The sequence below is a fragment of the Clavelina lepadiformis genome, chromosome 5, assembly GCF_947623445.1.
Source record: "Clavelina lepadiformis chromosome 5, kaClaLepa1.1, whole genome shotgun sequence".
Classification (NCBI taxonomy): domain Eukaryota; kingdom Metazoa; phylum Chordata; class Ascidiacea; order Aplousobranchia; family Clavelinidae; genus Clavelina; species Clavelina lepadiformis.
Window position 1 is genome coordinate 10,717,377 of NC_135244.1, and position 120,488 is coordinate 10,837,864.

The 120,488-nt window shown below is 35.3% G+C and overlaps 10 protein-coding genes and 1 long non-coding RNA gene across 22 annotated transcripts; 5 read left to right on the top strand and 6 right to left on the bottom strand.

The window, feature by feature from the left end:
• Positions 1-285: 285 nt before the first annotated feature.
• On the bottom strand, positions 286-18,423 carry LOC143460565 (uncharacterized). 4 transcript variants are annotated; one of them, XM_076958137.1, is made up of 19 exons: positions 18,282-18,423; positions 13,145-13,362; positions 12,694-12,895; positions 9,951-10,127; positions 9,549-9,647; positions 6,929-7,062; positions 6,649-6,803; positions 6,329-6,548; positions 5,984-6,142; positions 5,096-5,219; positions 4,773-4,939; positions 4,341-4,421; positions 4,038-4,262; positions 3,758-3,954; positions 1,947-2,118; positions 1,668-1,823; positions 1,364-1,441; positions 944-1,101; positions 286-839 (listed from the first exon to the last, which is right to left on the bottom strand). In XM_076958137.1, exons 2-19 carry the CDS (start codon positions 13,343-13,345, stop codon positions 506-508), a joined length of 3,039 nt encoding a protein of 1,012 aa, XP_076814252.1. In that variant the 5' UTR covers positions 13,346-13,362; positions 18,282-18,423; the 3' UTR covers positions 286-505. The 4 variants fall into 4 exon arrangements, with proteins under 4 accessions (XP_076814252.1, XP_076814251.1, XP_076814250.1 ...); XM_076958136.1 differs by lacking the exon at positions 18,282-18,423 and adding an exon at positions 18,095-18,245 and having other exon boundaries at positions 3,758-3,948; XM_076958135.1 differs by lacking the exon at positions 18,282-18,423 and adding an exon at positions 18,095-18,242.
• Positions 18,424-20,587: 2,164 nt separating this feature from the next.
• LOC143460567 (uncharacterized) lies at positions 20,588-21,338 on the bottom strand. The gene is made up of 2 exons (XM_076958142.1): positions 21,017-21,338; positions 20,588-20,936 (listed from the first exon to the last, which is right to left on the bottom strand). Exons 1-2 carry the CDS (start codon positions 21,336-21,338, stop codon positions 20,593-20,595), a joined length of 666 nt encoding a protein of 221 aa, XP_076814257.1. The 3' UTR covers positions 20,588-20,592.
• Positions 21,339-21,659: 321 nt separating this feature from the next.
• LOC143460566 (uncharacterized) lies at positions 21,660-35,145 on the top strand. Of its 2 annotated transcripts, none has more exons than XM_076958139.1 (3): positions 21,660-21,859; positions 25,726-25,831; positions 33,666-35,145. In XM_076958139.1, exons 1-3 carry the CDS (start codon positions 21,778-21,780, stop codon positions 34,798-34,800), a joined length of 1,323 nt encoding a protein of 440 aa, XP_076814254.1. In that variant the 5' UTR covers positions 21,660-21,777; the 3' UTR covers positions 34,801-35,145. The 2 variants fall into 2 exon arrangements, with proteins under 2 accessions (XP_076814254.1, XP_076814255.1); XM_076958140.1 differs by lacking the exon at positions 21,660-21,859 and adding an exon at positions 33,278-33,384.
• Positions 35,146-40,630: 5,485 nt separating this feature from the next.
• LOC143458738 (dynein axonemal intermediate chain 4-like) lies at positions 40,631-56,178 on the top strand. The gene is made up of 18 exons (XM_076955590.1): positions 40,631-40,788; positions 41,248-41,413; positions 41,836-42,020; positions 42,289-42,398; positions 42,549-42,705; positions 43,226-43,346; positions 44,953-45,136; positions 52,231-52,338; positions 52,539-52,673; positions 52,774-52,892; positions 53,479-53,616; positions 53,921-54,072; positions 54,497-54,651; positions 54,855-54,967; positions 55,170-55,345; positions 55,437-55,586; positions 55,701-55,854; positions 55,957-56,178. Exons 1-18 carry the CDS (start codon positions 40,745-40,747, stop codon positions 56,038-56,040), a joined length of 2,451 nt encoding a protein of 816 aa, XP_076811705.1. The 5' UTR covers positions 40,631-40,744; the 3' UTR covers positions 56,041-56,178.
• On the bottom strand, positions 47,995-49,691 carry LOC143458739 (uncharacterized). The gene is made up of 4 exons (XM_076955591.1): positions 49,505-49,691; positions 49,268-49,399; positions 49,000-49,146; positions 47,995-48,843 (listed from the first exon to the last, which is right to left on the bottom strand). Exons 1-4 carry the CDS (start codon positions 49,682-49,684, stop codon positions 48,229-48,231), a joined length of 1,074 nt encoding a protein of 357 aa, XP_076811706.1. The 5' UTR covers positions 49,685-49,691; the 3' UTR covers positions 47,995-48,228.
• Positions 49,716-52,255, bottom strand: LOC143458741 (uncharacterized). The gene is made up of 4 exons (XM_076955592.1): positions 51,984-52,255; positions 51,739-51,870; positions 50,994-51,143; positions 49,716-50,918 (listed from the first exon to the last, which is right to left on the bottom strand). Exons 1-4 carry the CDS (start codon positions 52,140-52,142, stop codon positions 50,403-50,405), a joined length of 957 nt encoding a protein of 318 aa, XP_076811707.1. The 5' UTR covers positions 52,143-52,255; the 3' UTR covers positions 49,716-50,402.
• Positions 56,179-76,418: 20,240 nt separating the features above from the next.
• LOC143458653 (integumentary mucin A.1-like) lies at positions 76,419-89,167 on the bottom strand. 4 transcript variants are annotated; one of them, XM_076955494.1, is made up of 5 exons: positions 88,961-89,157; positions 85,651-85,815; positions 85,063-85,212; positions 84,158-84,272; positions 83,237-84,087 (listed from the first exon to the last, which is right to left on the bottom strand). In XM_076955494.1, the coding sequence occupies exons 1-5, from the start codon at positions 89,055-89,057 to the stop codon at positions 84,012-84,014; spliced, it is 603 nt and encodes a 200-aa protein (XP_076811609.1). In that variant the 5' UTR covers positions 89,058-89,157; the 3' UTR covers positions 83,237-84,011. The 4 variants fall into 4 exon arrangements, with proteins under 4 accessions (XP_076811611.1, XP_076811609.1, XP_076811610.1 ...); XM_076955495.1 differs by having other exon boundaries at positions 85,651-85,806; positions 88,961-89,146; XM_076955496.1 differs by lacking the exons at positions 83,237-84,087; positions 84,158-84,272 and adding an exon at positions 76,419-76,771 and having other exon boundaries at positions 88,961-89,167.
• Positions 77,589-83,908, top strand: LOC143458652 (polypyrimidine tract-binding protein 3-like). The gene is made up of 16 exons (XM_076955493.1): positions 77,589-77,817; positions 78,157-78,216; positions 78,352-78,480; positions 78,622-78,780; positions 78,874-79,039; positions 79,128-79,186; positions 79,296-79,479; positions 79,608-79,703; positions 79,797-79,903; positions 80,482-80,515; positions 80,704-80,796; positions 80,870-80,985; positions 81,101-81,201; positions 83,064-83,138; positions 83,237-83,300; positions 83,390-83,908. The coding sequence occupies exons 1-16, from the start codon at positions 77,638-77,640 to the stop codon at positions 83,456-83,458; spliced, it is 1,692 nt and encodes a 563-aa protein (XP_076811608.1). The 5' UTR covers positions 77,589-77,637; the 3' UTR covers positions 83,459-83,908.
• Positions 89,168-93,461: 4,294 nt separating the features above from the next.
• Positions 93,462-97,738, top strand: LOC143460350 (uncharacterized). 4 transcript variants are annotated; one of them, XM_076957822.1, is made up of 5 exons: positions 93,462-93,597; positions 93,808-93,895; positions 94,002-94,219; positions 96,311-96,798; positions 96,952-97,738. In XM_076957822.1, the coding sequence occupies exons 2-5, from the start codon at positions 93,814-93,816 to the stop codon at positions 97,652-97,654; spliced, it is 1,491 nt and encodes a 496-aa protein (XP_076813937.1). In that variant the 5' UTR covers positions 93,462-93,597; positions 93,808-93,813; the 3' UTR covers positions 97,655-97,738. The 4 variants fall into 4 exon arrangements, with proteins under 4 accessions (XP_076813937.1, XP_076813939.1, XP_076813938.1 ...); XM_076957824.1 differs by having other exon boundaries at positions 93,579-93,597; positions 93,808-93,905; XM_076957823.1 differs by lacking the exon at positions 93,462-93,597 and having other exon boundaries at positions 93,604-93,905.
• Positions 97,739-97,890: 152 nt separating this feature from the next.
• Positions 97,891-100,187, top strand: LOC143460351 (uncharacterized). The gene is made up of 2 exons (XR_013117867.1): positions 97,891-99,580; positions 99,770-100,187. It is a non-coding gene; the product is annotated as an uncharacterized LOC143460351 (long non-coding RNA).
• Positions 100,188-104,288: 4,101 nt separating this feature from the next.
• On the bottom strand, positions 104,289-117,057 carry LOC143459280 (tetratricopeptide repeat protein 22-like). Of its 2 annotated transcripts, none has more exons than XM_076956357.1 (11): positions 116,853-117,057; positions 114,157-114,271; positions 113,818-113,973; positions 113,060-113,250; positions 111,110-111,306; positions 110,703-110,851; positions 106,903-107,040; positions 106,050-106,178; positions 105,733-105,894; positions 105,383-105,492; positions 104,289-104,817 (listed from the first exon to the last, which is right to left on the bottom strand). In XM_076956357.1, the coding sequence occupies exons 1-11, from the start codon at positions 116,993-116,995 to the stop codon at positions 104,562-104,564; spliced, it is 1,746 nt and encodes a 581-aa protein (XP_076812472.1). In that variant the 5' UTR covers positions 116,996-117,057; the 3' UTR covers positions 104,289-104,561. The 2 variants fall into 2 exon arrangements, with proteins under 2 accessions (XP_076812472.1, XP_076812473.1); XM_076956358.1 differs by lacking the exon at positions 116,853-117,057 and adding an exon at positions 115,843-116,040.
• Positions 117,058-120,488: the final 3,431 nt, after the last annotated feature.

A 120,488-nucleotide genomic window follows, 5' to 3' on the forward strand; every position in this document is an offset into this window, starting at 1 on the left:
TAATACCTCGTGCCAAATTGGAAAAGATCGGGATTCGTGAGAATACCAATAATAGGTTTTTATATTTTTGAAAACCCGAATCTGCCGACTATCAACTCAATAGATAACCAATGACGAGCAAACGAACCAAAAATACATTTGTCACATTGTTGGTGGATGAAATTAGTTTTTTGTTTGCCATACGAAACCACTAAAAATATTTGTAACCATTCCACCGTCTGCCTGACAATTTGACACGAAAAGCATTTCGTAACTTCTGATATCATTAATTACATGACGCGAGACTGTTATTTAAATTTTAAATACGTATAAAGCAATAACAATCACTTCGTAATACTGATACAGCGACTGATTTAACAAAATTAGCCCCCCGACTCAATTTTAGCCATGGGTTTCACCCAGTCTCAATCCGCCCCTGGAGTGACGAGTTAAACAAATACCGGTAGTGACAAACTGCACAAGTGCTCAATATTTTACCATAACACAGTAGACTATCAAAAAGGCTTTATGTAATCGGCGTAGGTGTCTGTGGAAGGCTTTCTTGAATAACTTGAGAGGACGCCTGTAAAACTTGATGAGGGTGCTGCGGAGTTTGCGCAGACGGGTGAATAACCGCAAGTGGTGCAGCATGACTACTCTGCATCACTTGTTGCGGTTGTGTGTGTTGTTGCTGCTGCTGCAGTGGAGGTTGTGACTGTTGTATCACTTCCAGCGCTTGCAATACTGTTATGTGGGGTTGGGTCTGTTCCTGCTGTTGATTGTTAGACATTATATTTGTGGTGCAATTTTTCGTTCGAGGGTTACTATGCGCAGGACGTCGGTCATAAAAGTGTATGTCCCTAGGATAAATAAAAGGCAAAATATTAATTCCACTTGCTTTGCTTAGAAGAAAACCAAGAGAAAAGATACCAGATAAACATAGCAAGAACTAATATATGTTTACCTCAGATGTCGCTTTAAAACACCAATATGTGCAAAACACTTTCCACACTCTACACATTGGTGGGGTTTCTCTAACATGTGCACAGCTCTGATGTGCTTATTTAAATTACCATGAAGACCAAAAAACTTGCCACAGTAACCACATTTATGAGGTTTTTCCTGAAACAATAGCACATAGCTAATCATGAAAATCTGACAGATAAATAATATGTAGACAGTCCAAAAACCTTCCTAAATACAGCATATACAGTACAGTAGTACACACAAATACACATGTATCATATACCTTATGTGAAAACGAATACATTTATAGAAAAGGATGATAGCAGTCACTGTTACTTAAATGTAAATAATGGATGTATTTTATGCAATTTGTGCTTGCAATAACTGCCAATTTGTATGACAGCTAACATATACAAACCTTGAGGTGAACCGCATGTATATGGCGATCAAGGTCTACAGGTCTTGTAAATGTTCGCAAGCAATCAAAACATTTGTGCTAAATAAACAAAAATATTCACTTTAATATTCTAATGCTAATCATCTGTAAAATAAAACTGTGCTATATTCTTCTTAGAAAATTCTTAATCGTTGTTTTCTAGTAAAAAACGGCATTTATATTGAATAGTGCCGTCATTATTACGTGTTTACGTACAGTTACAGTGAGTCAAGTTTAAAGAAATTCTAATGGAAACTATAAACGACCAGAAACTGCTTTACTTCACCTGCTGTTGAGAAGCATGCTGACTATGAGCAGAGCGTATATGGCGTCGCAGTTGTGTCGGTTCAGCAAACCGTTTGTTACAAACAGTGCATGTATGTGGGCGCTCATCCTCATGACAAATATGAACTTTAAAAGAAGTTTCGTCAGGAAAACCCTCCTGAAGTAACATTAAAAGCAAAAAGGTTTACAGATCGTAAGCTAAACCGATGTTTAATTACTATTTATATTGAAAACTTTAAGTATTTTTGTAGATTATTTAAAATTTAGCTTTTATACATACTTGGCAGTCTGCACATTTAAAACAGGGTCTCTGATGTAAATGAATTGTGAGAATATGACGCTTTAACTGTGATGTTTCAGCAAACGCAGCACCACATTCTGTGCATTTCAAGTTCATTAGACGAAGCACCTTTGTAGCAGGCTTCAATTTTTCGTGAACACCCTTAACATGTCTATGTGCATAACACAAGAAAAAGTCTGTTATATGTTGATGATACAAAGTTAAACAAAGCACAGTATAAACTCTGGACTGATATTATATATAATTTCATATAGAATCTAATGACAATACAAACAACCTACAACAAAAACGTATCGCAAAAAAATAACAACACAACAATGAATTTTTAAATGTTGATGATATGAACAAAGCAATGCAGATTGCCGTGGCACCTGAATGGTTAACTTTTATTTATTAAGATAAAAGAAATGATGACATTACATATAAATGCATCCAGCTACCTTTAACTTGCCTACTCAACAACATAATAACTATGGTTCAATCAATTACATTATGATGTGTACATTAGACAATGTTTATATGTAATCTCAGTTATTTCATTTGGTGTTTTCTGGTGGACATATAGTTACGCCTGACAAATGAAGCTCATACTTGTGTTAATAAATAAAAGCAACCTTTTGGGGAATTGTATTGTGAAATGTTTTCTATTATAAAGACTAACACGATCTTGTCATCATCAACTTGCAATGTATGGTAATAACAGTAAATTGGTCAATTTGCGGTATTTTAGATCAGTGCTTCTCAACCTTTTCAGTTGTGACACAAATTTAGGAGTTATAAAAATTTTGCTGACCAACCTCACCACAACACTTATTAGACACTTGCATATAATATTTAAAAAATACATGTTGTCTTGTGTCATTTTCCTTGTTGTACCCGTTTAAGTGCTGAAGAGAGGGTTAAACTCACAAACATGAGCCAGGTGTACTGCATGGGTAGTAAGTATTGAAGGCATGATGCATTGAAGATGTTGATGGATATCACATTATTTATCATCTCTTCCTTGATCCTTGCATGGTACGGCACAGAGGCAGGTTGGTTACTTGGCATTCTCATATGGTGTTCACACCATTTCACTTGTTTTTTTACGAACTGCAGGCAGAGAGTGGTGCCAATGTAGTCGGACGTTTTTTTTCCGTATTTTGTGATCTGTCACACCAGATAACTATACTATCAGGTATGACTCTATGACTCGATCAAGTTTAGAATGCCAAGTATCTTCTTCATAATGTCATTGGTTTACATACAGTATGTTTTTGTTTAAAAATTGAGATACATTGGTTAGAACAAAAAACTGTGCTAATGCAGATGGTTGCAAATGTAATAGCAACAACGATGCTTAATCACAACAAGCGTTGATAAGTATTCAGTTAGCTGGTTATCAATGTTTTGTCACTAGCTTGTAGATATAATTTTTAATGTTCAGGATTAGCCTCAACTATTGGCTCAACAACTATTTAATTTTGTTGTTTTTCTTCTATTCTAAGCTAATCTATTGGCTTACTGCAGTAACCAGTGCTGTAGTGTAAGCTTTTACCACTACCAGATTACTATCTCTGGAATAAATAAAATCAGGTGAGATAGAAAATAGACATGGTTACTTTTTATGTCAAGGAATTGCTCAACATAATTCTAACCAACAAATCTTATGCATGGTAGCTCACCAAAATCACTCAAAGCACTGCTTTCGATTTAGATGGATACGGTTTGTACATCTATACTCAGTGTTAAGAGCAATCCTTCGTTCTACTGAGCCATGCAAACTATTTTTGTTCAAAAAGTAAACTTACCTATTCAAATCACTCATTCTAGCAAAGGTTTTGGAACAGTGGTTGCATTTGTGAGGTCTATCTTTGGTGTGGACACAGCGAACATGTTGTTTAAGATGTGTAGCTGTTTTAAAACCTTTTCCACACTTCGTACACAAATGAGGTCGTTCACCCGCCATCGCCATTGCAGCAGCAGCTGTCAACGCTGCTTGCTGAAACTACATACTAGATAATTGGAACTTCACCACAAACTGCATGAAACATGATTATCTATTTCTGACTAATCTATATATGCTTATACCTTTAATCCTGGACAAACATGAGGTTTTGAGTTTTTGTCAATATAAACATTACAAGTGGCACATTTCTCGGCTTCAGATATGTTGGTGAGACTACTCAAATCACTTTGCGGATTAATTACATGAGCCAAGGTGGGTGCTCTTATATCTCGATGGGCATCTCCCACAACTGGTGCAACAACAGTAGACATACTGCTACGATCAGTATGTCTGACTTGAAGATGGGACTAGAACAGTAGAAGAAACAGCATTATATATTTTTGTGCCAGTATTAATCAAATAAAATTTTGTCATAGCCCACAAACCTGAAGCTGAAAAGCTTGCGAAAAACCTTCACCACATACAGTGCACCAGAATGGTTGGGGATGTGTTGACATTACATGGTTCTATCGAAATAAAGTTTGCATGTTACATGAAGCACAAATAACCTAACCTATTATAATGATACCATAGCATATTTAACATTTTTTAATGCTAAACCAAGAACAGGCGTTCTAAATTCTTTCAGCAAATCCCTGTTTGTTGCAGCCAAAGCAATTACAAACGCATACCATTTTTTAATGCAAGCTTTCATTGTGAAATTGTTTTCTAGATCCATTTAATGCTAACCAAATTGTGACAAAATAAAGAAAAAAATTACCAACACGACGTCTGACCAGATAAGCATGAATAATTATACATAGCGCAAACCCTCCCCAGGTAGAACCATTGCTATAAGACATTATAACAAAACATACTTGCAGCATGGCAGCATTAGCAAATACTTGTCCACACTCGAAACATCTATTAACATGTGATTGGGCAACAGCAACAGGTGTGACATTTAAATTTGGGTTATTCTGCGATCCATTTGGCAGCATAAATGTTTGTTGGTTATTTTGTTGCACACCAGTGCTGGTGATTGCTAAAATACAAAGGAAATGATGAACAGACTCTTAACTGACTTGGTAGATTCACTTGTATGATTCGCAAGTTACAAAACTACTGTATCTAACATATAAACAAACAAACAAAACTTTAATAAAAATAAAACGTACAAAATCTTTAATAGTATACATACTAGTACTTTTGCCATTATCTGTGAGACCATGAACACGAACCATGTGTGTTTTTAAATAGGAAGAAATAGAAAAACATTTGGAACATACAGAACAACGAAAATTTTTCTCCTTTGAATGTACTGCCTAAAAAGAAACACAAAAAATTAAAATACCGAATAATAAATTATAGTACCGAACAGATTAAGTTTGAAAATACTGGACAAATGCATAGTACAGGAGTAAAGAAAGCAATTTCTCATGTGGAAAATACTGCACAAAGCACCAAAAGCACTGTAAAGCTTGTAATGGTTCAAATTCTTTGTGGTAGGTGGATTGATGTGTTTGATTAGAAAATCTAGTACCACCTTTTGCTTTTATGTGAACAAGCAGGTGGTTTTCAAATGACTTCAGTGCACTTTTGAGCCACAATCAGAATGACTGGGTTATTAAAGTGCAAGTGTGTTAACTTGAGTTGATTGTTTATCTATTGGAATATTCTGCCCCAACTTACTGAAGCCAGTTAGTAGTAGATACCAAAAAGAAAGGCTTTTACAGTTTGGCACAAGTCTAAGCACAAAGGTGCATATGTTTATTTAAACATAAAACTTGTCATTCTTTAAACTACAACTTGAAAAAGAAAGCTTTAATTTTCTAACGAATAAAAACTACATACGCAGTATGTACATAATGTACAAAGCAAGGTCAAATATACAAATGCATGCCTATATCACGAAAAAGTAGTGAGGGATTATTACATCATAACTCCTTTCCATTCAGGCCTTCATATGAGTCTGCATATGTACAATTGACACCAAAATTTCTCTTTACAGACAAAAGGTTTATTGATTACAGCCAACATTATGATACTCATTAACCATCAATGTGGGATTAGTATAACATTTACATACCAGCATGTGATGCTTCAGGTTCCCTGCTTCTGCAAACGTCCATCCACACTTGTTACAACAGTGTGGTCTCTCACGCATGTGCACACCTCGCATGTGACGGTTTAGATCACTGCGACGACCAAAACCCTTACCACATTCTTCACATTTATGTGGTTTATCCTAAGATAAATAATATTGTGTTACCGAACAGTAACTCAAAACATAGGTTGGCACTCTGAATGTTAACTTTATTTTGATTTTTCTACACAAGCTTTCGCAAACATAAGCTTGCTTCTTAGGCATTCAAGGAAATGGCTACAAATGAACAGTTACAGTAGGCTTAAATATACAGCTTGAAAATCTTACGTGACTAGATAGCATATGTTGCTTCAAATATAAAGGTAGTTTAAACACTTTGTCACAGTCAGTGCATGCATATTGTTTGCCAGCATCAGGTAGTTGTAAAGAAAACTGAGTGTTGGTAACATTTGAATTTGATGCTATTGAGTTTGTAGTACCATGAACATTTTTCATGTGCGCGTTTAAAAGATTGGGCTTCATAAAACTTTTTCCACATTCATTGCATCTGATCAAACAAAAGTAGTTTGCAAATCCTCAATAAATAAGGTATCATTTAGCTTATTCCTGAAACAAAGGCATCTTTTCACTTATCAAATTCTGCTCACATGTGTGGCATTGTTCGGGAACCTTGGACTGTATGAGCCATGTAGATGTGGTAATTAAGATGGCCACCATTATCAAAGCTGTTCTGGCACTCACTGCAGGTATATCTCAAACCACCCTGGCCATCGTTATTAGAATGAACGGCTTTTACATGGTCCTGTGAGTTTAGACAGGTTGATGGATAACAGATACATTGTTCAACAATATAACAATGGAAAGCAACGTACACTTAGCTGTACACACAAACTAAATTGTTTAAAACCTAAATTTTCACACACAAACCTGCAAATGATGAGCTTCAAGAAAACTTTCTGGACATGATCTACATTTGTGTGGACGAGCTTGTAGTTGAGCATGTGCAACGAACGCATGGTAGCTCAGCTGACCAGCCTGCTTAAACGTCTTATTGCATTCACCTGGCAAGGATAAATTACTCAGCTGACAAGAGTTTACTTTTGGTAGCATAATTTTTTGTAAATGCGAGCAAGGTTTAATCTAGGGTTGTGCTTTTAAATCTTTTTTGGCATCATAGAATCATCATCATAACCTTTTTGGTGTAATTGAAACTTTTGCAAAAGCTATGGAACCCATCATTAATTACAGCTTTAACAAAACGAGTAAAATTAGTATGAAAAACAAATATATGTATTTGAAATATCCCATTGCAAATCATGCAAAGTTTTTAAAGCTTCTGAAGACAGTACTGCAACTGTAGCAAATATGTGTATACTATTAAGCAAGCGCAGATTACAACAGGGCTCAATTGTGAACCCAAGGGCGGCAAGAATTTACCTTGTTCAGTAAACTTTTTGTCACAATCGGATTAATATATTTCAATGGCAACATGTCCTGACGATGCTTGTTTAACAATGGATGTGAGCTAAGCTTATAAATATTCGACTTCTTCGAAAAATCACAACAATTAATGCAAAAATGATTTCGCAGTTGGAAAGAGGAATGTTCTAACGTGTTAAAAGATTGTGACAAAGCAAACTTGTATTCAGTGATCTTACAATTTTACTAAGTTTTTGGTTTTCACATGTCTGCATATGCTCTTTTATTTTTTGAATGGTTGCCATTACCCATAGCTTCTACCAAGTACCGCTGTTGTAATAATACATACTATATGCTTCACACAGTATACTTACACTGTAGGCTACTGTTCTGCACCTTTTAATGCAGTAACCTACTGGCTCCATTAAACACCACAGGTATCTATCAATCCCTTGATATTGTGTCTTGTAATTGCGGCATGTTATACAAAGTAATTTTGCCTTGCATTTCAAGAAAAGTTTACAATAATAAAATAGCAGTAATTATGAACTAAATTATTATAGTTACATGTGCCACAGATGCCAGACAAACTTTTCGCATTTCACATTGTATGCCTCATAGATCACGTAACATGATGTCAAATCGAACAAAACCAATATATAGGATTCAAAGCATTGTGAAATAAAAACTAGGCGACCTTTGTTTAAAATATTTGTTTTTTACAGTGGAAAGAAATCTATTTGCTACCCAACTGAGTAAAACCTTCATAATCCACTACCCATAACACTTGCAATTTAGAAAAGAATCACAGTGGGTGGAAAATTTCTATTGTTTACTATAGGCGATGGAAAAAATCTTGCCTCGGAAATGGTGTATATTATTCTCAAAGAAGTCAAAAAATGTAATTTTTTTTATTTTGTCCAACTACTTTTATCCATTTTCTGCGTTCGCTGTGTTGTTTGTGCAAAGAGAGTATTGAGTGAATAACTTTTAAAAAAAAGCACGATCTATGGCTCGGTCCTCCCTTTTAGTTGAAAAAAGATCAAGGCTTTCGAGATTGCTCGTGACAGAAGAAGTATGCTCAATCTTTAATGAGCTCTTCCCCTAATCCCAATTAGCTTACACCTGAATACCCTCATAATTGCTTATTCTACGTTTTCGAAATACAGTTATAGAGTCCATTAGCTTTTAAAATTTCTAATTCTCAGTCTTGTAATAATTGACAGTAGTGCTAAAACAACTCTATAGCTGCGCTATTATTGTAAACACAAGTCTTTATATGCGCATAAAATAATTTTGAACTTATGTCACAAGCCCAATTGAATGTTTCTGGTTGAAGTGGCGAAACAAAGCCGAAAGCGACATTTTATTGATAGATTTATTTCATTATTATTACATAACAATCAAACGTTGCAAGCATAACTCCTGATTGCTAGTGACTGTTAAATATGTACTGATAAACAAAACTGGTATCACAAGTAAAAAGATCTTAAAATGAAAGGTTTCTGCCTACAATCTTGAAGCACTTTGCAGACCCCTGGTTATGAACCATTCTAGAATTTGCAGCTTTAATTTGAGCAGAACATCATTTATGTAACTAAACTACTTCAGTTTGATTACAATTTACACATTACAGTTAAACTGTGACATCTAAAACGTTGCTTATTCTGAAGCGAAAAAACTCAATACTCCCGCAATCTAATCTCAATACTCTGTGGGAGTTGAGGCAAACTTTAAGAACCTCTGCTCTAATGATTGGTATTTGAAACAAAAAAAAAACAAAACAAAAAGAAGTTTGTAGTTTAAGGTAATTTTTAAGGGTTAAAAACAAAGCTGCAAAATCTTTTTAAAGTTTTTGTTTCAAGCTATGGCATCTTAGGATACAATGGCAATTGATTCTAAGAGTCCTGGAAGACGTCAAGCCAAGTGATTACATCACTTCACCTTTCACAGCACACTTGTTAGCTGGCGCCGAAGTTTCCAATCAAAAAAAAACAATGACATGGCAGAAGGATAAAAAAGCTGAGTGGTCCACAATATTCCTCTAACTTAACTAAGTTTCATTTAGACAATTCAAGGTCTACATAACCACACATAAAACCTCACAATAATACGAAATGTAACTTACTGCATTTCAAATTTTGGTCTTCTTCAGGTGAGCTTGTTACAGGCACTGTTGCCACTGGCACCAACTGCCCACCAGAAAGAGATGATGTTGATTGGGAAGCTACGAATGCAATGGTTTGTTAAAGGCAGCATATTTGGATGAAATAATAATCATGGGCCCAATAATGACTGACTGGCCAACAAAAAAATTTTGGCATGGAAGGTAAGAACGATTTTAGAGTATATCAGGGGCACTGAGCTCGAATATGTCATTAGCTTTTGCAAATTGGCTACAAATTGGTATCACAGTAAACAGAGAACTTTGCATGGCAAAATTCAGGACCACACCAAAATAGTTATATAAAGAGGGTGGTCATAATATCTGTGGTTATATTAAGTGGATTCTACTGTATCACAATCAAACCTTGATGAGGTACTGCATAAACGTGTGGTTGCATGTGCGATGATCCATCTGCGTTAACTGCCATGGTCACACCGCTTTCTGCAGCCGCCTGTTGTATGAAATCCTTTGCTACTGATATTCTCATTTGCGAAGATGAAGTAAATGTCAGTTGGTTTGCTACCACTTGCTGTAAATTATCTACACAATCAAAATAAAATTAAAGAGAGCTTAACTTGTACCAATAATGTATACAAAATATTAGCTGGACGAGTGCAAAAACAAGATGACCTTAAATCATGGAAAAGTTGTTACTAAGTATACCGCAGAAAAAAAGTCCAATAATATTTAGTGGTTAAGCAATAACTGCCAAAAATGTGTTGCAAAAATGCAATCTGGCACTAGCTATGACATACATGGTGGCAATTATGATGCCATAATCTAAAAGTTATGTCAAGATTTTCATAAAATTGGGTCTTTAAATCCTAATTAAAATAATTTTACATTAAGACAGAAAATGTATGTTTTCTTCTTATATATCACCTACGTTCCGCTAATTTTGCATTTAGGGAAGTAAGACGCATTTGTCCAAACCCACACCCGAGATTCGACACCAATGCCTACAGGTGGAGTATTTTTACTTAATGCAGGTGTTAAGCTACAGGTTACTCTCGGCTATTGGCACTAGCCTAGTCTGGTACCACAAAAGACACAAATGATTCACTATTCACTAGTACATATTCTGTCACCTGCAAAATTTCTATGCAAAAAATAAACGACTGCAACTAATTGCATTCCTGGTCCTGCGAAGTCATATTCCACCCAAAAATATTAGCCACCTAGCTAACTATTACGGTTATAGTTAAATACTAATTCTTTTAATTGCGTATGTATATACTTGATTCAAACGAAAGCCATTAAGCATGCCACAATGTGATGAAATAATCATAGCCACCTCATTCATAATCTATCTGAAAATACAATCAGAAAATCTGTACAATACAAAGCAACTGAGATTTGCCTTAAGAGGAAATCTTGTATAACTCCACAAGTGCATTTTCTGAGACGGAAAAACTAAGCTGTCTGCAATCTAGCCACAGTAAAAATGGAATAAGTGGGTGAGGGGAATTTTCTTATGTGCTCAGTGCACCTATGGAGTTGGACCACTAACTCCAAGAAAGCACAAATGGCCCAAGCTACTCTAACGACGATGACCTTCTGTAGTCTACAAACTGCTAGCAGTTGCCTAGCGTCAGCGTGGTGATGTGGCAAGATATGAATAACTTATCTAACCCCAGTCATGCAAAGGTCTTCCCCCTATAAAGATTGTTATGCTAAACCACATAGTGTTTCCAGCTCGGGTTTTCCTGAACCCGAAACCCATTTTTTGATACTTTATACACACATGTTAACAACTCATTTTACATTTATACAACTAAAATGCGCCGATCGCTCAAGTTCTCTTATGTCACAGATTATATTATTTATGCTCAAGTATACACATATTTCATGGCAAAATTCCTAACTTCACAAACAAAATGTTTGTTGGGGTAAAAGAAAAGCACCAAACTAATCGAATTATGCAAAGCCGAATTAAACAAGTTAGAAAACATTAAATGTTCACAGTACTGCCGGGATAAAAAAAATTTGATAAATGAAATAGAGCCGAATTAGACAAGTTCTACTGTATTACAATAATGTTGCTTTTATCTAATATTGAGTTTACTTTCAATCAATAAAATCTGTTTTTCTCAAAACTCAAAAAAATCTGGGGTTTTCCTGAGTTTGTATGTCACGTACCCGAAAACCAGGTTTTAAAATGCGGTCCCAAATAGGAATTTCATTAAAAATGTGAGGTATTGGCCCATGCTACTGTACATTGAAGCAGTCACTTAAATGAATGGTCACTCTGTGTGAGTATAAAGGAAAAACTGCCAACCATAAGATATCTTGTTGTTGAAATTATGGCTCACATCCCTGACCACAGGTTATCTCGTGTTTATCGCTTTGCCATTAAAGTTACAACCACGAATCTTGCCTTTTCGAACGATAACAGGAAATTAGCGGGAAAAAGAAACAAACTTTTTTTTAGAGAAAAGGTATGGAAATTTTAAAATACGGTACAGAAGAATATATTATGCTACCCTGGGCGAATACGTGCAACTGGGACAAGATTAATGGATTAGGCTTTGGCAGACAACATACTAACCCGTATGATACCTAGTTTCCAGGAAATAAGTGTTTTTCAAATTTGGGTATTTCTTAGTGGTAAATTTACCAGGTGTTCTACAACAGACCTGGGTGGGGATTTATTTTTATATGGATTTTTATGGAAATAATTGCTCATCGATTGTTAGATCAAAACTTGGCACATAACACCTTTTGCAGTTTTCTATGAAGGCATTCCAAGTTTCAGAAAGCATGAAAAATTATGACATGACACCCAACAGCTGCATTCCCAGTATGTAGCTTTCGTGTGGGCATTTTTCGATGGTGCCTTACCTGTTGCACAATGACAGTGTAGCGTCACCTAGTATCAAACCTAAATTGAATATCATAAAATCAAATGGTCTAACCAAAACAACACTTGAGTGGAAGGCTGTCTCTTGCCTACAATACAATACCTTGCCTAGTTGCCTACATAACATGACCATAAACATGTCTATAATGTTATATTACTACCACTTACCGTAACAGTGGATTAACAGACTAAAATACAACAACAAAGTATGATAAACAATAATCAGCCTATTGAAATGACAGTTACCATTTATGGGAGCAGAGCTTCCAGATATTATGACATTGGCATTTGCCATACCAAGGTTGTTTATAGTTGCCATTCCAGGCAAGGAAGCCGTCATAGGAAACACTCCGTTTCTCTTTGAAAGCTGGTTAGCAGGAGGGATGGTAATTTGATTTAAAGATGGCACACCATGTGCGTGACCAATCATAAAGTTTTTTCCACCATGCTAATTAATACATTAAAGATATTATAATATTGCCTTTGAAACTTTTAAAGATATTGGGCCGTATTGATAACTTTATAAAGTTTATATTCTACGGTATATATACAACAAATACATGTGATAATCGTTTCTTGGATCGATGGCTTTTTACATAAAATGTAGCGTGGTCAAAATTATCTATTTGCATGAACAATGACAGAAAAACAGCAAAGAATGATTTTGTGCTCATAAATATGCAGAATATAGGCTTACCAGTTCTGAATTTGCAGTGGCACTGCTAGCAACTGCAGCAGTAGCCCCAGCAAAGATGTTGGCAAAATTGACCATAGTTGGCTGGCTAATGACAGATATATCGGTTTCTTTCAGTTTGTTGCAATTTTCTGGTTGAATGCTATTAGTAGCAGGCATAGTTCCAACAACCGCACTTGATGTAGGTATCCAGTAAGTATCCATGTTTTGAGTCCGTTGATCTAAACAAATGGTAAAGTATATGTTCACAGTATATTCATATTAAATGTTCATTTATACAGTCACTCCGCTTTCTTTGACCATTGTGTAATCTGGACAACTATTTTATCTGGACAAAAATCAAAAAACGAAACAAGTAAACATCACTCACATAATTCTCTTGTTTATTCGCACAAACTTCTGCATAGTTCTGACAATGATGAGCATACATTTTGAGTGATTATGGTGTAACAACTAAACGATAATGCCACTGTGCTACAATATTAGAAACAAGACAAGCCTGCTTCACTGCCTGTTGATGAATATCTACTACGACGAACATGAAGTAATTGACAAGTGGTGGTGATGGATACTTGCACAAACATTCATTTGTTTTGTCTAATAAAAATTTCGCTTAACCTTCGTCCGGCTGCATGGGTACAATTGTACCCATTCCAATTTTAAAATACGACAGTCTTTTTTCTAGAAACCCGAGAGACCTGAAACTTCCTGACATCTCTACATTTCTGTGTTAGATTATGCAGACTAAATGTCGGCAAAAAATCTTTACACGTTACCGAGATTTAGGGTCGAGTTGTTTTTACACCCTTAACAGGCGGTATGGGTACAATTGTACCCTTGCACATTGTGTATCTAAATAATGCCAGTATACATAACACAAAGACAATTTTTTGAATGTTGAATGAAACAGAGTACAGAAATGATTTATTTGACACAGAAATATGAAAGAAAACTTAGTCGAGATGGGTTTAGTCAGTGTCACAAGTAATACACTTTGTTTTTGTTATGGAGTGTTCGTCGCACACAGGCTGAACGCAAGCCACGCAGCCTTTCCTGGTTTTACGTCGTTTTCGTTTCTGATCTCTGCAGACATAGCAACTGCCAACAATCGGTGTAGCTCCTCGATTTCCATGGGGTTCTTTGGGGTTAGCTTCTGCCCCTTCTGGCGAAGTCGCAATGGGCCGTCCTAGAACCATTTCCACTGCAGCTCGAAGGAAGCGGTTTCTCATCATCATGCGGTTGGTAGTGCGAGCTTCCACTGAAGGCATACATAGCTGTTTCGCAAGATCTAATACTACACGTGCCTTGTCTTATCTAAGGCAAGAGACGAAGGGAGAGGAAACGAAGTGGAACGACTGGCATGACGATAGCTGATCGCAGGGGCAGAAAGGATGATAAAAATAAAAGGGGAATGGAGAGAAAACTGGTGCAGCAACACGTGCTATACTTCCCTAGAGCACAGTATTTAAACGCTCTGACCAATAAATACGGCGTACCGTACAAAAAATATAACTAACTTGGAAATTTCAATGGAAAATGTACGTGGGTACAATTGTACCCATGCCGCCTGTTAGCGGTGTAAAAATATGCAGTCTGACGAAGGTTAATTGTACCAAATGTGGTAACCTTTTTTTTATCAACCATTAGCAAAAAAAGGTAGACGTGTCAAGTCTGTTGTTTTACAATAGCAAGGAGCGTTGTAATTAAAAAAACAGGACCAGCAACGTAAATAGTTTGCATCATTGTTACCCATGACGTCATGGCTAAGCTAAAAAATGACTAACCCAATCGAAGAAAGACTACTTAAATCTCAATATTACATATACAAAAATATATATAGACTTTTTTATTCCTTGCATTTTATTTTCGTGTCACCACTCTATGCTTAGCTTGAAGAATGGTCAACGATTTGGAAGCAAAATATAAAAATTTATAATAAATGCAGCAATGTTGTGAATGAACAAAGTTGTTTGAGTAGAAACAGCAAATAAGAACCGATAGAAAATAGGAGACTAGAGCAATTTACAAAATCTCACTGTTTCGAATGTATAACCTATCAAATAAGGCTGGGGTCATATTGACCCCATGGTACTAGAGCAGGGTTAAGGTGCATGTCACGAAGTAGATACTTGATGTCACACTTATAACATCTCTTTTGTTAGTATGCATGACCTCAAAGGTTGAAGACAACTCCAATACACCAGCGAGAACGAAGTTCTCTTTTCTCGCATAATAGGTTCGGTTGTCTGTACAACAACTTGGCTATCTGTTCACCTACATCACGAATTTTTTCTTTTCTTTTGCGTCTGATCAAAACAAAAGCTTGACATAAGATGGCATTAACCAAAACCAAGAAATCAGGTAACATCAAAGAACTTACATAAAAAATTTTATTTGCAGAAAATAAAACGCAAGGAATAAAGAAGTACACATTTAGTTTTGTATGTAATATTGAGATTTAAGCATTTTTCTCTATTTGTGTTAGTCGTTTTATAGCTTAGCCATGATGACACAGGTAACAATGATGCAAACTGTGTACGTTGCCGGCTACTGCTTTCATTTATTAGTGCAATTAAAATACTCCTTGTTATTGTAACCGGCCCTGATATGGCTAATCTTTTTTGCTAATGATTAATGAAAACAAAAAGATGATCTCTTTCGAGCGAAGTTTTTGTTAAAAAAGCACAAACAAAATTTTGTCTAAGTATCCACAAACATCACCTGTCAATCAATCGTGGGCAGCGGGTCAAGCAACCAGCTTAATGAAATTACCTGGGTACATGTCACATCATAATTAATATGACAATATCACAATGATTATTGCAATCAGTACTTTATATACACACAGACTGTTTTTTCAGGGAGCAAAAGTAGTGCGTTCTTGCTGATTTGAAACGAACCAATCAAAGAAAGCTTTGTAACAAGATGGGATAAATAGGGTAATTCAATGAAAAATCATAGAAAGAATTGTTTGGATTGCCTGTGCACTATCCGTTATTGATAAAATTAATTTTGCAGTTGGGGTGTCCAGTCACCCTGACACCATCCTCTATATCTGCCACTGGATAAAGGATAGGACAATAAAAGGACGTGGAAAGAGATGTATCATTTAACTTGTTTATTACCATATAGAGTGAATATCTTGTTTGGACATTGTACTCGACTTGATTACAACTATGCTTATCCATAATAGCTATTTTTATGCCTGAAAAAGTAGGAGAGAGCAGGACAAGAATAGCACATTTTTGGTCAAGTCACTAGCGAATTTTAGAAAGCAGTAAAGCTACAGAGAAATATAATGCTATTGCTCAGTTCTGTGTGATAGTAAATGGTTCTGCCATGCCATGTTTTTATCATTCCTTTTTTGGACACATGAGAAAATTCTTCTGAGAAGGTAATTGAAATTTGGTAATCTCTATAGAGTGAACGAACTTAAAAAAATTTATGAGTAGTTGAAGTTGCTGATTAAAGGATACTGATGCTTAAAGTGCAAATAAAACTTTGCTATCTTTTTGTTAAATGTTATTTGAGCAATGTGTGCAGTGAGCAATATCATGATGATGGTTCTCTGTTCAAGCACATATCACGTCAATGCAAGGTAGCCGTTGCAAAAGTTGTCTGAGCAAACTTTATTAGTATGTGGGCGTTTTTTGATGAATTCAAATTTATACACGGTTGGCTGATAGTTTGAAGTTTTTAATTAAATGTGAATGTTAAGTATTATCTGTGTGAGCATTCCCTAAGCCCTAGCTAGCCTAAGTGATAGGTTTGTCACGACTCATGACTGTCAGGAAGTCTTTTTTCTGATATGGCTTTCAGTGTTTTTCACAAATGCATACACCAAGGGCTCTCTAATTTTACGTTATATGTATATGGACTTTCACTGTCCATGGTTTTATATTATGACATTTTCAAGCTAAACCAATTACTGTGAAGCTAGGTAATGAATAAAACAAGGTACAATAAGATGAGCTACATTTAACAACTAGGAACACTGCTGAAACTATTTGTAAATTTATATTATCACTTTCAATACACTAAGACAAAAGCAAAGCATATGAGTCTTCAAGAGAAAAAACATTATGCAGCTCTTGTGTTAACCAGTTAGGTGCTTATGACAAGATATCTTATTATGGCAAACTCTCTCCTATAGTGCTTAAATGACCATGACCATGACCAATGTTCAAACCAAGCCATTTTTTCTATTTAGTTTATGACTCTAGCCAATCTAAACTGTGACTGGAGTTATTTCAATTCAATACATTTAACTTAAAAATTTTCCCGATGTTACTGTATTGGCTGCATGAATTTGGTTATCATAAGTTTATGGCTTTCTCCAAATTAATCTTATTGATACTTTTTTCATAGAAGTTTTGCTGTTCAGAAAGTATTCAACTTTCTTACCAAAAGCCCCATTTTTTGCTGTCATGATTGTCATAATATGACTCAAGACGTTTGGATCATTTGAATCAAGTGAAATCCTATAGGCTTGAGTCAAGTTTTACTCCAGCTTTCATTTAATTGAAAACTGATATCCATGTTTAGTTTAGCTCATTTGTTCCCTAATAACAATGAAAGTGAAAATCTACGAAGTTGGGACCTCTATTTCCAAATTGTCCACCCAACTGACCGAAAATAAGAAAAAATCACACAACACTGTGTGACCCGCCAGTGAAACTAAACGTAGCAGTGAGCACCGAAGGGTCTAGTATACAAGTGCACAACAAAATGACGTCAGATTCTGAGTAGCTGGGGCCCAGTATAAAAAGGCATCCCGTGGTTGTGCAGTTGTATAATAGAGCCCTACTTCCCTGGTTATGTTGTCGCTAACATTTACATTATGTTTGTTTTCTATTTTTCTGCAACACCTGTACACTGTTTAATTTACACCACCAAACAATTACCGCCAGATTTCAAACGCTGCGCATGTGCACAACAAATGCACACACGTACCTTCAAGCTTACACATACAGTGATTGCACATCTCATGAAAATAATCTGGTAGTGTGTTCCAAGAAACGCGTCCATCTTGTACGCGTTTGAACGCGCTCTCTTTCATACACACCCAGCAAATCAAGCAAGTTAAATATGGCACTTTTTAAGCTTAACAATACGAAAAATCTTGTGCAATTTAACTTACCTGGTGAAAGTTTGCAATCCAAAAATGTTTAATTGCAAAAGTTGTTTATGTATCTTGGACTATTTTTACCTACAAACTAAATTTCTTCTCAAGCAAACATGTACAGCTCATACATTCATAGCTCTCTCAAAATGTTGGAAACAGTGACGCGCACACTCACTGCGCACAACCGTTCAACCATAAAAATATTCATCCGCTGGGCCAAAACAAAAATCCTCTAAGAAGACTTTATGAAAAACCAATGCATTTAAAAAAAGTTACTGTATGTTACTGGTAACAGACAACCGCAACAATAATAGCAAAAAATCAAGAAATCTGAAAGACTTGTCCAAAAATTGTAAATATAAAGGTTTTCTAGAAATATATGGCTGTTCACTACTTAATACACTTTAAACATCTGCAATTGTTACAAATTTTTGAAAATTCTTTCATTCCTAGACTTACTGTATATGGTTCATGTTCAACTAAAGGTGTGCTATTATTTATGATTTACTTTTTTCAGAAGGAATTTTTGTTGCTATTATTTTGGTTATAAATTAGTGCTTCACTATTGATGTTTTTGCTTGCATAATTGAATGGGATGCTGATGCTGCCCATTTAACTTTGTTTACTATAGCATTATTTTGCAAGCATTGGCTTAATTGAATCACATTTGTTTACTTTATTATATGCTTGCATTTTGAAGTGAGAATGTTGAAGATACGGGTATCGATAACACTGTGCTGCGTTTGAAAATTTTTTTTCATAGGTCAAAGATGTTTTAACTGTTTCTGAATCGATTTTTTGCGCTGAACTCAAAAATGCAACCAGTTTTTTTCAATCAGGTCAAGTTTTTTTTCTATCACATATTTAATTATGCTAGCTTTGGTCGTTATTGTGCACAAAGAAACTAATTTCTGGGGTAGCTTAATTGGTCATGCATGTTGTCAATTTTCGCAAGATGGTATTTTTATTTGAATGTAAGGTTTTTGCAATGACAGCCATTTTAAATACTACAAAAATATAATGACACAGTTGAAATAAAGGCACTTACAACTAACCAAGAAAGCTTCCTAACACATAATTTTGTTCAACGGCGCTCAACCTAAAAGTAGAAGTTAATATGTTACATTATAGACACGTAAACACTTAACATCACAAATGTGTTTTAAATGTGAAATACTTGCAAACATCAATGTGTGAAATAAAAACGAAGTGTTCAAAATAGCTTAACACAGAAAGCGTTGTGCGGCACATGATGATATTACGACATTAAATGCAATAACAATATAAATACAAATGATTTATGCTGACAAAAAGTGTTGCTTCAAAGATTTTCTTCTATGTGTGGTGTTGGGAAGATCTCTTTTTAAGCACCAACAGTAATCTGCAAGCATGTTTACATCCCAGTATCCTTGGTACCTTTCTTCCATATGGCGAAGGTCTTGGTGGAATCTCTCTCCCTGTTCTTCGCTGTAGTCACCACAGTTGTCAGGAAAGTAATCTAAATGCGAACTCAGAAAGTGCATTTTCACAGACATCCGGGCTCCAAGGGATTGAAAACTTTCAAGCAGCTCTTTAACCTGTGCTTCATAATCAGGGATTCTATGCTTTCCAAGGAAGTTTGAAATTACTGCTCGAAATCCTGTCCATGCTCTTTTTTCTACTGCACTCATGTGTGCAGTAAAACCTTCGTCTTTCATCAGCTCACGGATCTATGGCCCATCAAAGACTCCTGCTCGTAGCTTCGCTTCAGAGATGCGGGGAAATTTCATTTGTAAGAACTTGAAGGTTGGGCCATCTTTATCAAGTGCTTTGGTATAGTTTTTCATGAGACCAAGTTTAATGTGGATAGGTGGCAAAAGAATATTTTGTGGATCAACTAAGTAAGCAAATTTGACATTTTTAAAACCAGGTGTAAAACTTGTTCTGGGTAGCCAGCTAATTTGTGTGTAGTGGCGATCATCAGCCCTCGAGTCCCACAGACACAAAAAACATGGATGTTTAGTGTAACCGGCCTGTAACCCAAGAAGTATTGAAATCATTTTTAAGTCACCACATATTTTCCATTTGTGTTGGCTATACTGAAGAGATTTCAAAAGGTATTTCATGTCTTCATAGCATTCAGTGAGCTTCACTGAATGTCCAACAGGAACAGAACCAATCTTATTGCCATTGTGTAGTAATACTACCTTCAAACTCTTTACAGATGAGTCCAAAAACAATCGCCATTCTTCCGAACTGTATACTATGCCCAAAGCTGATATTAATCCTGAAACATCTTGACATCATCTAGGGAATGGTCTTCGTCATAATTGAAATATTTTCTAAACTATTTATCTTCATACCGATACCAGAAATATGTGGTGCATGGAGCTAGCAAGTTGTTCTCACGTAGTCGTGATCCTAGGAGCTGAGCGGATTCTTTGGTGAGATTTAAATCTCGGGTTAGGTCATTCAGCTCAAGCTGTGTAAGAGGCTTCGGTTGGCTTGTACTTTGCTCTGCATCCCATGTGTCTTGTTCACTTGCTTTGCTCGCTGCAGATGAACAACACTCCATTTCACTTATTTCTCCAGGTGGTTCTGGAACAGGAATACCAGGGCCATGTGGTACTGGTTTCATGGCTGAAGGAACATCAGGGTACTTCACATGTTGTTTGTTCTTCCGGTTTATTCCTAAAATGAAAAAGAACACTTTTACTCTTAAATCAAGCAATTAATGAAAATGCCTCCATACAGTGCAAGTATCAGCATACCTTGTAAGTTGGTCATGCAAAAATAACAATCAGTGACATGGTCTTTTCCTTCTCTCCATACCATAGGAATACTGAAAGGAAGGCTCTTTATTTTCTTTAGGCTCCATAATCTCAAGTTTTCAATGCATGCTCTACAACATATGTGCGGAGCAAATGCCTTGTCCTGATCGCCTAGTTTTACTCCAAAATACGCATAATATGCTTTTTTAACAAACTGCGTAATTTTTGCTTGGCGACTGCGCAGGGTGACCTTGCCACATATGTAACAGAACCTGTCTGGATCATTTTTGCACTTTCTCATTGTACTGTAAAAACAAATCATCTAAACTGCACACTAAACTAGCCTGTAAAAACAAGTTCAGATGTTTAACTTTTCAAGCACCAGGTGTATTCGTTATGTTCTTCTCATTGTGATGTCACTGAAGTTTCATCAAAACTTAATTCAAAAACTAAATCATTTTTATGACACCACAAATCTCAATCGCAAACGCTGAAAGCTGAAGTTGTCAAAAATTTCAAACGCAATTTGCCAAAAAACTAGACCTGATTGAAGAAAACGGATAACAGTTTTGGATTCAGCATCAAAAAGTACACTAAGAACCGTCAATACTTTATTAACCTAAAAATTAACGCAGCACAGTGTAATTGATAGCTATGGTAGTATTGATGGTGTAATTTTCTTCAGACAATGATGTACTTGTGAATTACTGAAGTTGTCTAGATTTTCTGCTTACTAATTAAAAAGAAGTGAGTAAATTTAGATGGAAAGTCAAATGCTCATTGATGATGAATCTGAAGTACGTCTTTGTGAACAAGCGCTATTGGATGAAAATACTTTGAGAGGTGAGAATAAAAACTTGCCTGTAAACAATATTTTTTGTCGCTTAATCAGAGCTGAGCAGTGGTAGTAGCACTACTTTTCAAAGTAAGTCACTGGACCAGGAGTGCTACTAATTTTTCTATTATCTGCTACTTATCAGCCTATATACTTTTTCAGGCACAAAAATTTGCTAGCGGTGCAAAGCATTATAGCCATTTATACAGTTACTGCTAGGGTTAAGTGGCGAATTGTTCATCAAGCACAAGAGAAACAAATTGTTTAGTGTCTCTTGAAAACCAGTCTGAATATTTGCCACAACTTTGTTTCGGGTGGATGCTTCATGCAACAAAGTTACTGGCCACGATGAAAAGCATTGCCACTGCACCCCCTAGATATTTGATGACTGCTTGTAGGAACTTGTAGAGTGGTGAAAAGTTTGGCCATTTAAATTTCAATTATTTCTTTGCTTGCCTCTAATAGGCCTACCATACGTCCTCTTTTAAGAGGATTTGTCCTCTTTTCTCAAGAAAAGTAAATGGTCCTCCGAGGACGCTAAAAAATGCCCAAATGTCCTCTTTTTTTGCATTTCGAGTTAGTTGCTTATACTTTCAACAGGACTTTTAGGCGAGACGTTGTATTTATTTCCAAAACATTAGGCCTACTGTAGCCATGAAACATGCTGAATTGCTGTTTGAAAAAAGGTTTTCCAACAAATTGCACTACCAGCCCTACTTTCTTGATCTTGTTAAAAATCGTGCAATTTTACTTTAGCATTATGGCCCATAATGCAAATGTTGAACGCATTTTTTCTTTGATGCAGCCACAATGGTGCAAAGAAAAAGACAGTCTATAATTAATAGTTAGATCAGTTTCGAGCATCTTGACCAGTGGTTCTTAAACTGGGGGGGGCGCCCCCCTTGGGGAGCGTGTAACATTTATAAGGGGGGCGCGAGAGATGACAAACTGTCTATTATTTACATATGAGCTATGTCTAAACATGCTTTCTTGACTTTCGCTATAGGTTCATTTTTACTAAAATTTTAAAGTGTGTCACGATGGCAATTGTATTTTTGAGATTTGGATTCTGAAATACGTCAATGGTTACGTCATCATATTTGGTGTCTCCGTTTTGAAGCATATTGTTTTCGTTTACTCATTCACGCACTACTAGCTCGACTAACTGTTCTCTTGTGTTCTCTTTTTGCGGTGACCTGTTTTTCTCACAACGGGGGGCGGCGTAACAAGAAAAACTTTTACAAATGTATCACTTGTAGAAATACTTAATTTGCACTAAATGCATTTTCTTTAGTTTTACAATTATCATGTATACAGGAAGCCAGATGTTTTTGCTACTAACCTATTCAGTTTACAACGTATAATTTTCGAGTCATTAACGATTGAAAATTTGTGTGCAGTGTCGGCCACACATAATAAAAATAGTAATGTCGCGCACCTGGTTTAAATAGGGTAAAACTAACGTCAGCCAATATTAAAACCGTAAAATGAAGTAAAACGTAAATTTAGTATTGATTTAATAACCAGGTATTTTAGTAATTAAACTAATTGTATTGACACAAAATGAGTGGAAAAAAGAGAAAGTATGACCAAAATTATCTGAAGCATGGCTTTATAAATACCACAGTAAACGGAAAAGTCGTATGGCAATGCGTGATATGCTTAGAAAAGTCGTTTTCAGCGTCATCTTCATGAATATAAAGACAAAACCAAGGAGCAAACTTGACTGTGAAGCCGACCTAAGATGTGCATTATCTTCTACAAAGCCTCGAATTAAACGTTTGGTTTCCCAAAAACAACTACATCCTTCACATTAATGAAAGTTAATTGAAAATAAATTGTTGTTTTGCTTGATGCTTTTTTATTTTGCAATGAGGTGGGGCGCGAAATTTTTAGGTACCGTCAAGGGGGGCGTGTGCCAAAAAGTTTAAGAACCCCTAATCTTGACGGTTGTATATAATTTCAATGATTTTTAGTGTAAACTATTTCACGATCTCGTTAAAAGTGATCATTCCTTATTGGCAAAAGTTAAGGGAACCGCAACGTTTTCATGGGCTGAATCCGAAAAATAAATTGATTTGTTGTTTTTTTGTCTGTTTTTGGAACTTTTGCCTGCAACTACCAAGGAAATGTATAAAACAGGGGTTTGCAAACTTGTTCAATGAAAGAGTTGCTTGCGGAAAACTATTAACACCAGCGAGCCGCAAAATCAGTAATGATTGTCAATTTGGTTATTGTATTATTAGTAGTCATTTTGGGATATTACTTTTCAGCTAGAAGACCCATAAAAAACATGTCAGCGAAGCGCACTTTGACCACCTTTGCCATTGAGTATAGAATCTACTGTATATCTGAAAACAATTTCGGATTCTATATCTATTGTTACGTCATAAACAAAATGCTGGCCTAAATAAAGAAAAAACAGACAGAAACGTTCATAAACGGTACTCTTGGTAGCCTTTACAGTTTTTTTGGAATTTTGCGATTCGACTAGAAGAGCCACAAAAAACATGCTGGCGAGCCGCAGTTTGCCTACCCCTGGTATAAAACATCATCAAACTCAAACGTAACAATTCTACTTTTGTTTTACTTGCCGGCAAAAAAATGTCCTCTTTTTGGGTGTTGAAAATATGGTAGGCCTAGCCTCTAAAGAAAAAACATACTAATCTGGAGACTACATCGTACTAGAATACTGCCAGTGCCAACCTCTGTGTGGCATATTTCCTGTGCTATAAAATTTTTTGTTTCACTATTAGTTTCATGTAATACAACTAGGAATGCGTATTTTAAAATAACTAATGTTTAAGAACCAAAACTATTCGGTTCTTATTTTTAGAACCAATATGTTCTGATCACAATAATTATTATTATTAATACAATTAAAGATTTTTGTTTACTTCATGAATATATAATCTTTTTGTGTATAATTATTAATTATACTTGGTTTCAGTGGACACGATTGCTATTACTATGCATAATTGTTTAAAACTCTGTCGTGAACTATTGCATCAAATCGCACCAAAGGAAAAAGGCAGCAAATGTATATGCGACGGCACTTCATTTAAAAAGTTTGTGATTTCGTTTTTAGTTCAATTATAATGTGATTTTCAATTTCATTTTGAAATTCATTTTTAAAAAAGGCTTTTGTTTTAGGCGCCTCAGCGTTGTCAAAACAATAGAAATCAAACAACACAACGTTTATTTTGTTAAGAACATAGTTATCACAAATTGATTTTTTAAGACAACAAATTTAGAAATATTTGTGAAATAAAAAACAAAGAAGTTTAAGTACTTTGAAGTGGCAATGTTTTACCATGTTGGAAATGCATGAACCATCAAAATTGATCCAACCTATATGAGTAATCTTAAGATGAGATTTGTATTGAATACAATGCACATCTTGAGCCAAAAAGACAGGGCAATGGCAAAAAGGAACACTGCTTCATTGCAGGGTTTAAGATCAATGTGTTTTCTCACATGTGCTACGTAAAGCTCAGTCTGCTTTGTGAAAGCAAATGGTATTTTACAATACATGGAGGAACGTAGTATGCATTTAGGACAAAATTTTCAACCCCGATTTTTTATGATGTGGCTTATACTCTTACTCCAGAAGAGTTTATCAATCTCATTTTGAACCAATTGCTCTTTGATTGCATTACGTTTGGCAAGCTGGATTTCACTATTATATCTAAGCCTAAACTTAACATAAACAAAGTAAGGTTACTTTTTAAAGGGGTTGTCATGACAGTCTGATACGGCCCCCTAGATCTGCCACTGGGTATACTTGTTTTTTTTTACTTGCTTCTGTTTTTAACTGTTACCTCGTGATTCCAATCGGTAGTTGTAATCTAAGAATTTGCAATTTTTTTTTAAGATTTAGGGCCTGTTAATCAAAACTGGTTTGATGATCTCAATGAGCAGTTGCATCAACAAATATTTGAGGAAGGTTTTTATTCTGCTGATGCTGTTGCACCCGCACAGTAAGTATATATTTTTTCATAATTAATAATATTGTAATATTCATTCTCTGATTTTGGTACAGTAAGTCTTATTATGATTTAGCTCATAAAGATTTTCTCACTTCTTGAGCTTCAGTTTCAGAGCTCATGTTCATACAGTTGCACTCGCATTCATTCTTTATTGGCAATTAACTTATTAAGCATCTTTCTTGCCTTGCTCAAGGACGATTCCAAAGCATGGGTCGCGAAGTGCCCTAAAATGGGTTGCGTCAAGGTGATGCAAATGATTATGTTTGTAATAAAATGCTTTGTTTCATAGTGAGTGAACCACACTACCACTGCTTGTCTGTCTAGAGTAGATTGCTGGCATTGAAAAATTAACTTAGCAACTTATGCCAAAAATCATCCATACAATCATTACTTTTGTCATGTTAAAATATGCTGTTTGAGGTTTGAGTTACGATATTTTCACCAAACTCAGATTTGGGTCGAGCTCAAAAAAATTTGAGAATTGTTGGCTTAGGCAATAACAAAAGAATGGTATAAATCTCACAAAAATAGACAAACTTGCGCTGTATATGTTAGTTATTTTCATCAAACTGACATGCATTTGGAATTTATCAATTCCCTGAAACAGAAATGTTATCAAAAATGGATAGTACACAGTCTATTTTTTGTTGCATAAATTCCCATTTGTATTGTGTTTCCACATCGCTTTTATTTGATAGGTTCATTTGAAAATGCCTTTAACCATTATGACTAATATAATTTTGGCCAAAAACACATTAAAGACGTTTTTGGCTCATCATTGAACAGTTTTAATTCTTAGTTAGAATTAATGAATTTATGTCCATTCTTGTATTGCAAACGTGCATAGCAACCCTGCTTTAGGACAGAGAGAAAAATACAATTTTGAACCTTAAAATGAACTAATCAGCGCATGGCGAGTTTTTGGTTTGAATCAATTTTTGTCTGTTATCTCCTTCACATGCATCTGGTGGAAGTTGCTCCATGTACTCTTGCAGAAATGGTTATGCTTGGTCATTGTGTTTCTTTTTTCTTAGGAAAATTTCCATTAGGTCAAGTTTTTATTATTGCTAACAATGGACACTGTTACCCACGTTAGCCCACTTTTGATTTATACTGTATTGAATGATCACAGTCAAGTTTTTTTTTCAGAATTTAATAATGTCCCAAGCAAGAATAGCGTTTAACTTACAATCAACTTTTTTTTGCCTCTTTTTTGCAAGGGCTAACCACTTACCTTGGTGTAAGACTTCCAAGATTACGTTGCAATGTGATCGCTTAAATTATGAAATTAACCGAACGAGTATTTTAGCACAACTATTAAGGCCAAGTGAAAATTAACATTAAAAAATTGGAACTCAGTTGGAAAATTTACGTTTATTTTTGCAGGATTTTTTATTGACAATTTCGTCTTCAGAAATATTAGTTTTCAGAGAATATTTATTTATCAGGGTTTATCTTGAGAGATTGTCAAAACCTTAGGAACCAATATTTTACTACCTCCACGGCAGAGATAAAAATAATACAGTGATTTAAAACTATATCTTCCAAAAAGGCAACTGGAATTCCAATCCTGCCGACCAGCAGCCAACAATGGACTATAGTTGCAAAACAATGTGGAGATTGAAACTTATAAGGCCTGACCCCAAGGCAGCAAACCAATACTATGAGCTGCGTTTAAAACTGTTGGTGTTTTATGCACAAGCGAAAGATCAAAGTGAGTAATAAAATACTTTCCAACCAGGTATCAAAGTCAATGTAAATGGGACGGGCTACCTAAAAGATCAGCCTCCTACCGACCTCCGCAAATTATTGATCCAATCTGGAAGCCCAAAAAGAGGGTTCACTGCCTCGTAGGCGTAAAGCAAACCAGGTGTCTCTTCGAGATGGGCCGTGGTAACTCAATTGCAATTACCACTCGGCCAACTAAACTTGTTTCCAACAACGGGCCAACTACCGATAATGTGGTCTTCTGTGTGAAACAAACAATCACCGATAAGGTGGGTTCCACGACATATGGCCGCGGGAAAGTGGCCGCGAACAAACTCACCGGGGTCAACTGAACGTGACGTAAATTGACCGCAGACAAACTGACTGTGACATAAACTGGCCGGCGATCAAATTAACCGTCGATAAATTGGCCGGCGATCAAATTAACCGACGACAAATTGGCCGTCAAAAGGTCAAAATTCTAATTCACTATCTAGTCACTATCCAGTATGTGTATTGCAGTCAAGGTTGCCACTCGTAGAGTTTTTTGGCCCCTTGTACGGTGACCCATATTCATAGATTTCTTATTGTTACATACATTTTCCCAGTCTAGACGAGTTGTTTGATGAGATTATGAAACAATGCGTTGTAGCCTATCTCATGTTGTAACAATGGACTTATTGCAATAACAATGGACACTTTAGTTAAGTAAATTGTCAGATTGAAGCTGTACGTCAGGACTCCCCTAGTTTTAAGTCTTGGTTATGGTTATGCTAATAATTGTAAATTGCAAAAAGAGTTGGAGAAGCCCAGCAGGTGGAGACTGGAGAGTGAGACAGCAGATGAGCAGAATCAGCAAATTGAACAGACAGGAATCAAGTGATCTTGTTTTGTACATTTACGACTTTGTGTTGTTTAAGTGAGTTGCCAGTAAACCCGGTGTAATGCCTATAGCCACGTGATTGAGATACTAAATTGAGATACTTTTGCAGACTAGATGCCGACACTTTTAGAATAAAACTGATTTTTAAGGTCTGAAAATGGCAGAAGTAATCTCACAAAGAGGTAAGAAAAAATTAGTTTACAACCATTACATTTTCTGGAGAGATGGACAAAGTTCAGACGGGAAAACTGCATTCTGGAGATGCAGTAATTACCACAAGAGTTTTTGTAAGGCACGTCTCCATACTGTAGATGGCTTAGTCACGAAAGAGTTGCACGAACACAGTCACCTACAAGAAGAGAGACATGTTCAAGTGGCCAAACTACTTACGGTCGTCAAGGAACGCGCTGGCAACGCTAACGATACGTCCACACCAGCAAATATCATATCTGACGCGACAGTGGGATTGCCAGGTGCCGTCAGAGCGCATATTGTGGAAAAAAATCTGAAAAGATCAATACAACGAACACGACTTAGGACTGTTGCAGCACCTGCAAATCCACTGAACTGCACAGATTTAGAAATACCTGACTCGTACAAAAATATTCTTTTAGATGATGCTATGGGGTCTGAACTTTTTTTGCAGTATGACTCAGGAGCTGAAGAAAATAGGATATTAATATTTGGCACCGAAGAGAGCAAAAGAGTACTAGAATTATCAGAAAACTGGCAAGCTGATGGGACGTTCAAGGTTACCCCGCCAATATTTTCACAGGTTTACTCTATCCATGCTTCACGACATGGCGACCTTGTCCCAGCGTTGTACTGTTTACTACCGAACAAAGCACAAGAAACATATGAGCGGTTATTTCGCGCAGCGTGGCAACTGATACCAAATGCACATCCAACAAGTTTTTTGGTTGATTTTGAAATGTCTGCAATAAATGCAATTCGGATGGTGTTTGACTATGATGACCTCACAGTAAGTGGTTGCTTTTTTCATTTAAATCAAAATGTCAGGAAGCACATGCAGCAAATCGGACTTCAAAGAAGGTATCAAAATGATCAAGAATTTGCACTACTGCTGCGTCACATACCGGCTTTGGCATTTGTTCCAATACAGCATCTGATTGAGGCTTTTGAAACATTAGAGGAATTTTTGCCTGATGAAATGCTTCCGTGTTCTTCCTTGTTTGTCAAATAACAGCTTGTGTAAATTTTAGTGCCCATATTATGTAGTGTCATATGTGTTTTGCAGTGAACGTCTTTTAATGTTGTTACTCGTATTTCCGGAAATATTTCTGTTTATTTCAATAAACGTTTCAATGTGTATTGAAATAAAAAACAATTTTGTTAAAAACAAAGGAAATAGTTACAAACAAATATTTACTTTACATATCATATACTACCGAGTTTAAAATTTTGACCTTTTGACGGCCAATTTGTCGCCGGTTAATTTGATCGCCGGCCAATTTATCGACGGTTAATTTGATCGCCGGCCAGTTTATGTCACAGTCAGTTTGTCTGCGGTCAATTTACGTCACGTTCAGTTGACCCCGGTGAGTTTGTTCGCGGCCACTTTCCCGCGGCCATATGTCGTGCTCCCGATAAGGTGGGCCAAAAAAAAACAGAAATTGCTTGTCAACTACACATGTTGAAAATTCTGACCATTTTACAATTCAATCGATCCCAGTGAAAAACAAACTACAATGCTGACAAAGCAAGGGTTGATACCTAACCAAAGCCGCCTAAACAAACCAACCAAAACCTGAATCGAATGCCTCCATGGCAGTGTTCAGCACCAAAATGGAGAAACCATAATTGTGCTACTTGGTAGGCTCAGGGCCTACTTATTGCCGACAAGGCAACAGGCAAACCAAAGAGGTCAAAATCGACTGCCTCCACAGCAGGGTTCAGGACACGATGGCAAAATCAAACAACCAGAAATAACTTCATTTGACAGCAAGGCGTCAACAATAAGAAAAGCTAAACTATGTATAGGTTTGAAATAATGTGAAATCCCTTGCTACAAGGTGAAGGCTGTATGCTTTGGGAATCCTACTGGGCTCATTTGACAACTACAGTCATGTTACACGTCATATTCTGCCTAATATGCTGTGTGGATCGCTGCGCAAATAATGACTTTAGCAGTATGTATTCCAAGTAAGAGGCGATCAAAAACAGGCAAACAAATCAGGCCAAAAAGTTAACAAAGGAGCAAACAGAGGCATGGTTTCAAACCATGTACTGTAATACATACATACTGTAGTACACCTTGTACTGTAATACATATCCAAACGCTCAAAATAATCCAAGCTGCTAGAATACCCGATACCAAAAAGAAATTTTCTAAAGCGAGTGTTTGGTTGACTGAAAACAAAGGACAACCATTGGATTATGATGGCAACTTTAAGTGGCACAATTTTCATTGTTGCGTTGCATAGTTGACATGTAAAAAAATTGAGAGAAAGACTTGAAAGAAATTGAAAAACAGGTCATATTAAACAGAGAATTTTGTTTATGGCAAAATTCTACACCAGACCAAAATGCTCCTATAAGGCTGGTGATCATATTAAGCAGATTCTACTATATTAACTAGACAACTGTGAGCATCTAACTGTGGTTTTATAGTTGGGAGCTAGTAAAACCGCTTTCAATGCAAACCAGCTGCATTTCTTTTTGTTGGTTTCAGTTGGATAAAAATGCTAAGTGCGGTTAGAATTACTTCTTCATTTCAAAGTATGTTTTTTCACATTGAAGTCTTGTGTCGGTGCTTTCGGTTGACAGGCAGATTTTGCCAAACATTTCACTTCACCAATCAGCTAAACGTACCATTGCTTTACATTTGTTTAAAGTTTTTATGGTATCTCTCCAAATGTAATTGTGCGTTTGTACAGAGAATATTATTTGATGTAGTATATAATTAATTTCAAATTTATCACTTGGTGTGATCTAAGTAATTTCCTCTTTTTGTCCAATTTACTTCTATTTAATTCCAAACAACTAAATTCAAGTTTTTCCTTAACCGTTTTTCTCATCAACGGCTTGTCTAGTGGGCTACATGACCATGTCCATTGGCGAGTAACTGCAAGTTCATACATTCTCAGTTGCTCCCAGCTCTAGCCTCAACAAAATGAATTTTACGAACATTAGTATGAAATCTCATGTGAGGAGCCGAAGCTGCAGCGATGCTACATTTTTGATCAAAGAGTGACTGCCTAGCGCATAGATCTGATAATTTTAAATTCGAGATAATAAAACCAGCTTAATGGAGTGTAGGTTTATGGAGGAAACAGCATGTTAGACCAGTGCCAGCTGAAACCGAACAAGTGTCAAACTTTCTCGTTTAAAATTACTGTTTATTATAGCAAACATGCTGCTTATTAGAGGTGCCAGACGATACGCCATTAACGCATAACTCTTTAATCAAAATATTAAAACAGTTCAGCAATGTAACTTTAGCATTTTACATAGAATATTTGAGAATGCTTTTCGGTGATACTGATGATAGGTTACTGCTATTGAAGGTAGAAACTTAATCACATTGTGGAACATGCAACCAAAAGCGAAGTCAAACAGTCAAAAATTGAACAATTTATTTTGAATGCTGAATAAGGGTAGTAATGTTGAACTGCTCCAGGATCGAAACTAAGGCAACTTTCCTTTTATACAACCACTTTTAAAGTAAAAACAGCTTTCATAGTATAATAAAGATAAGAGAAGCCACTTACTAAAGTGGGTTTTACCATTCCCGAGTGTACTCTGATAAGCTGGTTTTGTTGTATTATAGGACTTGATATCAGGCTTCAAAAATGCGATTGTCGGGCTTCACAAGAACTTTTGCTGAGCAATACTTTGGCCAACCTGATCCAAATTTTAAATAAATTTCTCATTACTCAAGCTTAATTTCCTGGGCTTTTAGTTGCTAAACGATATAGTGTTGATGCAACAATTGCAGTTTTGTTTGTTTATGCAGGATAAGTGAAATTTAGACGCCGAAACACTTCAGTAATTAATTATAATGTACTATTCATTAAGAATTCAATGCTTTGGCTCCCTCATGTGGTAGGTGTAGGTCACTGTACAGACATGACCAAATTTTTTTGTAGTCTATATAAACAAATCTAATACGTTTTAACTTGCACGATGGGTTGATGAAGCAAAGTTAGCCTTACAAAGTTACCAGTACCTACTGTGCATGCATCAACATGAAAGCTTAATTTAACAAATATATGACTAGTCTTGACAAATTTCCCATCATAATATCAAGTAAACTAAGTTCAAAAAAAGTGAAGTAATTTAATGGGTCCCTTCAATTTTGATTAATGAGTTTCCACTTTCAGTGCTGCGGTATGAGCATGTCTTTGAATAAACACAACCACCTTAACAGAATGCAGATGTCATATGTTGACTGTATTATATAATACTATAATATAATTATTTTAGTGAATGCAAGCTGAAATGTTGTCTGCCATGCAAAAAAGTGAAAATGAAAAATATGTTGATTATTACCATATGTAATTATAATGTTTTCAATCAAGTGTTTGCCAGTTATATTTTTATGTAATATGATATTGTGAAATGTTACTTATGCTGTATGCATGTTACAACTCTTTTTGACCTTGTCAAAGCTAATGTAGGCCTTTGGTATAAAGCGTTTATTCATATTTCTTTTTTCCAAAATCCTTTCGTGCATACATTGATGAAGGCTACCTGAAATTTCATGATGTTAACAATCAAACCCAGACATAAATAACATGCTGCAAGGCAGATTGTGCACAATGTCTTGTTACAAAGTTTGATAAATGACCAGACTGATTTTCATTTGACCAATAATACTTTTTCAGATCAAACCAAAGCCATGAAGCCATGAAGCAGTCATGACAATGGCATCACCAGTGTAACATGCATTCATCATGAATACTGCTAGAAGAATGGCACTATTTGCTAAAATGTACTATTTAACTTTCACTACTCTAAATCTATGAAATTAAAATCATCTTTTTTTGGAAATTTCAAAAGTTAGAATAATTTAGCAAATTAGTGTACTTAAATAAAAATAAAATATAGTGTCAGTGTTGTCAGAGTGTATTACTGAAACAAAATTGTTCTGATATATTTGCAACCTTTGTTGAATTGTCTCTTTAGTGTAATATTATTAGTTTAGTTTCTATTACCAATATGACATGACTTACAGAAGCAATATAAGTATTATATTTGTATACCTATTTCTAGAAACTCCCTTTCTTCCTCCTGCTCTCTCTCCAATAATGGCAAGCAGTGTTATCAACCCACCAGTTTAATCCCAGTCGCACCAGTTGGTTGTGTACATGCACAACCCATAACCAGTGATTTATACCAAGGGAAAAGAACTTCCGGTTCCGGTGCTCACTTGATGGCAGATACTGCGGATAAACAATTCGTCAAAGGGACCAGTAAGAAGATGTCAAAACATGAGCCTGTATTTAATCCATGGGTTAAAAGAAAATCAATTGTTGGAGAAGCTAATGTTGCTATGAAGCCAACTTCTTGTATAATTAGATTAGATAATCCTCCAAACATTGTAGAGTCAGCAACAAAGGTTTTTCCTGTGAAAGACTCTATTGTTACTCAGTTGAAGAAACCACAATGCTCCAACCCAACTTCTTCGATTTTTGGCCACAATAACTCCAATCAGAGTAAAACACTCACTTCCCCAGTTGCATTCACTGGGTTTGTAACTGCAAACAATAGACCTTTAACATGTTCAGTTTCATCCATGTCTGCTGCCGAAAATCTTGTCAACGAAGTTAGTTTTGCACCAAAAGGACACAAATCCAGAAATAATATCAATGTTTTGAAGAAACACAATGTTCCATGCAAAACCTATGGTGTGGTTGCTGACAAATCCTTAGCACTTTCAAAAAATTCATGGAATAAAGCCAACAAGCTCTTCAATGGCATTGTTGAGGATAAATTTCGCAGACATACTGGAAGTGATTTAAATGCATTTACTACTTTTTATACTGCCTCACATTATACAAACCAAACTGGTATCGCAGACCAAGGAAACACAAGGTTGGAAACAATTTTTGAGCCATTACAGAAAAGCCAAGAATCGGAATCAATCGATGAAAATCGAGAGATCACTGGTGGTGTTAAAACATCACACCTGGCTAATGTGCGAACTAATTTCACTTCAGCTGTCACCAGGGGGAAAAAATCATGTTATACTTCTGCACCATTGTCAAGAATTAATCATAACAATAAAGTTTACAAACCTCCTCGGAAATCAGCTTCATTAAAACTAGTTAATTTAGCGCCTAGACGACATGACCCGAAGTTAGCAGACCAAAAACAGCTCGGAGTACGGCAGGACTATGGGGCCTAAGTGGTCTGCTCTGGAGGAAGTTTGTTGAAAGCTGTTTCGTTATTCCAATAAGAATGACTACTGCCACCTTCTACTTATTTTACCCTATGAATAGCGTTTGGATCGCTTTTGTATTACATACAGAGGGCCTCCGTCGTGTCGATTCCAGCGAACGTTTTGTATTAATATATATTATCGTTTCTTCAGTCTGTGGAAAATTGATTGTATCAGCCTACTGTGCACGGCTTAAAAGAAATAAAAAGACAGAAATCAGGAAAAGAAGAAAAACTATAAAACGTTGTTTTATATCAAATACAGTGCACATAAAGGAAATACAAACAACAAAAATGAACAATGTCTTGTATTCTTTGTAAGGATCAAAAAAAATATGCGGTTTGGAATGGAATCTAAAATTTAGATCTTGTTTATCATGTATTTAATGTTTGATAGAAGGTAGACAACACCACCTAACATAGGTTAAATTCCTATGAACTACACTTCTGACTTCAGTTGGCTACCGCGTAAGGAAAGCAACAACAGCAGCGTGTTGTCAAGCACCTTGACTATAATCTATGACAGCGTGGTCCAACTTCTTTTCATCGCGGGCCAAAATCAGAAAATTTTTTATCTTGCGGGCCAATGTTTTTAAATTAGAACTGAAAAAAGTTCTCTTTTTATTAAAACTGAAATTAGAATAGTTCAAAATTTAGCTGATAAAATTTAAATGCTGATCAATGTGACATCTGCGGTCGAGGTTCTTCCTCAACAATAGCGACTATCAAAGCTGACTATCAGTTCGCGGGCCAAAACATCGGTGCTCGCGGGCCTGCAGTTGGACCACGCTGATCTATGACATAACAAAAGCCTTGATCTACACCACAATGAAGGCCAAAAACTGAGACATTTCGCGATTTTCTTATTCCGATAACTGCCTAACTACAAATCCTTTTACAAAGATAGTTTACTACAATGTTCATTGAATAGTGTTACTTTATGTATGATCAACTTGTTTTTGGACTTTGGTCCACGCACTTTAAATTTTAACCAACAATCTCTCATCTTATAATTAATTATAGCCGTATAGTTTTGAAATGATTTTTCTGTGAAATTGTCACAACATCACCTCGTTCCTCCCAAAACGTTTAGTCTTACAACAATTCAATCCATCCATCTTACAGGAAGTGGAATGGTTGCAAATATTTTAGTGATTTTGTATACGCAAGCATAAAAAAGGTTTCCTTATTCACCACCGACGTTAAAAATTCTATGGATGGTTCGTTTGCTCGTCATTGCAGAAATGTCAAAATCGATCACTGGTATTCCCACGAACACAAATCTTTACTTATGTAGCATTCATGAGGTTGTATTAAAAATTTTTAGTCACAAGGCGTCTGGAACTTTGTATAATTTTTAGAAATTTTTTTGTCGATGCGGTGATATATTTATTGTAAGATAGTTTTTACGGAATGAGGAAACTGAGAAACGTGACACTAATTTACGGAAAGTTTTTTTCAGTGTTTAGTAGTAATTTAATTCGTAGCCTATATTTACGCGATCTTATTTGGCTTAGCCTGTTAACTATAATAAATATTGTTATTGCAATGCGTTTGGAACTAAATAACCATTAGAAAAAATTTTTGTCGGTGCAGTGATTTATTTATTGTAGTTTGTACGGAATGAGGAAACTGAAGGATGTAATACTAATTAACGGAAAGTAAGAAATTACGAAATATTTCTTTTTCAATGTAAATAATGAAATCAGAAATATATGCGAGCTATTACGTAACATTTTAGCGTAATGTGTTAACTTTAAAAAAGTTTTTTGTTGCAATATGTTTTTGTATAACTTTCTATAATCTTTTGAAATTAAATTTTTGTCAGTAAGTTACAATTATTTCTAGTACTTTATATATGCACAACAACATTTATTTTTTAATTTATTTTTCAGTTTTGTGCAATAGGCCTATCATTGGTAATAATGATAAAAGCTGAAAACGTGTAGCTAATAATTAACTTGTAGTATACTATTGTCAATTACGGTTGACATTTCTTACTTTATTTTATCCGTATATTACTATACTCTACAGTCTACCATATGAAGATATATTGTATCAGTTGGTTGCTGTTTATTAGGGATATACCACTATGAGAATGGATAACACCAACTTGCAGAATAAATAAGTTTTAAGGAGGCGTCAAACCCCCAAAAAATGCCATAAAATCTTTGTTTGTTTTATGATACAGTGAATTTACTAAAAGACTGATTACTCGAAAACTCCTCCATGAGGCTCTCTGAAATTTTACATGTCAATTTAGTATGCTTTGAACTACCATTCCATAAAATGCCATCAAAAAACCATGATTCAAACTTTTTTTACAGAGGCCCAAAATAAACACTAGAATTTTTGGTCTAAAAACCCAAATTCAGCTACTTTCATGCTAATTCTGCACGCGACCTGGGACATTGAGGCGCACCAACTGCTAGGGTAATTCCCAGGCTAGAAAACAACACCAACAGTGCTGCCTGGTACCACGACAATTAACCGTGGGAAATTGACCGCGAACAAACTCACCGGGGACAACTGACTGTGACGTAAATTGCGTCGTAAATGACGTAAATAAAATCAACCGCGAACAAACTAACCGTGACGTAAATTGACCTAGACCTAGAACCAACTGACCGGAATGAAAATTGACCGTGCAAGTGCTGAATTATTGTGTTTAAGTTGATGGTAGTATATGATATGTAAAGTAAATATTTGTTTGTAATTATTTCCTTTTTTTAACAAAATTTATTTTTATTTCAATACAAATTGAAACATTTATTGAAATAGAAATACTTTCGGAAATACGAGAAATACGAGTAACAACATTAAAAGAACTTCGCTGCAAAACACATATGACACTACATAATAAGGGCACTAAAATTTATACAAACTGTTATTTGACAAATAAGAAAGTTTATTCCACAAATTGTAGGTTGTGGGCGATTCCGCTGAGAAAATCTTATTTTGACCTAAAAAGTTTAAATTTTGACCTTATTTTGACCTAAAAAAAATTGCGCAATTAGAACTAACATTTCAGAAAAAAATCATTTGATGGAAATCACGTTGTACAAACAAAAAACAAATAATGTAAAAAAACAACATTAAGAATAAGGTAAAACTTTAAGAACAAGATGAATGACGTGACGTCACCAGAACAAGATGACGTCACCAGACGCGCTAAAAGGCCTTCCCTCTCTTTGTGGCTTTGGTTCTAAGTATAATTTGGGGCACTGGAATTTTGACCTAGATCAATTAGTCGCCGGTTAATTTGATCACGACCAATTGTCGCCGGTGAATCTGTTCACGGTCAATTGACGTGATCTCGTGCTGCCTTATGATTGGTTTAATATGTTTTTTAAAGCCCTACGTAGGACGTCCAACAAATTCATAAAGATCTTAGTTCTAGGGGTTTGACGCCTCCTTACAATGCGCCTCCTTACGTATAAGACTTATACAATCTGTATATTAAAAATATCATCACCAATTAAAGCAATCACTGTGAGTCTGTGACCGTTACGTCACACATGTTAAGCTAAATATTACCCATATGGCCGTATACATTTCCAAGTTCAATTAAACTATTACAAACATTTAAGAAGAATATTCCGTAATTTCTCACGTTTTGCAAATTAGTATTGGCATTTTTTTGTAATTCCCTTTTTTCCATAAATTAGTGTCACGATCCCCAGTTTCCTCATTCCGTGAACTAGTATTATCCACCTTTATTTACATAAATAAGATATCTATGAGCAGGCATTTATTTATCTCCTAGACAACTAACGCTAAGACTGAAATCAAATATGGTTGTGGAAGTGTGGTTCTGTCTTTGAAGTTTCATTTCAAGCTCTTAATACAAAGTACCTTTTTGTTTGTCGTCTGCGTAAATATAGGCTAACGGTATTTTCAATCTAACAGTCAAAAATACCTTTCATACCGTGAAAAATGCCTACTATAACTGCGGAGATGGCTTTAGCTTCCAATCGATTGAAAAAATGATTAAAGTTTTGTTAAACCGGTGGGCCCGACTTGAAAATACAGAAGTCCGGCAGTTTTCGACTAGAAATCGTGCGGGTAAAGACGCAAATTTTTGGATGATGACGTGCACTTAAGGCTTAATTTTTTGTTTATATATTTTAAATTAGCGTTCAAACAACCAGCTTTTTGATTTGGCAGCGTCTGTTTCACCGGCTGCATGCCGGTTACACAGTTGGTATTTTCTTTCTTCGTAAATGGTGACCGGTGAATTAGACATTTACTTTACCAGCTACTAACGATTACCAAAGTAGAAAAATACGAATATGGTAAACAGCACATAATGCTAGTCAGTGAATTGAAATGTATGCTAATTTCCAACTTAGAAAGACATACTAATTTTTCGAAAGCCTAATTTAACCTATAACTAATCCCTTCTTACCCAAACTCTAACTTCTCATAATTAATTTGTTAAGTTAGGCTTTGAATTGAAATAAGCGCTATTTTTCAACTTGAAATCATTTTTTTCTCCAAAGTCTAAATTAATTTGAAACTATTCCCCTCCACCCAAACTCTGACCTCCCATGACTAAATGATATCAAAACTAAATTTAACCAAAACAAGAAGTGAAATATTAGCAAGATTCAAACCCGAGACCTCCAGCTTACGAGCCTAATCGTTGACTACTACCCCTCCTCAATGCTTTCACCCCCTCATCCAAAATGAGAACTGTCATAAAGCCATCAGCAAAATTCTGCCGGCCACCTTATTGTGATTCAACAACTTTAATAAACATACGACAACGATGAAGTCGTTACTTTGTTTTTGTTTATTTATTATAAATCGACAAGAAAATAAAAAAGTTTGGCATGCACATTGATGAAGATTGTGCATGCAGGTGATACACTTTCCACAGAAGACATTCTGTGTTCTATATATTTATATTCTGTTTAGCCTGTGACACAAACATTTGAAATTAGAAGTTTTGGTAGCGTTTTCACAGTGAAGTGCTTGCTTGCCAAACTGATTTTTGGACTTTTTCGACATGATCTTGGGTGCGTTCAAAGATGTATGAGTCACTTTAAGTGCACACTGACAAGCTTCTAGGTGCTGGATGCTTTAACAAGCCTCTGTCTGTCAGTGTCTGTGAGTCTGTCTGTTAGAAAACTTGCCGTAAATCATGTAAAAATGCATAAAAACTGTGTCCACAAATCATTAAATATATACAAAATTAAGGTCTAGTATACAAGAGTACAACCACAGAATCCCATATTTGTACAATTAATAGATCCTAGCTACTCAAATTGTCACGTCATCTGGTTGTGCACTTGTATACTAGACTCCAAAATTCAGTTAAGTGAACATAATTGTGCTTATTCACGCACCTGAAGTGCGCTACTAGATATAATTATAACCACACTCGAGTTTGCTCTTGCCCAATTCTGCAGACCGTCTTGCTGGAAAGAACACTCAGCCTTCTTGAAAAGTCAGAGCATTAAGAACTTTTATAGTTGTTAAATTTTCAATTGACATTATGCGCCACAGATTCATCAACATACATGCCAAAATTTCATCTTCATGCGGTTAATATCATCATGTCGGTTTTAACGCTGCGATCTGCACATGCAGGAGTCGACTGGTGTACCCCATGACAGCTTTCTAAGAATAATGTAAGTGTGGACAAAATATTCAATGCAGCTGTGTTGTGAATCAGGCTCACCCAAGTACCTAAAGCAATTGCAATTATGTTTTAAGCTAAGCAAGGTTTTCGTTCATTTGAAGAGTTATAGATTTTGTCCTGATATTATTTACTAGACTGATTAAATTAACTACTGTATTCATAGATGAATTTTTGTATTTAAATAATTTTATATGCAGATATCTGTATATAGATCTAAAAAGAAATTTCCATAAAATTACATTTTTGGTAAAATTAATAAAGCGTTATGTCTAAAATGGGCAGACACCAAAACCGTGGGAACCAATACACGTAAGTTGTAATTCTTAAACTAACAGTGCATGTGTATAAAAAATATATTAAGTATGATATATGTAATAAATATCACCATAGGCTTGCACAGCTATTTTATACATGGTGCATGTGATTGGGATATAGATTAGTCACATACTTGTTAAAATTGCTCTTATTAATGACTTGAAGTCATCTTAAATTTATTGCAAATTATTGTATGTAATAACTACAATCGCTTAAGTCAGGGGCTTCTGTAATGATCAACGATCCGATATATAGGATAGTATCATACTATATGTAATAATAGCAGAAGTAGTTCACGGATCGGCCAACTGATGATGTCGTTTAGGCGATATATAAATATCTAAGACACAAAATAAATCAGTTGGCAGACCCGTGAACTACCTCTACTGTTATTACAGATGGACTTAATATTATTATAATAGATGTGTACCTAAAGCATATTTTTAAAAATAGGTCACGTGCTACACACTCAAGTAGTATCATTAACACTGCGAGTCAAAGCAAGTTTATGAGCAGAAGGAGCGATATCACTGTATCGCAAAGTCGAAGAAGTGTTACATTAAGTGAAGCAAAACTGGGAGATGGAAAATCTACTGCAGGGCCAAAACTGGGCATTGTTGTGAGGATTTGATGCAATAATAAAAATGCTAATGCAGTGTGGGATAAATACACATTAACATTTACTATAGCCATCAGTAAAGCAGGCCTGGCCATCTAAGATGGGCAATCTCTCGTGCCCACCTGAATTTGTCGAGGTAGTATTTTCGCTTATCAAAAAGTGATACACATTTGACAAAATCTCTCACCTGGCACTGACGAGGGGGTTTTTCACCGCCCTCCTGCCAAAATTTTGATGGCCAGGCCTGGAATAAGTATTTATTCATTTTCGTGCATGTATATTTTTTGCTCGAGTTGCATAACATTCTGATGGCTCTCAAAACTATCAGTAGTATCATTAAACTTGTAGCTCCTTCGTTGTTAGGTGCGGGCATCTTGCACCAGTGGTGGAGGGCAGGTAGTTTATCTACATATTTCGACTAGGTTTTGGATGAAGATGGAAATGATGTCACACCTAAACCACTACACTCCTTTGATCCAGGAACACAGAAAAGCCAATTATTTGGAAGTGACAATCAGTCAACTGTTGGAACTCCTACCGATGTCATGTCTTTTACTTCATTTTATCAAACAGGCGCAGCCAGTGCTTATGCTCAGCCATTTAGCAGGTGATTTTCTATTCCAAAATAAAAGTGTATACTGCAGTACATGGTAAGTTGAGAAGCCAATTTTTTTTAATATTCTTTCATTTAATAGTTTTAGATAATTGATTAAATGAAATTTTAGCAGCAGAATAACGAATTAGTCAGAAATGAACAATTAATTATTAATCCGATCTAAAAATTTTCCCCAAAGTGGCATCATCAGTTTCTGCATAAAACAAAACCGCGTAAATATGAAGTAAAAATCATAACACTTTAAATTAAATGAGTTCAGGTCAATATTCGGAAGTACATCCAATAGATCAGCGAAATCAAAGAAATCTTCTATAGAGTCTAGTGGTGAAATTTCTGAAAGTGGCCCAGAAGTTACAACAGGATTTGCAGGTATTTTTCTGTAGAATACATTTAATCTTAAAATATTTGACTAAAAATCACCATATGTTTGGTTTATATATATATAAAATGGTTTATATGTTTGTAGAAGAACTCAATAATCGAGCAATTATAGAAACTTTTAAATTTTTATTTGGACAGATGTCATGACAGTGCGTCGAGAAGAAATAGAAGAATTAACTGATGAAGACCTTAACAAAGTGGTAGATATTATTCTTGAAGAAACAGATACGATCTGGTTTTTTGAACAAAAGGGAATCTCAGTTTCAGAAGAAAGTGAAGATGCAGATACTGTTCAGTGAGTCAAAACTAGAATACAATAGACTCCACTTACTATGGCCACCCAGAGAACAGACCATTTTAGTTATAATATTTGAATAGACGCAATAACTGAAGCTGCAACCATACCGTTCAACCGTTCCATGATCCAGTTTGGCACAAAGTGACAAAAAACATAGAATTCGTCATTTATTTCATTAACATTAAACAGCATCATTAAAGTCAATGTCAATAGGTGAATTGAGTACACATGAGGCACAATTGTCACTGGTACATTGCATAATTAACACGAAAAAATGAGAATAATATTTGAAAGAGATGAAAAAGAGGTCATAGTAAGCAGATAACGTTATATGGCAAAATTCGAGACAGTCATGTTATCTGTGATCAAATTAAGCAAATTCTACTGTGTACTAGGGTCAAGGGAATTTATAATGTTTTAAATTATGCTGGTTATCATGACATTACTAACATATCACATTGAATATTTAGAGTAGCTTATCTACAATAACAATACCACTCCTTTTGTTTTTTCATAGGAAGAAAAACTTACTGTATGAGGAACTTTGTAAATCCAAGGAAGGAAATGATCGTTTTGCTGACCGAGGAATGCAGACTTTTAATAATGCCCTCAAACATAAGGATATCCAAGCTGAAAAGGTGTTCAAAAGTTTGTTTAGTTAACCCAATGTCACTCGGGAAGTATATGGTTTATAATGGTAATGGATTAATAAACGTGAATGGCCCTAACCCCAATAAGTAACTGTGCCACACATGATTTTATCTGCATGCAATTGTACCCACAGTTAGCGCACACATAAGTTCTTTGTTTTGCTGTTGCTAGTTAGTAAAGATTAAGTCTAGGTTTTGAAGTCACAAGCCTTTATGATTTTTGGTAAAAATTGCTGTACCGAACTTTTGTACATTGGATATTTACAAAAACGAAGAAATTTTGGTTTAATTCCTATAAATTGAATTTGTTTCAATTTCTATGCAATTATGATTGATGTAATTTCATATGAGTGCAACCGTGCCATTGCATGTGACTGCAATTACTATGGAACTGTAGTAATACAATAAATATGATAGTATGGTAGTTAAGTAAAAGGATGCTAATTTGTCTGACTCGCTTATTTAATAATGGAAAAGTTGTAATGTTTACATTTAACCTGAGGAAATTCATGTGATAGTGATATAGACCTACCATAAGCAAATTTGTCAGTTGAAAACATGAAAATGGTACAATTGCTTTGGCACTCATACTCATATTTTGGTGGCTATATCATGAGTTGATGCCTAAAACATTTGAACGGCAAAGGCTTGTGTCTATGTCATATTAATCCTGTTTCACATGTTAACTTCTCCCATTTAAACATTCAAATGTATATTGTATCTTTTGACGTTTATGGTGTGAATAGCAAGCTTGCATGTAACCTCATTTCCCACCCGATAGCCTCCCTACATGCAAGATCACACCTAAAAACGAAGTGTTGGAATGTATCATTAGTCTTGACAAAGACATCAAAGGCCAATTTCTGTATATTAGCATACCTTTCACCACTTTACTAGGTCCATTGAGGTAATAATTATGCAATGCGTCTATCGATGAGTAAGGTATTGCCTAGACATGGTGAAATTATACACAGGTTGAACGCACTTATCGATACAAACAGTTTTTCACGGGAATAAAGATCTATCAATCACACATGAACCTTACACACTTAAAAATTTACATTTAGTACGACTGTTTAGTCCACATAAAAATGAATTTCAACCCCAATAGAACATTATTTGTGTGTTGTAAGACTTTTCTTTATGAGTAATAATGTGGTCAAAAAAACTCGCATTATACAATACCACACTCGTTTTTTTATAAGTAGCTTTAGTGAAAGTCTGTTTAGCTTAGCCTGCTATAGATTCTAAATTTCGAAAAAATTTTTGAAATGAAAACATTTTGTTTCACGAATATGAAAACTGGTAGTTTTCAAACCAAAATGATGTTCATTATAGCGCTTTTGATTGTAGTAAGTTTTGAATTGATTCGGCACCATTTTCTTGTTGTTGCTTGTGACACTAAAATTCTTTCGCCATAGTGCTAACTGCTGTCATAAATTAAGGTTTATATCATCATTGGTTTGTTTATTGGTCTATAGTAGTTGTCTGCTTGTGTTTAAATAAAGTATTTATTGATACTCAACAAGCACTGATTGGGTTTTGGTATAGTAGATATTCTATGGAAATTTAAAAGCAGAATTATTTTTTACAGATTGGGCTAACAGATACAGGAATTAACGTAACAACTTGGGACATGTTTGACACATATGCCACTGCTGTTTCACTTCCTACCGATGAGAAAAATTCAGAAACCAAAGCTGAAAAAACTGAAAAAGCGGTCAATACTCAAAGCAAGCAAGAAAGTGAAGATAGTGTCGGAACATCACGGATCACAGGTTAGTAAAGGCCTGAATGGTTGTTTTATACCATATTACTTTGTATGGGATATAATACAATAGGTTGCCAATAACATTTGACTAACCTTGAACATTTTTTGGATCGAATGCTCTTTTGTATAGCGGTAGCTGTTTTAAAATAACAAAAAAACTTTTATGAAAGTTTTTTATTGAACCAGTTTGTGTGTAATAACTTTCCTCCGAGTTTTTAAGAAATTACCCCATTTTTCAGGCAAAATGTTACATCCAAAAATAATTTTAAGATGTCAGACAACGCAAAAACTTACGATGTTTGATAACATATGTTTGTCTTGGATTAAAGATTGATATAAGCTGTTCCCAAGAAACTACAATAATATCTGCTGTCAGGTGGGATAAAGCAGATTAAAGAACCACCTAAAGATTGTAAAAAACTAGCCCTAGTCTTGCCTAACATGTCAAAGTGGTGAACTGTGCATTTTTGAATGCTGGTTTGTTAAGGAAATGTTTCTTGAATTTTACGTTGTTAGTCATTTTTTAAATAATGAAAAATTTTAAAGTGACTTAGATTAATATGTTGTTTCATGTTTCTTTATTTGTTTTGGTAGTTGATTTGTTATATTTTTTTGTATTTGGGTGTTTTCCACAACTTTGGTAGAAAAACGTCAGGATATTTTACCCATCTTAGTACTATCCATATCACATGGAGATGCAAATTAATATGCGAAAGTTGATGTCACAGATGTTGGAATAGGGGACTTGTTGTCAAAGTAATATTGTACATTAGTGGAAGCAAACATACTTTTAAGGTATATGTAAATACTTTTAAGATATCTTTATAAAGGCTGCATTCATTTTGCATCTAAAGGTTGAACACTGAAGAGACTTTATCGACATATGATGTTTTTAGGATAGGAAAATGTGACAGCGGGTCCTTGGTTTGCATATTGTGCTGGGCATAGCTATGTTTGTACATTTTAAAATGAATAATTGTCTCAAGCAAATAATCAAATTTATAAGCTATGACGGTAGCTATTACTCAAATATATAGGTGTTTTGCAGTTATTCGACCCTTAAGCAAACAACTAAAATTTTGTTCCATGTTGTTGGTGTCTTAGACCAGAAGTTTAATATATGGCGCTGGTGTGTAATTTCTTTATAAATATCCAAGAATTGAACATGATTTCATTCACAACGTTAAGGATTGACAAGCTGCTACTTGTTCATTCCATGGTTATGGTAAAATTTGAGTGAAGTAGGTCGAAGAACTAACATTTTCTGGGAAGCAGATTAGTCCGTATCTGTAATCAGGTTAGAAAATTATTGAGAAATCAGATTGATCAGGAAAATATGAGGCCATCGAGATATTTTGTGTTTATTCATTTGTGCCCAGCGTACTAACGCTAACTAAGAGTGGGTTGCCAGGTTTGTGAATCTTAGCTGTGTCATACATTCAGCCTGGGCAGAATCCACTAGGTGTGAACAAAATAAGGGTATCACACTAAATTTTACTTTTAATGTTCTTCCTCAATCTACAAGTTACTTTGTAATATCTTCAGGTATTGCAACGGAATGATTTTTATTTGGTTCATGTCTAACCTCAAAAAATTTAGATTTCTCATGGATACATAATAGATTATAGCTGGTTAAGGTAATGGTTTTCCTTTAGAATGGTAACTCTGTTAACTAAGTTGTCAAAGTTACGTTACTGCTGAAGATTTCGAATTGTTTTAAGATTTATTAAATGAGAAGTTTAACATTTGATGAACATGCTTATTTACAATTGTTCGAATTATAAACAATGTACTTGAATTCATCGCAAAAAGTAGTCTAATGAGACAGTACCTTGGTCTGATTCATGTAAGTGAATACGGTCATCTCAATTTCAGTCTTTGCGCTGTTAATGTCTTTTCAGTCCGATAGGACAGGGTGTTTTCTGGCGATGAGTATCCAACAATTTACTGCAACTATGTTGGAACTCCTTATGGTGGTTGGTTGGTATTAGTAAATTTGTGATAACAGAATTATTCATAGGGTCCTTGCAGCTATACGTTGGTAATTTTGGGGCTCTGAATATGAGAAACTTTAGATAGATTTGCATTACTTGGCAAGGTTGGAAAAATATGGGGTCCGGTTTTAGTTTGATTAAGTTTCTACCAAGCCTCTCTATCTTGTGAAACTCACTGATGTCAACACCTCTTCTACTGTTCAGTTGGTAACATAATTTTGGTACATCTTTGCATAATATAAAAGGAATTCATATTCAACTGGTCATGGCAATCGTTAGCATTTGTTTGTTAAACTTTCCAGGATAACTTTACATTTTTCCTTATGCAATCGCTTTAATATTTGATGGTCATATTGTTGCTGTCTGCTTTATCCACAAAATGATGGTGTTTGAGGCTACATTGTAGCATGTTAAGTTTTTGGATGTCGAGCAGTAGGAACAGTGTATACTCATGTGCAATCACTTTTCAAAAACCATTTATTTGATATCATGGAAAAGACTAATGTGTTCATGTTTTTATAGGCCATGAGCAATTTGCTTGAATTATTGATGCAGTGGGTAACTGAATCATTAATAGTGCCATAGCTTTAGAGTTTGTTATGATTTGAGTATCTAGCATTTAGAGAAGCTTGGTAAAGACTTAATCTAAACCGGGCCATCCTATCATGAGACAGCGATTACATTCACGTTGATGTATAAAAGCTTGAACAATTGTGTTAATGGTGAATAGTTACACTTCAAGTTTTAATCATTTCAACTCAATAGAGGAATCTGTCAATGTCATTTTAAAAGTAACTTTGCCGTTTTTGTTTGTTACAGTTTTCAAATATAAATTGAGTATACCCGCTGATGCTGCATTAAAGTGGCAATATAAGCTTAGATTCTTTATATAAAATTCTTTGGTTGATCATCCAACTGTAATTGTCATTGTACTCATACACATCAATATAACTTTAAAATTACGTTGGTTGTGGACAAGTATCGATTACTATAACAAAAAAGAATAGTGCTGAAGAACGAAGTCACAAAATAATGGTACAGTATTCAAAAACATCAATGTATACTGCATATCCATGGTATTGCTACAAATATTACGCTGCTGCCATCATACGGGTAAATACTGACCTACATAGGTCCATGTTAAATCTTTTACTTGTTTCAATCTCCCTTTGGCATGAGCTTTCATACTTGGATGACTTACAGAGTACGTTCCAATTAATGCAATGTGGTCTGATGCCATATTACAATCAAGGATATGTCTTGTGTGGTTCACACCTTCAGGTGGTTGACTTTCATTTGGAGAGCACATCATGGAAGCTCTTGCTTCTATGTTGCTACACATTATCATACTGGCATCTCTCGTGCATAGTTGCACATCTAGTCTTGATTCACACATAGGCTGAGCTAATTTTGTTTTGTATATTTTGTCGTCAGTTGGCCAAGGGGAGAAAGTCCCAACATTTTCATCATCAGTGAGCACAATGTCATCACTATTTTGTTTCGGAATTATCAGTTTTGTTGGCTTTGCTTCAATTAATCCAAATTGATTCAATCTTTCTTGAAATGACTCTTCCTCTTCGGTAAAGCGATTTAAGTCACCCACAATTATGGTTGGAATGGGAGTGCCTTTAAGATTGTCTTGATTTATTGAAAATAATGCATCTTGTTGGTGGACCTTCACCTCCCCAAATGGCAGTACATGTGATACAACGACACAAACCTGCAATAAAGCAATCAAAATCATGTTAGTCTGTTAAGTAAAACATATGTATGATGACACAGAATGTCGTTGTGAACATTATCACTTTTATCATGTCAATAATATAGTTGTTTTTATATATGCTGAAATTAGTGATATATACATTTATATATATACCTTTTGCTGATTTTCTTTGTGCTTTAAATAAATGACCCCAGCACATCTTCCATACTTGTCCCCTTCCATCAAAGTAAATTCAGGCAATAGACAAGGTTTACCGTTTTCGTGAGCTACCCAACGGCCAAAAGATTTTTCTATAATCCACTGCATTGTAACACAATTTTTATGTAGTTATATGAACTTCAAATATCTATCATACCATACCAATTACAAATGCAACGACTACTTTTATCAATTTAATGATGTATGAATGTGTCCACTACACCTGGGACTTTACTGAAACTGCAAGCACATTGTTGAATGACATGTCATCTTTATTGTTTGCGTAAGTTTTAACTGAATATTCTTTTTCCTCAAGTAGTCTAACAACCTCTTGAAGATTGTCTTGTTTACGAATCTAGGAGAACAAATGATAAAAACAGTAGTTACTTCATTAAACATTCAGAGAAAATAACTTATCTATAAATAAATAGGAATAGTATACACAATAATATCAACTCACTTCATTAAAAGCAATGACGTCTATAAACAGATTTGGTAACCCATTCACTAATGTACCGATCCTTTGGCGAAATGAGTATTTATTTCCAAATTCTTCGATATTTACCAGTTTTTGGCTATGAATATCACAGCTCACATTTTGCGAGTAAATAACAATATTATTACATGTATTGGTTGACATGTTTACGTAAGCCTTATTTTCATACACATAATCTAGAAACAAAAACGGTACAGTTCATTATAGCAATACATAAAAGTGCTTTGAATAAAACATAAAGCAACAAATCAAACTTGTAGACAGTGCAAAATTAATCTCATAAGACATGTAGTTTTATGAACTGTAATTGAATGCATGTGATTTATTAGTTATTATCAGTAAGCGAAACAAACACAGTGATTTGTACACAATGTATAAATTAATACACAATGTATAAAGTAATGTGATAGCAAGTAACACTTGAGCAACTCTCTCATCTCATTCACCACAAAATTTAAACTCTAGCAACTTGCTTTAGCTTTTCCTCAAAGTTAAAATAGTTAACATGGTCATTGGGTTCTTGATGGTATACAATGGTAAATGTTTACAACTTAGTCACATCTATAATGCAAAATCCTTAAACCATATAGAGCGGAAGACAACAAGTACCCCAACGACAAGTATCAGCATTTTTCAGTCTTTTAGCTTTTAAATCTAACTTTTGTTTGGAGAAACAGATACAAAGGAATAGTTAATGTTTTTGAAATTGATATATGCAGAAGAAGCTCAAGGCCAAAAATTACGTAAGGGAGCAGTTTTATTTTAGAAGAAACAGAATAGAATTAAAAAAGTTCTAGAACTCTTAGAACAGCTGCATTTTCTGCAATGTAAATTTCATTTCACTTTCCATGGGATTGTTTTATTAGTATATCATATACCTCCCTATTATTGCAGTGTGGTCCGATGCCATCCTTAGGTTCAGCATGTGCCTGGTTTGATTCACGTACTTTTGTGGCTCTGACTCGTCAGGCTTGTGCAACATGGTTGCTTTGGAAACTACTTGCTCACATGTTATCATGCTGGTATCATGTGAGTACAGTTGAGTGTCAAGTCTAGATGTTGACATTGGCTCATACAGCTTCATACTATAGATCTTTTCATCTGTTGGCCATGGCATGAAGGTACCAACATCTTCATTATCCTTAATAATATTTTCATTGGCTGAAAGTGGGATTACAAGCTTTGTTGGCATTGCTTCAATCAGGTTGTATAGTTTCAGTTGTTCTTGAAAAGTGTCATTCTCATTCCAAAAACGATTCATGTCTCCTGCTATTATTGTAGGGACGGAGGAGTTTTCCTTGTTCAGTGACAACAGTGCATTTTGCTGTGCATACTTCACATCACCAAATGGCATGACATGTGAACCCAAGATACACACCTACAAATCAGAAGTCTAAGATTATTATAGTGTATTTTAATTTAGCGTTGTTAGTTATAAAATGTTTACAAACACCTGTTGCTTGCTTTTTTTGTGATGTAAGTAAACAACCCCAGCACTTCTTCCATGACGGTCCCCCTCGATAAGACTATGAGTATCTCTCAGACAAGGATGATCATTTTCATCTTTTGCAACCCATAAATGTTTCCAAAGTTTGGGTATCCACTACATCAAACATGAAAGAGGTGTTCATTCAAGAATACCAAGTCGGATACAAATATCAAATAATTCAGAATATATTTTTTTACTTCTCAAATATGTAAAATTAAAAGTTTTTGTAATTTTCAAAACAAAACACGGCTGTTAAAGCTATCAGGTGCCGGGTTCTCGACATAAATTGGTAATAACTTTCGTAAAACGTTTTAAATCTTTAAGGTCATACAGTTAGTTGGGAACAAGCATACAGCCTAACCACACGTATCATTTTCAACAGCACTCGCTTCATATATATTATTAACACAAGTAGTATATATTTGATATTCTGTATTCAAAATTAATTAATCTATACTAGATTAATTTAAAATACAAATATATTCAAATAGAGATATCCCTATATATGGAAGATGTATACTAGATAAATAAGCACTAAAATTCGACCTACAAAAGATTAAGAAACCCAACGAGTAATCTAATAAGGCTGTTACCACATAGTTCAGTGGTAACATTAATTTTTGTATACAAATTTCAAGAAAATCTAGTCACATTGACAGAATACATAGGAATAATATTAACAACACTAATCTACCGATACCTATTTTACCTCTGATTTCTTCGAAATTGCCATGATGTTACACAATGTTAGCTGACTGCTGTTATTTGCAAATTTTTTTGCAATAAATCCTTTAGACTCTAGGCTGTTTATCACAAGAGTTACATTGTCTGCATATCTAATCTGAAACATAAGTTTATGATTACTGATTAGGCTTAGATAGGACAGGTTCAAAGAAAACTACAAGTAACCAAAAGCCTACAAAATCTTAGGCATGAGTATATATGCAATTTTACCTCATTTAAGATCACAACATCAACTTCTTTACTTTGTAATTGATCAATCACATGGTGAACACGATTGCTAAAACTAAAATCATCACCATATTTATCTTGCAAACGTTCACTTGTGGAATCGCAGGAGACATTTTGTGAATACACCACAATTTGAGTCATTTTAAAATAAAATTACTGTATAGTAAACTTTAAAACCTGAAAAATTAAATCTCAGTCCCATTAATTTGCATTTTATTTTATATGTAAGAGAGTCGTGCAAGTATCCTGACAACATCAGTATTGGGAGATGCAGAACACCAGGAATACAGCAATCTACCCCAGGAAAAAATAGCTACTACAGAAAACAGTGAAAGTGGTAAGCAATTAACACATCAAGAATAAACACTCACTGTAATGCTACCTTTTGCATGAAATTTTTTATATGATATTGAATGTTATACAATTTTTTTTTAATATCTACAAGAAACATCCTTGATAATTACACCTACTCTGCCTGCTTTAAGCTACTAGTATATTACCACAATATCTATTTTTAGTCGTTTACTGTGTTTGAAGGTGTCAACCCACAATGGGAGGTAATCAGCAATAGTGAGAGCATAAAACAACATTTGGTAGTGATGGAAAGGGTAGTCACACAAAACATTTATCAACCAAAGCAAGCTGCTTACAGGGGAGTAGAAGTGCTCATAGGTAATGGAGTATATTATTATTCCTGTACATGTATAAATGTGATAGTTGCTGCCGTTTTACAACGAAAGACTAATTTCAAATTGTTATAACTATTCTTAAGATCCGGATAAAGAAAAACCTGAATCAGAGAGTGTAACTGGAACTGCATCGCCAGATATAATGACTTCAATGGGACCAACCTTGGATAGATTATGGTCATATGGTTGCTCTATAACAAAGGTGATATAATTTATGTACTAAAACCTTTTTAATAACACCACTCCACATAGAGACGTCCTTATCTAAATATATTGATATGTCAGACTCCTTAATTTTGAACGAACAATATTGAACCTGCATTTCAAATAGGCTTGACGGTCAAGCAACCTTGTATACTGTAAATCAGATACTCATAAAACCAACATGAATGGAACATATTTGATATGTCACCTAACCAAGTTTGCTGTTAAGTGAGAAAATGCCCGCTCTTATTACAAGTTGTTAACAAAGCATTTTTTGAAACTTCCTTTGAAAATTTCTTTCAATAGTCAAACATCTTCACTACTATATATATTTTGCTTAAAAACAACAAGGTGTTCCAATTTAAAATAATTATCGATAAAGAAAATACTGCAAATAACTACATTATCATATTCAATATTCTGAAATGGACACCCCATTAGCCACACATTATTGGGCTAGAACGGAAGTTACAGAACGAAAATTTATAATTAATTCCACTGCTTTTACTGCTTCATTTACAAAATGATTAATTATAGTTGCAGGCGGCAGTAATAATGCTCAAACTAACGCATGTATTTTGAAGGGAAGGAATGTTTCTAACATGGCTTGGAATAAAGTCAACCAAGATATTTTGGCTGTTGCATATGGATATTTTGGATTCAATGAACAAAGCAAAGCAAAAGGGGGGTTGACTTGTTGCTGGAATTTCAAAAATCCAGAGGTTTGGTTTCCTTAATATGAAATGTTTTGATTTACTGGTACTTAACAAAGTTACAATGTAAAAATAAAATTAGTAAACAAACAAAACTTGGGAAAGAGAAACATGGTTACACTATAATCTTACAACCAAATTAATACTGAGATATATTGTTGTAAAGGTAGAATTGCTTTATTAGTACTTCTCATATTTTTAATATGCAAGATGTATATCATACATAATGTTCAACAATGTATCATGTGTTCCCAGTATTTATATAAACAATTTCCGTGACCTGCTATTAACTGTTGATTTGCATACACTCTAGTATCCAGAAAGAGTTTTCCATTGTAAGACCAGTGTCACTGCCCTAGACTTCAGCACAACCAATCCAAATTTGCTGGCTGTTGGACAGTATGATGGAACAGTTTGTATATACAATGTGAGAAATGCCACTGATGCTGCTGTTGTGGACAGTTTGTAAGTATCCAACAAAACAAATTGTCATATGAACTAAAATCATTTAGAAATTTACTAACTAACTAGACAATACAATTTCTAGCTTAAAAACCATTGGTTCACCGGTTTAAGTTTGATTATAAGTGTAACAGACAAAGCTAGCAAATTGGATTTGTACTAATATCATATAAATACAAATCGTTTTCAATTTGGCACATGTATATGACTGGTGTTTCTGGACACATGTTAACAAAAGCTTATAAAAATATTTACCACCGAAATAATAGCATAAGTAATAAAAGGAAAGATGGTTAGTAAACCTGAGAGATTGTTGCAATAGAAATTCGGAAACATGGTTCGTGTTTTCTCTTAACAATAGTAGGGAAGTCAGTTAAGTTAGGTTTTTAATCAATTTAAATTCATTTTTTGTTATGTTATGTGCAAGTGACTGTTCTGGAAAACATTCTGGTCCAGTTTGGCAATTGTGCTGGGTGGAACGTGAGAAAGGGGTGGGAGATGATCGAGGTGAAATTCTTGTGTCAATTTCTGCAGACGGACGAATTGTACAGTGGTCTATACGAAAAGGATTCGAATGTAGCGGTGGGCACTACACATAAGCTTAATTAACTTCCATTCAAAGACTTTCTTTCTTTATAAAGTTACATGATCTTAAGGATAAGACCAGAAGCTAGAGAGCATTAGAATATTTAACTCAAGGTAATAGAAGACTTGTAAAGTCTGAAGTGAAGCAGACCAGCAACATATTATAAAAGAATGCTATACATACAATACATGTTATGTAGACTTGATGAAACTAAAACGAACTGGGGGGAAAAATCCACAAAAGAAGAAGGAAAAAGCAGAAGCATTTATTTCACGACAAGCTCCAGGAATGTGTTTTGACTTCAACAAGAAAGTAAGATTTTCCTGGTATAATTGGGGTGGCAATAAAATTTGCAGAATATACAAGTATATTTAACATTTAGACATGTCAATATAATCAATAATCATGATCTAATGTTGTAAAATTTAGTGACATCCAAACACATGCAACAGTATAGTCTGTGTTCTGATAAAGTATAATATTATAATTAATTGTATGTATTGATTTTTGCAAGGACGCAAACATGTATCTAGCTGGCACAGAAGAAGGACTTATACATAAATGCTCCTGCTCCTACAATGAACAGTTCTTAGACACTTACAATGGACATACCGGTCCTTTATACAAAGTGCAGTGGTCACCATTTTCTCCAGACATATTTTTGTCATGCAGTTCAGACTGGAGTATTAGGTTTGTACTGTACAATATAATATATACATACTCATTTAAAAAAGGAATTCTTACCACTGATTTTACTTATTAAGCCTTTCCTTGCATTTAGATTGTGGACTCAGTCAGAATTAAAACCAGTGTTAAACTTTTTTTCAACTACAAAAGTTGTGCATGATATTTGTTGGTCACCATTTTTGCCATCAGTCTTCTGTGCTGTAAATGAAGGTGCAATTGAAATATGGGACTTAAGCCAGAACACGTATGTATGACTTTTTCAAAATTTTAAACAGTTATTTTCATTTTATTCAATTAAATTCGGATAACGATCCCAATTAGGGTATTGACTGTACTTTAAAGAAAATTAACTTTACAGGTTAGATCCACTTATTTCACAATTAGCGAGTCCTGGTGTAAAGCTGAGCTGTTCTCTGTTTTCAAATAACTCCAACAGTATTGTGGTGGGAGACAGCGATGGACAGGTGTCAGTTTATCAACTTCGTAACATGGAGGGAACTTCATTAACTCAAGTAAAGAATACCACAAAAATCCAATTTAAGATTGCAACCTATTAATTCATATTGAATTAATATTTGGTGTAATGTATTCTATTTACATATGTGTTTTTACAGAACCCAAATTTGCTGACTGACATTGTGGGGGCATTAGCCAGTCATTCTGACCACAGAAATGGGGATAAGAAGAATAAAAATTAATAGCTCTATCAAAGTTTATTTGAGTTTTCTTGACAAAGTTTTCTATGTTTTTTCCTTTGCATTAAGTAATACAGCTGATATGCTTACCATTGTGGGATCTTTATTTTGTGCTGTAATAAACTATTAGTGTTATACCAATTGTTTAAGGCTTACATTTGTTTGAAGATAACCCTGCACGGTGGGATTTTGGTTGCACTTGCACTACATGCGCTATGAGCATTCTATTGAAAATGCATGTATTACTGATTAGGTTAGTTTGAGTAATTAGAACATACATAAATCCCGAAGACATACATTTCTTGGTTATGAAAGTGCACAGGTACAAATTAGAGTAACCGTGCCATGTCTTTCTTAAACAGTGAAATCACAAAAAATTGGTGTCTATAGAAAAGTAAATTGGAACATAGGCAGTTTCTCATTGTCATATAACATGTTTCAAAACGATTATAAGCTACACAGATGCTAAAATTCCAGACATTTGAGCCTTATGAAAATTTCTGGCTGAGACTGATTTTGATACCAAAACCTATTACACATATATGTCAACCTTAGTTTTCATTCCAGTCATCTAATCTAAACTGAATTTTATAAATGGAAAGTTAACTGCTATGTCAAAATGGTAGGGATGTGACTTCAAACAACTTGACACAAAGAATTATTGAATCTATTAATGTACAGTATATGCAAAATAAAAATATGATATTAGTACCTTAGTTTGCACCACACTGGAATCGCTCAGAAGCATGTTTCCTTAAAAAAATGAAAGCTATGAAGTTGGTGTTTAAACTTCACTCTATGAATCTCTTATGAACAAGGGATATTTCATTTGTACCTGTTTTTGCGGCTTGGTGTTACAAAAACTTGACTTCATACATAACATCTCTTACTGTTGGTAAGTAAGTTGGTAGTAATTTTTTCGCTCTCTAAAAAAACATTTTTGCTCCACATTGGTTTATTATTCTGATACACATGATCCAAGACAATGGAGTGCACGCTATTCGTACGAACAAAAATGTCAAAATTACATGTAAATTTTCAATATAAGCAATATCAGAATATTCATGAAAACCTACGAACGCAGAACTCTTGATACCATTCGAATGCTGTTCATAACGAGCAAATCCCATAATGAGATTGTCTAAAACAGTTTGCTTGGAGACTGCTGCATCTTCAACAAGGTGTATAATAGACATGACTCACATGAGTCTGTCGATAAGATCATTGACCACCAACAAAGTAGAAATACTTCTGGCTGACATTCAACTTAAGTATTGTTACTAACATCATAGCATCCGCAGGCTATCTTTGTTCAGATTCCGTACAGTGTGAATATCAATCTAAGTCACCGTGAAAAAGTAACAGAGTGTCATTGGTGTTGACTTTTAAAGAAAATGAAAAAGATGGGGCAAATTGAAAGTTAGGGATTTCCCTATTGTGAGAGCGTAAGATTGGCATAACACTATCGTTGTTGTTTAGTTATGTAATACATTACTACAGGGGTTCTTAACCTTTTTATAGTCGTGGCCCACTTTCAATGCTGATCACCCAAGTTCTGGACCTGGAGTTGGAGTTTTGGGTGACACAAAATCATATAAATCATTAACACTTAAACCATATAATTTGATCAAACAACAATGCTAATTTGGACGTTACAAAATTGTCACCAACTAAATAAAACTAAAATTTTCACCAACTTTATAATTTTCCAAATAGCTATGTGGCCCACCGGTTAAGAACCCATGCATTACTACAAGGCGTTTTATGAAATGACCTGACCTGCTTTTCTAACTTGTCACTAGAAAATCATGACGCCTACTTTTATTAAACTTTAACTGTAAAACGAATTCTTTAGTATAGTTGAAGCACTGTGCTTTTCACTAAAGATGCTAACTAAGACGATTTGCCGGATCTATCTGAGAACATGGCAATCGCCAATTTACTGTGCAAACTGCTTGAAAGCAAATTATCATTTCCTTGAATTAATTCAACTTATACATAGTTTTCATAGTTCAACTATGTTATAGTTTATATATAGTTATAGTTAAAAGTTTTATAGTCTATTTATAGTTTTAACTATGCATGGGAAAGAAACGCTCGACTTTATCAAATGGTTGACATCTTTGGAGCAATTTTTAATGGGAGCCTTTTTGCTTTGGTTTACTGCTAAACTGATTGTTCACCGTTAACAATGGGTTGAGTGACATTACATCAGTAAAATACGACATGTCCTAACCTTTATAATTGATATGGAGAATGAGTATCAAGAGCCAAACCGATAGAAAACATTTTAATAATCAAAAGTTTCGGTTGATAGTTCAACCATACCACATTTTTTATTGATTTTTTTAAAAGCTATTAACAAATTTTCAAATATCGCCACTACTATTTTCGAAATTTTCAAATATCGCCAGTACTATTTTTTAACATCACCCGTTATTGTGACACTTCAGTTCTCGAAGGATGAACAATTTGATTTACGCATGGCATTAGAATGAAACGTATGCCGTTAGTGAAAACAAATAAATACACGACAAGTGAGGAGAAAGCAACAAATAACGAAAGCAAAAGAAGGAGGGAGGAGAATAAAAGCGAAAAAATCTTCTACCGAAAACAACTATTCAAAAAGGGTACCAATTTCACTTTGTACCGAATCACTGGTTACCTGACTACCCAACCCTAGAGTGTTTTTTCGTACACTGACTACCCGACCCTAGCGCACATAGAACACCTAGAATACATATGGCACAAACAAAAATTAGAGAAACGTCATATAGAGTAGGACCGTAATTAAGCCGACAGACCCTATTGGCAAGGTATAATAATTTGTAGTCTGTATTCTCGGACTGAGGAAAGTCTTTGCATGGGAGTAGGGTTAGTAAAGTTATGTACCGATTGTGGAGGATTACTGAGAAGGGGAATTCTCACGACTTGTTATAGACATTAAATTAAATATTACCATAAAAAGAGAACAAAGTCACGTGTTCACTTCTCAGTTTGTGTTTACTAATTTTATTCATATTGTTGTGCTATGTAGTAAATTTACGTGTATAATAGTTTACTTAATTAATGTTTTTGTTTTTATCATACAAAACACACCCTTTCCTCACAAGTTGAAACCTTTACATCATTGTTGAGAGTTCACGTTTGTTTATCAGCTTACGGTAAAAGGTCCGAGAATTGAAACATCTCATGTACCAAACGGAGCCTATGGTAATGGCACAAAAATGATGCTTAACATCAATGAAGTGTAAGCGTTGAGAATGGACGTTTATTTATTAGTTTTAAACAATCTTAGCATTTAAATAGCTGATGTACCGAATGCTAACGTCAATGAAGCATCAGCGTTTAGAGTTGATGTTTATTTATTAGCTTTAAACAGCTCTAGAATTGAAATAGTAGATTTACCAAATGGGGCATACATTGCTGACGCGCAAGTGCTGTGTAATGTCATTAAAGCGTCAGCGTTGACATTTATTCATTAGTTCTAAACCATTTTAGCATCAAAATAGCTGATGTACCAAATGATGGCATACAACAACGTTACTATAGCACCAATTATGTGCAATGTCAACGCATGCCAAACGTCAACGTATGCCCACATTCGGTACATCTACTTTATCAATGCTAGAACTGTTAATAACTAATAAATAAACATCAATTCCCAACACTGACTTTTTATTGACGTTATGCAGCAATAAATTATCGACACGATTATCGGCCAAAACAGGGGTTTGTTAATTAATCGTTTTCATGTGTAAAGCGCAACTAATATCAGCAAATCTTACATAGGCCTACGTATTTAAAAAAGTAGAATGTCAACAGAAAAATACACCATGAAAAAATATTTTTAATATGTTTTGCGAAAAGTTGTTTTTAAGAGCCAACAGTTCATTATTTCCTTTGTTTTGTTTCATTTTACATTTTCGAATTAGGCCTACCTAGCCTAGTATTTGTAGAACCCATAATTAAGTGGTAGGCCCAACGTTATAAACAAAAAGTCGGACTAGCTTTGCCTTGGTAGTTTACTGTTGTCCCCTATAATTCTAACGGTTAATCCATGCATGATGTTCTACGCTTCTTAAACTCAAATCGCTGACGAAGCAGGTGCCGAAATGAGTGGGTTACTGGTATTTTCAATGGCGTCATTCTTTGTATAAAATTATCCAATTTCAGTAGCCTAAGCTTATTTGTTTTTATTTAGGAATGACCGTATGGGTTAATTTTTGTTCTGGCAACAATCATACTGTTTGTTTCCAACCCGATTCGTCATGACAAATTCTTGTCAAAATTAATGAATTTTTTTAGTTGCTGTTTGGATTTTTTTATTTTAATAATTTCTTGTGTGATTATTTCCAAACTCTTAAATTAGGCTTAGGCCTACCTGCTTAGAGACTTCCCATTTGTTTAAATCTGTTCTGGAATTTAATAGCGCTCCCAGCAATCTCAGGGTTTTGAGTGGAAAATTTACGCCAAGTCATTTGATGTTGTTTTCGTCCTGTTGCCCAAACAAATATGGCATGGCATTAAGATCATTAAGTAGGACTAGCCTGGGGTAAATGGTGCTAAAGAAGCCTGTACAATATTTCACTTCTGACATTTGAAATAAATCCCACGCTCGACCCTTTTCTACTAAGGCCATTTGCCATGGTTTCGAGCTGATGATACTTGAAATAACTTAGGCCTATATCTGACTCCACATGATGTTGAAGGCGGCGTGTGCTTCTCGGCACTGCATTTGTAGAACGGCCTACAGATGAAAAACTGATACAATTTACAAATGAACAAAGTAAACTTAATCGAACTGATTATTGAAACATAATGCCATATGGTTAAAAAAAAACGCAAATGCTTAAAAAGAAAGGTAATTAACGAGAATGTTTAAATTAAACGAGAAAATTAAAGTTAAAATAAAGTTGTCCAATGGGCCGGCGCACTACAAGTTCATTGGATAACAGTTATTTTTTGTCCTTTATCTATTTTTTAACGTGACAAGTACTAGAACAGGTCAAAACTCAAAAACATTATTTGTTAATGATTTTATTATAGGCTAAATAATAAATTCAAAAAATTCAATTTTATTATAAAAAATAAAATCACGGTTTCGCATTAGGGGACATAACTTCTGAGGCAAATTTCGCTTTTTGTCGTATCCCATATTAAGCAACATGATTGCAGGAATCAAACAATCAATCGTTTTATTTTTCTTCGAAAGCGAGGTGGAGACGAAGAAATCAAGCCAATTGTTATTAGCATTTGCTAATGAACGAGAAAAAAGTGACAAACCCGATAGTTAAAACGTACTCAAACATAATTAAGGTATTAGCCTATAAATTGTTGGTAACAAGTCCATAGGCTAGTGCAGGGGTGTCAATCGCACCAGGGGCCAAATCTCAAAACTTATTTAACGCCGCGGGCCGTAAGGATGATAACTGATTGAACGTACATGAATTGGAACAGGCAGCGAAACAACACCAAGTGTTTGATGTTTAAAGCTCGGCTTATTATTCTTCTTGGAATACAAGTCCAACAAATATTGACGAAAAAAATTAAAAATATGTCGCACTCAATAATATACCCTACCATGAAATAGAATAAAAGCTTATCTACCACGAAGTAGGCTTATCATTGAAAACAAGGTTTTGGGAAAACCAGTGTATTTCACGGAAATTGGGCAGCGCAATCAGTTGGAACAACATGAATTGAAAAATATTTTATTAAGTCTGAGCTGCATTGTTCGATGTTTAAAGAATATGAGCACAAAGTAGACCGATAAAATGAATATGTAAAAAATGAATGTACGCGGCTTATGATATGCTATATAACTATAAGCTGATACGCAGATATGCAGTAATAAGATTCTGTCAAACACGACCGTACTACAGGTAGCCTGCATCAAAAAATGTAAATGAAGCCATGCATTTGAAAGTTAAAATTAGAAAGTTTGGCCATACTGAAAGGTGCCGTACTATTAGACTTGCCAAAATTAAACTGAGGCTGCTGAATAAGAGCAATTTTGACTGGGCTGTTTTTAATTATTCTTCTGTTGCAGCCCAAGTTACAAGTGTTAGAATAAACCTATTTATTCTATCATATGGTTGGGTAACTGCTGTGCTACTGTATTGTGCAATTTGTTATAATCTTGTTTCTTGCTTGAAAAAAGTAAGTTATACTGTACAATGATCTCGTGGGCCGGAAATAGTTCAATGTATAAAATAACTATGCGGGCCAAGTTTTATTGTAAAGCGGGCTGGGAGTTTGACACGTATGGGCTAGTGGAATATGTGGCAACTGCACGTGTGAGATTTATTAACCGGCACGCAAAACTTTTTTATCTTCACGCCGATTTATAATAAACAAACATAGAAAAACTGGTTATTTAGACACCAATTTATAGTAAAGGTCTAAACAAAGTATTGAGGCTTCAGTACACGCCTTCAAGGTTATAAACTGATGGCAGCGTCTATTTCTCAGACTGCCGTTTACCGAATTTGGAAAAAGCTATTTCGGTAAACGGCTAGCCGGTTACGCAATTACTATGTTCTTCAGTAAACAGTGGCCGGTGTAGTAGACAAATATTTTATCGGCCGCCGTTTAAACTAAGGTAGGAAATTATGAATACGTTAAACGGCATTTACACTTGTCAGTGAATTGAAATAAATACTATTTTTCAACTTAAAACAATGTACTGATTTTTCAAAGTGTAAATTAACCTAAAACTAATCCCCTCTGACCAAAACTATCATTTTTTGTGATTAAATGACTAAGCTAGGCTCCTAGGAATAGAAATAAACGCTGTTTATCAATTTAAAATCACATTTTTTCCGAAATCTAAATTAATAAAAACTAATCCCCTCAGATCCAAACCCTCAACTAACTTTCATGACTAAAAGGTAAATTTAGACAAAAAATGGGTCTATTGTACAAGTGCACAACCACAGGATACTAGATACTGCCTTTGTATACTAGACCCCAACTACTCAACTTGTGATGTCATTTGGGTGTAAAATTGTATGCTAGACCCAAAAAAGTCAAGCAGTAGCAAGATTTGAGCCTGAGACATCCAGCACAAGACCCCCATTACTAACTACTACGCCACAGCATTGCTTTCTTCTCGTATAAAACGAGAGTGATAAACCAATCGGCAAAAATCTGCCAGTCACTGTATTTTGATTCTGCAACTTCATTAAACGGACGCTGGTGAAATAGTCACTTTGTTAACTCGTTGCACGGTGCAACATAACACACCTTAAAGTTTAGCATGACCACTAAACTCAAAAACGCATCCATACTGCTTCTCATGAGCTTCAGTTGCACATTTAAGGTGCGTGTTATTTTGCACTTAATGACTGGGACAGAATTTCTGTGCACTAAAATTTAAATTCATTTTAAGATTAAATACATGGAATTAGTCAAACTGCTGAACTATGTACATTACTGTGTACTTGAACACCTCAGTTTGCTTTTCCATTGCATCCGAGAATCTTTGTGCACCCACACTTGTTATTTTCGGTTGTTTGGTGCAACCAAAACCCCTCTTGCTAAAAACGTCCATTCTCTGCAATCGGCCTATAGGGTGGCATTGAGACCGGCATTATCCACAGTGGAAAGTGTTGCAACTGCAGGCATGAGGTTTATCAACATGCACACCAAACTTTTTTATCTTCTTGTTGATCTATAATAAATATAGAGAAAAAGCTGGTTGTTTGAACACCAATTTATAAGAAAAAAGAAAGAATCGGTCAGTGCATGGCGCATGCTATCATTCAAAAATTCGCATCTTTGCACTCATGATTTGTCATCGAAACCTGCAATACTTTCCGGTTGGGGCATTATTGCCTCACATTTTCCTGCACGCTGGACAGCAAAAAAACAGACGCATTGCTGCTACTTACTTTGGAATTTATACAAACTTCACATTTCTTGTATGTTGATTGCTAAAATTCCATCAATCAATCAATCAATCATTTTGTGTATTGTGAAAAGCGTGCTGGGGATAAAAAAATCAAGAATAAGTTAGAAGCTTAGTTTAATAAGTTTCATGGCCAAAAATCCATCTGAGTAACTATCAACACAATTCACTAACACTTTATGAAGTTTTGAACCACAATCTGTCCCCTTTCCCCCCTATAATGATACTGATTTAATTTGAAATCTTTTCTGAATCTTACTAGGACAAATAATTTTTTTCAATTGTTATAACATGTGTCAAAAAGAATCTAAATTTCATGGACACTTTCCGAGCTACCGTCAACATCATGTTTAAGGTGGCATTTTCAATCACCTATACGACCCACTTTGATCCTTTTTTGAAATTGCAAACGTTCTAGGCATCGGCTTGCAAAGATTTCGATCAGGTAGATATGATACAGTGTCCACTGGCAGATCTAGAAAATTCTTGAGGGGTATTCTCGGGCCGATTAAAAGTTAGGGACTTCTCAAACAAGAAACAACTATGACGTTGTGCGAATTTTTGCACCACACATAGTAAGTGACGTAACTGTAGCTTGAAGTTCGTTGCTAGTTTAATGCAGATTAGTGCATACTGACCGAGGCATTTTTCATATGTATTAGCAGGTTTTATGTCAAGTTAAAGCATTTTCTAAGTTGCCATATACTGTGATGTTATAAAGTACCAGCCCACGACTGTTTGACAGGTGATGGTAGTGGATACTTGTGCAAAAGCAAAAGCCATTTCTTTTTCTTTAATGAAAACTTCGCTCAATGGTTCCAAAAGCAGTCATGTTTTTGTTTTTATTAACCATTAGCAAAAAAGATTAGATGTGTCTAGAGCAGTGGTTCTCAACCTTTTTAGCTTGTGGACCTGCAAAAATCAACCGAAAATGTAATTACGACAAAAGTATGCCACTCAAAAGCAAAGCACATTAAATTGCCAACTTCAATTTAATGAGAAATTTGCTGCTGTCTTTTTGATATCATACGTGTTATATGTGGTTCTATTGAAGTTTCTGCAAGGCGAAGTACAGCGTTGACTTCCACACGATTTCTTTGTTTGGTCTTGATGAGAGATAACGATGAAAAGCTTTTCTCAGATAGGTAAGTTGTACAATAAATCAGCTGTAATTTCATGGCTTTGTCACTGAGCTCAGGATATTCATTTTTAAGCGATATCCAAAACTGTGACAATGACAAGTCTTTTTGCTTGGACAACAACGTGGTATCACAGGAAAGCTCAATCAGCCATTCTTTCTCAATAGCATTAAGATTGCACGAATTAAAATCATTTGCAAAAGGATTAACAATCCAAAAATTTCCCTTTCGAGGATCTGCATTTTCTTGAAAATATTTTCCAAACCTGATCCTTAGCTCTGCTAAGTGTTGACTTATAACAGCAAATAACTCTCCTGTGTTTACAAAAGCATTTGCGACGACGTCTTGCAAACATGGAAACATATCGATATCGTCTTTCTGCACATTGTTTATCCACAACATCAGTTTCTTTTTGAAAGCATCAGTTTTGTTACGCAATGTAAATATGTTGGTGCCATTACCTTGCAGAGAACTGTTAAGGTCATTCAAGCGGCTGAATATGTCCGCTAAATACGCTAGCTTAGCAGTCCACATCTCATCGGATAAGAGTTCTTTTAGTGGAGAATTTCTTTCCTGTAAAAACTGCTTGGTTTCTCTCAACTCAAATAAACGAGTAAGAACGCGTCCTCTCGAGAGCCACCTTACTTCTGCATGAAGTAACAGATGTTTATGTTGCGTACCTATGCTATCACACAAAGCCTCAAAGAGCCTTTAGTGCAATGCTCGGCCACGTATATAATTTATGATCTTGACTGCGCCGTTCGGATTGTCGTTCAATTCAGGAGACAGTTTTTTGGCAGATAAATTTTCTCGGTGAGTAATCAGATTTTCACAGTGTGTTATCAGCAGATCTTTGTTTGCCACTTCTTTAATTTTCGCAGTTACACCCGAATGACATCCAATCGTGTTAGCAGCACCGTCAGTACAAATACCAACGTATTTTCCCCAATCTAAACCTTGCTCTTGCACATAAGTATTAAGAGACCGAAATATTTCTGAGCTGGTCGTTCGTCCAGGTAGTTGAAGACAACAAAGAAATTCATCAATGATACTTCCTTCATTCTCATACCGAACAAAGCAAGCAAGAATAGCACAATTGCTCAAGTCTGTAGATTCGTCAAGTTGTATAGCAAAATATCTCGATTTCTTTACTTGCTCAATAACTTGCTGTTTAACATCAACTGTCATATCCAATATTCTCCTTTTAATTGAGTCATTTGAAAGTGGTATGGCTTAAGTTTGTTAGCTTGTTCCGGACCCAAAACCTCTGTAGCAGCTGCTAACATGCAAGGTTTTAGTAAATCTTCTCCAATCGTAAAAGGCTTTTTAATTTTACTGATTAGGAGAGCTATTAAATAAGATGATTTAAGAAGGTCTTTATCAGTCGTTGTCATCTTTTTTATTTCAATTCCTTCATTTTCAGTTTCGCTCAGTAGTCTTTTGAAATACGCAAGAAGCTTTCCAACGAGGTTGCTATGCAGCGAGTGAAAAAGTCGAATAAGCGTTTGAGAGTTTCATTGCATCGTTTGAAAGTATTTTCGCGCAGACTGAGCACATGGGCAGAGGTACTTTTTCACCGCTAGGAGCAATAGTGAAACCGAACTCTAAGTACTTGCTATCATACTGCCTTATGAAGTCTCTTTTTCGCTTTTTGCTTGTTTCTGCATAATCCATATCAGCTTTGCATGATCGTTTCAAGCCATGTTGTAAATCTGAAGTAGTAGTTTCTTCCTCAGTCCTGTAACAACCACTAACTTGATTTTCACTGTTGGGTTTCTTTTGAAAGAAATGCATAATACTTTACTGTTTGCTAGACTCCATTATACTGTCAAATTTCGCTAAATTATACTGTCAAATTTCGTTAAATTTTGTTTAAAAGTCTTCTTAGCCTTCACATACAACTGGTCTTAAACGAGTTGTAGCCTAATTTTAAACAGTTGGGCACAACACTTGCAGCATTGTGACGTACGATAAAGTCCAAAGTAGACCATGGACTCCATGTTACGTCACAGTGCTGCAAATTACGGAACTGGCGAAGTTCTAAATCAGTTTAAAATTTGATGTTTTATTTCTTTAATCAATGGATAAGCCTTCAACATCTTGTATTGTGCAATTGAGATATACAATTGTAATATATTTGGCAGACCGACAGGAAAGTTGACTCGGGCCAGCACCGGTCTGCGGACCGGCGGATGAGAACCACTAGTCTAGAGCGTCTTGTTTTACTATAAGCAAATTTCCTGCAGAAAAATGGGTGAGGACCAAAACCCAGAAGCTTAGGCCAATAAAACGCAAGTTATAAATCTGCCTTCTACACCAACAAACATTACCTTGTCAACTTGTAAGCAGTTTATGAAAAGTACACCTGAATTCAAGTAAGCAAACATAAGTTACCTTACCAACTTGTATGTAGTTTATGAAAACTACCCGAATCGAAGTAATCACATGAAAGTTACGTCATAAAAATAGACAGCACATATTCCACAGTTTGAAGGAAGTTTGAAAAATAAGTTACATCGTGTAAACGTAGATAAAGTCTTTGCAATACTGGTATGCTATAAAAAGGGCAAGAATAATGATACAAAAAACTTTATAAGCTGTCTTATAATCGAGCAAATATAGTAGGTAAAACCTACAAGGTTTTATCTGATGCCTGCTAAATCAAAGATAAAAGATTTCATCAGCAGACAGCATGAAATCTAATCGATTATTTGGTGCAAGCCTGGTTTTATATAAATTACAAATTTATATACATCAAGGTTTGTTGACTAATTTTTTTTTGCAAATATATTGATATATTTTAAATTTTTTAAATGTTGGCCTTTTTTATTTTTTATAAACATCCTTTGATTCAAAACAAAGTTATAAAAATTTATTTAAAGTTGTTCTAATAAATTTTTTAAAGTTTGTTTTAATTTTTTTTATTATTTTTTAAAATTTGCTCATAAATTTAAATGAATCCAATTAAATAGGTATAAATGTATTTGAATTTACCTTAGTTTTTATGATTTGATAAAAAGTTCTTGAAGTTTTAATAAACTGTGTTAATATTTGCCAAAACTGCTTTTTGCCTTGAAAGTGAATGAACAAAGCTTTCAAGGTATGGAGTTTTGGCAATCAACACACAAGAAATGTGTCGTTTGTATAATTTCCATGAGAAAATAAGCTGCAATGCATATGTTTTCCTACCATTATGCCGGGAATCATGAAGCAATAATGCATTGTGACTTCAGCTAAAACATGTCTGTGCAGTAGTTTATAGCAATTAATCAATTACCATATTAAGTTTAGTGGCCTTGCTAAGCACGAGTAAAACTTTAACGAGTTGGTTGTAATTTTGCTCATTTTAAGCCCTTGCTCGCTTTTGGTTGTTAGCGAAGTTGTTGTTTTATCATATCCTGTATTTTTCGCCCGTAACTATGCAGAGAAAATATTAATAATTATTAATGTTAACGGGGTGATAAACTGTCATATTGTATTTTTATAACTGTTACATATATGAAGGTTTCTTATATTATGAAAAATGATGCAAAGAGACTCTACTGAGAGGTACTCGCAAATTAGTACACAGACAATCCATTATTTTGAAAGAAAGAAATTTTCTGCATTCTATTTATAAATTCGATATTTGTCGAGGAACACACTGCCGGACGTGCCTAGGGTAGATTGCTACATCTCATTTTCAATTGGATGAAGAACATGCTCACAAACAATTAACAGAACAGAAAAAAGTAGCCAAGCGCAATACCTTGAAACATACCGGAGAGCAATTACAATTCTGTTATAAGCTTGTAGGTTAGCATAGCCACCAAACTCACATACCATAGTTAAGTTAAACAAAATATATGTAGGCGAGAATATTACAAACAACAAAAAAACAAATGTAGCCTAAAGGGAAATGTATAGAACATGTTCACAAATCTCAAACATTGCAGACAATGTTATTAACAACCAGAATAGATTATAGACAATATTGTAATTTGATAAGAAAAAATATCTTCAGGTGCACAAGAAATGGTTGGTTAAATAAAACCGCATAAAAAAAATCCATCCCATGGACCGGAATTCTGTTTCTGGGACCTAATGAGGGCACGAGATTGGTGCCCACAAGCGCACTAAAAAGGGAACTAGAATAAAAGTGTTGCTTTTAAGATATCATGCTTCTATGTTCTCATAACGGACAAAGTTATAATGTGAAGATAATGAATAGATTTGCTGACTATGGCAAATTAGCACTAGCGGTAAAGTAACATTAAACATTGTGGCATGGCTCTAACGTTTCTGTGTGTGCATATTGATGGCATCTGTTATCTTCTTAGTTTTTTTTTGTTAACTTTTGTTTTATATCTTAGGTTTTAGGTTTTTTAGGTTTAGTGTTCATGATTACCTTCGTTATAGCACCACTGTAATTTACTCTTGTACATTTTAAATCCTCAAGGCTTTGCCACTTTTTCAATGGCATAAATGATACAATACGATTAAAAAACTCTTCGTACAAAAACATACTAAATTAGATACAACAGGAAAAATGTGTTCCCACTGAAGACCCAAAAGAGCTCCATTTAAAAGTCAGTTACATTGTGTGACTCTAACAATGCAATTCACCGAATAGGACAGTTTTACTTGCCTGTAGTTAATTAAATTTAACGTAAGAATTTTTACATTTAGAATATTTTAATGTTTTTGTACATTGATGATATTATTACTAACTTTTTATGTATAACAAAGTGATAATATTTCGTTCTAATAATGTCTAAACAAATATGTTAACTCTCTAACCTAATAAATTTTGTTTGATGGTCCATGAATTGTTTAGAACGTTTGAAGTTCATATGCTTTACATTTTGGATGTTAATAAGGAAAATGATTAGGCTTTTGATGTTTTCAGATCATAATATTGATACGAATTACATACATTTTGGCATGCTAATGGGTCAGCAAGTTGTAAAAGATTATTTATTTTAGAGAGTCAGCCCTTTTGGAATAAAAAATTTGTTTCAATTCAATCAACTCCCAAGATTCTTTAGTATCAGATTTTGCTGTATATTTTAAGTTAATTTACCATTCTAATTAATGCAAAAACACTTAAATTTATCTATAATGGAGAAATCTTATTCTACTAGAGATAGCGAGGCAAGAATTAGTATTTGTCACTTGTCACCATGTCTGCTATGTTTGAGTATTAGTATTTAATAACGTTTCAAAGCATTGCCAAAATTGTATAGCTGAGATCCCTATTGTGTGATTGTGATTGCTACAACTTAAGGTAAGGTAGATTAAGGTAGGTACTTGTTTATGCCTTGTATTCATCATGTTACTTAGAATATGATTGATTTATGCTTATTTTATAAGTGCCATCAAATTTGTTTTATCTGAATGTTTCTAGGTTTGAGTTTTGGTAGTATGCTGATGAAGATGTTAAGTGGCCCTAACACAGTAAAGGTAAGGTAATTAATCTTTGTATAATCTGTGAATATTATCTATAATAATATAATATTATACATATATTATATACTATAATATTATATATATATATATGCAGGGTTGCCATACCGTCCTTATTCCTTATTTTAAAGGTCCGTGTCTTAGAAAATATGTTTGTCCTTTTTTTCTAAGAAATGTCTTTATTTTCACTTGCGTCCTTATTTTTAGGGCAGAGGTTCGTATTTTGGGCATTTTGACACCTTTAGTATACCATTTTGTACCAAAGAGATACAATTTTTTTTTGTTAGGAACATTGGTTGCTTTCTCCTGTTGTGCATTGTTTAAGGTGGTAGTCGTCTTTCGTTTCCTAGTCGTCCTTATTTTTGAGTTGAGACCGATGGCAACCCTGTATATATGATATCTGCAATTTACTTAGTCAATCACAAACAGGGAAGGCTTTTTTACAGCTTGGTGTCTTAGGGCGCAAACATTTTACAGAGCGTGCAACTCGACGCCGTACAAATCATAATGCCCTTCAATCCCAGGCCCTTTCTCCTCACTCGGGGGAAAAAAGCAGTAAACATATGCCGAAGCACGACTGAAACTTGTCTGAAATTTGGTTAAGTTTTCACGATTACTAGAGGTAGGGTGGGTCACTTTTGACAATTAAAATATGTCTACTATTTTGCAACACCTTCACTCAACTGCAAAGTCGCCTATCTTTTAACTACAGTGTTAAGTGAATAAATCAAACATTTACAAACCTAACCACTATTATTAAACCAGAACGTGATAGCTAGCATTGTTACATCATCAAGCATTCTAATCAAAAAGGGCATAGTGATGTTATAAACACCAATCTGACTTCATATACACTGATACACTGGGATTCCAGTGCTAAAAGCTTAGAACCCAAATGTAATGTCAGTTTTTATTGGCTGCTTTATGGTTGCGGTTACATTTTAAAATCCTTCGATATAATTACTGTTTGTGAATAACTTAACTAAAAGTACACTTTTTTGTTTTAAACAGAGTAGATAAAAGAGTTAACATTGTGAAGGCAGTATACGAGGTCTGTTCAAAAAATACCCGACCTTTTAGCATAAAGCACACAACACAATGAATTTCACCAATTTTATTTAATCTGCTTCAAAATAATCCCCTTGGCACACACATTTTTCCCAGCTCTTCTTCCGTTTCTGGAAACGTTTGTTGAATTGCTCTTCCGGAATGCTCCATTGCCCCTCCATCGATTTTTCTATAATATCTTATCGTGATTGGAGTCTTGTCCCTTTTAGAGTGTTTTTAAACTTGGGGAAAGCCAGAAATCACATGGTGCCAAGTCTGGAGAGTAAGGAGCCTGGCAAACAAATGGCATGCTGTGTTTGGTCAGAAAAGATTGTCCACATCTTCGGTCGCTTTCCTCACACAGCTTCACGAAGGCAAAGTCGAACTTCCTAATAGTACTCTTTATTGATTGTCTGGCCTTCAGGTGCATACTCGTGATGCACAATGCCGCAGCAACCAAAAAACATGTCATCATCACTTACACATTGCTGCGAACTTGTGCTTTTTTGGTCCTTAGAGATTCCATATGCTTCCATTATAAGGATTGAAACTTGGTTTCTGGGTCGTAACCATAAACCCATGTTTCATCGCCATTGATGATAGTTTTCATAAATTCTGAGTCATGATTTGCACAATTCAGCATGTTCTGGGCAATTTCCTTCCGGAGTTCCTTCCATTGCTCCGTAAGCAGCTTGGGAATGAATTTCGCTGAAACTTTCCGCAGGTGCAAATCGTCGATTAAGATGGAATGAACTGAACCCGTGCTTATTCCCACATCTGCAACGATTTCTCATACTGTTAAACGACGATCTTCCAGTACCAATTGGCGAACCTTCTCAATCACCTCCTCGTTTCGGCTTGTGGATGGCCTCCTTGAGCGTGGGCTGATTCGGCCATCTTTAAAGCGATTAAACCATTCCTTTATCTGAGTTGGGCTTAAGGCCTCGTCTCCAAAAACCTGCTGGATCTTTCCAATTGTTTCAATTTGACTATCACCAAGCTTTTGATGTAATGCCGCGTTCTGTCATTGAAATGCAATTTTGCATGGAAAAAATTCGCCGGGCTTGTACTGTATACCTGCAATTAATGCTTAACACAGAGAGAATGACATGGCCAATCTGCTTGCAACGATTCACATGTGTGGAGTAATAGTGACATAAAAATGCCCCAAAGAAGCTTGGCACTACCTTTGCCGAGAAGAGAAAAGGTCGGATAATTTTTGAACAGACCTCGTATGCAGTATAAGAGTAGTGTTTGAAATATCTGGCATGTGTTATTGCAATAACGGAGAAATATTGGGCAATGGAAATCTTATCAGCTTATCTTGGGAAAAAGCATGTGCAGGCAACAACAACAGAAAAGTGGTCTGAAAGGTGTTGAACTTTTAATTACTAAAGGTAAATTTGATCAATCTGTTAAAACATTTAGAACCCGTCAAACAGTTTCCTATCCAACTGATATATGCGTTTTCAGTAGCTTATAACCATAAGCTAAGAAATTGAACATTTTTAACCTAAATACCTGTCCAAGCGTTGTACGGCAAGGAAGCACTGCATGTCATTTTGACATTGAAAAGTAACAATTTTATTTTGAATTGAATTTGAGCACATGCTTACACATCCTTCAACGCTCTTTGGACTATCAGTTGCTGCATCCGGAGTACTCGTGTCAGTCTCCAACTAAACCTGGCCGGATTGAGAACCCCTGAAAATCGCAGCTGAAATGCTTGCGAAAAATTATTCCAGCTGGCTACTAATCAAAATAACCGACTCTATCAAATGCCGCTTGACTCCCGTAATCTATCAAGACTTCGTTTTGAGGAACCGCCTAGCAACCCTTACACCTGAGGACAGTCTATCTATCTAGGGCCTTAGGTGCCCAGATACATAAGGAGTGTAGCCTTTAACAGATTGAATGCTACGATAAATGTGCATACAGTTACTTTTGTGTATATACATTAAAGACGAAAACTGGCGTGAAGTACTATGTTACAGTAACATAGCATTTAATTGCAAAGTAATTAGTATGTCAATTGTCAATACAATGCTGTAGTTGATTATGCCCAAACAAATGTCATTCTCAGTTGGAAAATGAGGACAAGATGAATGATGATAAGTATGGAATCATTTCTGGAGAAAGATGATGAGCTGGAAGAAGATGTGTGTGGTTCGTGTTGAAGTAGCAGCCATGTCATCATCTTACTTTTATACCTAGGAATTTAATCATGTTAACTCGTTTTATCACTTTTCCATGTATAGTTAGAGGGGGAATCCTGTTTTTTGTGGTTTTGTTTAAAAATATAATTTTTTTACATTAAAGGGTAATGTGTTGGACACAAGCCTGTTACTTACTCTCGACATTTTTGTATTAGCAACTTTGGTTACACTGATTATAATCAACACATTTTCCTTGAAGAAATATACTTGTATCGCCTGCAAAACAAACATGATAGTTTTCATATTTTTAGCATTTTGTAAAATCATTAATTGATAAATTAGAGAAAGTAGAAAAACATTGGATGATAATTAATTGGTCAATGATTTGAACTACTTGCTTTCGATTTGATAAAGAACTTTTAAACCAATCATGAAATAATTCCTTAGTTTATCAAGTAAAATAGTATGGTCAATTGTGTCGAATGCTTTTGGTAGGTTTAAAAATATTCCTAGGACTGCGTTATTTTTTTGAGAGCTGCGTTGATTTTGTTTACAGGAAAAAAGGGCTCCAAAGAAACTATATTTTTTGCTAAATCCAACTTAATGACTGTCAAAAAAACTTTTGTTTTTTTAAGGAAATTTGTTACTCTTACATATATCAGTTTTGCCATTATTTTTTGAAAAACACGTGTCTACAGTATATAAGTTAAATTGCTGATAGTTGCTAGTGTTTACACTCTTTCCATTCTTAAAAAGGGGAATTACCTTGGCAGTTTAAAATTCTTTGATGAATTCTATACTGCACAACAAGGATATATTAAACATATGTGCAAGCAATTTCAGAATGTTTTCAAGGTTTTGTTTTAGGATTTTCGAAGGAATTTCATCCAGCCTAGTGCTTGATTTTTGTTTCGTTTGAATAATAGTTATCTATTTAATGTATTAGGCTCAGTTTATTTTCTTAATTTAAAATTTGACATTACTAATTTAGCTGGAGGTTACCTTGTTGGAGATTAACAATTAAATTTTGTTATAGCGGCAAGATTAAGATTTGTGGCGGTTAATGCCAGTTGGCGCAGTGCCAGTTTGGGCACTTCCGTTTAAAAACTCTGCATTCTACACATTTTATACTCATTGCCAAAATTAGTGTATAGGCTTCTTATATAAACTGGTACATCTGTGCAGAATTTTATTCAGTTCGGTTTACTTTGCGTCAATACAACTTTTATCAACGATTCTCATTTTGCTGGCAACAGCGGTTCACGGAACTGTCACTGAAGTCAGATCACCTTAGAGTCAGACGGGGCTATCTTTCTCTCTTCTGCGGCCACAGGCATTTTAAGCGTTTGCCAAGTCGCTTCTCAGTTTGCACCCTACGCTTATAGGAGCGTATCCAGAGAATGCCTCGTAACGTTTATATCTGTCGTTCGCCACAGTTTCAATAATAAAAAAAGTTTGGAACTTACACTTTGGTCTGTACTCAGTAAAATAAACGCTTTTATCATACCATCTACCCCATTGTATGCTACTTACAGTTACTGCACCATTGGTAGTATCGATTCGGTACACCATTCCAGCTGGCATTGGTTGATTACTGTTATTACCTGAAAACGACCTAGGTAATTCTCCCAACGTATTCTTGCATCATCATAAATAGCCACCTGATGCTTATTTTTTATTGATAACCTGTCATTCCATATAAAATTGAGGAAATCATTCTAGTTAGTTTTTTTACTACAGGCAAGTGTCTTATCGATCGCCATGACTTTTCTACGACGTCACAATCAACGAGGACAATTATTCCTTCATTCAGTAACTTTCCACGCTTTTTTGACTAGTTTATGTAGTTAATAATGCTTCAAGTTTTGCCCGGCTACCTCTTTAAAGAAGTCCATGTTCGCTTTCGGTTGTTGACTAGTTGAATGAACGAGTTTTATGCTAAAGTGTATATTTAATGCGGAAAGTATTTTACCACCGGAATGTGGACTGTGTTTTCATACCGAATTTGTTTTATAGGTAATATTATCCAATTTATATGCATGGTTTAACATAATCTAAAGGCTTCTAATGTTCTAAAACTAAAGGAATTGTTTTCTATAAGCATGTTCCTAAAGAACTATAGTACTTGTACATAGTAAATTAGCGTTTTGTACCATCGCATTTATGTTCGATAAGGACATCATGGGTTAATAGTTCTTTTAGCTTGGTTGAAATAGAGCTTTCCGGTGTATCGCTCTTTTGCGTAAAGGTAGTTATTTTATCTGGTAGCAAAAGAATTCGGTTTTAGCTTGGTTTGTCATCCGTAACGTTTGTTAAGGATATATGCCGTACAACTTTAGTCTTTCTTCATTCATTAGCACTGAGCTAGAAAGGAGATGCTTGCTTTTTACACGTATTTGGCTTTCAGAAATACTGTGTTCAAATCACAGTAGAAGATGGTATAAAGTGTAACAATGGAGAATTACGTGTTTTGTTTGTCGGTGCGCTAGTTGTAAAATATGTTTAACGCAAACTTTAATTATCTTTTAGGTAGATTGTGCAACTTTATATATCATTTGTTAATCATCAATCAAACAAAAACTTATGGTCAAACGATTTTCAAATATGGGATAAAACATCCTCTGATTATAAACGAAGATGCAGTCGTGAAATTCATCAGTTTTGCTGATAATATCCCGTTTACGCTTTTCAAAAAATGTCGGAAGAAGGACGCTAACCTTTCACGGTTTGATTATGAATGTCGTGAGAAACACCCAGTTTGACTAAGGTTACGTACTGCAGAAAGTTGGTATAATTCAATGTATACCAGAGGAAGTAAAGCAACGTGGATAAGATTTATTCTATTTATATAGTAAGAAAAGGCTAACCGCACGCTACCTTCCCTATTGTTTAACAAAAAGTCGTGGACTTGATGTGAATTTGTGTCATTATTTATGTTCTTTCTGAAAGTATGGCAACAATATAGCAGCCGTTCTTCGTTTACTGAACATCGTTGGGAGCTTCATCTTTCTTTTCAAAACAGGACAAACGCCGACCTAAAATAAATATAGTTTCTTTAGAGTATAATGTGTATAGCGTCGTGGGACAGTTTGACAATAATATTAATTTGAGTTTTTGTTGCCACTTTAGTATCAGTTAAATCAATTTTTAATTGACGTAATAATTTGTTAACAGCATTCATAGCGCTTTAAAAATTTAATTAATGTCTAGTAGTAGGAAACGACAGATTTTTTTCAGCCTGGTGATTCGTGAAATATTATTACTATCTTGTAGTAGCCTGTTCAAGTACATAATCACGGTCTAGGTAGATTAATTTTCACTCAAGTAGTCCTATTTCGTCGCTCAAGGCAAGATATGAAGCTTACAATTAAGTATGATTGTATGTTCCAAACTTGTTGGGAACAATCGTGGGATAGATATAGAGTAACAGCGATATCCTGAGCGTAGAAACACGAATTCCGAATCCTACGGCTCTAGCAAATAAAATAATTTGTGGCAAAGTCCAGTGCTCGCTGCGAAATGTAGCCGATTAGGATTGGCATTTGGTGCTAAGTATAGTACAACATTGTTGTAGGAATATATTTATTTTCGCCTTTTGTCAAATTTTTCTGACAAACGTTAAGAAACTAGTTGAATATTGGCTTGCGTGGCTATTAGATATTTCAAGAATACGTGAAATGTAAAATTTTACGGATCGTGATATGGTGGATACAACCATCATGCATATTTATTAAATCTTGTTAATGAATTTTTGTTCGCACAAATACGAGAAAAGATAACCGGTCAGCGCAAGCTTTCTTATACTGCTGTTTTAGATGGTAAATTGTTACGATTGTCTTTATATTTAGTTAGTGTAATGTAGTTTTAGGTTATCCTGCAGTTAAACAAGTTTTCGTGTACCATGTCGGTTGTATTTGTGCCCATAACTGGACATCCGACTGCAGTTCAGCAAGTTAATGTTCCAACACTGCATAGTCAGTCAACAGTTTGTATTGCTGGGCAAGGTCAAATGCCGGCGCAAATGTTACTCAGTCCACCTGTTCCTTCCTACAAGGCAGCAGTATACTCAACAGCCACCAAGGTTTGTGCGACGCCAGTGGTTGTTTTGTCTACGCCCCACAAGAATAACAATAGCTCTAAAATTTCGTTCTCGGCCACGACGTTTTTATGCGTATAGCTGGATTACATTTTAGCTGTTTGTTTAATTGATAGATCAGCTGTATTTGTACTTTGGGCACATCATTTATATAGATTGTCATAAAGAAATTCAAGACACAACAATTTCCGGTACTGTAATTTCAAGACTTTGTTTGCAGCAGTTCTGGAGATCTTGCAACTCCATAATTTGTTGGACGTTTGTACTCTACCACGCGCAACCAAAATGGCATTATTTTAAAATAGAATGTGTTATTTTTTGTAGCGAAATAATGAAGAATCGTCACACCATCTCACTGGAACGATTGACAATGGAGCTAAAAAGGTACAGTTTCTGCTTCAGTGACTTCAAAAGTAGCACCTTTCGACACATGCATGCATGTGTGACATACGCGTGCTATTAGAACTTGAATTGAATTAATAAAAGAGATTTTCCGCACGTTGTAATTTTTTATTCTAGATAAAGATTGATCCCAGCCATATATCTAAAGTGGTTCATCTTCGTAGCCTTCCCGCCGACGTTAGAGACAATGAAGTCATTCAACTTGGATTGAGTTATGGCAGAGTTACTAATCTTTTAATGCTGAAGGTATTTTTTGAAAGGAGGGTTACTTCTATCTACCCCAGTTAAGGCGTAGTTAAACAAATATGTAATTTTGGTTTTTCAACACTAGAAATCTGTCATTTGAACACACCTTAGTGATCACATCGATTTTTGTTAATAATGTAGGGAAAGAATCAAGCTTTTTTAGAAATGGAAGACGTGGATGTGGCGCATCAAATGGTTGCTAGCAGTGAATTTCAACCACCAGTCATTCGTCAAAGAGTCGTGTATGTCCAATTCTCCAATCACAAAGAACTTAAAACAGATAATTCTCCGAACCAGATGGTGAGGTCAAAAGATAGCATGGTTATTTGAATCCTCAGATAACCTGTTTTAGACTTTTCTGAGAATTACACTACAGTGATCTTTGTCCTATAGAAAATTCAAGCCCTTTTGAAAGCGATGCAGCAAGCCGATGGCGGAACTAACCACGTTTTACGTGCGGTTGTGGAAAATATGCTTTATCCAATCACGCTTGATGTTTTGCACACTATATTTTCTCGCTTTGGTGTCGTCCTAAAAATAATTACTTTTAATAAGAACAGTAAGTAGAAACTTTTCTTGTCGCACGTAACTCTTGGATAACAGTTTGCTTCCATGTATCTTTTCATATAACAACCATACTTTCGTAGATCAATTCCAAGCCCTCATTCAGTTGGGTGACGCGGTGCAAGCTCAAACTGCCAAACTGGTAAGCATTTTTAATGTACAAATTTTAATGGACATTAAAACTATCCGTATTACATTAGCATTTGTTGGTTGTTCAGCGTTTGCGTGAAATATGATGTTTTGTTTAAAAGTCTTTAGATGGACAAAACATATACAATTCCTGCTGCTGTTTGCGCATTGAGTACAGTAAACTCACATCTCTTAATGTAAAATTTAATAACGATAAAAGCCGCGATTACACAAGAAGTGACCTGCCGCCAGGGGAAGCTTCCACCTCGATTCTGGGAAGCTCTTCACTGCAAGGTGTTTTTTCAGGTATGTCTTCACTGGTACATTACTGTTTGTAGAGTCTTGTTTATAGAAATAATACGTCACTCGTATTGTTATACAATTATTGTTTCGCACTAAGTGGTAGAATGTGGATGTTTACTTATTATATCTAGGCGCCGGTTTGATACCTTCTCCTTATGCCAATCAAGGTGCCATGGTTGCAGCGTTGCAGCAGTCACAGCTGGCTACTCTTGCTACTAATGCTACAAGTAAACATTGCCGTTTCCTGTTCTCCATTGACATCGTTGCGTGAAAACACAGATGTATTTTTATTCCTGTCGCTTCTTTTTTGTTGACTGCAGGTGTTCTAGCGGAAGCTAGTTTGAGGAACACCGCTGTTGCAACACAACTGGCTGCTATGGTTGGTGTGCAGAATTCTGTTCTTCACGTATCTAATTTAAACGAAGAGGTAAAGATTTCTTATTAGTTGAAACTTACCTTCCGTTGCAAACACACAAAGCATTACGTTGATTGAACCTTTTTACTTCGTTTATTATTGATTTTCTGACACGTAAAACTTGTGGTAACTACTCTGCTCACTTCATACCTACGTATTATACATACTAGGTATGTATATTTACTTGCAAAAAGCTACTTTATTTAGTTTTAAAGTTTTCCTGAAGTCATTTCGTTACTAAAATTCGAAAAAATTAATGCTAACCAAAAAATAATCTTTTCTAGTGTTACATTTTTCTTTCTTCTTTTTAATTTATGTTTATGCAACTTCGACTCATCGCTTCCAATTTTTTCGTCTCAACATCAATTTTCCCTCCTTCTTGGACAAAACATAATTCTGGTGAAAATTTATGCACAAAATGTCTCTCAAACGGTTTGGTAATGTAAAATAACTACATATCAAATAAATCTTGAGCTTTTCTAAATTATTGTCCGGTAACTCATGTTCAATACGTCATGATTTACATAACCAATTGAAATCTTATCGCTGTGACTTGCCTCTTTCTCTGTGCCATGCTACTGCTATGAAAGATGGTGACTCCACAAGCTCTCTTTATTCTGTTCGGTACGTTTCTGAGTGTCTTTTTCCTTTGAAAATGTCCGACGTCTAAGAGCCTTGTTCAATTTGGCTGTGGTTCTAAATGCCATATTTCATCGATACATGTTGGACTAACTTCCAATTTGTTTGAACCATTTTATTTCAGTTGATGGACCTTGCAGTTATTAACACTTTGTGAATGAAATACGTTTTAGGTGTCTATGGAGACGTTGTGAGGGTGAAAATTTTATACCAGAAGAAGAGCAATGCTTTGGTACAGATGTCAGATTATACACAAGCACAGTTAGGTACAAGCAGTTGACTAAACATTTATTCAAACAAGGATTGGTAAAAAAATTGCTGATGTACTTTTGCTCTTAGTTATTAAATATCTTCACGGTGTCGTGCTCTTTGGTTGTCCTCTACATATTATTATGTCGAAGCATAGCCAAGTTCAAATGCCCAGGGAAGGGCAAGAAATGGCAAATCTGACCCAAGTAAGTTACGGTTTTTGGCACAAAAAGTTACGATTTGGATTAGGCAAGGGTTGCTTGACGCCTTGCATTATTACCACGAAATCATGAACTAAGCCTTACTAAGTTATTTATATAGGATTACGCGAACTCAAGGCTACATCGTTTCAAGAAACCCGGTTCAAAAAATTTTCAAAATATTTTCCCGCCTTCCGAAGTGCTACATCTCTCTAACATACCGTAAGTCAATTTTGAATTAAAATTATATTTTGAACATATTTACGCTGTTATACGTATTATTTTTTGCATGAATCTTCTTTACTTCTTTTTCTCAACGTTTTTTCGGCCTTCATAACTCACGTAAATAAGATTGAATGCTTTTCAAATTTGCTATGTGTCTGGGGTTAAAAAAAATCTCATCCTAATTCGTATATGAGCGTGATGACATGACTACTTTTCGGGCAAATCCCCGAAAAACAGTTAAAAGATAGGCACGTTTCGGAGGTTAACAATTCCTTTATCTTTTTTTGCTTTCAATTGGAATTTTGGTGGTATAAAGCTACATTACTCCATTACCTCTAATACTTTAAAAGAGATGTAAGGCATTATGTTAAGGTTACTTTGGAAACCTTCAAAAATAACTTTTTTTACGTTGACATATTTTTTCAAACTTTTCGGAAAAAAGTACGGTGGTCATTGGATGACCTGACAGAAATTTGGAATTGGTCACGTGACTGCATTTATTGCAAAACGTCCTTAAATTCCCGATATTCAAAGCAATGTAATTCTTAAAGCGCTTACTTCAACACAATGAAACTTTTGTTGATTGTTTATATGCTTACCCACTATCTAAAACTTGCTAAACAACCAAACTAGATCACGTAGAGGAATAGCCCAAAATCAGGCTTACCCAGAAAGTTTTGTAAATTTAACAGGATTTTTTCAACTTATTCTGAATAATCTGAATAAGGGTGAAAATACAAGTCTTACTTTTACTTTTATCTTATGTTTAAAAGGTTTTAAAATGAAATTTTGTTGAAAATTGATGGGCTGTTGCATGTTTGAGGGCAAATCTACTAAATTTTTCGATTTAAAATTTTTAATCCGAAGTTAACAGTTGTTTTAAATATATTTTTGAAATTTTTAACATGCAAGATGATTATGCTTAGCAAAAATAATATAACCACCAGATTGATCACAAGACTACTTCACCAGGAAATCGCAATTCTGAATTCTGAAAATATTAGTAAATACGCAGTTTTCGTCGTTGAATAACTGCCTTATTATTTAAGATGTTGTCACGTAATTTCAGTTGTTGATGGCAAAGGTTCCCTATAATCGCATATTCGCCAAAAACCATAACATAATCCTATTCTTGGTATGTTACTAAAAAAAATTTTTTCTTAACGCGTGTTCAAAGAGTCAAATAGGATAATCTGTTTTCCTGTATTTGTTAGAGTCGTTTTTTAGCGACAATTAAGGTATTATGTTTTTGGTGCTAAAAAAACAACTTGCAACGGTTAAAATGGAAGGTTTTTACGCAAAGCGTAAATTGATTTATCACCGTCAACCAGCGCCGACACAGTAATACGTCAATGTCCGCTAAAGGGATATTGGAATCACAAAGTGTTGCAGACACGATTACCTTGTCCTGAAAACAATCGTACGCAACTTCTGAATTAATTTTTTAATCCTTTCCTTTCCTCTGCTCGACTGATACTACAATGAATTTTATAAATATTGACGATCTGAAGGCCTAACAAAATCAATAAAAATCTTTTGCAAAAATTTCATTCGAGTAATATTTATTTTAAAATGTTTGCAAACAAACATTTAAGAACTAAATTCGTGATACATAATAGTAGCACAAGATTCAAGCAACAAAACTTAATGGAACTTTTAAGCGTTGTGTCTAACTCCAAACTTTGTGCATATACCATATGGTTTGGCTGGCAAATATTTGTGAGTGTTACGTCCATCTGAGTATAGAAGCGGGACCTGACTGGGAAGATTTATCACCTTTACAATATCCGCGTTAATATTTCGATCCTTATTAAAGTTGGCTGGCGAACTGCTATTCAAAATTGCCGTTATAATTTTAGATCGGACATCACTGAAGAATTCCTTAGAAAAACCTTTGAACTACATGGCTCTGTTCTTGGATTTAAGTTTTTTGTGTAAGTTTTTTAGTTGTGTTGCAACAATTCCGTTTTGAACAAAAATGGATATTCATATAAATTCTAAAGTGTAAGTTACATAACTGCAAATTTTGCAGAAGAGACAGAAGGATGGCTTTGATTAAACTTTCGTCTACGGAAGAATCTGTCAAGTGTCTCGTGGTAATTTTTCTATAGATTTTATTTCTTGTATCTACCCCGTTGTCAGCGTCAATTGTTTTTAGAAGATAACGTGGTATTTATTTTTCCAGTTACTGCATAATTTCAAACTGAACGACACGCATCATTTGCGAGTATCATTTTCCAAAGGACAAATATGATGCCTTCCTGTGCAGTGAGCAAAATTACAACTGCCGAAATTGGTTAATTTTGCTGCATTGGTTCATCCTGCATCATCATAAAAATCTAGTGAATCTGAGTAAAAACCTAATTATGAAAACTTGTGTTTTAGCTCATGTCGACTCCTTGGCGTGTCAAAACAACATTAACAAATTTTCGCTGTTTTACTGTGTTTGTTAGTATAGTTTGTACATTGTATCTTTAATTTGCGCAGGTTTTCCTCCAGAATTGCTGCCTGTTTGAAAATGTTTTTTTTTGTAGTCTTGTTTGCAAATTGTCTAACATTCCTGTCAATTGCAACCTTTGCAATGTAAATTTTGCTATATGTTTATATTGTTCACACATTTTTACACCAAGTTCCCACTTTGTTTTCCGTTAGACAAACGCGTATGCATTTTAGTTGAAAGAAATTGTACAAAACTTAGCTTTCAGCCTCATGAATTCTGTGTGATAATATGTCATTCTACGTAGCACTTGATTTGATCGTTAAGAAACCTTATATACAAATACTTTTGGATAAAATGTTTTTGTTGTTTATCCAAAATGATAGCACTGAGGGCCTTCCAGCACAACGGGCAACCAACAGCATTGATGACGTAGACACTCATCTCTAAAAAGGAAATTTGAAGTTCGTTAGTGGAAAGCTGTTATCAATTGTACGATTGAAAAGTGCAACATACCGACTAATTTTTTTTGAACCACATTGTTTTCTATTTTTTGGATCTTGTCGGTTGCAAATTCGCATTACCAAATGTGAGTAAAAAGTATGCCGGCCGGGGAATCCAACTGGGTAAACTGAAACAAAAGCAGTGTTGTTAGCCGTGAAATTTTCTGTGGCTCAGTCAGAGCAGGATTAAGGCCGTGATGGGCATGGGGCTAAAAGGTACCAAGTGGCCTATAAGCGGAATTTTGTCTGTACTGTTTAATATAGAACAAAATGCATACAGAATAATCAAAAACAGTATTCCCACAAACATGTAATATAAATTCCTATCTTTTAAATATTTAATCAACACATTACCTATACAGTAAGTTATAGTAAGAAACTGATTGTTTAATCGGGAAAATATATATCTAGTGTCTATATGTCTAGTCCAGTTCTTGAACTTAAGACGATGCCAGAAAACTCGCGCCCCATCCTATAGCAAAATCAATAACCATTAAACAGAACAATAGTTTTATTGCATATAACTTTCATTAATGGGAAGGATTTAGCTGCTTTTTGGAAGCTAAATATTTGACAACCGATGTCAATTGACTGCCCAGCTTGGTTGTGAGAGTGTGTTCCATAAATTGTTTCAAAGTATATTTCTTCCAAGTATGATTCATCATAGAATATGATGAATCAAAAAAATCAGTAGCCAGTTATCCACTTTTGCTTGGGGGGAAAAGTTTTTGAAAAGTCATTTTAGATATATCAAAACTTCGTTTTGAAATTTATTTGCAAGATTTATTTAAAAAAGTTGTTGTTGTAGCCAATGAAATGCCAACCAAATGAAAAGCTAATGCAACGAGGAGTATTGTAGCAAACTAGACATCCCCATGTGTAAGATAGGACAAACACTCATGTCTTTATGTATGTCACCTTTTCGTTTGAAGCATATTGGCGCGTCATAGCTGTCTTCATCAAAGCAGCATCCAGCAGCAATGCAATTATCACGTGTCATTAAGCCTCCGGGATTACAGGTTTCTCTTCTCTCTGGTATTACTTGACATTCTGCGTGTGGACATTTGTCTGAACGTAAAAAATGCGTCGTCGTTATTACTGTACCGTTATTACTCACTCAGGGTTTAACACCTAACAAATTAAGATTTTCGGTTATAACATCATTTGTTTTTGTCAATAATAGGGTGAGAACGAAAAAATAAAGCCATTTGTTATTACAGTAACGTACAGCATAATGAACGGTAAGCAGTGACAAAGTAGAAAAAGCGAATACTTTCATGAAAATAGTAATGGTAATTACTTGCTGATTAAATCTAGCACGGCCGAAGTCATTGGAAAGAGAAATTTAACAACTTTTAAAAACCGTTTCTTGAAAGAAATAATTACTATCGCTTTGATTTTAAATTGGTTGGTTAAATTGGTTAAATATTACCACTGCTTAAACGATCATCAGCGCAAATCGTTAAAAAATGTAAGTACAAACAGGTATCACGCAACATTGATTACCGTATGCCAGGACTAACGGTTGGAAACACCAAATTTTACCAAATTTGGAATTGTCAAAACAAAATCCGTTGGAGAGACAGCGGTCGCGTAGAATTTCTCCTGGGGAAGCATCAATTCTTTTATCAACAGGGACTGAGCATCTGTAAGCTTGGCATTCTGAAAACACTGATGTTAAGTGAGATTGTAACAAAATCAGAAACGGTTATTAACAATAGAAGCCATGCTTAACCCTTGGTGTAATCGTCACAGTTTTTTGTTGAGGTTTGCTTCATGCGGCCGATTTTTCGTGAAATAATTGACTGCATCTTACTATGGCTATTCACAAAGGAATTATAGACTAACTTAAAGAAATTGCAGGGCATCCAGTTACCTATATACAATACGCGTTACGGTTAGCTGAAAGATTCCGCCTTATAAAACGAAGTAAAGTTAAAACTAATTATGAATATGGCGGTAGTTTGAAAATCTTCAAAGAGAATTTAATAGGAATAAAGTTCACAAAAGGTCAAGAAATATTATAGTTTAAAAATATAAAACTTAATAACGCCTACAACGTTTTTATAGTAGTCAAAGCTTCTATTTTAACGTGTTTTACGTCAAAAAAGTTATTCCTTTAACGTTTTGGACTTCTCGGCGCATTCCTCCCATAACTATCATTGGTAGTGCTATAAGAATACTTGTGCTGACAATGTTACAAAATGCCTTGTGTTTTGCTAGTTCGAATAAACAAAGATTTTATCCTATTGATTGTCTGCAATTAGTCCTGTCAGAGAAGGACACGTAGTCTTAGTTCATTTATTGACGCAAACATGTCATCTCACTGCCAGAGATCGCTGCAAACTCTGGCAGTAAATTGCAATGGTGTTACAACGACGATGGAAGGTTAGTACGGCCACCAAAAACAGATTGCTAAGTTCAGTCCGATAATGCTATACATTTTTTCTTTTAAGCTGCCTCTTTGACTTGCGCTTCATCCCTCAAGCTCTACGATCAGAAAACAAACCTCAATTCTATTCAGCTCACCCTGGTGCTGATAGCATGTGACGAATAGCTCGTGACACTGTCTTCTGGCTCAGAATGCCAAACGAATTAAAAGAACTTGCTCGTGATTGCACATTCTGCCAACAAGCAAAATCACACAACTGACAAGACCCATTACTGCTACATACCGAATTTTTATCACCATTTGAAAACGTTGGTGTTGATTTCTTTAAATTGAACCAAAAGTATTTTGTCACGGTTGACTATTATTCAAATTTTGCTGAAATTGATGTCGTGACCTTAACAACTGTAAAACAAGTTACCATTTTTTTAAAGTGTCATTTTTCTCGATACGGAATTCCTAAATGCATTGTATCTCACTTCGGACCACAGTTCATTTCTACAGAATTTCAAAGATTCCGTCAAAATTAGGTCATTCATCACTACAAATCATCACCAGGACATCAACAATGCAATGGAAAAACAGAAGCTGCTGAACACTAAAAAACATGCGGGGACGTACGGCACAAGATGAGAAAGATCAGTGGCTGGCACTTGTAGAAGTGCGCAATACGCTATGACAAGACGTCAACTTCAGCCATACAAAGATATTATTTGGTAGACCAACTCGATCAGTGATATCGATTCACATTCCAAAAAGCTAACATCTTGACATCGATCGTCATCATCAACGCCGCAACTCAATCAAGTAATCTTATCATAGCAAAAGTCGACCAATGTCAAGATTGTTTGCCAACCAACGACTTTATTTCCAAAGTTCGGAAAAAGTGTGGTAACGGAAGGGTAAAACTGTATGCCTACTTGGGCCTCGTTCATATTTTGTAGAATCATTCGATGGTTTTCGTTATGGTCGTACTCGTGTACGTAATCGTGTTGACCACAGCAAACCTAATAATGTGTATGAAGATACTGATTTTAACTTCAAATTTTCGACACCTTGCCAAAACAGCAAAATCACACCTAACAACGACTCTGTTGCTAACACTCGACCTAACCGTACACATTGAATATCTGTAAAATTTAACGATTAATAATATATACTGTAAATACTGTGTTTGTGTCACTGCTTTATTTCTGGCGACTCATTATGCACGTCGTGTTAAACTTGTATTGTGCCTCACATGTATTGCGAGTAGGCCTAGTATTTTATTTCAGTATTTTCTGTGTGCTGATAAAGCTTTCTCACTGCTAGCATTTACTTAAAAAAGGAGGATGTTGATAGGTATAAAGAACTTCATAAGATTTCCAATATAGGCCATACAACCGCCACGTGCTTTCTTGATTGTGCATTGTGTTTTATTTTAGATTATTGCTTTCGTGTTCATGGCTGTTTAAAATACAAGTGATTCTGTCTAACGTCCTGCCGACTTAAACCAATCTATAATATCACGAGAGTAGTGATATTAACGCCACTGAACTGCGTACGCTTTCTGTTTATGGTACGTTTTGGTAGTAGCCGCAAACGAGATGCTAACAGTTCAGATCGATATATTCGTAAATATATCGTATATTAGTGATTTTTTGGCCAAAAAAATCTCTCTGTAAAAACACTTTTGTGCAGTTTGGGAAAGTCACTAATCAGTAATCACGTTTTCAAACATCACATTTTGATATCACAAATATCAGGACTAATCACGTTTTCAAACGATTTTTGCATAAAGGCCAAGCGTTTCTTAACTGGGGATAAATTTCACCATATCCAAGGGTTAAATTTTCTTATTTGTAAGCTATATGAAACATATTAACTAAAAACATTCAATTGAAAATATTAAGTTTTGTAATGATCTATGCAGTTAATTAACTCAATAATTTCATTAATTAAGTTACCTCATATTACCTACTTTGTAGTGTTTTGCGCTGTTTTAAATTTTAACCCAACATCATGTATGCAATTTTAAGATAATGCATGTATGCTATATATTTATTTGTTGTGGTTTGGAGGAAAATTTAGCGGCAAAACGTTGTGCAAAAAAGGCCAAGAACAGCTGCTGTTAAAATTGTCTCTTTACCGTGTATGTTTCACAAAACATAATCTATGTAATAATTACGCTAATCCATACCTACTTACTCTGATTATTCTAACAGTTATATAGTGAATGCTGGACCAGATATATAGGCCTACTTAGTTGTTGTCATAACAACAACTGCTTAAATAATATCCAACCTTATTTTCTGCAAATATACATAAACTATTGAAAAATATAAATGTTTAACTTTATCTATATTATACGATTAATCTATACCCTTTTCGAACATTAAATAGTCTCTCATTACTATTACTATATTTCGACTGATACTTTGTACTTACCTATATTTGGTTGAAGGTATTCGGTTAATGCGTAATTTGCAAATATAACTTGAGCTGTAAGAACTGCCACAGCAGTTGCAGTTGCTAGTGTAGCCATGTTTTAATTTACTAACTAACGTGGTTTCAATCGCTGTTTCATTCAGTATGGTAGTAACTGTGCTGCAAACGTCTGCTAAATTCACGTGGTTTAGAAACTTCTAAAGTCTAAACCATAATTACCAACGCCATTGTATTCTACTCTATTATACCCATGTAGTAATAAGTCTCGAGTTTTACTAGCATCTCTGTTTTATTGTAACACGATTGATATAATTCAAAAAATATTGTAGAATACTTCTTTACATTTATAAGAAATAATTTCTTACCGTATGTTTCGCAGTGTAGAAAATGACTGCAGTGAAAAATTTGATTTGATTATTAGGAATGTGCCGAATCGAATACGAATTAATATTACGCACGAATATTGACAGTATTTAGGAAGTCCTGTATTCGCAAAGTATGAAATCAATAGCAAAACGAAGTTTTATTTGCGATCGCTTATTATATAATGCAAGTTAAATGACTGTGATAAATTTTAGTAAATTTGCATAAACGAAAAACAGATTTATTTCTCATTCAACAGCAAAATGACAAGTTTGATAATCATATCGTTGATCAAACGGTAGTTTGATAAAGACATTTAAGCAAAGTTAGCAGATGCGGATTCGATTCGGACTTGCACGAGTATCAAAATCCATTGCTCGTATTCTCACGAATCCGATTCTTTTTCTATTTGGCAAATCCCTATTGATAATATCACCTGACACCTTCTTGCAAGCTTGCGTAGCAGTTATCGGAAACTTTCCTATAGAGTTATAGACCTATATGATAACGTTTCGATATAGACACCCCCAGATCACGTGCGTACAGGTTCTGGTAAAATATTAGGCTTTCAATCAGAATAGGAGTTGATTTTGTTCTTAACCTTTAGAGTCTTTATTGACTTTTTTCTGCATTTCGCTCTTCCAGATTTAAAATATACTTTTACACAACACTTTCTAACGCTGGTGTTAATTTTGAACATGTTTTTGTTGGCGCAGACTTTTGCATTGTTGTATAGCGACTTGAAAATGTTGAGGAACTTATCTGGGATGAGGCTATGTTTACGCTCAGTAGTATCCATATAGTGTCTCGTGATGTATTGCGCAAAAAGGATTTTTAAAATCAACAAATTTATGGGTAGTTTTGTGTTGAATTCGATGCTTCGTTCAACAGTATTTATAAGAATAAATATTTGGTATGATATGGTGTGGTATGGTATGTTTATCCTATAGGATCGAGGAAAGAATTTGCACGATTTAACGCGACGATGATTTCTCATCGCTCGAGTCCAGGTTACCAAGCTAGCCGTTGTGCAAATTCCGACTGTCACACATATTTTATCTTGTTTTTGTATAGTATTGCCCAAATTAAGAACTGTCTATCAAGTCCACTAAACAGAAGCAAGTGTCGTTAAAGAATATATCAGAGATAAGTCCTTTCGACAAACCTCCTTGCTTTAAAATGCTCAAATATAGAGGTAAGGTTTTTATGATATTATTTTTTGAAGAAAAAATCATAAATGATAATATGACAAAATGGTAAAGATGGTTCTCATACAACCAATTAACAGCTTAGCATTTATAAAATACGTAAAATTAATGTCAGCAGTTCTCTCAAACTGGCAACAAAAATGTTAACGCGAAACAACAATATAAATTTGGCTGTCACCATTTCGCCAGAAAAAAATCGTTTGTTCAAAGCTATTTTTCACTGTTTCTTGCTAACCTAACTTAAATGTTATAACATAGTAACATAAACCTAACCAAAATCGTACCTCAAATCTAAATCAATCTAACTTCAATCAAACCCTAAATTACTGAAACAGACTTTTTGCATAACCATAATTTTCCTAATATAACTGCCTTTTTTCTTAACAACATGCTGCACGACCTACTTACGGTGAAAAATGTTCACTCTCTATAAATTATCCTTCATTAGAAATCTGAAAAAGAAAATTTAATAGATAAAATTTAATTTTAGGGAAATTTTGACCCAGAAAGCCCTTCAAGTTTTCAATCTAGTGAATTCTGATCGATGTGTTTTTTGTGATAATGCCAAAGATACTTTGTTTCATTTGTTTTGCTCTTGTGATTCGATTACGCCCTTTTGGGAAGATGTTGAAGCATGGTTTGTATCAAAGTTTAGGATACCATTAGCAACAAGACCGGAATTGTTTGTTTGGGTGTAAAATTGTTTAAGACTGTAAAGCGGAGAATAAAATGCTATTGAACTGTCTATTGCTTTACGCCTATTTTGTGATATGCAAGTGTAAAGTTGCCAAACTTGAACTCACCATATCAGAATTTTTAAACTGTGTAAATTGTAAAGGAACTGAAGCCATCCGAAAAAATAATATCCTAAAGCAAAGATAAATTAAAGCAACATTATTTAAAATGGTCGATGTAATATATCCTTTAACCTGACTTGTGCTGACACTATAGCGTATTTAGGGGGGACCATTGGGGCATGCCCCTCATGACCCCTAGTTTTTTAGGCCATGGGCGTTTTTGCGTCTTAATATTCGTCGTTTATCGTATGTTCGCCTTTCCTTGTCGACTCATACTGAAAAGCGTTGCAATTGCAAATACACAAAGCCCTCCTCTTATTTACGCTCCCTTTTAGAAGAAACCCACAAAATCTGGGACACCATTTTCAACTTCTTACCCTAGTGCGTCCCAGTGCACCGTTTGAAAGCCACTGCAGTATTTTATCCAAATATGAAAAATTTAATTATATTTCTACTGTTTTAAATAGCCATTTGTTCAGCTTTGTGAGGAAAGACAATTAGTTTTAAAGAGTTTTTGCAAATAGCAACGTTTCAGTCTCAGTACAGTGAAGTCAGTCATAAATAGAAATAAAAACTTATTTTTCAGCGTCAAAAAAGCATAAAATTTTGTTATTTTCCGAAACGTCCAAGGCTATAAGCGGTCATGAACAGAAAACTATCACAGTAACGTTCCCTGCTTTAGTAAAAAGAATGCCAAATGTTTGTGGGACGCAGCGTCATCGCCATTTGACATGTCATTGACACTCCTGTGTTAGATGACTGAAAGCGTCTCGTGATGGCTGCTTTTTATCAAACTACATTGTGTGCATATTTTGAAGTGACCTTGACTTTCGTAGTAATGACACCGAAAGCTCGGCCATAAAGCCTTGCTAAAAACAACGGAATATTAAATTTTTAAGAAAGAGTATCACCTCACAGCACTTAATTTCTGCCCTTCACCAAAAACCCAAACTTAGAAAGAACTCACCAAACACTTGCAAGCAGGGCACAAAAACACAAAATCAATCTTTGCCACGTCGCATGACAATAAGCGTGATGCGTTAAGCAGAAGGTGCTCGGGTATAGCGGAGTAATGCGTCAAAAGTAACGTAAGACAAATTCCATGCAGGTGTAAACGGTAACGGAAGTGCGAAAGCAGGCAAAAAACGACAAATGAAGCAATGCACAGCGCCAATAAAAAGAGATTTTAACACTAAGTGTACTAGAATCTAGATTATTATAGTGGAGCACACAAATAATGCATATGCACACGGGTGTATATCATCTGAGTGACAGTTCATTTGAGTGACAGTTCATTTGAGTGACAGTATTTGAGTGACATAATTATGACATAAATTATTCACTCGAGTGACATAATTAACCCTAACCCATTACTGTAGTTTGAACAGTACTTACCAACGTGTCACTCAAATGAATTGTCACTCAGTTGATCAACTACCATGCACACAGTAAAATAAAAGCTTAATAAAGATTTAGGGGAAAGGACTAGCGATAAAAAAAATCTAAATATTAATAAATAACTTTATTTGTGGTACAACATTAAAATGTGGTGCCTAAACACATGCGTAAAATCACCCCATAACAGTATAAATTTTGTATTTCTTTTGTCGTTGTTGCTTTATATAACATGCTTCTTGAGTTAAGAAGCTCTCGCGACTCAGCCTAAAATCACCAACATGGTAATACATAAAACTTTGGGGGTGAAAACTTGTCAGTCCTGCCTCATGGTCGAGCAAGTTCATTGTGTCCGCAATGTTAGATGCAAAAGAACTAGATTCCCTATTTGAGCAGTGGTCTCTGATGTATTGAAGTATGGGTGTATGCGCTCACTGAGTGCTTTCTCGGTTGACCATGCGTCCATATTTTTTTCATTTGTTTGTGTTTGTTTCTACACACGTGGACGTTACATACAGTCGTACAATATCACTCTACAAGGTTTTTTATTCAAACTTTCCTTTCACAGTCGAATGAATATTATGATATGTGGTAATCGCTCACTTAACAAAAAATAACCACAACATACAGGGCAAAAAATTTATTGCAGGAGCTTTCTACATTGTCGAATAATTGTAATTTCTAAACTTAAACCGCTTTAATAACGACTTTAGCAGGCGCATTACGATAGACGCCTGACCTAGAAACAAGAAAAAAGCCCTCACTAAAGCGCGACGTTATCTTTGCGTTCTTTTGCGGTTTCGCTTCAGTGACTACTTTGTCCTGCTTTACTGGTGTTGTTCAGTTGGTTAAAAGATAGCTAACATTCGGAGAGGTAATGTTCTGTTTTATACGAAAATACTGTTTAACCTAAGTCTTCCAGTGTGCGAGTCAAGTTAGTGTGAAAACACATGCGCGGAACTATTTTATCGAGAGAATGTTCTAATAATTTTATGTTATGCTTTAACTTAAATCACAGATGTAATTAATATTAGTTAGTTTGTTGGGCGGGACTAGTAAATATGTTCAAATGATTTACTTTTAGACAACAATGTGGCAGGACACTAAGTTTGAAAAGGGGGATATCAATGATCTCAGCGATTTTCAACATAATACAGTGGCCAATGGAATCGGTAAGTTAAGGTAGGAATATGTCGAAGTTAGTTGTAGTTAGAATATGTTGAAGTTAGTTAAGATAACAACGCTTTTAACAAGTTCGCATGATACTCGTGTTTACAGATTTAAAGATCGGCACGAAAATTCCTGAATGCTTGCTGAAACATTCGGATGAGAAATTAGAAAAATGTTGGAAGGTCAGCAAATTTTTATCCCGAAGTAATGAAAATAACAAGCTGATTTTGCCAGGATCGGCGTTGAAAATATCTCTTGATGATGCTATAGCCTCTTGTAACATGGGCTCCTTAAAAGAAAAGCTACAGCACTTATTTTTTGAAATGGTGAGTCTCGACAGTAAGTTTTCGAAATCTGAAAAGTTGCTTAAACATAGCGCTTAAAGTTTGAATTTTCTTTCTGGAACTGATATACAGTAATACCAACGCAGGGTAAAGTTGTCTCAGGGCCTTCTTTTGGCCAATACGAGCAATGCGACTGTGTTCGGCCTCGCTCTTTTTGACCCCTCCCCCCGCACTGCTTAGCACCAAAACAAATATAACAATGTAGTTTTATTTACCGCAAATCACAGTGTGACAATATTTCTCAATTTGTTCTCGAAAGAGATTGCTGTGATGAAAATGTATCACAAAGCAAAGCGTTGATGCGGGAGCTCATTTGCAAATATTTCGTATTTGGTTTGCGTTCTTCTTCTTATAATTTATTAAATTAAGTTATCTATAATTAATCGGTAAGGGGCCCCGCTGTGAGTTCTTGTATTGGGCCCCGGTTTTCTAAGCCCGGCCTTGAGTTTTCTGATAAAAAAACGATTTATTCAGAAGGTGAAAACTGTAATGTACTTATTTCTGTGTTTACTGATTACAACTGTTTTAAAAGGTCAAACACAAGCATGTATACAGGATAGGATATTGCCAATTGCGCAACGCTGAATAAGATAAATATAAGAGTTTTAATTATTTTTGGATTAGTGGAGATAAATCCCTGGTTTTTATTTTAATTTAGTTTTGACTTGCCTTTGGCGTTTGTTGCTCTATCAACCAGTTTTTCAGGTAACTGAAAAATGTTTTTGGTAATCGTTATGCCAGTTATTATATACACTATATCATACGGAATATATACTGTGAATACTACGTACCACGTGTTATATTAGGCATTGCATACATTTTAAGAACGGCAGTCATTCGAAATAACCCAATTAAGATCTGGTAAATCGCTCAGTCGCCATAGCATCTATGTGTCAAATACGAGTGTCGTTGTGGATAGAATGGTTGTGGACAAATTTGTTTGTCAAATAACAAATTAATCGTTTACATGTATGCTATAATAATTGGACCCATGTACATTCTGATTGTGTGAAGATCTCAGCAAACAATTATAGAAATAAAGATGTCCTTATATACCAGAGTATTAAATGAAAATATATGTGTCTTCTAGTGTTACGTTCCTCCATTCCTACAGGCAATAACGACAATATTATCAGTAAGCTACTCTTAATATGATTGCGCCTTCAGATGCATAATACTGTATAAGTATAGGGTATATATTTCAAATTAAAAATTGCATCTATATTTTTATTATAAGAGTAGTAACATGCAGTGTTAAAACATTCACAATGAAACACTAATAAAGTATTAGAAGTTTGGTTTGGTAAGTTGTACTGTAATGTTAAAGCGTGTCAAATATTCTTCAGGAGACTTCAGTGCTTTAAGGATAGATGAATATTTTGCAGTTTATTGTGTTATATAGCGACAAAGATAACTGAGTACGAAATATGAATCTTGGACCTATTGCGGTATTAATGCAGTTTGACGATTTGTCATAATATTTTCAGTCATTCACAGCTACATTGCAGTTGTATAGGGCTATGTCATTCTTTCAAGTTGTACATGTTTTATGGCTGATGTATATAGCTTCGAAAGATTATGCCATCCTGAATTGAATGCTTTAATGTCGTTTCGAATAACATTTTCCGAAAGCTAAGTGGTAGTTGTATCATTATCACCAATGTACGCCCTGTGGCAATGTACTGCGTTTTAATCGTTGCTAATCGACCGTATATACGTCAAATCGTACATGGTGCACTACAAATGCTACAAAGACTATATTTATTTGAAATTTCATGGTGATCGCAATCGTTGTTTAAATAAACGCACTACAGTTTGATGTAAACTATATTCAGACAACTTGAATTATCAGCTCAAACGAGTTGTAACCTACCTAAATACAACTAAGCTTAAAGATATAATTACCTATGTTCGTTCGTTTGGGTGTGATCGCCTTCGATGTTCGCAATCATATCAAACATGTTTTAAATAAGATAGAAGTTGATTTTTAAATTTTTATTACTTACGACGTTGACTAAAACAGTATATTAACATCGGTTCTATTACAAAGTCAATACAAAATGATTTTTATAGGAAAAACTGCGGAAACTTGATCGAGATATCTTGCAAAAATTTCTTGCCATAAATAACGGTGTTGATGAAATTAGATGGAAAGTGGAAGAAAAGGAAGCAGATTTCAAGCGACACTTAGAACAAGATGAAATGGAAGATGTCATAGAATCGTTTATGTCTAATAACGAATGTGAATGGAAAACACACGTACTTCCTAAAATGTCTGACACTACCGAGCGTCCCATCAACTTGAACTTTTCGCCGAGAATGACACCAACATCTTTAGGCTTGTTTAATGATGCCGATGCAAGCCAACATGTCAGCAATAGCAGCAAACATAATAAAATATCAAATGAGAACAAATACGTCGACCATCAGCCGCAAAGCAAGGCTTTTACAAACCCAACCTACGTTCATTACAACGCAGAAGAATACTTGAATCAAGCTTCAAAAAGTTATGGTAAAACCACAAATGAAGTCAAAACGATGAATCAATTAAGCTTCCATGAGTGAGTTTCGTGCAAAATGAATCTTAATTACAGTATTTTAGCTATGTGATAACATTAAAGACTCGTCAAGCACTGTTACAAATGCAAACATTGTATATATGTTATCTGGTGTTATGAAATTGAAGCGTTAATAGGTGATCGATTATTTTATAGATTCAAGTCCCATCAGCCAACTAAAGAGGGATCAAATGACACATTAATTACAGGATGGCATCGGGCGCAGAACACAGGAGAGAGATATCAAACATCAACCACGAGGGCGGCGGCTGTAAACCAGAATTCAGCAAACCTTCCTTCATGTATTTGGAAAAAGGTTGAGCAATCAAAACCGAAAAATGTGTCAAGAAAAAGCATTAGTTCGTTTCGGCTATTAACTGATGAAAATTCTCGAATTGGAAAACTAAATCGTTGGGATGACAAGGCTAGCCATGAGGATAAAAACCGTTTTCAAAGACAGCGTGAATATCAAAATTTGATGGAGTTATCTCTGGTGCGGGTGGTCGATCGATCTTTGCCGGTGTCATTTCCACAAGTAAGATCAAAATACAAACTGCAAGAACTCGATACTGATAAATCTTTATGTGGTATCACACCAACAGAGTCAAATTTTCATTCTGTGGAACACCAAAAAAAACACGAAAAAGTCGTCTGGAATGGTTTACCTCAACAAACGACGCTAGAATCTAATTCGCTAGGAAAGAAAACTAGCTTTCGAAACCATAAATCAGGCAATATGCGAAACTACAAAAAATCTGAGAATACAATTATGCCAGAAAATAACGTGGTTGCCTTATCATACAAACGTACGTCCAATGCATCTTCTTTGCAACCTCAAGATGATGTTACGTACTTATAAAAATTTCAGTATTGTAGATGCTTGTTGGGTATTTTGTTCCGTTTGATATTTTGCATTATTGAATAAATAGCTCTTTGTATTAAACTTTCTCTGGCAATACTTTTCTTGGAGGCATCAACCTTATAGGACATCTATTGCAACCTAAAGTTACAAATGCAACCTATAATGCAATTTCATGACAGCATGAAACAGAGTTAAATATCATACCGGTACCTCCCGTTTAGTTTATCACCTCGAACTCCTGGGACCTAGGAAACGAGGATCTCGAAAGTCGAAACCCCATATTTTCTATCGATGATTAATTTTGAATGGACAATACTCTATTCACGATGATTCCTTCACGGCCAATCGGGTGCCGTCGCCTTAATACATGCAGCACAACGTGTATGTTAACGTTCATGTTCTGAATACGGAACTTACCACATACTGCATAGAAATGAAACAAACAACATCTCATTACATGAACGAACTCTTTCAACAAGCGTTGATGGCGACGGTAAACAGTGAAAACTCAGATTCTTTGCTTCATGATGTAACGAATTTAGTAAAACAATTAGTCGAAAAATCACAAATGGGGATTGCTGAGCTTTTGCTCTCGTAACAGAGCAGCTAAGTGTGGAAAAGCGATACGTACGGATACACGTTCATACCAACGGGCACAAACAAAGAATGCTGCGTGTGCGGGCTGTGTTAATAGTAAACGCAACAATCATGAGTTGTACTTCTTAAGACTCAAAAGGGTGAGATGTACAGACAACGATGAAATATAGTTTATCTTTGATCTGCGATCAACTAGAGTGCTTCCTAGTAGTATGCTCCAGTGATAGTTGAAAATAACCGAGGATGAAAACTACGGCATTTAATCCTACTGATGTGGAGGTTTAAAGTGTATAAAATCTGTATTGAAAGTTGAGACGTCACCGTAAAAGTAAACTGTTAAGCTCCTTAACCTGTAGAAGTTATGGATATCGAAATTGCAGCGAATTAATTGCTTCATAATTAATAGAAGTTTTAGTTGACTTGACCTGTTCTTCATACTCTATAAGTCTATAACGTTGTTGTATACACGCATGGCCCACTTTGCGTTTTGTTGATCTTTAAATAAAGCAGCGGCAGCAGTAAAAATCGTGTGAGAGCGCCATTGTTAGCTGTAATTGATTACTGCATTTGAACAGATAGGTCATTTGACTACGTATGCAATTCATACAGCTTAACAAATGCTACCCAGCAATACACTGTTAATCTTACTTGCTGATCACAGTGGAATCCTATGCGGAGAAGGTTATCTACTTTGACTCACGTCGATCGAGTATTCAAATTTTCTGCATGACAGATTACAATTTGCATTTCTGTACATTCAAGTATAATGAATAACGTCGTATTGTTTCTGGTGTGTCGTTGGAAGAGTTTACAGCCCTTTCTTTTGTACGTACATGTACTGTTTCGTGATGTAATGTTTATCTTGCGGGCAAAAAAGGCAAAAATTTTTTCGATTCAAAAATTTTCGAAAATCCGTTGACCTAACATATATTTGATGTAAAATGCACTGTATGCATTGTATTGCGAAAAAAACTCTTGCTCAATCATGTATATTTTTGTGTTGCATGTAGACCTATGTACATAAACTCAAATCAAAATGACGAATACCATAAATTTCAATATTTTATTGCAATAATAAACTATACGTTGTACCGATAGAGTATATTGATTGTACAAATGTAATTTGCAGTTACTGTACAAATGCATCTGTCTTTAAATTTTCGTTTGTTTTTTGTCATTGCTTGTGGGAAAAGGAAAGATAAAATGCAAACTATCATAGCGCGATGACATAATAACCCAACCGGACCACAAACGGAAAAAAGCAGCAAAGACCAGAGTCCTTATTCGTGCTTGGATTAAAAAACGACTTGACAAAAATGAACAATGGTTAGCAAGGCTACTAATCCCAACATTTATTACAATACTGTAGCAGTGCAAGCTAAAGCTACCGGTGTACGTGTTGTAAATAATATTATAACCTAACGTCGTAAATTTCCAAATAAGCTGTTGGCCTATGAAACAACAAACAAAGCAATATTTTGCCTTTCAGTAAACTACAATACCATTCTGTTTCAGCTTACATCCGGGATACTTGGATAGCACCATTTTCGCGGTGGATGAAAATTTCTTCTCTTCACACATCTTGAAATTTCTATGATCTTTGGGAATAAGGGGCCTAAATTTGCCCACCACACATGGAATACCCAATGTCGGGTTTAGGGATTACTGAGCAAAGTGGGCCTGAGCCCACCACACACAAACATTCCTTCAAACAAGCACATCTGCAGGAATATATTTTAAGTTCAGTAAACTAACACTCTCGATTGCCTACTTAATTGCTTTTTCTCTGTATGCTCAAATAGAAAATTGCTACTAAACTTTCACTCATTCACTATGGTAGGCCTAGGCCTATAGTCTATAGATCAACGCCATCTTTTAATCTTACTAACTCTTGCTTCCCAAGATATTGCCTACCTATTTGTTCGTATTTCGGCGTCTACGAAGCATTGTTCGTGTTCTGGCTGTAAACAACACAATAAAAAATCAGTGGTGAACCCTTGTGCACCCCTTCGTACTCAAGCACCTATTTGGCTGTTGTTGTGCACCCCGGTTGAACAGCACTAAATTAGGCTCACCATATAAATAGGAATTGTTCTGCAGCTTTCAAGCCCCGTACCCTTTAGCACTAAACTTAAATGCACAGCATAATATTCGTTCAAATATTGTTTGTAAAGTAGTTCTTACCTCCTCATAGATGCATGTTTCCGCGTGCTAACTAATTTTGTGTCGTATCCTGACACATCGACTGTCAGTGGTGTAGAATAAATTACACATCTGGTACAAAAAACTTGGATATAGTAGTCAAACTAAGCAATGAGCACAGTAGGCTATATGGGCTACAAATCTGTTTTGATTGTTTTCTGTAATTGAAAGAATTTTTGTGGTTTATTTTACGCTTTCCATGCTGTTATAGTTATAGCGGTCATCCGGAGACCCCTATTCTTAAAAATATTGGCTTGGGGACCCTTCGCTTGCCCAACCTAAAAAGAAAGACAAGATGAAAGGCATTTTGACACTATTTTAGAGACAACCATGTTTTTCACTGGGGACCCAGTTAAAAATCACTGCAAAATATTGTGCACAATATGTGGGCCATTTTCGTTAGGTTTTTAATGGCAGATTGAGTTTTACCTAATAACGATTTGTCCAGAAAGTAGGCTGTAGTTAATTTTTTTTGAAATTAAACTGTTTAAAATCAGGTAACATCGTTTGGTTCTGATTTCGTATCTACAGTATGAATCACGTCAATTGTAAAAACATGTGCTTCTGGTGAAAAAATGTTCATTCTTTTATCGCCAAGTCGCTTAGTGATATACTCACATTTATCATTACTAAGGTCAAACAAGACCGGCGATTGGGTTCGCCTGCCACTCGATAATATCCAAAGAAATGTGATCAACTCGCACCTCAATGGATATTACCAATATCTGAACATGTATATATGTATAGCAAGCTGTGTAGGATTTGTGTTTGTGGTACCTTTTGAAAGAGATAATTGCAAACGAGTTGCTGCAGCGTACTAAATCGCCCTGTTAATTCAAAAGCAATTTTGCCACAAGGCAGAACAAAGTTGAATTGGCATAGACTTACGTGATAATAAGTTTAAAATGTTTCTGGCTATCTTTGAACACCGGAAGACCGTAAAATTCGAACCCTGCGATAGTAATTGGACAACTTTTTATACCTTCACCCATCAGGACTTATGTGTAATTTAAATCTTGGCCATTAACTTCCACCTTCCGTATTTTCAACTTAATAAAGTTGGCAGTGAATAGGATGCAAATAAAACTTGAAACTGGAAAACCCTTTTTGGAGATAGAAGACATGTTGTCATATACTGGATTATTAATGTGATATCATGAGCAATGAAAGCATTGGATAGGCCTATTGCTTCTGAAACAGCGAAAATGCCCATGCAAAAGTATTAAACACAAACAACTGGCAGAAGGCCATTACCATCACACTTACCAACACCATTCCAGACCTAGTGGTCATTATCTAACACGGGTCACGCATTAAAAGTAAAACTGCCAAGAAGAAGTAGCTTCCCAGACTTTGAAACGGAAGCAGTGATAGAAGGTGTCTAGTTCTTGATAGAATATTTTTGTTTGCTTCTTCATTGTTGGTTATGGTAAAGGCAAAAGCACTGATCAAGGTGGCAAACTGATTGCCCAGTGGTGGCTGTATTGACATCAGGCGGTAGTTGAGCCCAGCATGTACGTTAGTCAAATTCTTCACATGGAGGGTTTTGATGGCAAACCCTACGGCCTACACCATCCTCATAGTGGTCATCATTGCGGCGTTCATTACGGAAAAAAGGTAGCCACTTCCAAATTCAGTGAGTTAATTTTGCTTACAAAGCGTGTCCTGCATAGGGCAGCGTTGTCAAAGTTGCATTCCGTTAGATCCCTGGGTACAAGTGCAGTTTTCCATACACGTATGTTAAAGTTTGGGTTATCAAGTAATGTGGAAGTTCCATGCAGCAAATTTGAGGTTTCGAGAATTAATCTTTTTCGACAGCGTAATAAGCTCCCAACCATGTCGCATTCAGATAAAAAGCTTTTTACTCCTGTATCCCTTTGCCACTGAGCTATTGTAAAACAGCTTCAAAAACGTTCTAACACGAATGCTGAACTAATATATGGTTATAAAACATAGTGTTTTACGTTTTTCTTTTCTTTTTTAAATTTTTAGGCTTCACATTTTATTAGCATTTCGCCCTCATGGATGCTTGCTTGAACTTCCACATTTAATACAAAACTGTTGACTACAGAAATGTTAAGATTTATATACGAAAGTTAATAGTTACCGTCTAATTTTGACACCGAGTCTTTACACAGATTCCGTATCGAGTTACTCGGTTGAAAAATGGTCCACCAACATCGTTCGATCCAACGGTTTCAGATAAAAAGGCTTTCCTCTCATTACTGCCTACTGTTGCGCGGCAATATGGCATCTCTCCGTACATCACTGTTAACTTACCTCATTACTGTAATTAGATTCTATCAACCGGTGAGCATAAGGTTATCACATCTCTTCAAAGATCATCATCGGGTGCAATTCTGCTGCACAATGTACAATCCAAGGCTAATACCAACACCCAAAATTTTTACCATGGCCACCAGAAACCAGGCTTTTGCATAGGTTTTTCTTCTATGCTAATGTATAGCATTGAAGCAATAGTAAACGATCGGTTGCTTGAACACCTAGATAATTATGTTGTAATTAATTATATTCATAATTTGGTTATGATAGGCGCTGTTTCGGACCTACCACAAAAGTATGACGTCAGACTTGAGTAACTTATATGAGTTTTGTTGCACGTCTTTAGCCTTGTCTTTTAAGCATATCTTAATGCATTGATATCGCTCCTACCACAAAACCGGCATCAAGGTTAGATTTATTTCTTTGTTGCATGAACTTTAATCTCGTGCTAAAAGCTTATTTTTATTAACTGAATAACCGGTCATAAAAATATCACCTTGTTTCGTAAGATCATTTTTGCTATCGATGTCATAAGATGTTTTATATGAAAAAAACCCTGAGATAAAACAACTAATGAACTCTGAAACCGTTAAGAAATGACTTGTTTACTGTCTTCTCATTGATGGCTAACAGCAAAACGTTGCAATCTAATCACATTAAGACTTTTCTTTGTTGATGATGCGTTTGTGTGCTATAATGGCTATATAATTGTCTTATTTTTTTCTTTATTATTTTCTCACTTGTATATATAGAAGCGAGTACGGTTTACATACTGTAAAATCTTCTAAGAAACGTTTTTTGGAGTTTATATCTGAGTCGGTAAAAAATGTCTACCGGGAGTATATTATCAGGAGTATGTATTAGGAGAACGTGTTGAGTTTGCGTGATAAATATCTTTCGCATGACGGCATGAAATATATTTATATCTGGATCGTTAATTAAATTAATTACACGGAAAAGTTAAATTAATACAATGTACGTTTCAGTGATCACTATTTTCATGTACGTTTTAAGCTTTTTCACCTTTTCCTGTCCCTTAGCTCAGGTAAACTAGCAACTAGCGCTATTTCTGTCTCCAATTTGGTAATGACGACAAATAAAACAATCAATTAACTTGTCAAAGTCACCACCAAATTTTGATATTTAAATTTGACTATATATATCAGTTTTTATTGCTCAATTTATTAACATTCTGTATAAGCCCTGGAACGTTTAAATACACCATCAGCTTACGCAATTCCCAGGTTAAAAGGCAAGACTAACAATATTGCCCTAGCTCTTATCCTCTATGGTTGATGTAACAAGGTTGTGAACTTGATCAACTATTATTTGAGTTTGAGATCACAAAGGTTTTACAAGTTGAAGTTGGAATTTTGCATATTCAATTATTTAACTTCAATTTCTTGTTTTACTTCAGAATTAATTAGTTCATTTTATGGTTCGCATAATAGCCTAACAAGTTTTTCTGATCAATCTTGGAAGTTTATTGTAATTGGCTACAAGCTACAAAAATTTGATGAAATTTTTTTGTTCAAGATTACTAAGGTAGTGAAATTTGTTTCGAGTTCATAAAGTTTTATTTTTCGAGTTTTTTTAAGCAAAGATCGCAGACCTGTCTATGACATCGTAAGAAATAAGCGATGAAGAAATAAACGAAATTACATTTTACATGGTTGGTTCGGCACCGTAATGAGAGATGACTGCATATAATTAGCATTGGAGTAAATTTTAATTTGCAAGTTATACTTGAGCATTTCCAAAAAAGCAGCAGTATAAGCTTTAATTACTTTTCGCCGTGGTTTCATATCTTTTTTAACTAGAGTTAAAGTATTCTGGAAAGGTTATGTTCATTTACCAAGGAGGCAGACAATGAAGAAAAACAAAACTTTGCCATAGTTGTTTTCCCTGCTTTGACGGTGGTTTTGCAGAGTTCCAATACTTCGTGTGTATAAGAATGAGTCAGGGAACGGAATTCTTTTACAAGTACGTCATAATCAAATTTCTTTAAAGCCAGCTCGATCCAAGCATCAACGTCACTAATGATGGAATCTTGTTTTGCAGTTCCAGTTTGGTTGTACCTATATAGAAATATGTACAATGTCTCCAATTGCGTGCCAAAAAAAAACTTTTAAAAAATCATCACAGCAGACAAAAAGAAACTTTCGTACACAGGCCTAAATTAATACGGCTCTGTGACATGGCTTACGTAAAATTGAACACATCAGGAGGAAAGCAATTAAAGACAGGCTATTCTTAAACGAAAGGCGTTACATGCTGTATTAATTCTAAGCACATTCACTGATAAACAACGATTCCATTATTGGAAATGAACTTGTTTGAAATTTATACGTCCTGTATATAGGCATATAGGCTTACATGCGCACTAAACTAAACTTTTAATTTTGGTAATAAATCATATTGAGCTTTATAAGATAGCTAATCCTTACAACTAAATCAGTGAAAAAGAATTACTACACAACAAATTATGCTCGTAGGTGCAATACTGTGGTTACCATAAACGACATATTTGTTGTTTTGTACGACGGCGTTGCTTTTTCGTTCAAAATTTCGTCATGAAATTATAAGTAACAATGTCACCCTTTTGGCAAAAGCATAAATGAAAGCAATATACAACACGATCACCAATGAAATAGCGTTTCCATCAAAAAACGAAACACTTGAGTGTTATTTGATCCTTTTCTTTCCACCTCAATCGCACGTTTAAAGCATTCCAAGGCATTGGATAATTCTCCCTGTTATCAAACAAGTTAACAGCTTTGGAATACTAGATTTGTAAGTTGTTTTGGGGCAAATATATTTTTTATTAAAACTTTTTTATGTAAATAGACAGGATATTGAATTAACTTATTGGTTGCTTTCGAAAATTATTTGTTGTGTTATAAGATAACAAGGTTGGCGTCATTACTTTCTGCTTAGCGCAGTCAATGGCAAAAGATAAACGATAAAATACGAAGTGCATAATAAACATTTACTTTAACTTGCAAACACTTCCCACGTAGAAAATGAAGCTCAGGCAACATATCCCCCATATCACAGCTGAGTGCTTTTGAAAAGTAGACAAGTGCAGTGTTGATGCAGGTCTCGTTTATTATAAATGACTCCTTAAACGCATCTACACCCATGTAATACCAAACCTGTCAAGGTGAGTGCTGTTTAATTTATAATATCTCGATACTTTGCCCAGTTTAAATCCTAAAAATAAAAAATTACGCACGTCCACAAGTAGCCCTCTATAGCAGCCTAATACATATTTAAAAATATAAATAACAAGGTATAATTCCGAACATACTTGTCCCATGTCCGCGTAAACTCTTAAACATGGTGAAGTTTCCATGACTATGGTCAAGTCATCTTTTGCTTTTTCCAGTAAAACCCGTTCGGGTAATGCGGCTGAACCATTTTTGCAGCTGTTTAAACCCTTTCAATTATACCAACGAGAACAATAAACAACAAAAATCATGATGTTTCTTACTAACAGAATGAAATAAAATTATGAATTACTAATAAAATTATGCGGTTCCTCGATATACTCTAACACTGATATATTTTTGATTAATGGATATACCAGTGATTTTCAACCGAAGAAAATCAGGAAAGAATTTTAATCTTTGTGGGAAGAAATTAGGTCAAGATAGGAAATAATGAAGAATTGAGAAACCTGAAGAGGAGTTCAGAAACCTGGGGCGGATTTCGGGTTTAGTGCGTCTTTCCGACATAATATTAGACTATTTTCATAGATGCTATCTTCCAGCTGAAACACTTGCTTAAAACGATGATTACATTCCTAAATAAGCTATAACTGTATAGATTATTCATTTTAAATTTTTTTCTTGAAGTTGTGGGCGCATTCTCATTCTTTCAAGTTTTGCGTCCAAGTAAATTTTACCTGCTCATATGACATCACAATGTATTCAATATTACGTTTCAGTGTTACTTCAAACATATAAAATGAGAAACAGGATAGATATACAGTAGTTTGGTACTCTTAAGGTTAACTTTATATTTTTCGACACGAGCTTTAGCAAGCATAAGCTTGCTTCTTCAGGTGTGCTGTGAAAATGAAATGTACACCTGAAGGAGCAAGATTATGATTCAAACTAATGCGGGAAAGTTAGGAAAACCGCATTCTCGATATTCATTACCATCATATACATGGTTGTATTGATTCTTGCTCTGATGTGGTGAGATGCAGGACTAGATTGCCCATAGGTTTCCTTGATTTCTAAAGACATGTTGATAGTTCCGATTGCCAGTTCATGCTTTCCCATCAACAAAAATATCTTTGATAACAATAAAATCGAGATTAACGTGACATAGGCTATGTATCCCATAACTTATAAGGGCATAAAGTGTGAAAAAGCAAAGTTCTTTAGTCTACCTGTTCTATATACCATAAAAATATTCGATAAATTACTACCGACCAATGTTCCCTCTAATTTTTCACGAGTCTGAGCAAACACACTAACTCCCTGAGCGGTCCCTTGGACCACTGTGAGCAACATCAGACGTGCGCACTGTGGCCATTATTATGCGTTTATTTTATTTTCAATTCAGGTTGGATTTTGTTCTTGTGCGCAGCACAAATTTTCTGTGCGCGGAGACCGTGTCAGCAGTGCGCATTTGCGCACGCGCGCAGCTTAGAGGGAACATTGCTACCGACCATATACAGAATTACATATATGTTAATATGATTGATAATATGTTAACATCTTCTATGTTAGTATCTTCTTCTATATCAATGATTGGCAACTTGCGGCCCGCTAAGCAAAATCATCACAAAATCCGAGATATCTCATTAGTTATTAAAGGAATAGGGCCCGTTGTCTCGTTTGCAATTTTACTTTTTAACGTATGAATTTCAAAGAATCTATAATGTAATAAATCTGTGGTAATGCTGTATATGCAGACAAAACGGGAATGCCATGAGATTACGTAATAAGTGTGTGTGTTTGAAGACACACACATTAGTGAGAGTGGAAGCAATCCGTCATATTTCAGGAAGCTTTGTAGTGTTGTGGTTGAACCTACTGAGCCGTTTTATGTTTTATGTAGCTGAGCTGATTATTATTAAGTCATAAAACCCTATTAGAGAAAATAAGATTAACAATAGAAAGAAGAGATAGAAAACGGGGTGTTCTGTAATCAGCTAATCACTAATCAGGCTATTACAAACTACAAAGTGAACGATTGTTGAAAGACAGCTTAGAAAAAACATGTAAATCAACGGAAACGCTTGGGGTGGAAGCGGTCGAGAGTAGTACTGCTTCCGCATCCCTGCCACTGTAGTTAGATTTGTTGGCAGTTGTAATTTCTGAGTATTGGTAAAGTGCAATGCCAGTAGTTAGGAAATGTGTTAAATCCCATTCACAGTGTCGTTAAAACAATAACTAGCCTAAATATAATGTTATCTAAAATTTAGGCAACTCAGGATGTTAGCAAAACGTAGAAAGGTTGTGGCCCGCCCAAACATTACAAATTTGGATTAGGCCTGTTCTATATCCTAGCATGTACTCAAATGTTTAAAAACTACTACTTGTACTCAAGTAGGCCTACTAAAATTAGTACTCGTATAAAACTCTGGTATATGCTACTTTATTTTGTACTAACTGTTTTATGCTTTGTTTGGTTGTATCTGTAGGAATTTTAAGTTTATCAAAACCACAGTCTGGTACAATTTAATAAACTTAAATAACTCGAACAAAGTGCTGAAACCAGATCGCATGGATTCAGCTGTTGACTAATTCAAGCACCGAAACAAGACCTTCGACAGATTAAGTGTAACAAACCTTTTCTGCCTATAACTGCCTAACCACGGATTATTTTTCAAAAATATTTTACCAGGATGTTCAGTTAATAGTGTTCTTTCAAATAAGATCATCTTACTTTTGGACTTGCTCCTCACTTTAACGTTTTAAATAATTTAGCAACTGACGTTGTCATAGACGAGAGTCCGAGACAAGCTTTACTCCACTTCCCGTTTGCTATTGGAAATGGTAGTTTCTTGGTCATCCGGTTTTTGACTGGTTACCGTTACAAGAATGACGCTATTATCTGCTCGGATAGTATTGTCAGATAACAACGCTTGTACTTTTTTAAAGCTGTATCCAATTACTAATTTTTGCACTATGTTAGAAGTACTTAAATTGACAAATTAAATCATGTTTGCCACACCGGCCGGTATAAGACGAACAGGTCGATACAGACCCTTGAGGTATCATTACATCACTGATCTGGCCTGCTAACGAATAAATACCCCTTTAGCTGAACCGGCAGACGTGGCGAAAAAAACGCAAACCTTTTAGGGAGTTCCTTAAGCTATTGTCCCCACCACCCTCTTGAGAGGATAAAGTGGCTTCCAAAAAGGGAAAGTTAAGGTCAAGGAACCTAAAAGTCAATGACATTAGCAACTTTGGCAACCAATGACAAGGCTAACCTAACCTGACGAAAATGTCTGGGGACAGATTGAAAAGTTTGTATATTTCCAACTTAACAGTTGTAAAATACAGGATCTAGAAATTATTGTCATAAGTATTTACGCTAGTTACAGTAAGTATTAAAGATCGAACGGTTTCACTATTTGTAATTACTTTGCAGTCCTCACTGTAACAAAACACGGCAAACGGAAAAAAAACTTTGCCGTGCTAATCTAGGCTATGTTCGCCTCATCTCTCGGTAAAAGTGCGGCTCTCCTATAACGATTGCCAGGTCAAGCGCCTTAATCACTCGTTCATGCGGGCTCCCAAGACCTATAGGCTCCGTAAGCCTTATCTACCAAGAGATGTCGATGATAATGTCTTGAATAATATCAGAAATATGTAACTTACATGGCTGTCCAAATACGTACTGTACAATATAAATGCTTTACTATCAAAAGTTATAGCATATATACTTACCATGATGACGCAACGATAAGCAACTTTGAGATATGGTTTCTACTGTTTTGGCTCTTGCATTTATGCTACGTAATTTTTGCAATAGCTCTCAAGTGACCCACCAAGAGAAAAGATAACGATTTTAATTTTGGTCAGGTCACGATTATAACGTCACAAAAGAAAATTTACGAAGAAATTTTCGCCATTGGCAAAAATTCTTGAAAAATATAAGAAACCATTTTAATTTGAAGAACTCGCAAGACCAGGGCTTCCCATTACCAGCGGGTCTTACTAAATCGGCGGCCCGGAAATCACTTATCCCGGTCCAAAGCGAATCTAGTTGAGCCTTACGTTCTTTGTCTTGTTGGTGGAGTCGGTGCAGGTGGTAAAGATGGGAAGTCTGGCAGGACTACTCTGCCACTTCAAATTCCATTTATGATCTGCCCAACGAGCCGCGCTGAGGCTTGATGAATTGGCTTGGTTGTACAATTGCAGTGCGTCCGGTGCAAAATGGTGTCTTGATTTTAGTCGTCAGGCATGCTGATTTCCTGAGGCAAAAAACTTCAAGTGGAGCAAATGGAGTGGCTCCGTCGACCGACACGCGAGGGTAGTTATGGCTTTAAAGCGGCGAAGCGCAGCAGGTTGGATGCCAGCAAGGATTAGAAGATTGTTCAATGGTGTGCGATGCAGGCATCCATCACAGTATGCAAAACGCGTTTATGACAGTGTCGATATGGACGGTGTGTGTAGCCTACTGCGATGGGTGCGCAGTAGGCCTACATAGCAGTGGAGTAGGGTAGAGACGGAACTGCTGTAGGCAAGTGTAACTAAGTAGCAGCCCCAACTCCTCGGCCTGAACCCACCAGTCGGCCCAAAATGTAAGTTTCTTGTGTAGTGACTTAAGGTGTCGGCGATACGTCTGTGGTTACCCCAAGGTATATATTAATCTCCATTTCTGTTGCTACACGATCGATTGGTCGTCCGCTTAGAGGCCAGAGGGACCGTTGGAGATTAAATTATTATGGAATAAGTTATTGGGAACAATTTCTAAGGAGAATAGTGTTACTTACCTTTGCCAGCCTGTTTAGTGTCACTAGTTGTTTCTCAGCGAGCTTTATTGACTTGCTGTAGTAATCAAGAGGATCGGTTCCCGTAAAACCACAGTCGTGAATGGCCATGGGAGTAGTCTCAAATCCAGACTGCCTTTCAATTAATATACCTAAAAGCGAATATTTATTGTGTGTTAGTATAAAACTTACACTATAATTAACCTGTTATTCAACGATATTGAAGTTTAGCAGCCGGTATAAATGTCAGTTAAAAGTTTTCCATCGTTTTGATGAAAACTTGTGAAATAAATCTAACGTTCAAAACAATCTTTGCAATAATCAGGAATTTGTTGCTGGTTTTTTTCTTTTAAGAAGTGTATCAGTTTTCTGGAAACAGTAGTTAAACTATTTATTTGTTATCGCCATACCCAAATACGCCCATGCTAAGGCTTTATAATAAAGGCGATCCGAATTTGCCACTTCTTTAAGGAGATGCATAGCACGATTATAATTAGGAAGCCGCGACTTTACACTTCCCTCAGACCACATCATCAATGTGTCAAATCGAACAAAAATCGTCGCCATGCTAAAGTACCACTTTGTCCTCTCTGGGCGTGTGATTGAGCTGAATAAAAGATAATTTAAATTTTCCATATCATAACGACGCTAAAATAATATAATAAAATTGATACTATATCTTTACAAGAATAAAAATCTCAGAAAACATGACGATTGAGTTGGATTTAAAATTACAACATTAATAACACTTTCATGCAATTGATCATCAGCCCTTTCCCCAAAGTTGTAAGTCGGGCCGGGCTTTTCGGGTAGGCTTGGCTAAACTGAGGGGCAAGTCTAAAAACAAGTTGATCTTATATAAAATAACACTATTAAGTCAGAAGTGTAGGTCATGGGAGTTTAGCATATGTCCAATTACGCGTCATGTGAAGAAATCAGCAACGTGAAGCATTGTAATTGAATAAATTACGATTGTTTTAAACATAAAAAATTCGGTAGCCTAATCATTCGCGTCCGTGAAGTTACGGCATCCTTTACACCTCGTAGGCGAAAAAGGTCAAATCGGTATCGTACTGGTTGCTGTGGTTGGACTATAGGCTGTCACCTATTACGCTATTGGCAGTTAGAGCAATATATACAGATGTAACAGATACATACTGATACTGTAAATAAATAAATGTAAATATGTATATACAGTACTGCTAAATTTATAAATTTGAGGATGTTGTGTGAAATTATATATGACATCACAAGAGCCTTAATTACGTCACAATAAAGGTCAATTTTGCGATTTTCCTTCGCTTAAAATTATCTAACCAAGGTTTTTTTTTTCAAAACTGTTTTACCTGGATAATCAGTGAGTAGTGTTCTTTCATACAAGATCAACTTGTGTTTGGACTTGCTCTTCACTTTAAATTAAAAAACGATTCGAGCCAGATTCCGACCCGAATTCATACTCATACTGCACAATTGCGTTGTAATTTCACTTTCCTTACAGGAATAAGCATGTGTGCAAGGTGCCAAAAACCATTGCGTTTCTGGAAAACAGAAAAGGCGCCGTCGATCTCTGCCCCCACTCCCCCTAACTATTGACAACGGAAAGGATTTATGGAAGAGCTCAGTTAAATAATTTGTGCTTTTAAATTTAAGCTAACAGCGTAGTCTCTATATACAGTGGGGGAATTCAGCCGGTTCGTGCGAACCGGTTCTTGGAATTTTAATGACTTCCACGAACCGGTTGTTAACAAGCGTATGTATAGGTCTATATATATTGGCCCCGGGTCAATATGGTAAGCTGCTGGTGAGAAAACCGGATGTTGAAATATTTGAATTCCATCACTGTCCATATACTGTACATTTAAAGACTACGCTAACAGTAGCCTACACCTTTAAGATATTTAATACACAAAGATATTTAAAATAAGTCTTCTTTAGTGTTGAACTCCGATGTCAAGATCGAGTATTCAGGAATTATTACGTCATAATTTATTTTCTATTACCTCATGAATTTCTCCCATTAAGGCCTTTAAGTAGGAGTGCAAAATTACAAAAGACCGCTTGGCTTAAAATATTATTTTTAACCGTTGAATATGTTGACATCGTAGCGCCTGTTTCTCAAGCAGTTGCGAAACTAATCATCATCAATCATTAATGTTATGGATTCGTCTGGTGTAGACATTAATATCGTTCAGTATATATAGCTGGTTAATATTGCCAGCATCTTCAAAAATTTAAATGCAATATTTTTGTTTTTCTTCGTGAACGTCCTGTGAGCCACAGTTGCTCCAGTCCAATTATTGTGATAGCATTGTATAGACGACATTAACTCATTTAAGTGCCGGTTTTCAAATATAATTTACCTGCCTCCCAAGGTCAATGCTCGCTCGTATATTTTAATAGAGTTTTCCAACTTTCGTTTTTTTTCTTCATAGTTTGTTAAGCTAATATCGTAAGCGTGGGTATATGCATGTTCCGCAAGGCTTCTAGCAATTATGCAATTACAACGTCCTTCTGAGTTTGGATCCTCATTCCTTTGCAATATTTTTTGCACCTATACATAGCAAACAAACACAAGTATATCTCAACGTCACCTTCTTCAGATCTTATTGTCATTATATTGTAATTTTATCCTAACTTAAAATTTATTCATTTTATATAGTTATAGTACAGTAATTTTTGTAAGCGCCTAAATATATTGAGATTAAAATTAAAATCATTTCGCAAAAAAGAAATAATGTTTTTCAACTATAGTTTATGATAGGTGCCACCAAAGATCATGTGCCCGATTTTCTGTGTAGACAGGAATTAGCCTACATTGCAAAGCTTTATGTAAAATCAGATAACAATAACTCAATGTCATCATATACTATAAAGTATAACCATTTCATTTTCTTTATAGGCTTACAAATCACATATTACCGAATATAAATATTATTCAAATCTGCAGGCTATTTGATTTATGAAGGTATTTCAAATAAAGTGTCACTATGATTTTCTACTGCTGTCTGCAACTGACAAACCTTATCCAAACACCCATAAACGTTAACCAATAATACATCTATCGATTATATGATAGATTTCAAAGCAAAGGCAATAGATTTTAGATTTTAAATATTACCTTAGATGTCCATAACTCGACTAAATTTGGTCGGTTAAGCTTAGCAAATGTACAAGCCAAGTTTTGCAAAGCATTTATATTTTCGCAATCTTCTTCGAGTGCGGATTCAAAATGTGCGATTGCCACATTCAATTTGTCCATGCGGAATGCAAGAAGCTGTAACAATTATTTCATCATTCAACACAATCTTTGTGTCGACAATTGGATTTTTTCATTGCAAGCAATTCAATACTGGCTACAGCCAACTTTAACATATCTATTCTACCATATAGTTACTATATAATTAGGTTATTTACATTCAACTTTCATCTTTGCTTATACAAAATAAAAAACACTCACTCCAAGCAGGTTGAGCGTTGCCACAGAATCAAGAGTGTCATTATCAGATAAATCGGCTTTTAAACTTTCATAACGAAAAGCAAGATCACATATATGAATTGTACTTGATTGTTCCCTGAAACAGAAAAGTTGTAACCTATTGGTTATTGGCGTAGTGGTGAGGATTATTATAGGGCGATCATCAGTCATGTTTTTCATATGGCTGCCATACACCTTTATTTGAAGGTTTTATACATATGCCATATAGACCAAGGGTTCCCAACCTTTTTATTACTCGCAGCCTTGGGAAAAAATTGTGTAAAATCATGTATTATGGAAAAATCATGTATTATGGCACGCTTTGCTAAAAAAGCAAGATTAAAATTGTTACCTTAAGTTAAGCTTAAATGTGTCCTAGGGTTAACACTGAAAATGCAAAACAAAAGTTAAACTATGAAGAAAAGAAAGAATTGGTTTCCCTGTATACGCAGGGTAACACTGAAGACCAAATTAATAGAATTGAATGGGTCCAAATGGGACGTTTCTTCCAAATCCTAGATTAATCTAAAACTAATCTCCTCGGACCCAAGCTCTCACTTTTCGTGACTAAGCTACTCTAAGAACTTAATTTCTTTATAATGAAGTTAGTAAAATGAAAATATTTATAAGCACGTTTGTATTTTCAATTTACTTTATCACTCTTGCACTTATCTTCCTAACTTTCATAGATTAGTGTTGTTACTTGCGTGCTTTCGCACTTTTGCAGATTAGTAGGCCATTGACCTCGATAATACTCCATCTAATTTACCTAATTATTATTAATCTAATGTACCTAATTTTTAATCTATCATCATTCATCTGACAATTTATGATATACTAAAAGCTTTTAAATATGTAAATAATATGTACAAGTGTTTCCAAAAAGCAATTTTCTTTCCAAAACATTGTTACTATTTTGATACATCTAATCCTGAATCAATCTAATTACTCTTTCATACAGAGAGTGAAATGGCTGCAAATAATTTTAGTAATTTTGTACAAGTAAAAATCAGATTTCCTTCAATCACTAACAAGTTACGCATAGTTTTGTTTGCCTGTCATCAGTTATTTCGTTAAGTTCAAAGTTAGCAGATTCCGATTTGCAGAAATATCAAAACCTTTTATTGATATTCTCAAAAATTCGAATCTTTTCGAAATTGACACATCTCTATGGCACGAGGTTTTAGGTTAGGTTATTGATATTATTGATTAGTTATTGACATGTGAAGGTTAACTATTACCAGTTCTGGAACAACAGAACAAGATTCGTCATCATGTTGAATAGTTCTTAGTGCTAAATCGTTATTATGTTTAAAATTAGATTACAAATAAGTACTAACAACGTTTTGATGTTTTGAAGCGAAGTTAGACGTTTTAGTTTGTGTTTCATCATTAAAAATAACTGGAAATATTCCAATTATAGTAGTAAGTTTGTTTAGAACTAACAAAGGAGATAGATTATGTAACGTTATCACGCGAATTGTAGTTTGAATATGTGCCAGCACCTATCCGAGTACAGGAGCAATGGAAAGTGTGACGTACCGGTATTATAATATCAAGAGAATGGACAAAAAAAGAAAATGCCAGACGTTAATATTCATGAACAGAATCAGACGTAGCCTACGGGATCACCCAAATTAAAGTAATTCTTTTGCTATATTTAAGTACTTGTTTTTCAACATATAATGGGACTCCTAAAATTCGGTGGGTCCTAGCATTGAGCCATGGTCCCTCCTCACGAATCCATTTCTTGTGCCGTAAGCGTTTTCACGTCTTCTTTCTTTTTGGTTCATTGCATTTCCTTGTTTGCGACCACAACCCAAAATTTGCCGTTTTTTCGTAGAAAATTTGTAATCTCATCAATCGTTTGTGCCGTTATCAGCCAACAAGATTTCTGTGGTCACAATCTAAAAACCTATTGCAAGTTACAGTTGCAACAGTTAGTTATTTTTTGTAGCAGCGGCCAGGGCCTGGAATGGTTTATCACAAAACGAAAGCGATGCCGACACCCTGAACTCTTTTAAATAATTATTAAAAACCCATTTTTCCGATGTGCTTCTGTGCTTTAACGTTTTAATCTTGAGTTATAGCGTAACGTTTTGTTATTTTTATGCTTTTATATTTTGTATGCTATACTTATCGTTTTTATCTGTTTTCTGAGAAACGGCTTTGACCGGTTTTCATTCGGGTATTGAGTGCTATATAGACATGCTTAGTAGCCTATTATTATTATTATTATTACTATTACTATTACTAACGAAAACCAATTACTTGCTTCATAATTAATTAGTGTGCAAAAATAAAGGGTCAACTATAGAACTAGTTAGATTAACTAAGGAAACAGATCTTCACAAATCGATTGACTTTTGTAAACGTCTTGAAACGACTCAGTTTTAGTGTTTCAAAATAACTCGATAACGAAAGTAGAAACGCGAAAAATGCCGCATGTTTGGCAATACCATTACTGAAGCATAGACTAAACACAATAGCTGAACTATTGGCACCTTCCCTTATCCCTTTAGCCAAACTTAACAAACGATTCCACTACGATATTGTCCGCATACACACCTATATAGTTCTGATGAACGGATCGGTCAAAGCTGCAGAAATCGAATCGTAATCTGGAGATTACAATCATAGACACAGTCCAACAATGCATTTTGACATATACAGATTACCTGCTTGTAGTATCTTCTACCGATGTAGTACGGTCTTCGCAAGTTTCGTCGTCAGGCACAGGTTTAAATATCCTTCTATTAACGTTCACCATCAAATGCATGTGCCCAGGACAATGGTCAACGTAATCGAGCTGAATGTTCATTTCTCTAGCTAACACTTTCCAAGGTGCAAAAAATTACCATGCTATAAAAAGAATAACATATCGCTACAAATTATCGTTAAATTTTTTTAAAATTAAATAATTGAAAGTTTAGTTAATTCTGCTTTGGTTTGAATTAATTACGGTATATTAGCCTGGCATCACTAGCCGACTATAACTGCTTAGCATTAATAGACCTATAGCAACTGTGTGATAGCTGCATCAAAGGTGCAGTTCCCGTATTCTATCAAATGCTGCTACCACTAGCGCAAATTTACGCTTCATTTCTTGTGCGTATCTCAAACAAATTTACGTCAACGCTAAAGAATGCGGCGTCAAATTACCTTTACCAAATGCCTGAAGGCTTTGAATAGAACCATATAGATCACATAAATATAACAACTGACTTTTTGGCTGGCGTACAAAATATCACACAAAAGCACTGTTGGAAAAAATAAAACTTTATAGGGTAATCGTTTTATTTCGCGTGGAGATGTTGTTTGACGACGACAAGTAAAACATTCTAAATTTCTAAAAAAGGTCAAAATAAAAATGTTTCAACATACAAAGACAAGCGTAAGAACTAAAGTTTAATGCAATTAAACAGCTTAAACGTACATGCTGTCACTGAAACGTTTAAAATGAGCAATAAAACGAGCACTACATCACTGCTGGAAAACCACGGACGCGAAAAATCACTTTATACGCTCCATCTACCTAAAACAAGCGTAAGAATAAATTTAACATACATCTATTATGTTTCCTATGTACGTAACATAATTTAAACAATTAGTTAAATTATATTAACGAGACATAAAATAAACCAAACAATCATAGTGGGACACATTTGCTATTTTATTTTTTTGATATTACAATCTTAATCCTGAGACTGAGGAAAGTCTTTGCACGAATTGAACTCGGCGATGATTCATCACAAGTCGACCGAACAAACTTGTCTTTACAAGTTCCGACGGATTTATAACACATTTTTAAACTTGTATTAGTTTTTTTTTATTATACTGCTCGAATTTGAAACTGTTCATCAGATACGTCAGAACAAAAGTTATCCTCATTTGAACCTCTTTAAAGAGCATTGCAACGGTAACGCAACTGGGAGTCGAACCCGGCTCGCATACTTACGATCCAGGCTTTTGCATTATACCCAAACTGCGTAGGCTACAATTAACTTTTCGCCATCAGCCGCAAACCTAGACGTATATGCTGTTTCCTTTCGATTGACCCCTGCCAACTCTAAATTTTTCCATCAGGTCTTGTCATTCATCGCATTTGGTTATTTGCGATTCCCTTACAGGTAAGAACTGTTGCATTTGTAAGTACAAAAAAATTCAGACAGCATTGCCAGAAGTGGTACTAAACCTCAAATGCTATCGAACCCACCGTGTTCGCATCTTATAAACTATTGGACATTATTTCCAAAATAGTATCTTCTTCTGTCCACCAATAAAAAAAAATATTAATAAAAACTGTATTTTCTAAGTCTTGTATTTTGTATAGACATAAAACTGACATATAAAGTGCCGACAAAACAAAAAGATAAGCAGCCGACGTAGGCAATGATGTAGCGTGGGGGGGTCAAGAGACATCATTTATAACAAGCTAATACAGTAATATAAATACAAGATTTAACGTACAATGTACAAAGTTACCTACATTGGCTAGATTTAGATACTTATTAGTTACTTTACCTGTCCTACATTTCAGTATTTAGTAGCTATACATTAGTTACATTAGCTACATTTTGGTATATAGCAGGAGTGGGCAAACTTATTTAAAGAAAAAGTCACTTGCGGAAAACTACAAACATTAGCAAGCCGCAAAGTCAGTAGTGTTTGTCAATTTGGTGATTGTAATATAATATAGTATAATATAATATATAATGTTATATGATTAGTAGTCGATTTGGGGTATTACTATTTAGCTAGGAGAGCCACAAAAAACATGTCGGCAAACTGCAGTTTGCCCACCTTTGGTATATAGAATGGTCCATATTAGACAGATTATATTATATACGGCGTTTCAAAATCGTTTTATCCGCCGTTTCAAAACTGAGCACTTATAAACTTCCAGCTATTGTGCGAATTAAAATGAGCATACATTTCATTTCGAGGTGCTTTAAATCAATTTTCGAGCTGTAAAAAAACAAAATTTCAGGTCCACTGAACAGGTGCAGGCGACGTAAATGACCTGCCCAAGGTCATTACAACGGTAGCACCACTGGGTAAACAAATCAATAGTGATATAAAACAATAGTGCGGTGCTAAACTATAAGACGCCTGTCGGCATAGTTATTATACAACGAATTAGTAGGTGAAATTTCGTGACACACGAGCCGAGCCACACAAATAAACTACACGCAGTAATATCATTAGCGGTATATTTGTACATCTACTTCTGTATAAAGAACCTAAAAAACCTATGTAATGCACAATTAATTTTATCATTTACATATAACTTCAAAACTTTTTGAAGGACAAATGTTTATTTCCGAAGCATGTTAAATTAACCTGTAAATGGGGCCTTACATGGTCACTGGCGTGAACTTCTCACCTCCAAACCAAAAATTTCTTGCTTTTCTTGATCTACGCTGAACGTGTCTCGCCTAGTTGCATGATCTGCGATAAACAATAGCTCGACACAAACAGAGTAATAGGGTTAGTTCGGATATCAATAATATTTACTATCTCCATATTTCTGTTTTAGCTAACCGGTTTACCGGATAATAAACGGTAAGCAAAGCACAAAACAAACTTTTTATCCTAATTTCTAGTAAAACATAATGTGTCGATTGTGAAAGCGTTTAAGTATGACGTAGTTTTTCATAAAAAACAATTATATGTCCAAAATTTCACAAATTCTTAATGTTTATTTGGTATTTAGTATAATTTATTTCTAAACTATCAGAAGCATGCAATCGATCTGAAACAGCATAGAAAACCGCCCAGTCCTCACTTTGCAATGCATCTATTAAAGTGTTAATGCCTTGAGAATAACTTATAATTCTAATTGTGCATTTTAATCGATTTGTGTATTGTTTGTAACATAATAATAGAACGAATTTTTTCACCATTTAATGTTTTGTAGAGAATAGAGGACAAAGAGCTGTGAACTTGGTTTGCAGGGTGGTCGAACGATTCAACCCACGGACGATTCAACCTTGGACGATTCAACCCACGGACGATTCAATCCTGGACGATTCAACCTGCGGACGATTCAACCCACGGACGATTCAACCCACGGACGATTCAACTCAGGACGATTCAACCCGCGGACGATTCAACCCACGGACGATTCAACTCAGGACGATTCAACCCACGGACGATTCAACCTTGGACGATTCAACCTGCGGACGATTCAACCCACGGACCATTCAACTCACGGACGATTCAACTCAGGACGATTCAACCCGCGGACGATTCAACTCAGGACGATTCAACCCACGGACCTTTCAACCCACTGACCTTTCAGGCACTTATGG

What these genes read in the sequence shown, in the direction of transcription:
- LOC143458653 (XM_076955494.1), bottom strand. Translation starts at nt 89,057, where the DNA reads ATGGCTACACTAGCAACTGCAACTGCTGTGGCAGTTCTTACAGCTCAA. An exon ending in AATATGCTTCAAACGAAAAG is followed by an intron (nt 84,273 to 85,062) that starts GTGACATACATA and finishes CTTTTGTTTCAG; the next exon opens with TTTACCCAGTTGGATTCCCC. An exon ending in GGTTCAAAAAAAATTAGTCG is followed by an intron (nt 84,088 to 84,157) that starts GTATGTTGCACT and finishes TTTCCTTTTTAG; the next exon opens with AGATGAGTGTCTACGTCATC.
- LOC143458741 (XM_076955592.1), bottom strand. Translation starts at nt 52,142, where the DNA reads ATGACTCAAATTGTGGTGTATTCACAAAATGTCTCCTGCGATTCCACA. An exon ending in ATGTTGTGATCTTAAATGAG is followed by an intron (nt 51,871 to 51,983) that starts GTAAAATTGCAT and finishes CTTATGTTTCAG; the next exon opens with ATTAGATATGCAGACAATGT. An exon ending in ACAAAAAAAGCAAGCAACAG is followed by an intron (nt 50,919 to 50,993) that starts GTGTTTGTAAAC and finishes TCTGATTTGTAG; the next exon opens with GTGTGTATCTTGGGTTCACA.
- LOC143460566 (XM_076958139.1), top strand. Translation starts at nt 21,778, where the DNA reads ATGGAAAGTCAAATGCTCATTGATGATGAATCTGAAGTACGTCTTTGT. An exon ending in GGATGAAAATACTTTGAGAG is followed by an intron (nt 21,860 to 25,725) that starts GTGAGAATAAAA and finishes TTTTTTTTTAAG; the next exon opens with ATTTAGGGCCTGTTAATCAA. An exon ending in GATGCTGTTGCACCCGCACA is followed by an intron (nt 25,832 to 33,665) that starts GTAAGTATATAT and finishes ACCTATTTCTAG; the next exon opens with AAACTCCCTTTCTTCCTCCT.
- LOC143458739 (XM_076955591.1), bottom strand. Translation starts at nt 49,684, where the DNA reads ATGTCAACCAATACATGTAATAATATTGTTATTTACTCGCAAAATGTG. An exon ending in ACGTCATTGCTTTTAATGAA is followed by an intron (nt 49,400 to 49,504) that starts GTGAGTTGATAT and finishes TTGTTCTCCTAG; the next exon opens with ATTCGTAAACAAGACAATCT. An exon ending in CAGTTTCAGTAAAGTCCCAG is followed by an intron (nt 49,147 to 49,267) that starts GTGTAGTGGACA and finishes GTTACAATGCAG; the next exon opens with TGGATTATAGAAAAATCTTT.
- LOC143458652 (XM_076955493.1), top strand. Translation starts at nt 77,638, where the DNA reads ATGTCGGTTGTATTTGTGCCCATAACTGGACATCCGACTGCAGTTCAG. An exon ending in ATAATTCTCCGAACCAGATG is followed by an intron (nt 78,781 to 78,873) that starts GTGAGGTCAAAA and finishes TTTGTCCTATAG; the next exon opens with AAAATTCAAGCCCTTTTGAA. An exon ending in AATTACTTTTAATAAGAACA is followed by an intron (nt 79,040 to 79,127) that starts GTAAGTAGAAAC and finishes ATACTTTCGTAG; the next exon opens with ATCAATTCCAAGCCCTCATT.
- LOC143460567 (XM_076958142.1), bottom strand. Translation starts at nt 21,338, where the DNA reads ATGATTTGTTTTTACAGTACAATGAGAAAGTGCAAAAATGATCCAGAC. An exon ending in TTGCATGACCAACTTACAAG is followed by an intron (nt 20,937 to 21,016) that starts GTATGCTGATAC and finishes TTTTCATTTTAG; the next exon opens with GAATAAACCGGAAGAACAAA.
- LOC143460565 (XM_076958135.1), bottom strand. Translation starts at nt 18,200, where the DNA reads ATGAAAGAGAGCGCGTTCAAACGCGTACAAGATGGACGCGTTTCTTGG. An exon ending in TTATGCAGTACCTCATCAAG is followed by an intron (nt 9,648 to 9,950) that starts GTTTGATTGTGA and finishes TTGCATTCGTAG; the next exon opens with CTTCCCAATCAACATCATCT. An exon ending in TTGAAGCTCATCATTTGCAG is followed by an intron (nt 6,804 to 6,928) that starts GTTTGTGTGTGA and finishes CTAAACTCACAG; the next exon opens with GACCATGTAAAAGCCGTTCA.
- LOC143459280 (XM_076956357.1), bottom strand. Translation starts at nt 116,995, where the DNA reads ATGAACATTCAGCTCGATTACGTTGACCATTGTCCTGGGCACATGCAT. An exon ending in ATACAACCATGTATATGATG is followed by an intron (nt 106,179 to 106,902) that starts GTAATGAATATC and finishes TATAATTGAAAG; the next exon opens with GGTTTAAACAGCTGCAAAAA. An exon ending in ATGGAAACGCTATTTCATTG is followed by an intron (nt 104,818 to 105,382) that starts GTGATCGTGTTG and finishes ATTTCTATATAG; the next exon opens with GTACAACCAAACTGGAACTG.
- LOC143458738 (XM_076955590.1), top strand. Translation starts at nt 40,745, where the DNA reads ATGTCTAAAATGGGCAGACACCAAAACCGTGGGAACCAATACAC. An exon ending in CGGAACATCACGGATCACAG is followed by an intron (nt 45,137 to 52,230) that starts GTTAGTAAAGGC and finishes TTTATATGTAAG; the next exon opens with AGAGTCGTGCAAGTATCCTG. An exon ending in AAAAGGATTCGAATGTAGCG is followed by an intron (nt 54,652 to 54,854) that starts GTGGGCACTACA and finishes CATGTTATGTAG; the next exon opens with ACTTGATGAAACTAAAACGA.
- LOC143460350 (XM_076957822.1), top strand. Translation starts at nt 93,814, where the DNA reads ATGTGGCAGGACACTAAGTTTGAAAAGGGGGATATCAATGATCTCAGC. An exon ending in TACAGTGGCCAATGGAATCG is followed by an intron (nt 93,896 to 94,001) that starts GTAAGTTAAGGT and finishes TCGTGTTTACAG; the next exon opens with ATTTAAAGATCGGCACGAAA. An exon ending in AGCACTTATTTTTTGAAATG is followed by an intron (nt 94,220 to 96,310) that starts GTGAGTCTCGAC and finishes TGATTTTTATAG; the next exon opens with GAAAAACTGCGGAAACTTGA.